Here is a 144,179-nt window from a genome sequence, read left to right on the forward strand (position 1 = left end):
TCTAGCAGAACAGCCATTCAAAATCAGCTCAGCACAGCGCATCTGTCGTCTTTGGCCCTGGTACCCAGTTAAAGAGTGCGCTTAAATACAAACACCCTGGGAACAGAAGGCACCTATCAACAAAACCCATTAAACATATGTCATTTCATATTTACTTCTTATGCTTCAGACATTACTTAAGTGGTTAAGTGACTGTATCATATTATTTCACAGATGCAAAACGAAAACGTCGTGTTCTAAGTGCTTTTTCAACGAAACTTGGAACTATAGTCTCAGTTTCTGCAGACTGGTGGCCCAAAGCGATTGCTATGGCACGTGTTACAGTCATTCCTGTCATGCTGATATTAAGTTTTTTCCAGCGTAAGACACTATTTTCCACTAGCCTGGCAAGTGGACAACCAGATGTAATGGGTAAGTAAAATATTAAGCAACAGTTCTTGTTGTCAAAGCACTTTCTACAGCCCATTGAGAGAAATAGAGAATTGTGCTAGGAGAGGCGTCCAAGACAGGTAAAAGTGAATCACCTAATATTTTGGGAGCTTCAGATAGGTAAACATGAATCTCACTGCTAAAGTCAGTCATATTCAACAGAGCTCAGCAACCACCTACTCCTGGTAAGAATAGTGCTCCTAGGGGAGCTACTGGGTATGCAAGCCTTACTGAGAGCCAAACCCTTTATGTGGTGGGCCCTCTCTTCCTCTATGTAATTTCATTGTAATTGCAGGTGCTTTTGGTCTACATAATGTTCTGCAGATTACCAAGCATGAGTCAAGAGTTATTCTGTCCTGGAACAATAACCTGACACAAGAAGAAATTGAGAACTACACTGTGAAGTATATTTTGAGTTATAAATTCTTCAATACCACTCATGAAAGGGAAGTAAGTTGTTCACTGGTTACACCTAGTTTGAAGTGAAATCATGTATTACTTTATTCACTAGATGAATTTGCAAAATTTCAATTTCAATACTTAGTACCATCTACCTTCATTCAATTCCTTCTTCCTCCTCTTAGGAAAGACTGCAGGGGAAGGAAAAGATAATACGTCTTGGGTTACATTCTGGTTTTAACGCTAAAGTTAAAACACAACTTCTTGCAAAAGAAACAGAAGATGTAATTAAGGAGGGTGGCTGGACGGAATTTACTTACAAAGCACCTCCAGGTCAGCTATTTCCTCATGTTGTTAAGACATCCAAGCGTTCATAATAATGTACTATCTTACTTAGAGACTTGCCATTTCTGAAAGCTCATTATTATCTTATGCTACTCTTTTGGTTCGTATTTTTTAAGAAGACGACACATCACACCTTGGAATATTGCAGAATTATTTCCTTTATTAGACATGTTCAGATTCAGAAAGCGCCAGCTCTGCTGAGCAAGGTGTCAGAACAACCCAACCACTCTCTCCATTTTCCCTACCAACTCATGTCTCTTGAAGATTGCCTTCTGTATCACCTGGTTTCAGGATATCTTAAAAGAGCCGAGCTTTTCAACTACTACTCCAGACACTTTTTTTCTTTAAGCGGTTGGTAAGGCTTTTGGTGGTAGTAGCAGATGTGCCTCTCTGTTGTCATTTTCCAAAAAGCTGAAAGACCCGTTTGTTCTCACCTACTGCTTACTCACGCTTCTAGAAATAAGGCTACATAATGGGTTTGTAAAGACAACTATCGTGTTGTTATTAGAACATCCATGTAAAATAAACATCACACTTTCTTTTTTCCCCTTTCTTTATTGCAGTATATATTCAGAATCTTTCATGCATCATATATAACATTTCTTTTTTCAACTGCACCTGGCATATTAAAGCAGAAGCTCCTGAAGATATCCAGATCTTTGTTTCATACAGGTAAGGATCTTGTGCAAAATAATTATGAAACCATGTTTTTGTATCTAAGTCCTTGATTTACAAGACTCATAATTCCTTCTCACAGACACGTAGGAAAAGATTTTGAATGCCAGCAATATATAAAAAATACAAGGAAGAAAAATATTGGATGCCATATGAAAGAGATATATTTCCAACCATCGCGAAAATTCAATTTAAACATAACTGTAAGAGATCTGAAAAATAATTCAAGACGACTGTCTTATTACAAAGCTTTTACACCTCAGGCAATAGGTAAGTATTGTCTATTATTACCTATTATGAAAATTTAATTTGTTGGTTATTTCATTGATTTGGAAAACAAAGAAAGGAAAGAGGGAAGTGTGACAAAGTCAGAAGATGAATTCTAAATTTTATGTATTCATCTCTGGGAATTTTACACAAAAATTAAACAAAATGGATTATTGCTCAAAGGTTTTTCTTTTTTTCTGTGATGTAAAGTCATTGTTTATCTATAACTGGCATTTTAAAAAATTGATAGGCTATGTGAGAAAATGCAATTTGAAAAGCATTATACCCTTCTTTTCTCCAGTTTTTCTGTTTCCTATATTTTTCTTTTTTAGTGGTGAAGAAAATATGATAAAAAAGGGATATGAAGTGATACAAGTCTCATTCATAACTGAATTTAAGAATACAAATGTTTTCAAACATTAGTAACATTTCTATTTATTTGTTATGCCATTTTTCAGTTAAAATACTCTGACAGTTATTTTTATTTATTGACAGTTTTGAATGATCATATAAAATTGTTTTTCCTTACTTTTCTGGGAAGTTTGAATTAATCTTATAAGTAAGAAATTAATCTGAGTTTTAGCACAGACCTCAGATTCAAATATCTTTAAAATTCTGAACATGTTGATCATACTCTAGACCTGTAACACAGGAATCAGTCATAACTCAAAGGATAGAAAAAAGTAATTCAAAACTATCAAAATTTATTCTGAGTTAGATCTCATTTATTCTGTTCTAATACATTAGAATTATTGGCTTTACCCAAAGACTTACACTTCAGTCAGAGGCAGCTATAAGCAAGATGGTCTGTTTAGCAAACTTAAACATTTTTGATGAAATCAGATTTTCCTCAAAAGATTAAAAAAAAAAAAAAAAAGAGGGTGAAACTAATCTGCAGGAAGACTGCATTAGGTGTTGTCATAGTTGACTGGGAAGATGCTCACTTCCAGACTGGCTGCCTGGGTCTGATCCCACCCACAAACTCCAGAGCAGAGAGCTGCCATAGTACATATGTACATAGCACACAGTACATAGTACATAGTCTTAGGATCAAATGCTTCACACAGCAAGAAAAGATTTCCCGTAATGTTCAGAGGTGATACCCAAACTACTCTAATCTGCCTGACAGCCTGTCGAGGGCTTGTCCAGACCCACCTTGGTGGTTTCATGCCTTCTCCCACCCCTCTGCTACTCCTGGGGCAACCTTCCCACCCAGGGCCTCCCTGGGGAGCACAGGGCTGGGGTGGGCAGAAGCAAGCTGGGGATAAGTAGGAGGGAGCAGGCTGCCTCTTTCCTGCTTCTCTCTTCATCCACTTGATCTCCTCCCTCCTGCTCAAAACAGCTGCCACCTCCTCTTTGCACAGGTAAGACTGCCAGCATTTCCTCCCTGACCTTCCTCCCTTCCGTCTTTGCCATCTTTAGCCATCAGCAGGGTGCACACCAGTGACAGCTGGCTCAGCAACAGCAGGGAGCCTGTAGCAGCTCTGAGGTCTCCTCAACACCCACCCGGACTCTGAAGGGTGAACTCAAAGGGTCTGCTCCTCCTGCCCACCCTTGCTACCTTCACTGGAGAGATAAGTGAAAAAACCCTAGGCTCCCTCTCTTTATTTTGAGGAAATGGATGCCGCTTAGTGAGCAATACTTTTTAAAGAAAATGTGTCAGTCATTGAATGCCCTCTTTGGGTGTGATACACTCCAAAATAGCCAACTGTGTATTTTAGTGACTAATGAACTGTGTTTGTTTTACATCAGAATAAATATGAGAAAGAGTGTGAGGTACAGAAGGTCTCTCTGTGCTCTTTTTTCAGAGAAACTGAACCCGCCGATTAACGTCTCAGTTTCCCTTGAAAACAGAAGTATTAAAATTCACTGGAAACCCCCGCCTACTATTGGTTCTGCAAAAAGCAAGTGTTTTTTGTATCAAGTGAAAATAACAGATCGTAAGGTAATCAGTTTTTGGTAATGAACCTCATCTGTATAGCATAACTTCCGTAAAGCCTAGGCATCCCTTGAATGTAACAGAATTAAAACTCAAACCGACTTTAAAGAAATTCCATAGTCTTTCACAAAGAATCCAACTTCTCTTGTCTGTTTGGTCAGAAATGGAAAATCAACACATTTCATTAAGTCTTTCAGAGTCGTGCTTGCAGTGAGGTGGACTGATTGGGTTTTTGTTTTCATCTTGAATTTTAATTGTACATTAGCATCACATGGATTGTTGTCATAGAAAAAGGAGTATTGATGAAAAGTTTAGCAGCTACTTTGGTAATATTTTTAAGAAAAAAAGTATTACATGTTATTGTTGTTATTTCTACACACAACTAAAAGAATAACCTCTGTTGTTTGCATACATTATATATATTTTAAAATCTTTCATGGTGTATCAGCAGCTTCTCTCAGTCTTACCAGTAGGAAAGAGAACAGTGTTATAGTTTAGGTTATGCCGTACGGTGACTAAATGCCACCTGTCATTACCAGGTGGCATTTTTAAATGACCTGGAAATAAGAGCTGAAAGGTGTTCATGCAGATTCTCTTTTTTAACTCCCAAAGAGTAGAAAGCCAAGCGCTTAATTCAGAATAAAACAGGTATGAAATTCAGATGCGTAGTAGAAAGTGAATCTTCTGAATCTTTGGTGTTTTCATTCAAGCTGTCTTTGAAGCTGCGTTTTTCTTTAAGAACCTTAAACTTAGCTAGCACACACCTCAGTCAGCACACAGGACTATAACAAGGAAAGCTTTATCTGTGCTGGCTGCAAACTTTTAAGAGAGAGTTAAAGCCTGGAAGAACGTATGACTAAATTCATATGCGCCCACTCTTTGTTAGACACAGTAGAAAGGAGAAGTGCAATGAGGTAGACACATTACTGATCACATAATGTTACCTTCATAAATTACAGCAGGGTTTATTAATTCAGATGCAGTCTTAGTACTGCTAGGCAGCTTCCAGAGCAGGGCTGGATCTTTCCACATTCCCTCCTTGCAGCTCATGGAAAAGGAGCTCAGGTTGGTACATGGACATGCTAAAGCTTCCCAGTCCTCTGGGTTTTTCCAGAAGAAAGACAGACAGCCTCCTTCTAGCCACCTCTGCAAATAGTTATCATCCCCTTAACCATTCCCAAGTCTAATACTTCAAACCCTCTGCCGGAGACATCTGAGGGTTTGCTCCTGTCCATTCACAAATCACCAAATGCTGTGAGCAGAGGGAGCGAAGGAGGTTCATGCTGGATCCTTGGTATCCTGTTCAGACACATGCTGGGGCCCTTCTGATCCCTTCCTGCCCACGCACGCAGATTTCCTTCCTGTTTCAAGACTCAGAGCAAGGGAGGTGGAAGTGGAAGGGCTGGGAGTAAGGGGTCCATTCTCACCGCAGGGCTAGGATGTGCCTAAGGTGAGCAGGGGGATCCTGCAATGCACAGTGTTCATGTGGCCACTGCAGCTCCTGTTTCCAGCTTCCTAACACCTTCTACCCTCTGGAAGGAAAGGTCAAATACATAAAATCATCCAGCATCCTTACTTAAATGGAATAAATCTATTTTATTTTTCTTCTTAGCTGCTCCTCGGCTTTGTACACATCTGCAGGATATAAACATAGGAGAGGAAAGCAAAGAAAAATTATTTGGGCATGGAAGTGAATACAGCAGTGGAACATCATGTGGTTTTGTTTTTTTTTCCACAGATGGGTTGGGAAAGCTGGAGAGAGGCCGCTGCAATAACAACAAAAATAGACATATAAAGGCAGGAGATAAACGAAGGGTCTTTAAGATAGATTTTTGGACAATCAGTATCAAAATCAGTAATGACAAAAATGGTAGTTACCTAGCCAATGAGTGAAAAAAAAGGAGAGCAGTGTGTGTGCAAAGTTAAAGAAGAAAACTGCAGCAGTACTACAGGAGACACAGGAGGGAGAATAATGGAGGAAGCCTGAGATTCTGTTTTCTAGTCAAAGCAAGGTCTTAACTGCTGTCACAGAGACTTAATGAATTGAGGTATTAGGGTGTCCCTAAGCAGGCTTGTAGATATCTGTTGAAGAACAGGTAAGAGTATAGTGATTCAAGTATACAAATCTATATTTATTCTGAATACCTGAAGAGATTACTTGGTGAAAACTTACGGCACAAATAATAATGCTCTGTTAGAGATTTATAAAGCTTGAAAATAGGGAGTTGAGTCTGCAGGTGATGGGAAGGGTGGGCATGTACTATGGGAAATAAGATTCGAATTTGAAATGTTGGTTAAGTCTGAAATCAGCAAGCCAAAATTCAGTAATAAGGAAAACGCTATGATCAGAAAGTACGGTTCAAATGTGAAAATGCAAAATAAGGAATTAACATGCGGGCAGCAATGCAGAAGAAAAAAAGGCCTGTGGATTGCACTGAACCACAAACTGAGTCAATCATTCCGTCTTATTACACAAAGGTCAAATGTTATTCAAGTATATATGACAGGCATGTCTCATGTAAGGTGGAGGCTGTGACTAATTTGACCTTCTAGCTACTGAATTTCACCTTAAGTTTCAAACTGTGCTTTGGGCACCACCACAAAATATAAATATGATGAAAAAAAGTTCAGAGAACATCAGTGAGACTTATCAAAATTAGTATAAGCTTTGAAAACGTGCTCTAGGAGTGGAAGACTGAGGGACATAGTCCAGAGTAAAGCAGTGTAACTTGTGTTAACAATCTTCGGATAAATAAAAGAGCACAGAGATTACACTTACCCATGCCAACATGTGAGTAGGATAAAAAGTGACTGGCTAAATTCAAAGCAAGGAAAACATAGGCTAAAAGTTGAAAAAAGTGTCCTAATTCTAAGGAAAGTCTGGCAGGGGAACAGGTTTCTGCTTGGGGCTGGCTCTGTATAGAGTTATCAACAACAGATTAGGCAAATGTGCTCCAAGAGTGCTCTGGGTAGATGTGACTGAAAGTTGCCACACATCATGACTACCAAAAAGTAATTTTACAAGAAGTCTTTCAGTCCTGCATTTTCGTAATTTCCTATGATGACATAAGCTTATTATTGGCTCCTTAGGAGGAAATGTTCAGGCACAGCATTTTGTTAGCGCTTAACCCTCTTAGTCACTTGCAGTTTGCATTTGAAAGCTCAAGAACTTTCCCACATTTTTGCTTACTTTTGAAAAACCTAGCATGTGAAATTTGGGACCTATTTTTGGCATCAGATCTGGAAAGATCTTAAAGAGTGTGAAGGAAGAGGAAGAAATGGCATTGTACACAGGGCCAAATCCACACCGCACCTGCCAGTATGAAGAGAGCAGGAGATCACATTTTCTTAAAGGGGGACTTATAGTACTACCTCATCATGCTTTCCTAAAACCGAAGGTGCAAAGATGCTGGACCCCTCTGTGTCTGAGATGCATACTTTCTACTTCGTCTTTGCAACTTCCTAAGATTATTGTTAATTTTTATAAGCAGGGAGTTTCATCTCCTGGCTTCTTAGTAATGTTTATTTACAGCAGTTGGCTTCATTTTGCAAAAGTGATGAATGATTTAGAGATCCCTCTGTTCTGAACTCTGACACTCCTTTTGTGGGCTTGATCTTTAGAAACGACGTGCTTTCTTTTATAGGCACAATTAAAGATATTTCAGATTAGTCACTAAAATAGTGGGCATCCCTCACCACCAGTCAGCTGAAAAATACAAGCTTTTATTCTACCAGACAACCAAGTATAGCACACTGCCCACACCAAAACCTTGAGACTTGCAGTTTCATACTTACTGTATTCATCCTACACTTGATGTGTTATAAAAATGAAGGGGGAATTGGTGTTTCAAATTCTTACTGTCCTACTATAGGTGATGCCTGCTTCCATCTTATCAGCTCTCATTCATTTTCAGTCCTGAGTTTTAACACATGGCAGGTAGGAGTCAGACTGTGTCTGGACATAAACACTGGTTCTGAAAATCTCTTCCTACTAGGTTTGAGGTGTAAATAATAGTATTTAACATCCCTAGATTTATATCGGTTTGAACTGCAATGTGAAATCACCTCAAATAACCCCCTAAACCTATCTTGATAGATTGTAAATGTCACTCAAGAGAAATATGAGTACCCGTTTCATAAGCCAGCAAAAGAATGTGCAGCACAAGTGAGGGTAAAGAAAGAGAAATGCATAACAAACAAGATTTGGAGTGAATGGAGTGAACCAGTGTTTATTCATGATGGTAAGTTATCATGTATATTCATAACACTTATCATTATATATGTTATTATCATTCAACATATTGACTTCATTATTGCATCTGTTCTTCTCCTTGCTGTATTATCATACCCTAACAGTACCTAGAGGTCTATGGCATGCACCAGGCTCACACAGCTCTAGGTGCTGTAGGAAAAAGCAGTCCTTGGTCTAATGAGTTGTACTTCCTTGGTCCTAAGGCAGTCTAGCACAGGGCTGTTCTCCTGAGGCAAATTACACCTGACTCTTGGCAGCCTTTAGAAAACAATAATGGTCAGCAGCCGAGAAGCTCACAACATCGCCCGGACAGCCCTGCAATGGACAGCCCAAGCGTCTCTACAAGTGCTTTCAACTGGACTTAGTAAGCCGAGAAACCCACAGAAGTAGTAACATTAATCAAATCACATAGTCCCTAAGGACTAAGTCTAACATTTCTTTACTACATCAGGGGAATAATTTCTTATCTGATGGAGGTAGAAAATGGTTTAGCTCTCATTTAGATATATGTGTTCTGGCCCCAAAACTATCTTCAGCACGAATTAAAAAAGAGCCTTGTAATACTTTTCCTTCACCTCCTATGACTACATTTTAACATTTGCATGCTAACAAGGGAAACTTCTGCTTTCCATGATGAAAATGCCTCCACATGCAGCAGCTTCCTGATGTCAAGTTAGGTATAGCAGAAGTAGTATAATGGAGTGATGCTATATTTATGGAGAAATACTGGTGCATAGCCTAGTCTCTGTACACTGATATGCAAAAAAAAAAAAAAAAAACAAAAAAAAAAGTACAATACTATTGGTAGTAAGAAAACCCAAGATGATTATCTTTATTTCATGCAACAGACTGTGTGTTTTGGAATATGTCTTTTTGATCTATTGAGCTTCAAGTACATATTTATCTGAAGGCACAGGAAATACAAGGCCAGACATTATTATTTTTTGCAATGAATTGAGTGTAAATTCAGTTATAGCATTTATAGGATGTTGCCTGCCTACTCTATCAAATGCCTCACCACACCCTGGTCTGCTGGCACCTCTCTGCTGCCACCTTTTTTGCCCCATATTAATTATTTTAATTTCAAAAGCATTTAACTTGTGAAATTCTTGGAGAGAGAAACCTAGGTGCTCCACACGCTCATTGTGGTGAAGGAGAGAACACGTTTCAGGCCATCAGAGACTAGAATTGTCCTTTGGAGATGCTTCTGTCTTCTCACTGAAGACAGAGAATGCTTAGGACCATAGCACGACCAGCAGAGAGGTCTGCCTGGCGTCAGGCCGGACACATCTGATGTGTAGACAGTGGAGGGAGGAGAAGTTAGAAGGGTTTCTCCTGGTGGGGGATTGTGGATTTACTCTGTCCCTGCCAACCTCTCACCAGAAGGAGGAAATGAAGTTGAATAGTCACCCATGCTGGTTCCAGCCTACCAAATTTTGCTCTCAGCAGCTGCAACTCTCCTTCAAGTGTTTTCAACACCGCTGCTTTCCCAGCTTCAGCTACAGCTGTTGTTGAGGCTGAACAATCACAGCATGTTCCCTCCACTTCAGAAAAGTTTAAGCTGGAAAGACTGCCATTGCACATAAGCTGTAATATCCGCATATGTTCAGTACAGCATGTTGATTTACCCCTGGAGCATACTGAACAAGTTCATGTGATGCGGCGATTTCCCTTCTTCCTTCCCATACTCAGAGAGGATCGGTGGCTTTTATAAAATGAGTCTATAAGTATATCACATCGAGGGGTCACATGATCAGGCAAACCTCTTTAAATTTCTCCTTTGATGTCTAGAGAAAGTTTTCTGTCCATTTTGCTTTGTATTCTGTTTAAATTTTTTTTGTCTGCTTCTAATCGGGAACATGTATAAGTGGTCATCATGAAGCGCATTTTAATACTGCCTACACTGAAAAAAGTCCCTGGCATTAGTGGTATCTTTCATGGTAACTCCATGAAAGTCATGTACTTAATTTCACAGGCACAGTGGATTGAAAAAATTGAATCTTTCTGTGAAGTAACCTGAAAGGAAAAGCGTCCATTTGGTATTTTTGTTTTGGAATGCGTCCATTTTTCTGCTGAAAGCCTTGACAGAGTGTGCAACGACCTGCTTTTTGTTTGCTTCTACATGACATTCCAATGTTTCATCTAGGAAATGTGCAACATTTCTTTAAGAATTAATTTTTAAGAGGTTTTCAGCCTCCATTTAAAAAAACTGAAACATCAAAATGAAATAACATAATTCAAAACATAACTAAAATATTTGTTCTGAAATGTTCCTTTGACATGAAAAGAATTTGTTAATTTTCTCATGGGAAACACACTCATTTTCCACTAGAATTTGCATATGTCCTTGAAAAAACCCTGCAATTTAAACTGAACTGAGCTGTTTAGTACAGAAACTTTCTGCTAAAAAAATAAATGTTTGATCAGCTTTATTCATATATAGAAACATGAAATAATTGGTCTAATTTTTAGAACTGCTGAGCATTCATAGATCACTTTGAAGTTAATAGTAATTCAGAGGTGTTCTGCATTTTTGCAAACCAAGCCACTTGTTTTGGTTTTAAAGTACTGTTATCTGTGACTAAGTTTAAGCATTTGCATCTAAAAAAAAACCACCATAAAATGGTCTACCTAGAAGAATATATATGCTTCTTTTTCTTCCTGCTGTCCAAAATGCACGAGGTAGGTAAGAAGAAAGAGAACCAAACCTCTTTGTGGTTTGGCTGGCGTAAAGACCACTGCTTCCTCTCCTCTCAGGTGTGTACGTGATGTGGGGTTAGCAGAACAATGCAGAACATTTACCTCAAACAAAACAGTCCCTACTACACAGTCCAGAGATTGTTCAGGATGTATTTTCCAAGCCTTCATCTCAAAAGACCAGAAAGGAAAATCTCCCTTCTCATCTTAAAGTGAATAAAGAATAGTTCTGTATTTTAGTAGTACATAAATATTGCTCTTATTCACAGTTCTGCCCAGAGGTTTGTGAGTTTTTTTGTGGTTTCATATCAAATTTGTGGAAATTCCTAATGTCCTTGGTTTAAACTACAGATGGGTTTAAACTAGGAACTTTTGTACAATTCTTTTGTTCTTTGAATTTGATCTAGATTGATCCTAAAACCATTGTGCAAAACTGGCCTCGGACTATTAACATTTTAAGAGCTGTTCCTGCCTGTTTTTCTTCAAAGTACTTAGTTCAAAGGAGCCCAAACTAGTTCTGGTTTTAAAGCTAGGTATTAAAAAAATAAAATTTGCCAAAAATACAACTTTGAGTCAACTGAAAACATTGCTTTTTGCTATTCGAGGTATTTTGGAGGAAGGATTGCAAGGTACAGAGCAGTAGCATTTGTTGAACAATATAAATATGTATTGCTGGCATTTCTTTAGGACTATGCCTAGCAGGCTTACAAAAGCTAAATGTAATGAAAAGCAAATGTTGCTTCTTGAGCCAAAGTGAATATTTTGCTTGACAAAAAGCTTTTATTTTCATTTTACCTTAAACCAGTTACAGCTGTGAAGGGGTGAGGCGGCAGTGGCAGGGAGTTCATGGTGCATGGAGACGGGAGGTGGCAACTTCAGGAACCTAGAAACAGCTGGGGCAGCAGCAGGAGTGTCAACAGGAGATGGACAGAGGTTTTGATATCCAGAGGAATCAAGGCTGGATGGAAGTATCCAGTGGCAGGACAGGCCATGCCCATCATGTGAGAGCAGAAATCCAGGGAAAGGAGGGGATGGAGTCTACTGGAGCAGAGGAAGCCAGGGAGAGTGTTGAATTAAGGCAGCAGCAAGGCTGAGAGTTCAGAGGAGAAAGGAACAGTGCTGAAGTCAGAAGACCCTGTTTCCCTTAAAAAAGCTCCAGGATATGTTTCTTTAAATCTGTGGCAGTTCAGGAATAGTGCAGTATTTGTGAGTCAATATATAATTCATTCATTTATGAACTACCTCTTCCCACATTATTAACATTACCTTTCCCTCTTCTTTTTAAGAAAAAACAGTGGACGTCATGCTGCTAAACCTTGTGTTGTTTTGTCTCCTGATTTTCCTTGGAGGTTTGCTGATATGTGCATGTAGAAGGTAATGTACATTTCTGGAAGGCAGCATGAAATCCTGGTGGAAGAGAGGTCAGGGCTACAGTAAACAAACCATAAAACAGATTAAAGTCAAACACAGATCTCACATAAATTGTGTTTACAAAAAGCAGTTAATTGTGCATTTCCAACTATTGTTCTAACAAAGGAGTGCTAGGTGGCTAGGTCTTAAGACCTAGTGTAGAGATACCGAGCCTTATCACTGTCAACTCACAGCTCCCATCACAGTCCTTGGAGCTCCAGTCTCACACCCTGCTCTCACATGTCTTTCTGCCACTACAAATTACAATTTTTCACCTTACTCTGCCTGCTGCCTCTCTACCCTCAGTGTGACTTTGCCCCATACTTTTGCAGGTTCTGCATTTAGGTCCACCAACATTAGTCATGCCAAAGATGAACTGCATTTGCCACATTGCCCAGTTTCATTTCATAATCCATTACTGAGAGCAGCCTTTTACTCTAAGCTGGACGGTTTACAAGAAATAAATAAAAAAAGGAAAGTCAGGCTGATGGCAGGAATTTGCTTTGCTGTAATATTAGCACAGCACTATTCGGTGGGTCCTACACCAACCAATTAATGCAGCCAGCTGCCTCCATGCCACTGCTTTTCTGGCTGGTTACAAACTTTCCTATTGACATGGCAGAGAAGGCTTTCTTGAACAGAAAAATAAACTTGTTCAGGATAGAATGGTTAGCCAAGATGCCTTAATATTTGGAGGGTGCAGTATGTAAGTGGAACATCTGTTAAAAGTAAATTCATTATTTAATTAATGACTAAATATTATTCCCGATTAAGATAAAAGCACTAATCATGTGCTCTATCTTCTTTCAGTAAATAAAGGCTCAAGGAACTATAGATATGAAAGCTAATAGAAAAATAGAAAATAAAAAGTTTCCCCTGGGGCAAACAAAACATGTAATTGAAAGCCATCTGCATCTAAACATAAAAGAGTATTCTGTTGAAATAATGAGGAGTGACTCTGGCCTCAGGGGAGCAATTCAGCTGGTAGATATTTTCAGTGGAAAATTTACAGAGGTCCTCAAAACCAACAGATAATCCTTCATAATAAAATGAAATGTTTTAATGAGTCTGTGCAGACACAGCTCACTTTCAAACCCAAATTCTGCAAGTCCTTAGCAGTGTTAAAGATGTTTCTGATGCTATGTTTGCTCCCTGTCATCTGACATTTCTTTCTTCAATTATTGCACTTTATAGTGATACCTTTAATATGAAAAGAAAAATGTAGGAGTAATTTTTAAGCTATAGACATAGTAAGATGCCACAAGCTCTTGCTTTGCTTGGAAATCATATGTTTGTGCATATCTACGCAGGTCTCAAATCTAGCAGGCTAAAAACCAGTCAGGCTGAAGAAGAGCTGGGAAAAATGTTGGGAAAAATGTTGAGAAAAATGTCTGCAGTGAAACAAAAAAGGGTAGAATGGCTTTAGAAATGGTAGAAGTCTGTCTAATTGGCATATCTATTACAAAGCATTATTGACTGATCTGTTCCTGAAGACATTTGAGAGCCATGTGTCTGTGTCACTTTCCTGTAGGTATAGATGCCTGGAAGTTATAACCATGCCTGTTCCACATCCTTCAGAAAACATCAGAACTTGGTTGGCTGCAGATGAGACTCACCACCAGGTACAGCTTGTCTGTCTTTTTTCTATCTCGTCACTACATTGATGTGTACGGTATTACTTGTGATCGGAATGGTACAACACTACCTTTAGAGACAAAGGTCATTTTTAAGAAAAACTGGGAAAAAGGTATGCACAGTGTTAGTAGTGAAGCCAGAAGAGAACAGAAAACTTGTGGAGGTTGTAGGACAATGATCTCAGAGGCAGGATAGAGGAAATCCTCAGGGGACTATTATCTCAAGTATGCCTCAAAGTGTTTCGGCATACCCATGGGCCAACATTTTAAGGAGTGATCACCCTGGCTCCCTGCAGAATAGTCAGTTAGGGGATACTACATGTATAAGCATGGGGGAAAGTTATGAAAGGGCAATTTTTTGTGGATATCTGCATGTCAATGGCTATGTTGTAGCAAATGCACATTCTTACAGCAAATAAGAGGAGGCTCCAGAATGCGCACAACATAACCCACCCCTACTGTGCATCTGCTGTGGGACAAACCCATATGCAGAGGTGTTTCCTTTGGAAGAGCTGATGTGCTGTAAGTTCAGATGCTAGGTTATCTCATGGCAAGTTACAAGTCTTTAGTCAACTGGGCAAAACGGGAAATAAATATTTGCAATATTTATGTGCCTATCGTTAATGATGCTCCTTGGTTAGCACATTCAATGCTTCTTATCACTGCCTGCCATTATGTGAGTTAGAGAAAAAAAGTGTTAGTCAGGCAGTGGTCTAGATCCCTATAACTCCAGTGAAGCTACACAGTGAACTGTGCTCTAGGTGGCATGGTAAGATTGCCTTTTACCTGGTTCTCCTGCAACACATCATGAGAAAGTGCAGGTGTGCCAAACTATGCTTTTTGGGGGGGGAAACATCATTAGAATAGAAAACTGGAATGAGGATTTTCTCTGTCCTATGTACTCAAACGTTTGTTCAGAGCCTCTGCAGGATTTCTGCTAATTTTACTCTGTCCTACTTTATTATTGTGCTTAAAACGCAATATAGTAATGTCTTCTAGTAGCGCATTCAGCAACGTAACTAACAATTGCCAATGTGTGCCATCTTCTCTCCCAGGGGAAAACCGTATGCCTTGCAATATTATGTTCGGTTTTTTGTATAAATATACCTACATGATTGCAAGCTTTGACAGAAACAATGGGCCATCTCAATTCACGAATCAGGATTTGAATTCTCTAAGACAAATGTATGGAAAAACTGCATATAGCATGTGTTATATAACCATATGACAAATGACAAGACTGAAGTGTTTTGAACTTGCACCTGGAGTTCATTCCACCCACAAGCCTTGGGCTGGATCTCCAGAGCAGTCTGCGCTCCTCTGCTTCTTTACAGTTATCTTCTCAGAAAAGAAAAGCTGAAGAGCTCCAGAACTGGACTGAAGACATGCCTCTTATTCTCAAGATTCAAAGTAATTTCTATGACATTTCTGGCCAAAATTATTTGACCAAATTTGATCCAAAAGGAGCCACGTTTATCACCTTTTCTGTGTAAAAATCCTTGGGCACCCTTTTCCCCAGTAAAGTTGTGCAAATTAACTGATAATACACCTTGTGGCCATCACATATGGACTGGCAGAACGTAAAGATAAAATTATCACCATCAAACTTATATTCTGTATCTCCCTCCACACTAGAACGACATACACTGCTATTTAAGGGTCTTAGTATTCAATATATAAATAAAAAGATCACAGCAATGATCACCAAAAATATACACAGTACCACCAACAGATGCAGAACTATTACAAACACTGAATATACCTTTGACAGGAAAAAGTCAGTATAACTGTGGAATTACTGCCTGGATGATTGCAACAGGTGGCTGAGGTGACTGTTGATGACAATTCTAGGAAAGATAAATTGTATAAAACATATCAGTATCCCAAATATTGCTGACATTGCAAAGACATTGGCTTTGGACATACTGTAAGAGCTAAGAAGGCTGTGGAGAACGATGCTGAGATAATCTGTTTTATCCAACAAATAAGTATAACCCCTGAAAACTGGACTGTGACTTTGACATAAACCTTAGGTATATAGTCATATCATCCCGGAGGGTCATAAGCAACAAAACTAGGGCTCAGAGCAACTAAGCAAATTTACCTGTGAGCAAGTTTCAGGCTGAGAAAGTGACTCATATGATCTCTGTATTCCAGTTATATGACAAGTAAGTAATCTGTACTAATCCCAAATATACCAAATAAGCATCACACTTGTAACAATATTGAGAATTTGTAATACCACTGAATGCAGATGTTGTATATAATGTAATTTTTATCCAACAGAAACAAATAACAATGCAAATGGAGGTGCACTCAGAAGTTACTATGGGAATACCAGAAGAGAATGGAGATGAGAACGCTCAACAACAGAAATGTTTGAAGGAATCTGGATTAGAAGACCTGTAGAGACAATATGGTTTTTTTTTATCTGCATGCAAGAGTTACCTTTTTGTGAGGTGGACAATATTTTGACAGATCTAAGAACAACTGATACTGGAGTTTGTCTCAGCCCAATAACTTGAAGTATTTTGAGCTCTGATATTGCGAAATGCTTATAATGAGCTTCGGATCACAAAGGCAAAGGAGTACCTTGAAGTTTGTTTCTAACTACTACTGATCTTCAGCCCAGTAAAACTGCAGCACCTCAGACAATATGATCTAACACTGAGGTCCACTTGGGTTAAAACTGAATTAGACAGTGTGTTTCATAATGCTGCAATAGCTTCCAAACACTGTCTGATAGATTAATGCCTTTGAAGACTGGCTGTTCACACAAATCTCATCCTAGGTATTCAACATCTGATTGGTGATGAGAAATGGTGGAAACAATGAATGTTTCTGGAAACAGCAACAGAATCTCACAAGGGTTCTCTAAAGCTCCAAAAACCCATGACTTTCTGAGGCACCGCATTGTGTAAGCAGACATCAACCAGAAAGAAGAGTCATGTGTGAAGACATAAGGTCTTTTCATGTGATGGACTTATTCCTTTGCAGTTAGTAGAAGGAAAAATCTTCAGACAAGGCAAAGAAAACAAAGGTTTACACTGTATTGTGTTTGTTTAAATAAGTATAACTCAGAGAAGTTAAAGTTCAGAACTGACCAACTATTGCTATTTATTTTTCCCGGTCCTTTTAAAGAAAACTTTCTTTCCATTTCCATGAGGTGGTGAGCCATGACAGTTTGTTTTGAGGTACACAACTAGGGCAGATTATTTTCACTCTTAGATGCAACAGTATTTATTTGACTACAAGAGAAGGAATATAGGGCCTTGATTTTGCAAGTAAGATGTTTCTGTGGACTTTTTTTGTAGGTGGGAGATACAAATAAATGATGGACCTGATTTTCTGGTAGGCTTGGAAGCTACATAAAAAATTCTTGCTTTCATCTCTGGTAAAATTTCTCCATGTTCAAAATAATCCTGGTTGAAGGAAATAGTTGATTACACTTGAAATAACATCTTGTGTATTATTGTATGGGACAATATAGAACTATTGTTTACACTTTTTGGAAACATTCGGTTTATAAGATACACTTCTGTCCAGAGTTTTTCTTCACCTGAATGTGGTTTTTTTTTTCATAAAATGTCTCCCTCACCACAGTGGAGAAGACTACTGCATTCTTTCTCCTTTGCTGTTAAGAATGGCTAGTTACATCTCAAAAGCCCAAGCTGGAAATCCTTGAAAACAAACAGGCTATCATTGACTTTGTTTACAACAGATCAAGTTCATGACCTCAGGAAAAAACAATCAACTTTACTAGGTAGTGTTACCTTTCCTGTTGCATTGTATTTTCTGCCGAAAGTAAGGGTGGTCTTGCCTTTGAACATCAGTGCTCTTCCCCCAGTATCTGTCAGCCTGATGCCTACTCAAATCCTCACGGAGAAGATGAATAGTAGCTATCAAGTAGTGAATCAAGTTTCAGTAGTGACAACTCCTGTAATACCTCCTTCTCTGTCTGGAGTGGAGATGGTAAAACCAGCGATCAACATACTCATTTTTCTCTTGGATGATCGGACACCATCTCTGAGGGTAGACAAGATAGTTTATCCCATCAACTATGGTCCAGACATGTTTTCTCAAGAAGAGGGGGAAAGAATTGCTACTTCAGTTAAAAATCATTACAGGAGGCATTTAGAAAACAAGTGTCATGAATTTACAGATTCCTTTCTTGGTGAGGATATAGAACTGATATAATGAAAGAATCAAAACACATGTGAGCTAAGTGGGGTAGAGAATTACCACACATTGGCCAAACACATCTGGAATCCAGACTGCATATAGTAAAATCAGGCCACAATGAATATTATATCGTTCCTTAAAATATATTTTATACATGTATATTTTATATAGTTTTGGCTTGCAGTACTAGAAGCCCACAACCTGTGCCAGGATTTAAAATAAGGCAGAGAACCTATAGATTAAAGCATTTTTACTATTTTACATGAAAATAGAATAATTCCTTTAGATTAACATTTCTTTGCTTTCAAGAGCCTCAGTTTCAGTCAACACATGCAGTTTACCCACATGCACATGGCAACCTCCAGAGACACAGCACATAAAACAAAATATTATAATAGTGGTTGTATAGAAAATTAATAATAAAGTGCAAATTTGATATTAAAAAAATCTGTATCTGTACCCTTCTGAGAAACACTTGACCAATTTTTTTACACAATGGTATAATTTTCCTTAAAATAAGAATACTATTCTTATTATAACCTCTCCTAGACCTCTTCTCCAATACTGATTAATGTGCAATATATACATGAAGAAATGTAATTATATGAAAACAAAACTGTACTATCCTCAGTATGGGAATAAACACTTAAGTGTATACAAAATCTTACTCATCTCAGCTCACTTGTTCCTGTGAATGAAGTACTTGCCTTGACCTTACCTGTGACTGAAGCTCCTGTGAATAAGATTTCACCTTCTGGTATTCAAGTGGCAGAACCCAATGAGGCACTGGGAGGTGCATTGCACATAGAGATATTGCTCTTTCTCTGCACTTATGCACGTGCAGAGGGCTCTGGAGTCAAAATCCATTTGCCTGGATTATAAAGCCCTGTGATATATCATGATTAGCTACTTTTATGCTTTAAAAGCCAGGTCCCCGCTTCTGCCAAGTACATATGGCACACAGTGACTTAGGGGTATTACCCATCGTTTGTGTTTCTTCCTGAACATCATTGCCTACGTAGATATCAGGCATACCTTATTCTAGTTTCTGAACGCACAACAGCCCCCCTTCCGTTTGCTTTGAAAGGAGGATAATTGCTGGAGGATGAAGGGAAACAGCAAAGCAAACCCCAGGCTAGGGACTCTGCACGAAGGCTGGTCAGGTTGTCCATTGCTGCCACCTACTGTACAAACAACCTGTTTTTAATAAGAAGTATTCCTCAAACTTTCAAACTGGTTTAATTCAGGGCAGGTCTGCTGCCTTAAGCGCACTGGTACAGTTAAAGCAGAGCACCTTCCTCTCTGTCTTGAAGACTTGACCTTCATTAGGGACAGGTTCCATCTCCGCTAATTTTAGCCTTCTCAAAGTTGGGTGTCTAATCAAACATCACTGGCCAGAACCCTGGGATACTAGAGAAGACCTCCAGTGAACACTTTGTTCCAACCTAAAACAGGTGTCCAAGGCAGGATGACTGTCCCCTCTGGAGATGCCCATCTCTCTCTCATTAGACCCTAAATGATCAGATTCGGATTAGGTGCCTACATTGGTAAAACATACTTTTCTTGACCCTATTATAAGAATGATTCTGGCTTTCCCTACCCAAGTGAAAGGAGATACTTTGGCCAAAGAACAGCTTGGCAGGCTTAATCTTTGCCTCAGAGAGTTTTTTCCAGCACAGTTAAAGAAGTCACAGTTCATATCTCATCACGTTTCAGACCAGTATTATTAAGCCAGCAACAGCAATTTTGATAAGTAACAGCCTTGATCAAGAGCAAAGGCAGAGAATCTCGGGCTGCAGTATTTAGTTTGAAGTCTGAGTTCACAGTTTTATTCTTCTCACTCTCAAGTGGAGATGCCAGAGGACACAAGCATCTAACTTACATGTAATTTTATACCGTTATAAGTTTCACCAAAGTGAAATATATCAAGCACACAAAGAAAGAGTGTGCAATTTTGGGGTGTGTGTGTATGCACGTGGAAGGAACATGATCAAGGAAATGCTGTCTGTATGGTAAAAGGCACCAATATCTATCAGGGCCAAGTGTATGGTGAGTGTTGTGTTCTGAGCATACTGCCTGTATTTCTCTATTACAGCTGTATACGTTATCTGCTGGCATTAGAATAGCCAATGCTAGCTGACTGCTGCAGCTTGATCTACTTATATCTCAAGGAACCAGATGGCTCCTACAAAGTCACTCTAAAGATAAAGATGATGTTGAGAAGATAAAAATGCCTTGGTGGCTGGTGCAGCACTGGGTTGCACTAAAAGTTATATTACTGCATCTCATCAGCATATCCTCATGACTATATTTTTAGTAATTTCAGAAAAAATCTTAGTCAGAGCTTTGATGCTAATCACATACAAAGCCTGTCACCGTGCTTCTGGTTCTCCTGAAACCTGGTGGGTGATCAAGCCCTTAACTGTTGGACAAATAATTAGACAATGTGATTTTGGTACTTAGTTCAGGAAAACATTTGGAGTGACATAGACCCGGTGAAGCAGTCAACACCTTTGAGTCAAAGCTACCATAGCTTTACTCATCTTTCTTATTATCATCCTCTAATTTTGCAAAATCTTCTAAAAAACCACAGTCATACTTACCTAGCTGCAGTAAATCCAAAGCATGTAAGTAAAAAAAAATAAGTATATAATACCTAGGCAAAGCAAAGAGAAAGAAGTGGAAGGAAAGAATGAAAGAATTAGTATTCCAGACTATACAACAATATTATTATGTTTCTATTACCTCACAAAATTAGTTTGGATCCAGCAAGCTGCCAATTTGCATTCATATGGTTGAAAAATAATTTTATTTTAAAGCTTGTTTTGGCTTTTGGCTATCATTTTTTTTCTTGACCAACGGAGAAGATGAGAAATGTGGTAATTATATAAATATTCTAGACCACAGTAGCTAACACTCATTTTGTCTTTGATTTTGTGTAAAAGGCTACTGTGTGGGGAAACTTTTTTCCAATTTTTAAACTATAGAGCTGCTTGCCACAGGATGTTGAAAATGTGCATCAGTTGAAAAAGAAACTGAACAAAAGCATGAAAAAATGCTATCAAAGACTTGCTAGATACAAAGTCAACTCTTCTGTCTCATGTGGTCCACCACTCATAAATTGCAAGACTCAGGGAGAATGCATCTGCCCTCTTATTTTCTCCCATAGGCAGATGCTACTGGCACTATTAGAGAGAAAGTGGACCACTGGTCTAGGTCAGCCTTTTGACTGATCAACTGCACTGTATTTTTAGAGCTGTTGGTGGAACTGCTGAGGCATTTTATGTGTTTCCCAACTGAGAGACTAATGGGTTCATTACTAATGTTGAAACCAGGTGTATGACCTTTGTCTTCAGGGGAATAGCAAGGCATGCTGCTCAGCTAACATCTAAACCCAGCAAACCTCAGAACTGGGTGGCTTCATAAAGACACCCAGTTCATCTTCACTGTGTTAATGTGGGGAAACTTTATTAGCCTGGACTTCCAGTGATCGTATGGAGAGGGAATTTAGCCACTTACGTAATTTCATTAGCATCTCAAATCACAGAGTGATTTTTATACAACAAAATGTTTTATTTAAAACACACAGGATGTGAAAGCTTTATCCAGCTAACTTTTGGACATTTAATAAAAAGAAATAGTGATGCATATACCATAGACTGTTCCAACATTTGACAACGATAGAAAGATGGACACAAGCAAAATTGTGCCCACTTTCAGGAGGCTGAGGAGAATTTACATTTACGTATATTCATTATATTGTGAATGTGTTCAGCTTTGATGCATTATAAACCTGCCCTACTTCACTAAAGAGTCAGTGAAGTATGAGGTATTGAGGGTTATATAAAAACTGTAAATTATTTGCATCCTTACATCTCTCAATTTATTTCCTCATGAAAACCAATAAAGAATAAAATAACAGAATACTTTTCCCATATGTAGCATATATTTTGGAATCCTTTAGATAGAAGACAGTGTATGTTAAAGGCAAAGGCTCTTCTGTGCCTGATGAGCAGCTGTTAGTCCTGGTAATTTGAAATTAAGAGGCTTCAAGATAACCTGTTTGGGGAATTTACATTGTTCATCTTCTGCCATATTCCTAGCATAGACTTGTACTAAACATGGTGAGGAACCGCTTTCCCAGCAGTGGAAACTGGGGCACCGCTGGGCTTTGCAAGAGCACAGAGGGGTCAGGGACACCTCACTGGTGAGTGATAAGTCACTTTTGTCCTAGCTCTAGAGCCACAGGTTAGTCATAACAGCACAGGAAGGTTTGGGGTAGAGGCAGCACACTTCAGACAATTTAGTGAAATCATGGTGATTATCAGGCCGTGGTGATTATTGGTTTAGCAGCCCAGTGTATCCTGAGATCTTTGAAAATGCTACTTTTTTATGGCACCTCAGCCCTCAACTTGGAGCATTACTGATGGGTGGTACTTTGAAATAACTGGGAGCTCCTCTCACTAAAAATAGCCCTTTCTTATTTTTTTAATGTACTTTTTTTTTTCATGTGTGTAGATTTTAAACACTAGGTGTCAGTCAGTGACCTCAAAAGCAAGCTCTCAAGCCACAGCACATTTGTCTTTGGCAGCAAAAACTTTTAAAGGGAGCATGTACAATAATGTACACATTAAATAATAACTGCAGCAATGACAGAGCCAGCTGCAGCAATTATTCCACAGGGCTGTTCAGCAGCCACAGGGATCCCAGAGCCAGGGAATGAGGAGAAAACCCTTTTGTAGAAAGACCCTTGCACAGGCTGTGGTGAGTATTCACACTGTCTCTGTAACATCCTTGTTAATCTGTTGTCTAATGCTGCAGATGACTGGTAAATTCCTCTGGCAAACCACCCATGCTACTCCCGCTTCTGAAACATTTGTAAAAACTTCTGTTTCAAAACAAAGGATATCCATCAAATAGCTTGAAAAACAGGAGTTCAAGCAGCACTCTTCTCTCCTACATTTCCTCCTAGCTAAGTTAGGACACTGCCAAGGGGTCATGTTACCGCATTTTAAGAAGTTACAGGCCCCTCTTGTTTTTCTGACCTTTGGAGGTTGCTCCCCACAGGTCATCACTGCCATACACAAACTTACGCCTGCAGCCAAGCTGGTGCAACAAGTGAGGGCTGTTTAAGCAAAATGCTTGCATTGACAATAGAGTTTGAGTATTGCTCCTTCTGCCAGTTCTCCAGCAAAGAGGCCAGTTGCCCGGTGGTGAACTGCAGGAAGAGTTGCTGGACTTCACAGGTCAGGACCCTCAGGCAGCGCTGCTCTGAGGGTCCTTTAGTTTTGTGGATCTGGCTTTTAGTGATCTGGTGCCACAAGAGATACTGATACCCAAGCTGTCTCCATAGAATAATGATACACAAGAGGAGCTGTTTGCTTAAGCACTGCTGTGTGACTACAGACACAATGCCTCAGGACCCAAACTAATATGTTCTCACTGAGCTCCCAGCATGGACCTGAAGGGGAGCATCCAGCTGCCTCTCCACTGTGTGACTTGGGCACACAGCTTTCCCTTTGGACCTGTGTCAAATGCTTACAGCTCCACTAGGTGTCAGGGCACATACATCCTCTGGGTTGCCTAACCGATGTATGAAATTCAGCTTTGTAGTTACAGAGGTTTTTTATTATTCTCTTCAGCTACATTTTGATTCAGAAACCTCAATAATCCTCCAAAAATCTGTTACCTATTCTTGAAACACATTCAGACTGTCATTCTTTCCTGGAACCATGCATGTGTATAATTTCAAACACTCAACTACTTTTAAGAAAATGCCACTGTGTAGCTCAAAAGGAAACTTACTCTAGAGTGTACAAAGAAATGTATTTAACAATTCTGATCTCTACTCTTTTACACATACATTTAAAATTACTGCATCTCTGCTGTGAGACTCCGAGAAAAGTCTTTTATGACAGGCTGACCCCACAGTATATGCTTTTTTTTCGGCCAGCCTGTGAGATCCCAGCTTATGCTGCTCTCAACTATCTGGTGCTGGGGTACCAGAGATTGGGTTAGTGCAGCAATCTCTATGTGTCAGTTCACAGGATGAAGGACCACTTAGGACATGCTGTCAGAAGAGGCAGGTAACAGCTTGCAGGCTAAAAGAATAGAGCTGGATTTTTCACTGCTCTGTACTTCGTGAGGTGGAATACAGCCATGTGCAGGGCTACCCCGTGAGAGCAGTTGCATTTCTACCCTCTCTTCACTCATCCTGCCTGAGCATAGGTCACTGTAGAAGGCGAGGGGACTGGAGAACCAGTCCCTTTGATGTCTAGACGATCACTGTGTTTGGGTCTTTTTTATATTATTTAGTTTGTTTGATCTCACATCAGGGCTTTAGTACTTTTTTTCCTGGTGATGGGAAGAAACAGCAGTGAATTAGTTCCTCATCTATGTACCTGTCTTCCTGCTGTGATCACTTGGCCATCCATTTTTGTTCCCTTTACTTCAGGGTAGTTCTACACCTGCACATCATCATGATGGCCATGACAGCCCTTCAAATCAATAAAAACTAGATGTATTTGTATAGCAAGCCTTCTACCAAGACAAAGGCTGCCTTGTGTGGAACAATATGCAAACACCTATACCCAGATTCATCCCACTTAAGTGAGGTGCCTCTTTTAGAAAACCAGAACCCCTCTGTAGTCCATGGAGAAAGACACATCCAAAGGATAGTTCATTCCACCTGAGGATGTCTGTTTCGTTCTACTTTTCTCCCTGGGCTTGCAAGAACTCCCTCTTACTCTGCTTCTTTCTGCAAGAGCTCTAGTTCAGCACATAAAGTTAGTTGAAAATAAATAAAGGGAAAACGTTAGCTACATTAAGGATGTAGCAGCACAAATAGAAAACAGAGTTAAAAGCTAAAAAATGGAAAGATGGGGGAAAGCAATGTAATGGCAAATAAGAAAATGGCTCTCAGGTGCCCTGTGTCCTCAGACCTGTCATCAGAAGATGCTCTGTCTTGGCCATATACCCGTCAATTTGAAAGTTCTGCCATTTTCATAATTCTTCTTTCGAGCAGATGCAGGACTGATAACCGTCACTGAAAATGTCCTCCTGATTGCTTGAAATAGCAATTTATGACCCCATCTAAAGTCAGTTTAGAAAAGTGGGATGAATTTAGGACTCGTTATCTGCTTGAAGCCTAAGATTGACCTGGTGTAGTGAGCACTGGTTTTGCCTCACTCAGCTCAGAACACGAAGCATGTGATACTAAGCTGAATTGAATTGTAAGACACAGCCATAAACAAAACATTACATCATTCCAAATTATCATGTGTGTCTGTTGTTCCAAACTGGCTATATGAAGCTGAATTTGGTGTTTTACTGCTGAAGAAAAAAAAAACGAGCACTGTAACAAAAGAACTCTATGTCCTTTGCCTATGGGGATCCTTTCTTAGCCATGAAGGTTGAACGAATCAGCCTGACACAGACCGCCCTCTCCCTTGATGACTACTTCTTTAATGTTTGTGAACTCTGAATGTTTATCGGTCTTCTATCTTCAGTCAAACTGTGGCTGAAGCTGGCTAGCAGGATTAAAAGGAAAAAAGAAGAGGTGACTAAGAGACCTGGGTCCATATACACACACAGCATGATCAGTCCAACCTCATTTATCTAATAAATCAAGCCCAAAGTTCTTAAAGACACACTACTACTATGAAAAGTGAAATTATCAAAATATTAATATACCATACATAAAATCTGAACTTTAATGAGGTTAGATAAATTTACTGAACTCAATTAAATTACTCTCACACATACTTAGAAAACTTTAGCAAATGAGCTGGTTTATATGGTTCATACTTAATAATAACTTTAAAGACTAAATTCTACTTTTGTAATCAATAAAGTGTAAAAGAATTCACAGGCTCAAAATGCTGAAGGCTTTTTTTTGCGCCTGTAAAAGATCTTTTCTTAAGTGAAGCTGAGTGAAAGGGTTCTCTGAAAAAAATCAGTTGTTTTACTATGCATGTAAAAGCAAGATACTGTCAGAGAAACCAAGGAAGATAAACACTGAGCTGTTTGGAAATAATATGGGTTTATTAAATATCTGTTTTAAAAAGCATATAAGTCATTATTGTGGTTACACACATCCTAAAGATGTGTCCAGATCTCTCTGTCATTAAAATATAATTTTTGCACTTGCGGTGAATGCAAATCAAACTATCACGCAAACTTTATGAGGGCGCACCAATCTTGCTTCCTAAGAAATTAATAGCACAATTCTCACTGAATATATGGAATTCCTTTATTCCATTGAAACACTAGGAAGTGAGCACAGTTCTTGCACAAAGCCTGGCTGTTCAGCACAGCAAGTTAGAGGTTGATTTGAGAGTCTAGTGTCATCCATAGAAGGAGGGAGAGGTAGATGCCACCTGAGTATCACATCAGGATGAAGATATATTTTCCTTGGCTTAAAAAGCCAGTATAATTGTGCAAGCAGGAACTATTTCATAACAATTTTGAAGCTCCAGAAATAAGCGTTATTTCAATATTACAAAAATCACATAGGAGACAAGATTAAAAGATACTAGTTTTGGTTGCCTGGCTGGGGCTTGTTGTCTGGGGTTTTGTTTTGTTTCTGTTTTGTTTCATTTTTTTGCCAAAGCTAGATAATACTTGATATAAAGCAGCAATTTGATCTGTTGGCTCATAACACAAACATCCTGTCAAGACAAACTGATGGTCTATCTAGTTTTTTCCTAGGTAGTGTGTGGGTGTGCTTTTTATATATTTTTTAAATTGGTTTCAAGAATGTTTGGAATTAATAAGAAAGTAATAAAAAACAAAGCAGAAAATATTATAATGACCTTGTAAAAATTCAGGGTGTATCAGTGGTTCAAAAACTGCATGCAGGTCTGGTTGTCCAACCTAAAAAAATTACAATAAATCTAGATATCAAAGGACAACAGCAGTGAAAGGTGTGAAATAGTTTGCACCCTAGAAGGAACTTGGTGGTCTAAGGTCTTTCAGTCTAGAACAGAGGTAAGTTAAGGGGAAGGATGGTTATACCAGCTAAAAACTAAATAACTGGCTATAAACTAAACAAATCAGATACATCTCTTCCAACAACATGCATTGTTAAGCTGTAAAAATCATTGCCAAGGAGTGCTGTGGATGCTGATGATCAACATGGGTTCAAAAGGTGATTAAAAAATCTCTTACCCTACCCCTTGATTCATCAAGAACTATTAAGCACACTTTTGTGACTGAGGGAGCCCCTAAGCTACAGACAGCCAGACAGGAGGAGGCTGCATGCTACACTTGTCCCCTTCTTACAGTATGCCAGCTGGAGGAGCAGATGGGTTGGCAGTGCCAGGTGCCCTCCCCACCTTCCCTGGGCCCTTGTCCTTGGCATGGAGTCCTCCAGACTGGATACCGAGGGGCTAAAGGACTGTCCTGTCTGCCTGGGGAGGAGTGGGTTTTTGGGAGACCAAGCCGTTCCATCCTTGGGAGGGGACACAAAGGAGGTTTAGAACTGAGCTCCTTCCTCCTCTTTCTTGTGAACCCCTTGGTAAGGGGAAGAAAATATATAGTCTTTAAGGTGTAGATAAGCTCATCACTTTTGATAGGGGTATGAATAGCTGTGGCCCATACCTTCTTCCCGGAATCTGTTCACTAAAAGGCTATAGAAAGTTCCTAAAAATGGTGAACAAGGATAGAATAAAACCTGGCAGAGTAACAATATTCTACAGAACAGCCACGCATGACTCTGGGCAGGGGCGCATGACCTTCTAGGGGCCCTTTTTAATAGCCATACTGGCAAGGCTGTTACAGCTGGATTGTGGGTGCAGGCACAGCACTGGCTATGGCAGCTCCCATCTCTGCATGAGGACACATGACATGCAGAAGTATGTAGTCTACAACTGGTGGGCATGTTTCATGTTTTTGACTCCCTCTTCCATCTTCGTCCTCCCTTCTTGGAAAGAAAAATGCATGTCCAAAGATGCCACCTGAGCATGGATGTGGAGCAGAGAGAATCCATTTTGTTCAAAACAAAACTTTAAACTTGCTCACTGTGCTCTGCTATCTCTGCTTTGCTGCTTGATAAAGGAGATAATGAAATTGGAGATAAGAGAAAAAAGAAAAAAGGCCTATCTTGATCTGTTTGTTTTTTTTCCCTGTAAGTACTGTGTGTTAGGTGTCACTAAACTTTATTTCTCTTGCTTAATGTGGGACTGACTTCAACAGAAACTATTAGTCACTTTTGTAATTTGTCCAGTTTGCCATCCCTACTAATCTGAATTTATTCGTCCCTAATTTAAGTTTGTGTTTCAATGCAGAATTGGGACAGAGTGTGAGCCTGACTGACTGTTATTTGTTTCCCATAGTGAGAGATGGCAGAGATGGGCTGCAGCCTGGGCTGGCCCCACTGTCACAGCTGCACCTCTCCTTAAAACATAAGGTAGGCTTCTTCCTTCAGTGAAGGAGTAAGGAAAATATTGCTTTCATAGTTTCATGGTTGATTAATGATAGATGGGGTGAAAAACTGAAAAATTCCACTTCACAGGCTTGCACTGAAGGCAGCAATTTACACCAGGGGAAAGCAAGATGAAACTGAGGCATTCTGTTATAGCTTTGTTTTACACCCATGCAGAAGAGCAGTGAACTAATGCATGCAATAAAAGGCACCGAGCATTCAGGCTGACCCTTCCTGAGCTGAGAGTGAAGGTGTCCCAGTTTAGTCCTCTTGTCACATAAGTGAACCAAGAAATCTTATTCTCTGAAAGCTACTCAGTTAGAACAACATAAACGGGTTTATATGGAAGAGGGGCAGTGCAAAGGAGGAGCAGTGGAGGTGGGAAGCTTGTATTTATTGCTTCTAAATCACTTAATAATAGATTTTTTCCCTTTAGAAGTGCTTTTCATCAGCAATGCAAATTGACAGAGATGTGACATACCAATGTCTTGTGAGTGTATAATCCCAGGAAATCCTTTTTACTTAGGGGCTCCAAGACTAGTTTTTATGACTACTCCATATCACTGAAGCACCTTCTATTGTAAGGATGTAGCTGAGATTGGGCAAGGGGTTGGCTCAAACATTGTTTGAATACAGTTATCAATGGATTGCTGAAATTCTCTGTAGCTAAATGGATTTCAGAAAATAAAAGCATGGAATATAACTATCTAGCTATGAAATGGCAATGTAGCATAAAAACTATTTTGCTTACATTCATAGGCATAGCGGCTTTGTAATACCCAAAAACCAAGACAAAGGAGAAAATTTTCAGGGAAAGCAGATACAACTTTTCAGCATGATTTTCCATAACAGTACCACAATTTAAACTGAAATACAGAGAAATGGTCATCTTGAAAAAGCCAAGTCCTCCTTTCCAGCCCCAGAGCAATATGATCTTTCTATGAGTCCTCCCAGTTTCTACTTGCCCTTTTCCAGATTGCCTTCTAAAAAACACTAAGAAAAAAAGACCCTAAATACACATTCTTCCCCTTTAGATCTAATTTGATAAAAACTGCCAACCTCCATTCCCCATATGGCTGCTGGTCATGGCCATCACAAAGTTAATACTGTTACCAGAAATGAGCTTAACTTAACTCAAAACATGTGTTTGCCTGTTCAATGGCATTTTAGAAAACTTTGCTAATATTTCCCCATCCTCAACTTTTCTATGGTTTGTTTGTTTGAAAACAACATTTGAAATTCAATTACATTTACTGTAATTCTGAGAAGGGCCCCTGCTTCCTTTTTAAAACAACTCACAGAGAAAACAAAATGGGGACAGTCAAGAAAAAAACCAAGCTGCTGCCAGTGCAAAAGACTGTCTCTAGAGGCTGGCTTTCCCCTTCTTTCTTTAAGCAGATTTATCTATTTAATAATATTATCTAGTGCATATCTCACTTCCAATTAGTCTTGTACTGAAGGGTTCTCTCAGCGTTCAGTAATAACTGCAGCTGGATCATATGGTAACAAAGCAAGAAGATGTCCTGGCTGAAGAGTACCCCCTCAGGCAAAAATAACTGATATCTGTGAAAAAAATACACAAAGATCCAAACTCTACCTAGACACAGTGCCCTAAGATATCACACTACTTTTACCATACAGTCCTCTTGAGTATTTTTGTATGGTTGTCTTTCTAGATACAGGGAATCTTCAGTGTAATTAGTCATTAAAAGGCACAAGAACATTTTGTTATTAATAGCTCAGATAGTAAAAGATGAACAACATGAACCACATTCCCTGATGCAAAATCCTCTTCTCTGAGGGCAGAGGATTACCAGATCTTCAGAGTCTGGAACCGCATCTTCATCTCCTTTACTGAAGGAAGATCATCTACAGAGTATATAAACATGTCTCCTAACTCTCCCTTCCACACATGAGGAACTGTCCCCTCAAGACCTGCTTTAGTACTACTTGTGGCGCAAATAACACTAACAGAACAACTACCTTCTGAAATTTGAGATTCTGATAGAATTTTCCAGAAATACAAGTAAATTTGGGCCTGAGGGTGCAGAAACATCCTTAGCTAGTTATATTATGGGCAGCCATTTGGTCGGTGTAAGGGAGTATCATTAAATGTCCATTTATCTCTCTACTAGTTTCTTTGCCACTACGAAGTCTTCCACGGTTGCAAAAAGCCCAAGTTCTCCCCAGGCCATCATATCCCACTCCACTATACTGCACTAAGCTAATGGTAGGTGGGATAAAAAGCTCTCACAAAGTGTACATCACTGTCAGTTGAATATTGAGACAGCACCACTCATAGGGACACCCCAAAATTTCAGATGGATGAGCATGGTATGGGAGTTCTTAGTAAATCATGGGGGGTAGATGTTAGGAGTTTCCACTATACTGGAAATTCACCTCTAATCTATATGGGAGAGGAAGCAAAAAAAAAGAAGTATTATTAAATTAAAGTATGTGGAAAAAAATGGAAATAATTAAAACTTCAGGCATAAAATACAAATACTTAATTCCAAGGTAGACTTTAAAAGAATAAGTAGGATTTCTATCACTTTTTATTACAATGGAAACAAAAAATTTGTATAAGAAAAAAATTCCGGTGTTGAATTTTCATCACATCTTCTGAAAAAAGTTGAGTTTTACTATCATGGGCTAAAACAAAGAGGCAAATAGTTCAGTTTACAGTTGGTTGTTTATTTTCATTCAAAACTCAAACCAGAAGAAAGACTGAATGAGAGACGTTAACTTTCCTTTGCAATTTTATGTTCATAAACTCTTACATATATGGATTCACTTGAGAACAGATGAAAGAAGTCGTAAAACACCACAAGACTGACATGAATCAACATAATTCTGCATCAACTGGTAGTATGTAAAAGAGAAGTCTGGGGTTTGTGAAACCTCAAGACACGGATAAAAGTAAATTTCTTTAAGCATTTCAATTTTTGCTACTTTCTCTATTACCCAAAATAGTACTTTTAAACAATTTAGAACTAATTAAAATATATGACTACAAATAAATAGGCAGCACTAACCAGATATCGTAATCAACCAAGAGACAGATGTTTACATGTAAACTTTGCATATCTTTAAGAAGACAGCACTGCTGGGTAAACATAGATGCCTGTACATCCCTAAACAGAACCCATTCTGGAAAAGCTTCCGAATAACAAAGCCCAAAACTATATGCTGTATATATACACTTACCAGAATGGAACTTTACAGGTGTTCAGAAGATTTACCTGAAATCAGATCTTTTACATTTAAATCAATTCTACCTTTGTGAAAAACACATGAATGTAAAATGTTGTCAAAAAAGAAAAAAACATTTTTAGATTTCATTTTTCTACAAGAAAACTAAAAAGCAGTTACCCATGGACAAAAAATTTGTGTCTTACTCCTATTTTTAATAGGAACATTTTAATGTTAAAAATGCTTTGTTAGGAACATGCAGTGACACAAGGTTTGTCAGGAAAGACATTGTCTTTTATGAAAGCAACTCACAGACCTGGAAGAAACACAGAGAAGCTTTTAAGCACATAAACATTTTATAAGTATCAGAAAGTTGTAGTGAAAAGAGGTGTACCACAGGGGGAAGTGATAAGGTCTTAAACCTTGTCATAAAGAGAGGGTACTGATGTCAAATGTGAACTTGAATGAATAAAACAGATTGACTGTTGAAGAAACTAAAAATAGATGACTACACTTTTCTGAAACCATGGTAATCCAGGGTGATTCATTGTTTCCTTTAATTTGCATACAGATGAAATTAGGATTTGAGCTAATCAGACCCAAAGCGGTTTTCTCTGGGGATAGGGGAGGGGAGAGGAGGGGAAAGTAGAGGGGAAGGCAGAGTGTTTTGGGGGTGTTGTTTTGCTTTGCTTTGTTTTGTTTTTCAAGAAAAACTAGATTGTTTCCACATCTTTGGGAGCCCACCAGCATTCCAAATATAATTACACAACATGAATCTGAAGTGCTGAAATGCTGGAGAGTATGTTGTCAACACCTGGGGCAGAAAGGACAGCTCAGGCAATATACTTCAGGCCTCCTCTGCTGAGCTTTCCATGGGGTCTAAAGGATAGATCCCAAGCCCTTCCACCTTGTTAGATATTCCAAGGAGTTAGTTTTTGCTAATATATTCTCTTGGTTTTACAAACATGAAAAAATATAAACGTCTAATAGCCCAAATAATTCAGCTATAATCAGGACCTCCAGGCAATTTCCTAAATACATGATTTATGCTCATGATTTGCGCACATAGCCTTACACATACAAGCAGTTCAATTGAAATGAAAGGTACACCCTCAGTGGGAAGAAACAAATCTGTGAGGGTGGGTCTGGAAGAGATATCTTGCCAGTTTGGTGGCCTTCATTTGAGAGTTCCTTAAAGAGTACTAAATTTTTTTGAATAGTTATAAATGTTTGTAAAATGTCTAGGTTATATTTTGAGATAATTATTAAATAATCATTTTTATAAACTACAACATATAAATAGGTCATAAGGTTATAAAATTAATTGGTCTGGATCTTCCTTTTGTATTGACATTTCTGTTTAAGAATTATCGATACCTGATTAGCATTGGGACTGTAGACAAAGCCACCACCGCAAAAAATTAAATAGAAGCTTTTGGTTTTCAAGTTGAAAAATGCATATTATGGCTTCATTTGCAGCAAATGCTATAACAGAATGGAGGTTTTACATATGCATGCCTTTTTGAGACTGAGAAATCACCAATGAGTCCATCCTGTCCAGCCAGTGGTCAAAGCATGCTGAGATGATCCGGCAGCTATCCCCACCGTGCAGGGGGTGTCATGGCACTGCTTGACAGCCCTTCTCAGATTGGGCATAAAAATGCAGCCTACCACTCTAAGGCTGCCAAGCGTCTGAAGGTAGAATGCATCAGGCATCGCTCTGGCTAAAATTTCAATTTCATTGTGTTGGGTCTTCACTCTGCCTACAGTAGGTGGGACTGCTTAATCTGCTAGTGGGGCAACCAAAGTTCAGCAGAAAATTAAGAGGCCTCCACAGATAACTGTTTCCACGAGATTTGCACACAAAACTTGAGGAGTGCCAAAGTAATCAAAATGACCATTCATATGCTTAGCTAGGCACGTGTCTGATTTTACCGAGCTTATTTAATTTTCTAAATCATTTTGGGGCATAAGTTGGTATAAATGCAAGAAATTTAAATAATGAAATCAGAATTTTATGCCTATGAAAAATGCCAAGATTCATAACTATTTCCCCAGCTAAATTCTACTTTGCCTGATTTTCTGAATTAAGTGGTGGTAATTATGTGCCTAATATGCATTCCTAGTTAACATGCTTGTCTCCATAAATTCAGTAATTGCTTATTCAAACAATGCAACAGGCATGTAACACATAATTGGCATGCACAATTACCTCATTTGCATCAGCAGTCACTGTAATTTCATGTCACGCTGATTATGCATGAAATCATGAGTGTATTTTGGAAGACATTTGAAACTCAAATGCAAAACAGAGACACAACATAGGTTTCTAAATCAATAATCTTTTCCCCCTTTCTTTAAAAATATTTTGCTTCCACAGTGCTTGTCTTCATTTTTGTGCATTTACTTGTGTTTATTTATTTATTTTTACTTCCCTTAGCTCCGTGTCCTGTAATCAGGTCTGTAGAAGTTTGTGAACAACTAGTCCCATGAGAGGGATAGAGCTCATAGTTTACCTGCATCAGCTAAATGGTGTTTATGTTCTTTCATGTATGTTCAAAGAGCCCTAAAATTTTCAATAAGCAAAAGCTGAAGCATTTTCATCCAGGCATGCCCACCTTCTCAAAAGGAAAATTTTCTCTAAGCATAGATGATAGAATAGATGACTATGTATTGGGCCCTCCCAATTATTGATGTTCTTATTGCTATTTTCTAATTTAAAACAATTTAAATACATTATTGCAATCATTATTTAATTTTTTATTTAATGAAATTGGAACTTCGGAGAAATTACCATGTTCATTTCTGAAAGCTTTACAGTTGGTGATTTAAACACTAGTAATTTCAATAGGTTTAAGTTTAATTAATGTTTTTCATATGCATTTTGTTTGCTAATTGAATAAATATATTAATTTTATTTTTTTTTAAAGACTGCACCCCTTACTGATGGAACAAGTTAAAGGAAGAAGCTGGGCTCCATTTTTCATTGTGAAACACAACACGGAGGGAAAGCAGAGCATTACAGTAATCTAGCAAGGTGAAACTGAGGTCTGGCTGGTGTCCCTAGGATGGAACACCTGGAGCTGATTCAGCTTTTTTGACGCCTGTACCTGGCTGTATCACACTTCTTAGCTCAGCTCTGCATGATCTTAAATGTTCACTTTTAAGAGTTAGCTGGTTTTCAACTTTTTAGTTACTCAAGCATTCAAAGCCATTTTATTTCCCTGTATTCCACAAAGTAACCCCACTCGAGATCCATGAAGCTGCTACTCATTAGTCCAACATCTTACCTTAAGTAGTGACAGGAGAGTATTATCTTAAGCAGATGCTATTTTCTGTTAAGAAGTCTGTGAAGGACTTCATCCCCATGCAGTTCATCCCCAGTCTCACACTTGAAGATGTGTGTTCAGATGGCTGTGTCGTCCTGCAGAAGAGGCTGCTTGAAGCCTGAGCACAGAGCTGGATCTCTTGCCCTCCCAGAGCTGCTCCTGGACCCACACTGGGCGGAGGCTGGTGCCTGTGTACGCCAGTGTCTCCCAGGGAGCTCCCTGAGAGGCTGGGACTGCGCGGTCTGTAGGTCAGGACACTTACCAGCTAGCGCTAACCATCTGGTTAAACCTAAGGAAAAAATGTCAGATTTGGGCTCAATCTGCTTAAGATACGGAGTTAACCATGTGAAGGCACCTCTGCATAGACAGAAACTCCACTTGCTATGTGAGTTCTGACATTTTCTCTGTGTGTATCATTTATATGAAGTAAAACAACTCCAACAAGTGGGAGTGAGCAAGGAAAGCAGACTAACTGCTAGGATGGTCATCTAGAACAATAAAGAGTATTGATTATGAAATATTTTGAGGGCTTTTAAAATCTGTTTTCATTGGATCTAGAAATATGAATGATAAGTGTCTGATTCATTCCAGGGTAAAATAATAAAATATATATGAGTGTATATATGTGTGCTGGTTTTAGCTGGGATAGAGTTAAATTCCTTTGTAGTCACTAGTATGGGGCTAAGTTTTGGATTTTTGCTGGAAACAGCAGTGATAATGCAGAGATGTTTTAGTTGTTGCTAAGTAGCACTTACACTGGTCAAGGACTTTTTCAGCTCCCCAGGCTCTGCCGGGTGCACAAGAAGCCGGGAGGGGGCACAGCCGGGATAGATGACCCCAACTGACCAAAGGGATATTCCATACCATATGGCGTCATGCTCAGTATATAAAGCTGGGTGAAGAAGAAGGAAGGGGGGACACTTGGAGTGATGGTGTTTGTCTTCCCAAGTAACTGTTACGTGTGATGGAGCCCTGCTTTCCTGGAGATGGCCGAGCACCTGCCTGCCCATGGGAAGTGGTGAATGAATTCCTTGTTTTGCTTTGCTTCCATGCACAGCTTTTGCTTTACCTATTAAACTGTCTTTATCTCAACCCACAAGTTTTCTCACTTTTACTCTTCCGATTCTCACCCCCGTCCCACCAGGTGGGAGTGAGCGAGCGGCTGCGTGGTGCTTGGTTGCTGACTGGGGCTAAACCACGACAATATGTTCATTGCTGATCATTGGAAAGACACGATTACTCCTGATCCCTGCAGTGACAGCTCTCACGCCAGCCTTCTCCTGTAGAAGAGCCTCTGCTCCTCCTTGCACAGCCTCAAGCAATGTTTCAGAGAGCTGGGCACTTGCTAGGGTGCCTCGTCTGCTCATGTTATAGCAGGCTTGTGTGAAAAGTACTTGTTATTAGTCAGATCGAAATCACCCTTCATTAAACACAGGATAAGTTAAAGTGAAATATGTCTATTCTGGAGGGTACATTCAAAATAGCTGATGCTTATAAAAAAATTTGGAGAAGTGAAGAAAAAAACCAATACAATCTTCCTAGAGTAAGTACAAAACTTAAAGGCCTTGTTTATCTCTCTTTTCAGGTGACATGCTGTAGGTGCTTTCCTGCCCTCCAAGATCAGGGATCTCTGCTTCCTTTTTGCTGCTCATGGCAGACAACAATCTTCAGAGAGAACCCTTTCCTGATAAAACACATTAACTTTTACAGCTAATCTATAGCTCTTCTCAGGGTCCTCCAAAGTTTAAGTATGATTCAGTTCCTCTTCCCAAAGCTAATACTCTAGCAAAACCCACTAGTATTCAAAGTCCTGGAAAATAAAGGACTGTTGCTTTGTTGCAAATGCTACTAGTGCGGTACAGGTGCTATATGCACAAAAGGATCTGTTTGTATTTCCTTGACTCATTGAGACATACAAGTCCACCACTGTGACCGAGGTGTATTTTTCTCTGGGTAGCAACATCAACATAAGGAGATTTTGTTCCTTACAGGTTTCCCCTTCATGGTCCCCTGCTCTCATATTCCAATTCCTGCACTGACCTGTAACTGACCCAAATTCTGTGTTGATTTTAATCTTAATTTAAATTAACTCAATACCTGACTTCAAGGTCAAGGGAAAACTGTTCAAAATATCTCTGATGTTAACAGATTTTGTGCAAGATTTAAACTCAAGAGCACTAAAAGATATTCAAACAATAACTGCACTCTATAATTTTTTAGGACAGTGTCAACAGCAATAGCGGAATGTGGGAATTTTCAGGAGTAGCAAGTTCAGTTGGTTCATGAGAGATTTAATCTCTTACAAAAACTAGGTTGAACTGTTCAGCGCATCACAAGTCCACAGGGCTCAATTCCAAGTACCAGCTTTACACATCTTTCTGTGATTGAATTTAGGCATGTTAGAGGTGAAAATGCTGATTCTCAGTCAAACTCCAAATGGAAAAAGAAATGTACTGATTTGAGAAAGCAAATAAAAATTTGCAAAAAGAAAGTACCAACAGAGATCAGTTCCACTGCTGAAAATAAAATCCTATGTTCCTGAAAGTCCTTGCTCAGTAGTTTCGGCAGAATGAAATCGTTGTTATTTTGCTTTAATTTTTGGACAGCTTATTCCTGTGAAGAGTCAATCTTATCTAAAAAAGGATAAAGGCCAATGCAATAAACTGCCTGATGAATGAAATGAGTGTGGTACCTGCATCTTTCAAAACAAATACCTGAGACAAGGATTAAAATGCTTTCCAGAGATAAGAATCGGCAGTCATCTCAGTACTTCATGACGTTACTGAATACTCAGTCTAACATTATTTCACACTAATCAGTTGAATTTGTTTTTTTAAAATAAGTTTGGTTCCAGATACTACAAAGGTTTGCTGTCAACAGTTGAGCCCGGACAGTAAGTGTTGGAAAGCATTTAACCTGTTTCGACACACCCTCCACTGGTAAGCAGTTGCAACACCAACAGCATTTCAAATAAGCCACAGGTGAAACCTGGTGGGTTTTTTTTTTCAAGGTAACTCAGTGCATGTTGTAACTGGAGCCCAAATTCTTGAAATGAACTACTAGCTGCCCGGTTATAAGCACTGGTTTTGCTATTGCTGTAGCTTGCACCATTGCAGCCATAGGAGATGCAGCAGGAACTATCTGTCACTTTGCCTTTTCTAATGAAAAGCCCAAATGACTGTAAACAACAAAACAGTAACAACCATAATCCACAAAACAGATCTATTTCATTAATTTAATTTGACTCGGAATGTCAAATTTGGCATTCAGCAGCAAAAGATATCCAACAATTGTTTTTTGTCATAATGTATGAAAACAATTTCATTCATAAGAAGTTAAAAGTAGTATGGAAAAATTCATTCTTAATGTTCTTATCTTAGTTTCAGTATCTCCTATACAACTGCATGTGCAGATGCTTCTCCAGAAGAGCTCTTAAACTAAATCCTTATCTCCTCCTCATCAATGTTTGCAGCACTGGAGGGAGGCGGGGGCAGGAAACCATCTGGAAATTCCAGGGTGCATTTCACAGAGTTTCCAAAGACCATTTGGGACTCACCAGTATGCACAGGAGCCTGCAACACCTAATGAGAACACCACCATGAAATCAGCACCTGACTGATGCCTATCTCGTGCCCTCCTTCTTTGTGCCCTAGCAACCATCTGTATGTTGCAGGCAAAACCCTCTTGGCTGTCAAGCTGCTTTCCTAGCAGGCTCATCCCTCACACAGCACCCTGGGGGATGAGTAACTGTCTCTGGAAATGCAGAATCAAATCAAGACCAAATATTATTCTTTCCCTCCCTTACCCTTGCTAACATCTTAACTTCCATTAAAGTTAATTTTCACATGAGCTGGCTAAATGAGAACCGAATGCCATTATGGGCTCCAGAAGCTGAAATGGTGACAGTGATAGTTATGAATCTCTGCGATAAATAGGTCAATGCACAGTTTTCTTGTGTGTGGGACATGAAAATTTATTTTCAGAAATGATGCTATTTCTCTCATGATTTGAAAGGCAGGCCAGGATTTCAGTTGTGCAGCCCCAGTCAGTGAGTAACTCATGGGACAGGCTATGAAGCAGCCTTGAAACAGTGGTTTAACCCCCAGGCCTTCTACATTTATCCTACGATTTCTAAGAGGTGTATCACCACTTTGCCTTGCAAGTTTTGTTGAATGTATTCCAAAACAGTTAAAACTCTGAAGGATGAAATACTGCCCTGATGTATTCCCAGCGTGGTCTCAGGCCCACTGTGCACAGCAGTGAGGGCTCGGGGAGAAATGAGATAGACAGGATAAAATAGCTTTTTGGTGGGAGAAGGAAAGAGTGCTGGTTTCATATTGGCTCCATTACTTGCTCCTTCTTTGTAGAAGTGGAAACACTGGTAGCTAGTTTGAGGATACTTATTTTCTCCTCTGTTGTTTTTTTTTTTTTTCAAACATGGGGGAGGTACACAGAGAGGATATACTCACTTTAATAAAACACTTTTCTTACAGGTTACGAATGGTTATTTAGGTTTCCTTTCCTCTTCCATGTAGTCCATGATATTTCCTACTTATTATTCTTTATGTATTTTTTTAATAAGTCAGATCTTTGTCCCATATATATGTGTAGACTGCCAGTTCAGGTTGCATTCCTCTCAGCTTCTTTACCCTTTCAGGAAGCAGGAATAAAGTCCCTTGTCTGCAACTCAAAATTGTTCCAGGATGACAGGAGCTCTGCCTTTTACCAGGAAAAAGCAAAGGAATCTGTGTTGGGTATTTGGCAAAGGAATGTGCCAGAGGATTAGAAATTTCAAAAATAGGTCAAAATATTCAATGATGGGAGATGGAAAGAGCAGGCTTCTTCAAAGGAGAGTAACTGAAAGTCATAGAAATGATTTTTAGCCTATAATCTTCTTTAGCATTACAGGACTGTAATGCTGTAATTACATAATTACAAATTCTTATTAATTATTATTGTTAAAGTATATTATTAGAATCTTAAGGATCTTAATCTTATGTAATCTTAAGGATTATGTAATTGAAAGAACATCATAAATGCACCTGTACACAACTATTCCTCCATCTTCTGTAGATTGGTTTATAGACCATATGATAAAATTTGCTTTGCCATTTTTACAGTATAGATGTGGGACTAGCGCAATATTTTGACTTGTAGTTGAAGGGCCCCACATGTGATATTAATGTACATAGACAGGAAAAGAGAGAGAACAGAAGTGTAACCGACTGTCAGATGTCCATTTGGTGCAAAATACCCCAAAAATTGAGGATGGCCCAAAAAGATAAATGGGTTCAGTTGAATTCCTGAATTTATAATTCTATTATTTTCTTCACCAGAAAATAAAAACAGAATACTAAGAACAAAAATGTAGTACTTATTACAAGTATTTTTAAGGATATACAAGGCAAGTATGAAATTTAGCAAAGCGATACGATATAAAATTAAACATTAACTATTGACTGGAATAATGAAAAGACTTTCTAAATGCAACAGGTAACCCCTTCTAATATGCAAACTGTTGTATACTACCCATTTTCTTTTGCTTATAACGTTTCAGTACTTTATAACTTGAACTGTTAATTATTAATTTTTACGTTCTATAAGGTGCTTGCTTGTGCCTGATTTTTTTTAAAGATGCTTAACTTCAGCCAAAATATGTTTTTTTTCCTTAGGAGGTTCAGACTTGACATTGTGAAACGTTTCTTTACTGAGAGGGTGGTCAAACACTGGAACAGGCTTCCTGGAGAGGTGGTCGATGTCCCACGCCGCTCAGAGTTTAAGAGGCATTTGACAATGCCCTTAATAACATGCTTTGACTTTTGGTCATCCCTGAAGTGGTCAGCCAGTTGGACTAGATGATGACTGCAGGACTGTTCCAACTGAAATTTCTATTCTATTCTATTCTATTCTATTCTATTCTATTCTATTCTATTCTATTCTATTCTATTCTATTCTATTCTATTCTATTCTATCCTATTTTTTAATGATTAACTTATGTTATTTGCTGACATTGAAATATTTCTGCTGTTACATTTTTTGCAATGGCCAAGCGTGCTTATTCTTTTACATAAGGACTTGAAATTTCATATGAGCTGTTAATGTCAGTAACAGACCTTATCAAAGTGTAGACAGATGCCCTGCACAGCATGTGACTATCCTTATCAGGACACCCTCTTCTTTATTTCTGTAACACCCAGATTCATTCAGTGTATACCTTCCATATTCTTTAGCACATCAAGCAGGGTCCTACACATAAAAGACACCTTCATGATCCCAGTGTGATCCATTCATAAAGCAGCATCTTTCTGCTTTCTGTGGTTAAGTTGTATGCAGTATGCAGAAAGAAGGAGCTGAATAAAGGGTTTAGCTCATACATCCCTCTTTATTCTGACTTTGGGATACTTCACTTTGCAGCTCTAATAACCACCTTCTGAAATAATTTTGTGTAAGACAGCTTTACCTACTGACGCAGTACATCTGGAGTCTGATTCAAAGTTAACCTTCCCTTGGCGTAGGTATTGTCACCGGTAGCAACTGAATACCAGGCAGGTATAGGACAGTGCTGTATGAGAATGGTGCTGGTACAAAAGACTGCAGATCGGGCTTTCACACACTGCTCTCTGCAGTATTTTTGGTGTGTTCACAGTTTTGAATGCTTGCTTATTGTGGCTACCACTAGATAACAGGCAATGCCTGAGAATGAATGAAAGCTCAAAGTTTCCAGTAAGTATTGCTGAGCAGATTGTAGTGATAACATGCAAACAAGTGCAAAGCAGTAGGAAACTTTCAGTCCTCTTCAATGATAAAACTCTGTAGTGCAATCATGTATGGGATCTATAATTAAGCTTACTTGCATTTTAGAGCTGGAAGGGCAATGTTCCTAAAACACACACAAGTTAATCATTTCTTCATCTAGAACAACCCCTACTTTCCTACCTCAGGGCAAATTCCTACAGAAGAGAGATCAGCCTGCCAATTTAAGACAGATTTTAATTTGACTCTCCACACACATTGTTGGATGTAACTGTTGCAGATCTGTCCAGAGAAAGAGATACATGATTGTTTGCTGAGTTTTAGACACTGAACATGCCTGCATTGCCAGTCCAGGATTTATGAGATAAAATTGACTCTTTTTTCATACATAAGAAATCAGATCTCTTGGTCATAAGATGATATTAAAATGTATGACTAGGTCCCACTTTCTGCAATTTGTTCCTCTTTCTTATCCGTACTGATTAAAATTTCAGGTTCCAGAGCATAATTCCTTTGATCGTGTCAGCTTCTATTTCTTGTGAACAGGCAAGTGATATTTCTCTCTCTTTCCTCTTTCATCCACTATCTACGGACTCATTTCATGCTTAGTGGTGTTGGTCATGTCAGCATTCTTAAGCCTACCAAAAATATGGTATCAGTTGCCAAGCTGGAGCTTGCTCACTATGGAGCACACTCCACTCTGAAGATATATTTTCAGAAATAGTGTTATTTAATGTTTGTTCTAATCTTGCTGCCTCATAACTTCATTTCTCAGGAAGTCCCATGTTGCGAGAAAAGGCAGTCACCCCTCAGTTACCATGTCATTACTCATTAATTTATAGAACTTTATCAATTCTCCACTCACTCATCTTCTCTCCAAGTTGCAAAGCACCATTCACTCAATTTTTTTCGTCTTACAAATATTGCTCCCTTCCCCTGGTTGACTTTGCAGCTCTTCTCTCTGTTTTCTAACTCTACCCTATCCTTGGGAAATGGGGGATAGGGAGGTACCAGAACTCCAATATTTCAGATATGTAAATGCAAAATGGTGTGACGTTTCCTGTGTTTTCACAACACCAGAGAATGGTTGAGGTTGGAAGGCACGTCTCAAAATCATTTAGTCCAACCTCTCTGCTAAAGCAGGGTCAAATATATCCAATTGCCCAGGACTGTGTGTGGTTGTGTTTTGAATATCTCCACACATGAAGGCTCTGCACCCTCCCTGGGCAACTTGTGCCAGCGCTCAGCCCTGCTCACAGTAGAATGTGCTTTCTTGTGTTCAGACTGATTTTAATATTTTTTTAATTTCTGCTCATTACCTCTTGTCCTGTCAGTGGGCATCACTGAGAAGAGTCTGGCTCCATCATCTTTAGTCCCTTCAGCTATTTATACACACAGATAAGATCTCCCTGAGCCTTCTCCAGGCTGTCAGCCCCTCCTTGTATGAAAGATGCTCCAGTCTCTTAATTATCATTGTGGCCCTGCATTGGGCTCACTCTACATCTTTCTTGTACTGGGGAGCCCAGAACAGGACCCACCACTCCAGATGTATCTCATCAGGTCTGCGTAGAGAAGAAAACTCACCTCACTTGATTTGCTGGCAACACTGTGCCTAACGTACTTCATGAAGCTGTAGACCTTCTTTGCTGCTACAGCGCATTGTGGGCTCATGTTCATTTTGTTTTCCATGGGGAAACCAAGGTTCTTTCCTGCAGAGCTGCTTTCCAGCCAATAAACCCTCAGCATGTACTGGAACTGAGCATTATACCTGCCCAAATACAGGACTTTGCATTTCCTCTTACTGAGTTCCTCTCTGCCCTACTCTCCAGCCTGGTGAGGTCCCACTGAACAGCTGCACAACTATCTGGTGTACCAGCCACTCCTCCCAGTCTTTTATCATCTATGAATTTGCTAAGAGTGCACTTTGTCCCAGCCTCCAGGTCATTAATGAAGATTTCAATCTGTGTTGGCCACAGTATCAACCCCTACAGTACACCACTAGTTGCCAGCCTCCAACTGGACTTCATGCCATGGACCAAAATACCTTGGCCCTGGTAGTTCAGCCAGTTTTCAAACCACCTCAACTCTTATCTAACCTGTACTTTGTCAACTTGTCTATGAGGGTATTGTGGGAGACTATGCCAAAGGCCTTACTAAATTCAAAGTAAACAGTATCCAATGCTTTCCCGCCATCCACCAAGATAGTCATCTTGTTGCGGTATGCTATCAGGTTGGCTGAGCATGATTTCATCTATTTGGAAATGGTTTCCAGGCTTAGTTTCTCCGTCACCTTCCCAGGGATTTAGGGTAAGGCTGATCAGCCTGTAATTCCCTGATCGTCCTTCTTCCCTTTTTTGATGACAGAAGTGATGCTTGCTTTCTTTCAGTTCTCAGGAATGTCTCCCACCTGCCAGCTCCAACAGCATTCATGGATGTACTCTGTGAGGCCCAATGGATTTATGCATGTCCAGTTTGTTAAAGTGCTCACTAACCTGGTCCATCTCTGCTAAAGGTGAGTTTTCTTTGCTCCAGACTTCTTTTTTGGTCTCAGGGGTCTGGGATTTCTAAAGGCTGGTCTTGCTAGTAAAGGCTGAAGCAAAGAAGATATTGACTACCTCAGCACTTTCTGCGTCATTTGTCACCAGCTCCCCTGCTTGATTCAGCAGCAGACCCATGTTTCCTTTAGTCTTCCTTTTAGTGTTTATGTGCATGTAGATCCTTTTTTGCTGCCCTTCACATCCCTTAACAGAGTCAGCTCCGGGTTGGCCTTGACTTTTCTAACCATGTCCCTGAAAGATTTGAAAGCATCTTTATACTGCTAGGTCAGCAGCTCCTGCTTCCACCTTTTGGACACTTCCTTTTCATTTCTGATTTCAGTTAGATGCTCCTTGCTCATCCAGCTCATCCATAGGAGGATGCATAGGAGCATGAGTTTTAAGGGCATGGTTTTAAGAATACCAGGGACCCTTGAGGGTTAATCCCCTAAGCTTTGCCCATGTGTGGAAGATGGGCCCAAAAAGTACAGTAGAGATCTTTACACATGCACTTTGCAGCACATTACACAACGGAACCAGGTTCTGTCAGAACAGGCTGCACTGACTCAAGTTGGCTAAGCTGATTTGTCATGGAGTGATGGGACCCACCATTTTCTATAAATGGGTCATTGTTCCCTTTATCCCACTGATCAACGCACACTGAAATCACTTCTTGTTAATGCTAAAAATTAAGGGATCATCATTGTAAAAACAGATATAATCTCTGCTATTTCCCAGGGCTCTTTCTGGAGTCTATTACCAAGATTATGAGGAAGTAAAATAACATTAAATGAAAGTTACTCACAGTCTATTGATTGTTTAGGTTCTAAGTGAAGGAAAAAATACACTGAGACAATTTGCTTTGCTGAACTATGTGGTGATCAAAGACCCATTTTACACCGCTGATGAAATAATAGGAAGGGGAACAAAAAGAGAGGAAGGAAGCTGATGAAAGTTGGTAAGGGTGCTAGGGGTTGCAGCTGGCAAATGAACCTACCTCTGAGAGCTGCTGTCATGGGTGGAGGAGTTGGCAAAGGGCCAAGGGCTGTTTGCGCAGTTTGATCCAAAGTGCAAAATGAAGTCAAAAGGGCTTCTTTTGATTTACTTGCTTTACTTGCATTGCCCTCATCCTCTGGGTATCTTGTTAAGAGTTTTCTCTGCTGGCAGTCAAAATGACAAGCCCTGACTGCTAATTTTCGACTCACCCTCACTCTTTGCTTTCCCGTTCCTGTGTGAAGTTGCAATATTAGGATGGATCTTGTTTTCTCAGGACAGACATGCCGATGCTGCACTGTGTGTGAGTCCCAAAGAGGGGGCACGGGGTGACAATGCTCTGTCCTTGCCCTCATGGGAGTAATGACCTGGAGGACGTGGGCAATTTAATCAATTACACTCCTGCAGGTAGGCAAAAAAAGACCTGGGGGAGAACAGATCCCATGGCTCACAGGAGGCTTTTCAATTCATGGACTGCGATCATCAACATTTGAAAAAATCAAACCAGGTAATTAAAGCTGGCTTTCAGAAAGCAGAACCTGAGGCAGGTGGTTGGGCCAGTGTCTGCCTTCACAGGGAGGAGATGGAAGTTGTCCAGGCCCTACATCCCTCAAGTGCCAAATCTGATGTTTCTTTCAGCAGCAGCAAAAATAGCTTGACAGCACATCAGTTTTATGCAAGCAGTCTGTTTGACCCAGTTGTGGTTTTTTATCCCCCAGGACCTCAGCCCTACATTTGGTTTCAAAAGTAGTAAAAGGAGTAATTTTGCTTGACTTCAAGAGTTCCTCAGTGTCTTAAAAGGAAGTAGAGGCTGGTGGAGGGGACAATTACTTAAGGTACCAAAATACCTGGTAGGAAGAAATGGTCAGTGAAAATGAGATGTTGTCACTTGAGAATTAGACTTTGTTTTAGATGTTGTCTCAGAATCAGAATAATGATGTCAGAAGGTATTTTAGATACCTTTTCTTTGCATGTTGTCTCCCCATACCCCTTTCCCCCAGAGAATGTTCTGTCACAAGAGGTCTGCGGTCCAGTGTGTTTTACCTCTATGAAGAGCGGACAGGGACAAATTTGGCTCCGTCACACTCAAGACACGTGCTCTGGAAGGAAAGGCAAGATGTGTGTTCTGGAAAGAAAATGTGTTTTTAATTCAAATGGGGACATGTGGGAGTTGCCATGTCCTGGGGAACCAGAGACTTTTGGATCTCTGTCTTCATTTGTTTATTTCACTGCCTTCTGCGATGCTTACTGTGGAAACAGTGAGTGATTTCAGCTTTCCATTAACTATCACCTATGATCTAGTTTAGTATTTTAGTTCTGTGTTGCTTGTTATTTTAGTTCCAGGAATTAGTGCATCCCTGGAGGAACTTGATCAAAGCAGGGGCTAGACAGTTAACAGAGTACTGTATGTGTGTCAGACAGTTGTGCTGGGGTTTCCAAAAGTCACTGAGATTTGAATAGGTCTTCCTGGGACATGCAATGGATAAGCCAGTGAAAAAACCCAACCCAAGAAAAGTAAATAGCCAGATCAAAGCTGGTATCACACCTGCCTGGAGTCTCTGATGTTGTGATAAAGCTGACGAAGGTCTCTTTTGACAAACAGTACTGTTGGGTTAAAAAGGACAGTGAACATGTTAAGGAAGGCTCTGAGAGGAATTAAAATAAGCCTAAACAGAAATCATGGCAGAACTTCTAGGTATATTCCCAGCCACAAGCCAGCTGTCTACCTAGTACCATGTGTGGCAGACAAACTTCCAGTCTCCTTTCTTGGGAAACTGGAGGCAAAAAATAGTCTAGGGGATGAGGTCTCCAGAAGGCAGGTTGGTGTGCGTGCCCAGGCCACTTTGGATGCAGCATGACTGAGTCATTCATCTGCCCAAGCATGCCCCTACATGGGAAGAAAGTTCCAGTATTTTTTCTGACGCACAGAAGAAGCTTGAGACCAGTTAGGAAACAGCAATAAGAATTGAGGTCTACCATTTCTATTTTTACCTGTTGATTTCTTGGAGCAGCTATTCAGTGTGATGCTTAATGAAGGGAGAGACTGGATTTGAAGGGAGTTATTGTACTCACCTGTTTCACATGTCCCTGGAAAAGTAAATGGTAAGCCTTTTCCAGAATGTGAAGGGAGCAGCCAGCGTGCACAGAGAAGCCCTTTGTCACTCAGGGCTGTCTTCCTGAGCTCTTGCTGGACAAGAGCAACAGGCTAGGGTCACACCGACTTTTCAGTTCAGATTAGGACTGTCCTTGTGAAGTGAATCTCCCAAACATTCCATGCTTTTGTTCACACAGTGGAGCATTGTGTTCCTCTTGCATGATCCTACCCCTGAAGATGTGCTCCAGGAGGGTGTCTAGCAGCCTAACAGGCATTCAGCCCATGGAGCTGGACTGGTGCTAGGCTAGGGAAGACTCCCCATTGTCCCCATGCACACTGTGTGGCTCCTGAATCCTCAGCACCAACTGCTTCACCCCACTGCTTCACTGCTACTGCTTGCTGCACTACTATGCTGTCCTAGCCTAAGCCCAGCTTACTGCAGACCTACAGATAATAGGTCTTTTAAAACATGATAATTGTGATTATTATCAGACTTTAAGTTCTGTTGTTTCTAAAATATGTTTCATCTCAGACAAATTACTGTTCTGTTTTCCACTTTCTGTGTATAATTTTAGGTATATGGATATATAAGATATAGGTAGTGTGTATATATATATATATATATAAATGTTAAGTATATGGATATATTTGGAAGCTATAACAGCATATATGTATCCAGGTAACACAGGAGGAAATTCATCCTAGTGCTACCTCTTGTGTAATAGCCTCCCCACCCCTAGAAGCTCAGCTCCCTCTGTCACAAAAAGGCCCACAACTTCTGCCTCTGATTTAGGAACAGAAGTAGCTCAAGACAGCTGAGATGCATCAGGCATGTGGAGTGGCAGTATAAACATCTGCTAGCAGGAACAACTCCTGATTTGTAAGTAGGGAAGCAGGTTGTTTGTACTTCTCTTACTCTCCGGTCACTGGGCACTTTGAGGTCACAGTCTTCATTCATGGTATGATGTGGCCACAGCTCTGTGCAGCTACCTCAGCCTCATTTGGATCAGGGCTACGGTCACCCCTGATTAATTCAGCTGTGGAAAGATGAAGCGAAGTGCTGACAAAAGAGATACTCATATTCTGAGAATTTAATTTTATATTCTTTAACATAGTATGTAGAAGGTGTACATTCCAAAGTCCTGCATGTCTGATTTTTTTATAGCTAGAGATATGTCAATTTCATATTTCCTGTAGTCATTTCCTCCAGTTCCCTCTAGCCTCTGGTATAAAGTGATGAAATAGTAAAATCCAGAGATTACGATTACTCATCTCTTCACAGTCTGTTGTGTCATTCCAACCATGAGACTCATCTTTCAAGCATGTTCAATCATCTTCACACTGGGCAACCTGATGGCTTCTCAGTCACAATCTCCTGGTAAGTTCAAATCCACAGATAATCATTTAAGAAATTTATATATTAGCTAGCAATATTTCTGTACGTACTTTATCACTTGTGGTACAATAGTCGGGTGTTTTGTCTTGGGTTTTTTTTGTGAAAAGAATCAATGAAAAATAAATTGATATCCATCAGAGATGAAAGTGGATTCTTAAAAAAACCCAACAATAATGATGATAATACCAGATTTCTATGAACATTTTCTAATTAAAAATCAAGGCAGAACTTGCAAAGTTTGTATCTGTTCTTTAAGCAGGACTATTTATTGACTAAGGCATAGTTTATGACAGAGTAGACTGCAACCAAAAAAGACTAGCCTTCACGTTGAACAGAGATGGATAAACCAGATTCCAGGTAAGGCTTCAGTGCTTAGTATTCGGGAAGAATGGACACAGTAGGAAAATATCCAGCAATATCTTGTGCTTGAGAAAGCGTCAAGGTAAGAATACTACTAAACAACAAAATTAATAAAGACATTAAAGACTAGTGATTTGGTTACTTAAATATAAGAACATCTCAATTTCCTGTGTTTGTCTGCAATGCCATTACTTATAGCTTGCCAAAGATAACTGGGTTCTTACAGAAAGCAGACATAAACCCAAACACATAGACTGATAAGCTAATCTTCACTTTTGTTAATTTATCACAAGTTGCCTGTCATTCATTTTATGAGGAGAAATAAATACTTTAAAGTTATGCTCTCTCCTTATCAACCCATAAATCAGCTCTCTGTTCTGCAGTACACACAGTAAGTTCCATTTTCAGCAATGCAGCACCATCTGATTCTCCAGTGTTAATTTCTCCTGTGAGTCATGGGATTTCCTGTGAGGGGACATGATTCTTCCCTGTCCTGAGATGACAACTACCTATAGCCGTGCTGTACTGGTAGCATGAATTTCTGAAATAAAAGTTGAAAATTACAGTTCTGGTGCTTATTTGATGCAAAGTGTTGTGATGCCTAACAATGGTTGGCAATCTTCTCAAAAAAACCCGACTCAGTTTGACGCGTTATAAGAATGATGCTATAAGGATTATGACTTGCTGCAAAATGTTTATAAAAAAACTCCCTCTTGCTCTCTTGTTCCTTTTCTTCAAAAGGTGTTTTCTGTTCAGACTCTGTCCTGTGCATTCAGTTCAGCAGTGTTCTGCACAAGGAGTTGTACTTTTGCTTACATGTGTTCCTATTAATGAAAGGAAACTGTTCTTATAGATCAGTAGTATTAAGGGTAACTAAAGACTGTAGTCTCAGATCTAGGTCTCACTTTCCAGTAGTTTCTATACAGTGTGCTGCAATATGTGGAAGTTCAACATGTGGTTACTTATCAGGTTTCATCAGTGTGTGTGAGGAAATCAAAAGTGGTTTTTCTTCTTTATTATGTTTCAATGAGGTTGCAGCTGTTCCAGTACATGCATGTTCCATTCTGTTATCTTTGCAGATTGTCATTCTGCATGTCCTTTTTCTCTTTTTTGATCTGTTCCATGACTTTCAGCCTTTTTACTATGTTCCCCTTCAATAGTATTTTTTCTTGGTAATAAACTTTGAAAAGTGGCTTGGAGGTGGAATGTACTTACTCATATTCTTGCTCATGGTTGAGTCTGCAAAATTTATTGCTCAAGGAAATTTCTTTTTTTTCCCCTCTAAAAGTACATTTTCTGCGCACCATAGCGGTATTTTCCACGCTTCTCTGTCCTGATAAGAGCTAGGTGCCCAGCAGTGCCTGTGCCTGTGAGGTTAAAGACTTTCATGGAGCCCTAACAGTCCCTGTCTGGTTTTACTGAACATGTAGACTTGCATAATTCTCTCTGAAGCTTGTGCTCTAGGGTGCCGCTATGTGTCCTACAGCACTGCAACATACTGCATACCTAGCTAGACCAGAACGTCATCCTCAGACTGCCACCCATCTTTAGCCCAGGGCCTGCTAATTCACAATATTTTTGACCTTTCCATCTACCCATTATCATAGTACAAAGAATAATGATAAATGTGTTGCTTTGGTCTATTGTGTGCCTTTAGGATCATAAATAGAAGAATGGTTTGGACAATAAGAGTTACTGTGGAAAAGCTAGCATATTAACTGAGAGTGATCCATGGTGTTACAGGTGGATTCATAAAAATTCCATCATAAAGAAAGGAAAAGAAATTATCCCCTCTATTCTCTTTCTCTCTATCTCTTTCCATTAACAAAATATATGAATGATTCTGCCCTCAGAAGCATAGGTGTATAGGTGCTTCAAGAAAAAAAAAAAAAAGAACAAACAGGAAATTAAACACCTTTTCAGCCAAATGCAAAGGAAAGATCATCAGAAGGAAACACCATATTTCAGATAACCTCTACATATTCTCAGAGGATTTGATGTCAATTTAATCCAAACTTTAAAAACCTCACTTAGGGTATGCATCTTTGTTTTCATGTTGAAATGTGAATTATGGAACATATACACGCTACAATTTGAAAAGATGCATGTAAATATTTACTGAACATATACACAAAACTAAAAATCATGAAATGAGAAAGCACAGTAGAAAATTGCCCTGACTAGAGTTCTAGAAACACAGTCTTTAATAATATAAGATTCGTAAAGCCTTTGCTGTCCTACATAGCTAGTTACTTATGTTAAGACTGATTTGTTAGGAAGCTCTTAAAAACTAGAGCACAGGAAAGGATATGTATATATCACCAGGCAGTTTATTACAATTTCTGCTCCATTTCTATTAAACATTTCTATTTATTGTTAAACTATTTAATGACATATTCCCTTCCATTTTAGTACATAAATAATAGCAGTTGCTGGAGTTTATATTTAAATGTTAAAATCCCAGAGTTTCAATTCATAATATGCAGATTTTTTACAGAAACAGGTTTTGATCCTAGATTTATATGTGTTGTTAAGTTGATGCGCTCTAAGTAATCCTGCTGAAGTCAAGTGGACTACTCAGAGTGTGCAAAGTTAAATCCATCAATAAATCACTGCAGGACTGGAGCCAAACTGATATTCTTCTCTGTCATCCAAAAAAAAATGTGTTGCCAAACCCCAGATTTAGTGTGCAACTCCGAGTTGCAGCCTCTAATAAGTAGTATAGAGCTATCATAACTGAAAAGAAAGAATAATGAGTTTTGTCCAAGGTTCAGAATGAATTGGTGACTTTTGTTGCCTTCTAACAGGCCAGTCAGACCAGACCCTCTGGTTTTACTAGTGTCTACCCCTTAGTATGTGGAAATCCTTTGTGGTTCCTCTGGTTTCCTTATTATCGATCTCTAGAGCCAACTACACCTCGACTCACCCACTGTGAGTTTGAAGAGTTTGGACACCCCATTAAAGGAACTTCATGGGATTCAGGGTTTTGATGCTGGTGTTCTTTTCGTGTTGAAATTGAGGGAAAATGTGGCACCCTGAAAAAGGATTTAAAGAGTTGGCCTGTACAGAGAGGGTACGGTGGGTTACTATTTTACCAAAATCTTTATCTTTATTTCTCTGCTGGCAGTGTCAGGGTTGTGGGATACATAGTCACAGGTTCAAGAAGCTTCCCAAGCACACATCACCTATTCAATCCAAATATTGGGACCATAGTTTTTCTCTGGTGTATAAAATATTTTGTATGAGCGAATACTGTGTTTTGCCAACTTAGGTTATGCTCTTTTTTTACCTCTTCTTCCATTTTTTCTGTACCTGTATCACCCTTGTAACCAAACTGACTGAACACCTCAGAGTGATTAAAGACATTTTTCATAGCAAATTCTACAAGATCCCCCAAAACCTTTTATTATTTGACATCTGCAAGCACCTACTTTTCACCTGTAAAGTTACTTCTTTGCTTTACAGTTCCTTTCAGACTTCAGATACTGGCAGCTCCATGGCACCGAGCAACCTGAGACCAGTCTCATATATAAATCAATCTGTACCATTTACTTAAGACTAGAAATCAATGCAAGATTGTCAATCAACCTCACAGCTGGAGAGCAATGGGGTTAATGCTGGGTGTTGGCCCCACCCTCCAAATGGTGGAAACATCACTGCTGTGTTTTTCAGTGGCGCAACCCAGGTGCCCAAGTCCAGGTGAGGGTTTTGAGCTGGCATCCGTTGTCTGGTAAGGGTCCTGGCACAGCCTGGATTAGTTGGCTATGCCCCAGATAGGGCTCTCAGGTACCCACTCTCTGTTACGTCCTGCTGGTGAGACTGCATGCCTCTCTGCTTTGCATGCCTCTCTGCTTAGCACATAGCCTATTTGAAATCTTTGTGTCCACTGTAGGAAGATGTGTGTGCACAGCTCTCTGCAGAGTTGTTAAGCCACCTTCTGAGATTAAACTGAAGAATTTTGTTCATGTTTGACTTAAAAATTGATTCAAAAGCATGCCCTACAAACAGCATTTTTTCATTATGCCAAGCTATTTTGCATATAGAAACACCATAATAAATTAATTTTGAAATGAATTATCCCTGAAAACATGTGATTAAGAAAGCAAGTACTCTTCCTGGTTTTATTTTCATAATTGAAACATGGACATTAGCAGTTCTTTCTCAAAGAGAAACTATCTGCAATCAGACTAATTATCAAAAAATGGAAAGTACGTATTTTGTTGCTTCTAAAAAGAATTGAAATGATTCGTTCTATTCTCATACAAATGATCTCAGGACAGTACAGTATTCTTCATTCACTACCATTTATATTCTTTTTCATAATGTTAATTTTATGTAATTATACACTCAAATATACATGAAATATATGTTTAACTATATCAAAAATCTAAGTTCAAGTAGTCACAGTTGCAGTAAGCGTAACACTAGATACTGCACAGCACAACCATGCTAGAATTTAGTCCATAAAAATTAAAATGTATTAGTACAATTGCAGATCAAGAATCCACTGTTAGGCGCTTTGCCATTGTATTTCTTAGAGGCTTTAGTTAAGACAAGATCATCTCTTAGACTTGCTGAGGGGACTTTCAAAGGGCTTGAGGAGTTAGGAAACCAGGGCTAGGTAGTCTCTTGTAACAGAGATAGTACTGGCTGGATAAATTCCATTTTATTATAGCTTTTGTGGTTTTGAAATCCTATTTTTGCTTCAGGGTGTAATAGTACTGACTTCTTTATTCTTCAGAAAAACACATGAGATTTTCAGTTTGAGAAAACAATACAGAACAAGCCTGCAGGCATTAGTTATGAGATGGAGGAGTTAGTTTCAAGTCCTTCTCTTGAGTAAGAGCAGAATATTTTTTACCAGAACTCCATGAATCACGTAGCAGGGAGACCTGCAACTACATCTACCCAGTGTCTCTTGGATTTCTGTCATAACTGTCTCTTGAATGATTTTGACAAAACAGCATGTTACAACACAATTACACCTATACAAAAATGTTTTGACTAACTAATTACAGAAGTCATGAATGCCTAGACACAGAGATATCAGCATGAAAATAGGCAAAATGATTCCTTGAACCCCCATGCTTTTCTCACATTCTTAGTGTTGATTATGGAGCAAAAGATAGCAAACATAAGAATAGTAAGGCCTGATTCCCATGAACATTCAGGTTCACTTTATGTGATAAAAAGCTCATAAGAAATGTTTTTAAAGTTTTCTACTTTAATCCCCGTCAGAAGTACAGAGTGGCATAAAATGTAGACAGCAATCAAAGCTAAAATGTAGACAGCAATCAAAGCTAAAATCCTCTATTCTCCTGCTAGGCAGGAATATTCTGGCAGAAGTTTTTAGTTGTAGTCACTCTGTGTCTGGAGACAGCAGTCTGCAAATTTTATCCTCAAGTGCTTTATTGCTGATATTCAAGATACATTTTCTTCCTCTTTGCTCGTTCAAGTAAATATCATATCTTATAGAATGCAGAACCAATAATTTGTCCTTCTCCTTGGTACAGAATGGATTTCTAATGCTTCTGCCTTCTTAATTTCTCCATTTTTCATTGTCAATTTATCTTCAGCGTATGATTGTGGAATCCTGATGGACGCAGAATTAAAATACCAGCGTCCCTAGCAAGATCTATAACAAGGAAGAGGTCAGGAGAGGAAATAATGCAGTCAGAGGACATTAACTGATCCTGCTTGTCTGTAAGGTGGAATTGGCCAGAACCACATATATCAAATACGCAGTACACCTACTTGTGCTGATCTGCTCTGGGTTCCTATGGGTCTTGACCTCTGGTGTTAGCCCCTTGTTTCTTACAGTAAACATTTGTCGGTTTACACACTGGTTCTATGAGGCATTAGTTCCCAAATAGTTTTCCTTAGCAGGAAAACCTTAGCAGGTAGTGTGAGGGAAAGTTAGACTCAGTGTATAGGCCCTACGCATTGCATACATGTGAAGCAGTGTATACCTTTTTGGCCCAGGGACCGTGGGGTGCTCTCTGGTGTTGCTGTGCATGTGTTCATTTTGCTGTTTTGAAATTCTAATTTCAGCCTCTCTAGGTTATTTTACTCTGTTTCCTTGCATTTTAGATATTCTTTTTTCTTCTTATTTTATGATCATCTGAGTGTATTGCATACGTGTCTTTGAAATACTGATTGTCTACCAATGTCAAGGGATGTTTTTCATATTCACTGCTGAAATCATATTCTCTGCCAATATCCTGGGCAGGCTGGAAAGATGCCATCAGCACCACAATAATCAATTTCAATAATGAGAAGATGCAGGTCACATGGGCAGCAAGAGAACTGTTTCCCAGCGAGAATGTGTCATTTTCTTATACGTGAGTATTGACAATGCCTATTCTTCCCTTCTTAAAGGATTTATTTTGGGAGGCTGAATTATCCATGTCCATTTGAGTGTTCTGTGAACTGTACCTGGAAATGCTTTTAACATTTGTTAATCATCCAGTATGAAACCTGTTTATATTCACAACCTGCTACAGAAGCTTACAAATCAATAGGCCTCCCAAAGTCAGTCACAACAGACATTATATGAAAGATTTGCCCTTCTTCTGCCATTCTGCTAAATGCTAATTACACGAATGAAAGTGTTTTTCCACATATGTGTGCATATTTTCCTTATTAACTGGTGTCATTAATGACTAGCAGAAATTTAATGTTTTGGTTAGACAGTCATAGCACTTGATCTTCCCTTTTCTTTCTGGGTGGTATATGTGAAAGAACTTTTAGCAGTAGAATGTTGCAAACAGGTTCATGAAAATATCTGCTTGAGCAAGTCATTCTCTTATTAGAAAACAACAACATCGAAACCTGATAATTTCAGACTGTGTCAAAACCCAGGGCTGGAAAGTCAGTGAGGTTTGCGTAATTAATTCCCTCACACCTCTGAAATTTGCTGCTTCAAGAAATTCTATCCGCAGACTTCCATTGGTAGGAGTATTTAAAAAAGAACAACAACTGAAAAAAGAAATAGTAACAAAAAGGAATTAATTTGTGTTAACTGATAAGAGTGTTCCGCTCACCAACATAATTTCATTTATAGATTTGATGAAGGCAAGCACAAAGTTTGGAAGCCATGTCCCACTTATTTACTGGATCAACATTATAATTCTGGATGTCTTTTTAAGACAGAAGGACCCACCCTTGCCATCTCTATCAGGAACAGCAATGGAAGTGAAGAGCTTTTTTTTAAAAGACTAAAATCTGATTTTTATAGTGAGTATATAAAATCACAACTGCTTTGGTAGTCCTAATGTCTTCACTGATTCTCTAGTTGTCCTTAATTTGAGAAGAAAACAGTTATATTAGTGCATAAAATGTTATTAGTATTTGTGCCAAAACCAAACTATAGTTATTTCTTGTTAATTTTCATCCCTTGCTATCATCAGTAGTTGCACAGGCCTGTGTGCAGCTGCAGCTAAATGGGATCACATGGGACAGTCCGATTTGTCCCAAAACACAGCTTCAAAGTTAGAATGACAATACTAAAGTATATGGGTGTGCTTAGTCTAGTGCAGGCCTGCTCAGTATTCATTTCAGGAAAATGAATAAAAGTTGATAGTTTCTTGTCTTAGTTCTGGCTGTATGATCTTTCTCATGTTTTCTACCTTCCATTCTTTTACCATCTTCCATGGGATGTGAGGCAGCAAACTACTTTTTATCAAAACGGCTGTCATAAAACCATCATCAGATGTCAATAGAAATTACTTGAATTGCTCTGGTACAGTCTGACAGCATAAAAGAGACATCCTCCAACTAGTAAAGAGACAGCGTTCCTGTTTTTATTAATTCCCTCTTGCGCCCAAATGCATATTTCACATCTCGTGTGAGATTAGTTTTTAAAAATCTTATGGAATTTAAAGTGGAGGGACTTTTTCTGATAAAAACCATGCAGAAAATATACAACACAGAATTATCTGAAAAAAACCCCATATCTCAAATATATTATTAGCATTTATTAATACTGTTTTAGCAAAAGGAATTAAACAAAAAACTGTCAAGACATCTAACTTTGAGAATACTTTTATATCTCATACCAATATATGGTAAATTTTGGAAAGCTGCAGCCTGATCCTCGAAATTTGGCTCTTAAACACCCACTGATAGTAAAATGAATTTCAAAAGGGTTAGGTAACAAAGCACAAATATAAAGTATCAGACTTAAGTCTTTAAATTAGGAAGGCAGAATTTTCGTAATACGAAAAGGCAACTAGAAGGACTGAGAAATCAGGTAACCCTCTTCTCACCCCTTTATTTCTCACTGCTGAAGACTAACCAGCCACATAGATCAATCCACTGCGTGCTCTTCAAACCATCTGGAAACGGCGAGGGGTAGATTCAGCTGTGCACAGCTAGGCACCCAGTGCTTTTTGCAGATGTCTTACCATATCCCACAGAGCTCCAGCAGCTACACAAGTTTGTCTTGTAGGTTTTCTGGTATGGAATTTGTCAGTCCCTTTCCAATGAAGAAGCCTCGTTCTCTTGATTGCAGGGAGTATGAAGAGACTCGAGTCCTCCCTTAAGTTCTTGCAACAGGTTCCTGGCATGAGATAGTATCTACCTTTGAATGTAGCACCTCAAATGTTGAGCGCTGTCATGGTGTCAAGCTCAGTTTTTTATGTTTAGTAGGGAGGCCAGCTGTAAAAATGCATCCTCCAAGAAGAAAGTCCACCTTCTTCACTTGCTACTCAGAGAAACATTGAGACAAGGAAGGAATAACAATAATTTTAACTGCAAAGTACTTCTTTTAAGAGATTATATCATAATTTGTTTCTTCTGTTCTTAGTAAAGCCCAATCGCCCAGAAAATGTGACCTTCTTATGGAAAGAGGACACTGTTACTGTAAGCTGTAATAAACCAGAGCGAGCTGTGAAGTGCTTGAAACTTGAGCTTCAATACAAAAGCAAGTTTGACAAAGACTGGCAAGTGAGTTGGACATTACATTTTAAATGAACGTTGGAAGGAACTGGAAGTAGCATCTCCATATAATGTAAAATAGAGTTGTTTTCAAACTGTTCTCCCATTCTGTATTTTCAACTACAGCTTGTAGCAGAAAACAGTTAGATTTTTAGGATTCTGGATCCCTGCCATGCCAGAAATAATTTAATTTTTGAGTTATATCTAGTTGCCACCCAAAAAGTAGAGAACAATCTAAGGGAAAAACCATACATTCAGAACAGAGGGGTTTTGGATGAGAAAAGAGGAAAGCAGAGTAAAGTTAAAAGAAGAGAGAAAAAGGGAGAATGAAAGAAAAGAGATGACACAGGATTTTTATTTATTCTAAAGTTAGCTGTTAAGTATTTCTAAATATTATTTCATTGACTTAAACCTTTCCAGTCTCAACTTGTCAATATTTTGTGGATTGAAATGTCTGTACATATTGTAAATATGCAACTGTAACATAGCGCACTAATGGTTGTTATAACCTTCAACTCAATATCAGACAACAAGAAATGGCTATGAATAGTGAAGAGTCAGTCAAGAAACAGAATTCCTCAAAACTCAGAGAAGTTAAAATGCAGTTCTGAGGTTTTGTGTTGGCCTATCCCTTGTCCTAATTGTGACCATGACAGAGAGTAGCATTCTGAAGCACTGTCTTGAAAACCAGAATTAATGATTATACACCTTCCTTCTCAGTCCAGAACTTCTAAGTGTTGCAGTGTTGGAGAGCAAGGCTTTGATCCAAGAAAATGCTATTCTTTCCGGGTCAGACTGAAGAGGCTAGTACCCTACTGCAATGTAGTTAATTACAGCAGTGACTGGGAAGCAGAAACATTTTGGATGAATGGCACATTATTAGGTAACAGCTGTGCTATATTAATATATTGTCTAAGTACAAATGGGGAAGGGGTGACTGCAAAAAAGGCTGGGATTATGCAGCAAACTATTGTTGCACTGTTGTGCTCCGTCTTCTGTTATCAAAGAAAGTGCATGTGGATCTCTAATTTCTCATGTTTAATTCCTGCCCTGATGGCCCATAACACTATCAATTTATGCCATAATCAGCAAAGTTAAGTGTGTCCTTATTATTTGTGTTACACTAGTGTCTAGGGTCCACCAATGACGATGATGTCATGCATGGTGTGTGCATGTGTGTGTCTGTCCGCATGTGATATGTGGACATCGAACCCGAACACTAAGAAAATCCTTGATGCTCCATTTTTGAAGGTAGTTTGCTTTGAAAGTACATCCAATTGAACTACAGGACCAGAGATCATAACAGTCTGATGGTCATATGTGCTGGATTGATCAAAACAGGGAGGATGGTGGAAGGGATTAAATCGAAGCAAAGTCAGTATCAACACTGCTTTCCCGCCAGAAAGACACATTTAACTGAGTGCGATTGACCATCTTTAATGGAAACAGTATTTCTACTGGCTATCAAAACCAAAAAACAGATTTGCTGTAGTAAATACTGTACACCATCCCAGGACATTCATATCATATTATATCAGCTGAGCACAAAATGCCTAGGCTTTATCAGAACTACGAGACACCCAGGTGTGCAGTGTACGCAGATCTGAGTTATCTAAAATGCAATGGGCTATTAGCTCACCTAAAGAAAATCTGTATACACAAAGCTGGGATGAAATCCTGGAGCACAGGTACATGTAGCCTGTGCACTAGTAGTAGCCGCAGTGCTGACCTCCAGAGAAGCCTCCTCCACCATGCAAACTGTGAGCCTGCAAGCATGTCCTCAGGTGTGGCTGGCAAATGCCCTTAAGGAAACACAGAGGACAACATCTCCCTGTGCACCTCTGAGAGGTGAGCACATAACAGCCCTATGTGGACCATTTGACCAGAGGCTGCCAGCAGGAAAGCACAGAGGAGGCAGACTAATGGTTTCGTTGCCCTGGGTCCCCCTGGATCAGGAGTGACATTGGCACAGCCCCTTCACTGGGGCAAGCATTTCACTTCAGGACTTTAATGACTTATTATTGACTCCAGATCTAATATCAGAAGGAGGCACAAACAAAGCTGTGCTCAAGACGTTTCATAGACTCTGGACACCTTACTTGGGGGTCACAACTTTTTTGTGGCTTTCTGGCAAGCTGAACAAAGCAGGCAGGTGGAACAGAATGGACAGCTGCTCTTATAAGAATAACCAGTTTAGTTTTTAGAGTATTTATGTGGAGAGCAGAAGGTCAGTAGCAGGAGGCAGAGTTTTGAGGCAGAATTACAAAAGCTGGAGGAAAAACACTTGAGGATGCCAAAAAGTGAACAAATGCATTAGTTTTATACACCTCTGTGTTAGATGATATCCTACCACTAATTACTTTCTAGGAATCAGCACTTGCGGTTCCCTAGCTTTTTGTTTGCTGAGATGGGGGAGATGTGTGTTTGTTTTATCCTCAGAAATATGACACTGAGGCTATATGTAAAATTGCACTTGCAGCTTTAGCGATTGTAAGTAGCTGTAAGGAATATAGATCTCAGCAAACAGTTGCTGTATCACTGTCAATGCAATGTGACAAAGATGAGAAGAAATACTTAATTCATTCATGATGCCTCTATTTTTTGCCTGTAAGCCTGTTCCTTTGTCCTGTACCGGGTCAATTTAGAGAAATAAAAGTATAATTTTCTTTTGTTTGGGGAATGATGGTTTTTCTTTTCAGTTTCAATTCAACAGTTGAACTTGTCTTATTTGTTCTTAAAAACTTTTCGGGGTTTCTTTGTTTTTTAGAAAAATCAATGATCTAGTGTGATTAGGAATGTTAACAGTTAAAGAAAAAGAATTTTTTTTCACATACTTTTATTTCTGTTTATTCCTAGATTCATGTGATGATGGTATAAAATCTCAGTCAAACACTGTAATTGTTTTAAGTTGTTTGCTGGCAGTACTTCTAATGATTTTTATCCTCTTGATTCTTCTGTGTAAATGGCAGAGGTAAATTTAATTTTATTACTATTACTACTAAATAACCATGTCATGAAAATAGAGCTATCATTCAGGATCAATCTCTTAGCACTCAAAATTCTTATCTGATGAATGAAGTAATGAGGATGTAGCTTAATTACTATTTGAGGGATGATGCATCCTGATCTTCCAAACACCAAAGCCTTTAATTTTCAAAACCAGAACAATTCTGGTAAAAGACATTATTTCAGGATAAAATTCTGTCTTCTCCACTTAATTTCTTCTCCTTTTTAGAAATCTAGTTAAACCCTGAGAAGCCATATTTTTTGGTTATTTCTTCTGAACTGACATTCTTTTCTGCAACTTTCATCTGACTCAATGTCTGTTTGCAGTAAGTTGTGCATTCAACTTTAATAAAACTATATCAATATTTGGATTTGCAGTTGAATGATTCTGTTAATGTTTAGAATCTACAATTTAAAAAAACCCAAATGATTGAACAACAAAAACACCCTGCAAAAGCCCCAAATTTTGGCTTCTTTTTTTTTTTTAAAAAAAAAGCACCAAAAATGAAATATTCCAGAAATTGAGCTGAAAGTATATGGAACTCTGATAACCTTTATAGATCATAAGTTAATTTTTTCCTTTATACTTTTATGTTTCAAGTTTATATTCATGTTCACTAAGTCAGCCAATACAGCTGGATGCTGCACCATCTTCCTTGTCTAAAGCTCTGACTACTGCATGGAGCAGAATGGCACTTGCCAACTAGCTGGAAGTTTGTATAAAATCCAGATTTTACCAGGATGGTGTTGGTTGAAAATCCAGCAGAAAACTCACTCTTAGCCTGATGGAATTATCATACTCTTATAACTGTTTTTGACTTTAGAACACATTTAAAAGAAATCAAACCTAGAGTACTGTCATGTAAAATATATTTGTGGCTACAGAACTGTGCTGAAGTAGATTTTTGAATGAATGACTACACTATAACAAAACATTAATTTGTATTTTTCTTTCAGGCTTCAAAAGTCAGTAATGCCTGCTATACCAGATCCAAAATACATATTTGCTGATCTCTTCAATGATCATAATGGAAACTTACAGGTAAACAGTCCCTTCCTAGCAAGGCTGAGAACTCTACAGTGTTGAGAATAATTTGAAAGTAGCTACTGATACTTGCTTTCCACAGACATTGCCACAAGTGCTCTCTGACCCAAGAGAAAAGCCCTTCCCCTTGTGCAACATCACACAAGAGGATCCACAGAGCAAACACCAGAGCTCATACAATCAGTGTAGTGCTACTTTGGCACTGTGAAAAGACAGTTGCTATAGGAAGAGACAGACAAATTGCTGGAGAAAAATTTAAGAGTTTCCAGAGGCACAGTATCCAGTGAGATGCCATTGTGGTGTTTGCACCCATTCCTGCACATGATAGCTCAGGGAACTTGCTTCAACCTGATCTTGTCCTTTAGGTCTGTGAAGTGCTGTGAGACTTAGTACTGAGCCAGTGAAGGCACTCATGTCTTTGGAGGCATCAGTCACAGTAGGAAGCATCCTTTTTTAGCTGCAGAGGTGTACGGTCACTAAACCTTTAGAAATGAAATGGCTGTCACATGAATAGACAACAGCTTTTGCTTTTGTTTTCTTACTGCTGCTTGAGTGCATGACATTACATATGTGATGTATTTTTTTTAATTAATTGGGCTGTCTTTAAATACATTACTACTAAGTTTCCCCTGAGTGGAGGTAGGGCAAATATTTACATTTTCAAACCCAATGACAATATCAAAGAGTAGTAATAGTGTTTCAGTGACAAACTGAAAACTTTCTATATATAAGATAGCTTTAAACTGAAACCAAAGAAGAAAGATATAAATGCAAACTAATACTGAAGGTTTAATACAGAAATGCTATGTTGTGTAAATCTCCATGTAAACTCAGTCTCAATTTAGATTAAGTCAGAGCTTGGGTCAAAGACTGCATGAGTCTGTTAAGGAGGCAACACCAGGTATTTTACACATCCAAGGTTTTCTAAAGGCCCTGATTGAATACGAGGGTGTATTTAATGTGGTCTTGATAATAAGTAGGAGTTTGTATGCATTTGGGGAATCCTGTTTGCCTTTCTGCCATCCTGCCTTTCTTCCATCCTGCTTGCCTACATTACTTCCTTTTCATCTTCTCCACTGTGGCTTATCCTGGAAAGACACCATTACTAAAGGAGAATCAGTATCTGTACAGCCAGGTTTCTTTTGATTGATATCTCAGTCCCTGCCAACATTAACACTTCCATTCTCCTAGGAATGGATGGACAAAACTGATCATGCAATGGTACAAACCAAGTTAGAATATGAAGATCCAGAGTGCATCACTGAGGCTGAAAGCCAGCAAGAAGACGAGAAAAATAGTGATGAACAAGGGCCTCAAGAAAAAATCCTCAGTTTTTCAAAAGCGACTGAAAATAATGACCCCAAAGCAGCTCAGATTGCCTGCCTGATGCCAAGATCCAACACTATAGCTTCTTTTGCTGGCTTCCAGATTGTAATGAATGATGACATGTATGTGATGTTATAAAATTTCTATAATGCAGAAGGTGTGAGGAAATTACATTAAAGATCTGGATGAGTTTAGGAGGGTGGCTGAATAGAAAAGTTTGTCATGAGTAGACTTACATCAAGAAAGACACTAGGCTGTGTTATCTGGTTCCAGGACTGTTCTTTCCTAGCACTTATGACCACTTGAGCAGGCTCAGTGTTTGAAATAAACACCTGCTAATTTATAGAGTTAGGATTTGTTGTTTTAGTTGGGGTTTATCTCTAAGACTAAACTGAGCTCCATTTTCCTGCTATGGACAAGAGAGAACAAGAGCTCCTCCATAATACATGTTCACAGAGCCAAGACTTGGTCCTTGTACTCCTTATGGAGTATGTAGAGCAGTGCAAATTACACTGTTATTCTTCCCAAATGAAGAGAGAAAAGGAAGGGAAGTTTCCACTAACGGTCTTTGTCTCACGAAGACCAGACCATATACTGCTCATTTTCACAGGGATAGGATACTGCTTTGCAAGCCCTCCTTGGACTAGAAGTGCTTGCTTTTGTAAGCTGCTTCTCCCATTGTGAAACTTTGTGCTGTATGGCATGCATCAAAGCTTTTATAAAGAGAAAGAATAAGCCTATGCCTAAGAGCAGAAGAGTGAGGATGTACAGTATTGAGTCATGGTTTATCCTGCAAGTAGTGCTGTGTAGGCAGCGTTCTCCAGAACAGTGGGGCTTCATGGGCTTCCTCTGAGGTCAGGTCCTCAGTGTCTTTGTATGACTAAGAGGCTTCTTCTACACAGGTGAGGTTCATTTTGAACAATATTTATCTGAGTTGCATGTACTTCAAACTGTTTTTCAGTGTAATCAGCAGCTGTAGACCCAAATTAGGACTTTTTATTTGTATTACATATACCAGCCTCTTGTTATCAAACTATGTTCTAAAGTTTTCTAAACACACCATCTTTTAAAATATGTTTCATTTTAAATTTAAAATGCAATATAATATGCAATTAAACCTCAGGAAAAAAATCTTTACTATTCTGAGTTTCCTTGTATCATTTAAGTTACATGTTATTTGAAAGCAAATTTTGTAAAGAAGTTACTATGGGTAAGGTCTTGTAAGAATATACTGTGATTGTATCTTGAATGAGAGCTGGTTATTTACTTGGATATCAGTCAATCATTAAATGACTTTACCAGTTGACTAAACTTTGCCAATTGCACCCTTTCATTGACTACTTTATAGTGTAACTTGGAAATTGCACACATCAGAAAATTACAGTGATTAGTAAAATATTTTTAATTCAGTGCTTAAAAAACTTCATCTCCACACCTCCTTGGGAATATTAAACTGTAATAGGGATCATTAGGTCTCAAAATCTCTTTCTAGGTGACCCAGTTTGCTGTACAAGAAAAAATCCAGAAATTTTCTGGCCAATAACTGGGAAACTTAATTGGAAGGGTAGTTCCGGCACATTCCCCAAGGTTTTCTTGACATTACCCCATATTTGTTTGTTCGTTAACAAGATTAACATGTCAACAAAGGATTACCCATAGTCCTGAAAACATTTCTGCCTTTTCTTATCAAAAACAGATGTGTGCAAGCTTTTAAGGCCCTTTTGTACACCCCACATTTCTGGAAAATTTTTACAAAAGTAACGATGCAAAGTTTCAATAGCACTGTAAGAACGCAATGGATTTTGAACTAACGCAAGCTGCATGTAATTTGATGAGTAGAATCTAGCTCAGCTCAGATCTTCTCATCTGATATAAATTGGCATCATTGCATGAGAACCAAAGACGTTACAGCAGTTTACAATAGATAAGAACTTGTTCCAGTAATGATTCAACAATAAAGTGGGAAGTAAAGCCCAGATCATCTTGCTTAGTTACTTAATGTTTGACCCACGCATGCATATGGTTGTCTACAAAGCTAGCTAGATACCTTAATTAAACAACTTTCTGTTGAGCAGATACTTTTCTGTCTGAATTCAAAATGTTTCAGTACGTTTTCTTGAAATTTTACTGTGGAAAAACAAAAGAAGTCATCTTGAAATGTGCTGTCTAAGCAGTGTTCTTGAACTGAAATGTTATAGTCTTTTAAGATTTTAGTATTATATTTTATAGACATAAAGGTTCTTTTTGTGAATGTATACAACCATATTCACATTGTATATAACAAACTAGAAATAAATAAAACACCCACATATCTCAAATATTTATTTTAAAAACAACCCCTTATGAAGAAAGTAAAACATAGGGAACTATTCACATTCGAAACAAAACATTTTTATCCAAAAAAATTCCATTATTGGGCAACTCTAGAAGAATGTCTACAGAATGATGAAGAACATGATTTAAGCCACAGGAAAGGTTATTTTCCAAATATTGATGATGATTCTATCAAACACGGTACAACAAGACACATGAGATCATCAACACTCATTTCTTGTGGGTGTTGCGGCACTGGGGGAACCCAAGGCTGTCCCTGAGCTCTGCTCTCCTGGCGCCTACCATAGCCCATCTCTGATGAGACATAGACCCTGGTAGCCCTCAGTCACACCAGGCAATGCTTCCCCGGGAAGGCTGCCTGGTGCCGATGGCACCCTCTGCTCCAGCTCCTGGCATGAAGAGCTGGGAGCCAGCACTCCTGGTCACACTGTGGCTTCAGGCTGAACCACTGTTTAGTGAAAGATCAATGACAAGATCAGTTAGAGTATGAGAAGCTGGACCTAAATACAAGGTGTCTGGAGGGTGGAACAAAATGTCGTTATGAAAATATGATTGTATGCTTTCTACACCAAATCTAAGAGGGTTTGTTTCCACTTCAGAGAGGAATATTAGCAAGCCAGATACATCTGAGAACACAATTTCCTTTCAGCTATGCTCTATAACCAATCACCCCATCTTCATATCAGGATTGGTTTCAACTTTATGACATATTGACTTAAATAATACCTTTGTTTTACATGGGTTATGGACTTGCAAGGGCATCACTTTGGTCCCAAGCCCTTAAGGAGAGACAGCTGTCTCCAACAAAACTCTTAATCTTCTAAGACTCTGGCAGTGCTGTATATTACCTTTCTGTTCAAATAACAGTCACTTTATTTACATTATACAAATGAAGCTTTCTCATGCATCTGCTTGTTGGCCTAATGCTCTTTTTGCAAGACAGTGCTGGGCAGCTCTGTAGTGAAATTCAAGAGCTTTTCCTCCACATGGCTTACTGAACACAATAACGGGTTGGCTTGTTGCTTTCAACTAGTGTCACAAACAGTGGCTAGTTGGAAGGACAATAACATGAAGCTTCTCTAATAGCTCATCTGTCATTTTCCATCATTTTTTCACCACTTTTTCTTCTGTTCACTCTCCTCTCCTCTCCTCTCCTCTCCTCTCCTCTCCTCTCCTCTCCTCTCCTCTCCTCTCCTCTCCTCTCCTCTCCTCTCCTCTCCTCTCCTCTCCTCTCCTCTCCTCTCCTCTCCTCCCTTCCCATTTCCCTAACAGACACACAGCCCATCTCTCAGAGCAGGCTTGCAGTGATTCACACAAGCCTAGCTACAAATGAGCAAATTAGATGGCCAGACAGTAAAAGGCCTGTTCAACTCCCCACAGTGAGGAGATGGGTACGTGGCAACTTTCACATCTTCCTTCTTATTTATTCAAAAGTTGTCATGTTCTTCAAAGGCATGAGTCCCTCAGTTGCTACATCTTGTTCCTAATTATATCCCACAGAAAGGGAGAAACTGTGTATCATACGGTAGTCCAGACTAATTGAACTGTATTCTCTCAACAACAGAACAAACAGACTGTATATTTATTCCTCATGCAATTTATGTGCTAGCTATATCAGCGCTGAAGCCAATTTACATTGATAGATTGAACATCTATACTGTTTGCTTTGCTTTTGATGTTTGATTTTCAGTGAGAGGAAGAATAAGAGGAAATCACATGTTGCTTTTTAAACAAGTAACAGGACTTGTTGAAGCCAGTCTTGCAAATTCTGCTTTCCCTTATTTTTGTTGTTTATTTTTAAAATTACATTTGTGTTTTTCAATTGATTTAGAAATATGTTTTGCACAATTATCCAGTGCATAATTTTGAGCATTAAATGGCTGCTTCTTTTGCAATGAACCTAGAAGTTTCTTCTTCTAGGTGTATTCATAAAAGCTTTCAAAACCATCCTTGCTCTTTTGGTGGTTTACATTTTTACAGTCACTAAACTCAGCCATGCAAAACTGTTGTTTTTTCTTTTCCCTTTTCCTGAAAACAACATGATATGCAAAGGCAAAAATGGAAGGTCACACTCACTGAATGCTTGAAAGACTGGACTAGATACAATCTTTTTCTTTTTTTTCTTGGAAAAGCCACGCAGGTCTAAACTTGTCAAAATACCAAGGGCAAATAGTTAGCATTTTCCATGGGAAAAGAAAACATGGCCCTAACTGACCTTTTGTCACTGAGTATCTACGTAGACATCTATCACTGACTAATTTAGTGGCCGAAAGAGCAGTATTATGCAATGAGAGAAGAAATGCAATAATAACTCATCGTCTCCTGGAGATTTCTTGTAACCCTTATGATTAGTGAGCTGAACCAGTGTCACCAGCAGGGCTTGCTTCTACTCAGTTTCCTGCCGGCAACTGCTGGCACAAGGTTTTTTGGATGGGAAATAGCATCTCCCTGTGTGCATCCATGCTTGCCAGGTGGCAAGCCTGTAAAGAAGCCCCAGACTTGCAAAAGGAGAAGATGCAGCTGCTTGGGGTTCCTCTCTCCTCCTCACCTGGGTGCTGCAGGGCCACGGGAGCAGGCAGAGGCAGAACCTGGCTTCCCTCCATGCCCTGCAGCCACACAGGGGATGCTCTATCACTGGCTGTAGATGAAGGAGCCTGTGTCTGTTTCCTAGTGGAATATCACCATTTCTTTCCCAGATTAAAATCCCTGGGTTTAGTGATAGGATTCATGTCTACCTGCTCTCTGTGTGGCTGGAACTTCTGGTTTCCTAGCCTTAGAGGATAAGTGGGAGAAAGAAACAGTGTGCACCATATTTAAAAAACCTCCCCGTATATATCTAGGCAGACTGAAAATGTGACCAGAAAAGGGACCAAAGGAATAGCTTTACCTTTCTGAATTATATAATATCATAATTATACAGAGAAAGAGAGGAGCAAATATTCTCTCACAGCTCTATTTTGCTTTCTTCCTCTCTGTTTTTCCTTTTATCAATATGCCCAAGGATAACCATACTTTTGATAAATGCTTTCCTGCTCTATATTGCTCTTCAGAGTACTTCTATTAAAAAGTAACCACTATTGCTGTGTTCTTGGAAGGTTATTAAAGGGAAGAATATAATCAGTTTCAGCTCTTTGATAAGAAAATAAGATGGGTTGATAAACTGTAGGCAATAGGTCTTGTAAGGTCAAGAGACAGAGCAAGCTATATCCTAACATCAGTTCTGTGCACTGCTAGATAATTATATAAATAAGAGGAAACATTTTAGCACAATCACCTTAAAGGATGAGATACCCCTAATACCTGTCATTTGAACAGAATCTTGGGTATCCAGACAAGGCATATGACTCCCTTACAAAGCGTCTTTAGGATACCTCTTAACTGGAGAAGAACTTTAAGTGGTCCATAGTAAGATGGAGTGTATTACTTACACTGCTGTACCTCAGCAGAAACAGCTCTGCTTTGTCCAGTGAGTCTTTACTGTGATGAGGTCCGTGGAAAAAGGTTCAGCCCCACTTTTGGTGGGCGCCTGCATCTCTGTGCTGCAGAACCATATATCTTCTTACCCCTATTAGTCAGCCAGGCTGGAAGAGTTTTATTTTTGTGAAAGAGCCAAGCTTCAAAACAGGGGTGAGAACAGCATACACAAACGCACCATAATTTTTAATGAGCATAGAAGGTCCTTCTTACTAAAAAGAAGAGCAGTAAGATCCTGACTTCCAAATGTCCTGTGAGTACTCTAACTGCTGACCTGTAAGGTTAAGCAGGGGGAGCATGAGGGAAGGGTCATTCCCTCCCCCTGGTAAAGTGAAGGGACAATTTCAATTTTACATGCACAAGGAGGCCTAAACTTCAAAGATATATTTGGACAAAAATAACAGTAAATAGTGCTTTACACCTGAAATTCTTAAACAGTCTATTTTCAAACATTAATTCTACTGCTACTTAAATGCCTTCATAGAGGCAGTGGGACACCACAGCCACTTACCAGGTCACACAGGTGTTGTCCAGCATTTCTTGGATATCCAAGCAAAACACAGACCAGGACAGCAGAACAAGGCGCATTGGTCTGCTAGGCAAACAGCCCCACTTCCAGTGCATTAAATTGTCATAGACCAGATGATACTAATAGATAAAGACAAAAGTCTGCCTCTACTTTACAGTAAATCTTGCCATGAGCAATGATGTTACCACTAGAAAATGGATGTGTTTGGAGATTTCTCTCTCACTAGGTAGCCAAGACCTCAATCTTCATTTCCACCTGAAAGATTCTTCATCCAGAAGTTGTGAAGCTGATGCAGGCTTGCTATGGGCCTACTAATACCAGCTCCACCTCTGAGTATCTTACCTTTGTGTAGTGAGTTTGCCCAGAGCTTTATACTTAACAAAAAAGGAGAGAACGCCCCAAACAGCCTGGCTTCAGGTTTGCGTATGAATCATTAGAAAGGCGCAATACAGCAAAGCCACTGGAAACAGATGTTTTTGTTTCCTATCATATTCTGCACATGTTGTTCATAAAAAAACTAAAGCTGAGTTGGGGGGCTTCTTGTGCAATTTTCCCTCCACTCATTCCAAAATATTTGAACTTCAGTACTAAGAGCAGCAGTAAACAAAGGGTCTAGCAGATGGCTGAGAGCAAAGTTATCACTCATGGTATCTCAGTGCGTGCAAATGTCTCTTGTCTCTTGCGTGTTGTTTTGCAGAAGGTGTTAGATCACAATCAACAATACAAAGGATTTGAACACCCAGGTACTGGAGAAGATCTCCACATCAGAAAAGTCTCAGTGGGTTACCAGCCCCCGGACTAAGACAGGTAGCACAGCTAATATGTTGTAGATTAAAAACAAGAGGAAAAAGAGGCAGTCAGAAGAGAGTCTGTACTTCCTCTTAATTTTGATTAAACCCACAACTGTGAAGTTATTCCACATCTTGGGTTGAAATCAGTCAAATCAGAATTGTTTTCAAAGTTTACATCCTGGCTGAGGTGCTGCTTCTGCTACCACGGGACTTAGTGGGATGACTGTCCTCAGCAGTGAACTCAAGGGAATGGGGAGAAAGTGGGAGCATGTAAGTGTCATAGTTTTAAGAGACGAAGTTCAGACAACGGCATGATGTGTTTGAACAGTACAATTTTACCTCAAATGTTATATATCAGCCTTTTACAGGACCATTTGGCTTGATGTGAACGTGCCTTTAAGGAAACCAAGCAAAAAAAATTTTGCAACATATCCATAAAGCTACCTCAGTATTAACAGGTTCTGTTATATGTCAAGGAGGAATTTGGCAACATTTCCACATATTCTTCTGGGCAGTTGGCAGAATGTGCTATCAGCTGAATGCTGAAAGAAAATCAAGTTGGTGTTTGTTCTGTTGCAAGATATTTTGATGTGGCTCTTTGAAGTTGAGAAACCAAAGGAGTTGAAAGACTGAGAACTTATGCAACCTTTTGTTCAGCGCTGCTTATGCAGCAACGGGGAGATTCATACAAAAGTTAAATGACTCTTAAGAAAAGGAAGACTGGAAGGATGCTTTTGAAAGTGATGACTAAAAGTCTTGCTTATGTAAACCTCTATGCGATTTTTGTACTGCAAGTATGTTAACTGTACCACAGAGTCAGAAAATGTATAACCAGTGTAATACAGACATCCTCCTTTAGCTGTTAAAATTTAAATTTTATTCCAGACTTCCATGTATTGTTCAGGAAAGACACTTAGTCATTCCTAGAGAATAATAAAACCTGAAAAACGAGTAAAGTCAGAGGGTAAGTTCCTCTTCCTTTCTTTCTCCCTCTGCAAAATGACAGTCATTTGTTTTCAAACTTATGTCCTTGCTTAGCTAGAAGAGAAATCATGGATCCACACAGAATCATGGAAGGGTTGAGGCTGGAACGCATCTCCAGAGTTCATCTAGTCCAAACACCTGCTCAGAGCAGGGTCAGCCACAGCTGGTTGCCCAGGACCATGTCCAGCTGGATTTTTAGTATCTCCAAGGATAGAGACGTCATAATCCCTCAGGAAAACCTGTTCTGTGTTTGACTACCCTCACAGTAAAAAGTGCTTGTGTTCGGACTGAATTTAATATTTTTTTGTATGTGCCCATTGCCTCTTGTCCTGTCATTGGGCACAACTGAGCAGACACCAATTCTGTCTTCTTTACTGCCCCCATTTGAGCCTTTAGACACATGAACAAGACTCGCCCAGAGCCTTCTCCTCTGAACAGTCTGAACAGTTTCCTCTGAACAGTCCCAGCTCTTTTAGCCTTTCCTTGCATGAAAGGTACTCCAGTCCCTTAAGCATCTTGTGGCCCCGCACTAAACTCGGTCCAGTATGGCCATGTGTCTCTTTTACTGGGGAGCCCAGGACTGGACCCAGCACTACAGATGTGCTTCACCAGTGCTGAGCAGAGGGGAAGGATCACCTGCCACTCCGCGCTGGCAAAGCTCTGCCTAATGCAACCCAGTATGCCATTGGCCGCCTTTGCTGCAGGGGTGCATTGCTGGCTCGTAGGCAACCTGTCTACTGGCTTTGCTTTCCCTGCCAAGATGCTTCCCCGCTGGTCAGCTCCAAGCCTATTGCTGGTGCCTGGGGTTGTTCCCCCCCAGGTGCAGGACTTCCCACTTCTCTTTGCTGAACCAGAGAAACCCTGTTTCTCTAGCTTTTCAAGATCTAAATATAAGCAAATTTTGCCCAGGTGACATTTCTGCATAAATGCAAAATGCATGGTTCATCTGCTCTTTTGACCTGCACCGGTGTAAGAAATAGTACATTGTGGAGGGTGGCAGCTGATAACACCCATTGACTGTAACAATAGCATAATAAATTATTGCTTATCATGTTTAGTAAGGTAATATTTAAGAGAAAACTTAGTGTGGGATACTGTTGTACTAGAAATGATGCAAAGAGTGCACAGAATGATAGGCAACATTTACAGAGAGCAAAAAAGCTGAACTAAAAAGGAAGCGGGGAGGTAGGTGGGCGAGGAAGGGACAGCATACCTGCTGTAGTAAACCTAGCTCTCAAACAGTAGAAAACAAACCCTTTTGATGTCTTGATGTGATTTTACTCCCAGGGCTCTAAAAGAAGCAAGAGTTGAAGATGGAATACAAATGCTCTGACGCCATTCACACATTCTGTCAGCATTTACATAGGCGTTTGCAGCTCAGTCTTTGAAGACAAGGAAGAAACTTTGCAAACAAAGTCAGCCTGAAGGGCAAAATGATTTAGCAAATCTAATAAAAATATGTCCTCTAAGATACAGATAAGCTGTTGGACCACACACCAATGTAGAAAACATCTTAGTAGTATCAGATGTATTTCTGTTCTTGTAGTACTCTGGCAAAATAGTCAGCTGCCTCCAGGTATTTTGGAAAAATATCATTATCACAGCATCCTATGTTATTTTGCATAGAAGTTCAGTTTATTGCTTCAGTGCATTAACTTTTTAAGTGCAAGAAGCATTAACGGGTCTTATAGACTAGAAAACACGAACATGCACCTCATACCAAGGAGGGCTATAAAAAGTGCTAGGCAGCTGAAGACAAAGAATAACCTTGCTGGTCAGAAGAACTGATGCTGCAAGTTACAAGGTTTGATGAAGGTAAAGAGGTAGGTTGATTTCTGTAGGTTTCCAGTGAACACTACCAATTGCCTTAAACAATTCAGTAACCACCATGCACACCACATATTCTCAAAATAGAACATTGTTTTCTCTTTGGTTACATGATGAGAATAGCTTGAAGCAGTCTGTATTTCTTCCACCAAACACAACCTGAAAAATCACTCAGGACACTTTCCCTCAGAACATCCTCCAAACAGGTGGTTCTCCCTGGTGCGACAATCCCATCAAGTGCAATGAAATATTCAGGGATAAAATCTTTCATGCTGCTTATGTTTATAGTCCACTGGGACATGTACACAAGAGTACTATCTTTCAGTTTCTGTCTGGATTAATATTATATACAAGCTATATAATCATGTGAAACAAGGTTTCAAGTACAAAAAGCATCACAGTGCTTTCTCTGGACAAATACTGAAAAAATAAGGCCGAAATAATATTTCAGATGTTTACAAGTAAGAGAAAATGAGCTCTCCATTTTGTCTAGTATTACTTCTGACTTTCTCAAAAAGTGAGAACTATGTTTGCTTGCTATTCCTTTATATTGTATTCCAGGATAATATTTTTTGCTTCTGGATCCCTAGTACTTATCTTCTTTTCAAAGTCTCCAGTAAAGATGTCTCACTGATATCATCATCGTATCTGGAAATAGAATAGTTAGTTTAAGAAATTGAAAAACTGTATAAAACTAAATTCACACTTCTTATTCTAAATTCAGATTAAAGCATGAGTGTTAACAGAGTACTCCTTCAGGCTGCTTGGAAGAATTTTTACCTATCTGTGTAAATTATATACTAGTAACAGTGGAAGAGGTTAGTAAAATTTCTTGTTTAATTCAGTATGATAATTCCTGTATTCTTGTTTGTCTTTAAACACTGGAGTGTTCAAGTAGTTTTCAATATACTGTGGTGAGGCATTCACCAGTCTCACAGGACCCCATACAATGAGGAACCAGCTTTCTTGCTCATTAGAAACTGCCATCATCTGAACATAAGTTTAAAAAACCTGATTGAGAAAAACTACATAAAGGTTCTCTGGGATTCTCTTACTTACACTGGTGAGCCCATACACAACCGAGGCAGAGAGAGGCAGCTTCCTGAATAAGTAGTGACAAAAGGTAGCAGTTGTTACTTGAAGTAGACCCTACAATTTCCTCCTTGAAGAGACTAAGGACTGGGTAAATACCGTAAACTCAGCTTTTCTGCTGAGCTGATATTGTAACATTTAGCTGCAGAGAGATGGCAGCTGTCATAGTCTCCCTCCACCATTTTCAGGATTATCAACGCCTCTGTAAAGCATGCTTTGTTTCAGAAACCCTTTGCAGAGTGCTGCTGCATGGATGGTGGTCAGAGCAGGTGTGATTTGTACCATCAGATATGGCCAGCTCTAATGCAGATGTTACCTCAGACCTAGTCACCCTTCACCCCCTTCACAGTTAGGACAGAAAAAAACAGCACTTTCAGAGAACTATTTATTTAATCCTAAAGAAAACATTAAAAGTAGGTCAGATTAATTATTCCCCAGAGTCCTCCCTCTCTCTGTTGACGTTAACATAAGCTCAGGACAGTTAACTCAGATGTGAGCATGCATGCAGTAACCATTTAATGAGTTAGGATGAGTGCTACCTGAGGTCCCTTTTTATGTAGCATCCTTTCTCAGTGACCCCTGGGCATTTCAGAGGGCATATACGCCTCCAGAATCAACTAGTAAATGACAGACAAAGGAAGTTTCTTCTTAATGCCAGGTGGGCAGTGCAGGTCAGATCAAGCACCAAGCTGCAGGTATCTAAATGTAAGTTTCTGAATGCAGGGACTGGATTTAGTTGTACACACATAGGTATCTGTCATCACCTGAGCTGCCTACCTGGCTCCAACTGTCACACCAGACTTCAAAGTCCTTTGTCAGGGAGGAAATAATCTGCCTAACGTCTAAGGGTAAATGTCAGTAACAGCCCATGAGCTGAAGGAGGATGGCTCTTTGAGTAGTACTTTGCTCCTTGATGTCTAGGAATGATGTCCTAAACAAACACTGTGACACTGCAGCAGTCTCTCCAAAAGCAAATTGGTATGAAAGCATGGCATTTAGCTTGCTGAGTTGGCCAGGTGTTAGCTGTCTCACATCCACTCAAGGAAATCATCTAGCACCTTCCCTATGGAAAGTAACAGGTATCTCTAGAGAGTAGTTCACCCCATCTAGGATATCTGGGTCAGTTTGGATAACCTTGTGGGGTTCCATTGACTAGAGTGCAGTTAAGACAGCCAGCTCAGACTAGTCCATTAACTTTTACATGAGTGAGTCTGAAAGAGATAAATCTTACCTGAAAGTGTAAGAATGCAGCTGTCACTGTGGTTATTGAGTCCTGCTTTTTATACAGGAGGGACTGGAACCCTACCTTATCACATTAAATACATATTGAAAATAGTCGCATATAAACTAAGAGGTTATCAGGGACTTTTAAGTAATATGTACAATGAACATCAGTAGCTGTTGCACAAGTCTTTCAAAAAAGAGATTCCTGTATACAACAGCTACTCATTAAAGAGCCTTTCAAAACATGCCTACACTCATAGGCAAAACAGCAAAAAAAGCATATGGAAATGTCAGATTTCCCCAGGTCTGTCATTAGGTTTATCCATTAGAAACAAAACTTCTTCCAAGCAGTCACATGAAAGAAGTTCCTAAGTAATCATTCACACATAGTGTATGTTTTGCCTCCATCCCATCTTCAAAGCATCCCTTGGTGGTCCATTCATAGGTATGAGATAGTCTTTTTCTCCTCCCCCCACATAAAAGTCAGTCCTGAATCTCTACCAATAGCTTCCATGTGAACATGGGATCTGCCCAGGGGGGTACTAGCAGAAATCTAAAACAAGCTTTGATGTTCCAATAGGATAATATGAGACCACACGGACAATTGCCCCTATGAAATATTAAATGCAGAGTCTTTTGATCTCAAGAAATAAGATACTATTATAATTTAATACAATTCTCCAAAAGATGAAAATAAATAATAGTAAATGAAAACATACCAAATATGAATATTTTTAATGTGGGTAGAGACATTCCACATTATTTTAACTTGTACGCATTTGAGGCAGGAGTTTTCTTGTCTGGGTTATTCAAAAAATATTTTTATCTGAATAATTTATTCTTTCAAAGCTTTTATAACCATTCAGAAATTTTTCAAAGCTGAGTATCTACTTTTATGAGTCTCTCTCCATATCTGGCCATCTAAAACCAGGTCCATGGCATCAGAGCTGGGATATCTTTCAAGCTTATTAAAAAAGTTGCTGGCCAGAAATAAGATCAATAAGTCTATAAAACATTCCGTGTAACTGGTGTGACAGATCTCACTCTTACAGAAGCATATCCTGGTTATAAGTGACATATTCATATGCTGCTTATATGACTTCCTTTATCATGTTGCTGTGACAGAGGAACCCACGTAGTTTACTATGATGAGGGCATGGAGCATTTTGCCAAACCCAGTTTTAAACATAGGAATCAAGAACATGCCATCAATGGACACGTCTTCACTGTGTAACTGTTTAAGGAAACATCTGTCACTGATGTTATTTCATGCTTTGCGGTAACTGTGCAAAATATGATTGAAAATTCTTTAGTTTCTAATGGAGCTCTGGTAACGTTTAGGGTGGGTTTATGGTGCAGGAGGTATGCAACAGATACGATGTTAACTAAAATTCACATCACTACACAGTTTAAAAATCACTAGCTGTTTATAGCTTGGCAAACTTCAACTGTAGATCTGAAAAACCCCATCACATAGGACTGCTGAAGGAAGGTTTTGTTTTTGTTATGCTTTTTGTTTTTAAGGTTTTTTAGTAACAGAGGTTACTTTGCTGTTCCCCATAAATGCTGTAGCTACTTCTGAGAATGATGCTACGTAAAATATTCTTTACATCATATTACAAACAGAAGAGTAAAATAGAAAATTGTGCCTTGGAAATGTTCTGGCTCCTCCAAATTTTGGTATAAAGGTCATATTCATATAAGGACTGTGCCTTGTACTGTGTAAATTTGCCCAAGTGTGGCCAAGATATAAACTTGTGAAAAATCATACACTCCCTACCTCTCTGAAACCTGATACACACTTTGTAAAGTCACACTTTGTAAAGTCTTGCCAGTCTCAGAACTAAATGAGATGCTGCTTGACCACGTGGCTGCCACTTTTTGGGCAGCTTCATCCCAAGTGCAGAAAAGCATGCTCTGCTAGCATTGGTCATGGATGCCATGTGCACCCACTCTGCCCCCACGCCATGTTCTTCCACCCCTGCGGCACACTGTTAGGAGACCTGCATTTGGAAGTGGAGTAGGAAATGAGGAGAGGGGTGGAAGGTGGGATGGAGGAGTGAGGGGTAGGGGTTTGAAAGAGATGTGGTGAAAAAGAGGGTGTCAGGAGCTGAACAGAGCTGACAGATGGAAAATCCATCCCTGAGACAGGGAAAATTGTTAAGGAGGAGCATTAAGAGCAGGTAATGAGAGTGAGCATGAAGTGGTGAAGCAAGAGACCAGAGGGAAAAATTGAAGAAAAGAAGACCTGGAGCTAAGGAGGAGCAGGAACACATAATATATTGTATCCATTAGGACATATTTGCCTTAGGACCTGGGTACACCTATATCCAGTGAAGGAATGATGAAGCTACCACACAGTTGTCCTGTGCTCAAGAACATATAGTACATGTGTATAGGAAAAGGGGAAAATAAGAGTGCTGCAGCTTTCCTACTGCTCTTCCGATACATCCATAACCCTTAAAAATTCCACCTGTGTAAAATCAACAGCTTTTGAACCTCAACATTTCTGCTTTGTTATGAGGCTCCAAAGTCACTGGTCAAACGTGTTCTTCCACCCCCCTCTAGTGGGAGGTCCACACAGCAAGTCTTTCCTCCCTTTTCTAGTTTCCACCACACTTTGAAGAATAAAGGGCTGCTCTGCACAGAATACGACTCCGGTTCTGCTTCAGTGAGTTTGCTTGTGTGGACACACATTCATACATGTGTGCTGTTCAAAATTTTTCCCCCCCACATCCTCTGTGTTCAAATTGATTAGTTCTAAGCCACAAGGCTACATTGGAAGAGCCTTTAAACCGCAAAATTGCCTAGTAGTCCAACATCAGAAAATGTCCAACTAAAGTTTATTTCATCACTATATGAATATGTGCTATGCCTGAGGATTGAAATTAAAGATCATAAGACTCCCACTTCATTAAAAATATAGCATGAACAGTGCTTAGGCATGAATCAATTTTGTGTCATGACTGAAGATCACTTGATGCTTTGGAGATGGGCACTGCATGAGGCAGATGAACAAAAAGGATTGCGATAAAAGTCACTGAGTGTTCCTGGAAAATCAGATTCAATTCCATCTCTGTCAGAGATTTTCCATGAAAATCACATAAATTCTCGCTTCTCACATTTTGGACATACAAGTTGTGATCCTGCAATCTGTTTCGAAGAATTGCTAAGCTTTTGCAGCAGTCACTAGGATAAATAGGAGCACTACTCTGAGCGTACATACTGCTACATACTCTGAGAAATCAGACCTCAGGCATCTCAAATTACCACCCCAAATTAGCTGGCACTTTTGACAATTCCCTATCTGTAAAATGGGGAGAATGATACTACAGGGACATTATGAAGATAAATTCATTAATTTCTGTTAATAAGTAGGATACTATGAAAAAAAGCACCAGGGAAAAGCCCATTAGGAAATGAATAATTATGTATTCAATGCAAGGTTTGGATGGTGTGCAGGAAATTAGGCATGGGGACACATATTAAATGATAAGAAGAAAAATAAACACTGCATGGCTGCTCATTTTGTGAGCACAGTCTGCCGTGTGCACTGAATGAGGTGGGGTCCTGGGGGTGGACATAGCTGTGTAATTAAAGACTGCATCATAATGCATGCACACAGGCTGCTGTAATTCTCTTATTTCTCTCTTTGAGTTGTGACTTTGCAATAGTTACATTGCTTTACTAAGTATAATGTGGGGTGATAAACATATATTTAGAATATGAAATAAATTGCTTAATATTACAGATGGAAAATTGCTAGCTCCCAGCTGAAGAAATGCTAGTGATGCCTTCATTTCTTTATCCAGTATAACCTGGTAAGTTTGTAGGAGAACCAGAAGGACTAGTACTTTGGACACCACTGAAAATCCTATGATTTTGCATGAACATTAATCCTTTTCTTGCATGAGTATCATTTGCTTTGTGAGTGAAACAAAGTGCAGGTCAGCCTGTATGCAACTGTGGAGCCCAAGAAATTTTTATATTCCTCAGAAGCTGAGCAAGGTGAGCAGAGCTGGCATGCAGAAAGTGCCACTGCAGGCATTGAGCATACTCTGTGGAAAACAAAGGTAAAGAGTTCTTTGAGGCTGGAGTTTGTATAAGCCTTAGTTTCATAAGCATGTGCACATGGTTACTCAGAGATTAGAGGAGCCAACCTCTTAAGAAGTTCTGAAGAGGTGATTGCTAGAGTTTTATAGCTTGAGCATATATGTATTAACTTTCTTCTTTCCCCAAAGAAAATAATTATTATTTCTTAGGTATAGTTATATTTTCTTCAGATTTTCAAGCCATTTTCACAGACTAGAAGTGGGAAAGATAGCTTTATTTTCTTTCTAAATCTTTGAAAAAATCTTTTTACAGCCATTTTCATGCTGAGCTGTCTCCATCAGACTTCACTAAATTTCTGACTGAAGGGGTGTGAAAGCTTGGGCAGCAAGCAGTGAGAAAAAGGTTTGCAAAGTTCAGAGTGGCTGAAAGCACAAGCTTCCAGGGAAAGGTAGTAGAAGTCTTTAACTGTGTTACTGCCAGTGCCACCTGTGATCCAACTGTTGTGAAACATCACAGAAGCTTTCAGACATGTTGTGTAATGAACACCAGGCAGCTCTGAGGTCTTCCCAGTAAATGTGGTTATTCTGCCAGCATCTCCATGGTTGATTGCTTTGCCAAGCTACCTTATGACTACACTTCTCCACTAGGATAACTGTTTTTCAAAGTCTGCCTTAAAGTTGTCAAACAAGTTGGTTCAAGGCTCACTATAATCAGTAAAAGGAAGTTAAGAATGGCTTCACTGCAGATAGTATCAGTTGGCACTGATCTGTTCAACCACAGGAGCTCATCAGCCAATCCTGCATCAAGCTGGCAATGTCTGGGTGGTGTCTGGCTATTTACTTTCACAGTAGTGGGAAGAGACAAGGTTAAGGTCAGAAGGTCATCTTACCTTCTGAATAAGAGTTAGATTAAATTGCCAGACAAATCATAATATTTCTCAACTGAATACAAATTTCAGGTAGAAGAGAGTGTACAAGAGGGTCATTGTGCAAGTGAGTTCATGGTAGATTTTCAGCCCTAAATGTTGTGGTTTGATTCTCCTTTTTTTTCTTTTTTTTTTTTTTTTTTGCCACTTCTGAGGTGCTGCCCACTGTCAGTCTGCATAATACTCTCTCCAAAATGCAGTTGGGACAAATTTTCTAATATAAGGAAGTATCTAAACATGAGGTAGTCACCTCCTGGGTGTAACAAAAGCCCTTTAGAGAGTGAAGGTGGTTAAACACTTCTGAAAGTCCTTCTTGAGGTCTACTCACACCTTTAGGTGCCTGAAGCAATTGGGAAATCCAGTTGTTAAAATATTCCTCATATGTATGCTCTTCTGGAATTGTTTACACCTGAATTCCTCATGGTGCTGAAAAGGCAACTGATTTCTCTGCTAACCTAATATAGTCCTTTCTAGAAAAATTATTTGGCATGAGTTCTGTATTTTCTTGGGAGGAAATGAATATACTTTTGTCTACAAGTTAATGTGTGTATGAATGTATGTTTGAATATGTGTGTGTGTGTGTGTGTACACATTATATATAAAAAGCTTAATTTCATCTAGTAACATATTGGTTAGTCATCAAGCTTAATAAAGACTGAGCAGTCCATGCTGAAGAACAGCCTTTATTATTCTGGGTATTAGTAGCCAAGTTAAGTACCTCTGGCAGCTTGGACAGCACTAGTCTTCATCAAAATAAATTCAAGATTATATAAGCCTGACAAAGGCCAGTGTTGGCTGAAATGTGGAAAGGTTGCAACATGGAATGACAGACAATCTGATTTTCCAACGTAAAATTAACATTTTTTAATTGAGCTTCGTGATTAAGCAAGTTAGCACCAAAGCAAATTGCCAGCTTTGTTTTGTTTTTAAGTTTATTTTTGTTATTGCTTTATATCTGGCAAAATAGGGACCTCTGCTTTATATGAGGTTTCACCCTGTAAACAAGTCCATTTAACAATTCTCAGCTGAGTGGTGTATTTTCCTTGAATGATCTCCATTTCTAATGTGACATGGTGTAAGTGATTATTTTCCTCTTTGTCAGGAGGCTACATAGTGACAGTCATTGGTGCTTGGTCATAAAATGCTAATTCAGCAAACAGCAAATAAGACAAAACTTTTGCTGTGTGTACAAGGCCACATAATTAGCTGAACTGCTGCATTGAATGCAACCAAATCACAGGAACAGGCTAAAACCAATGGCTGTGATGGATGGTGTGAGAAAAGAATCTAAGTAAGGGGTCTGTTCAGGAAAAATTAGGCTCCAGTGCTACTAATGTTTATTAGGCTTGGATTGGCATCTCCAACCTCAGTAAAAATCACTGTTGTGGAGGAGGGAAGGAGGAAGAAATTGGGTTCTGTTACTTTAGGGTGAGGGAAACTGAGTTAGCTATCCTAATGGATATATTTGTCTGCACAGGAACCCCAATTTGATGGGGGAAGAGTAAGAAGATGCTTGATACCCTGCTGTAAACTTACATGGTGAGTTACACCTGAGAGATAAAGACCAGTGGCAGCTTTCTATTGCTGCCCATGAAGAACCACTCAGAGATGCTCTGAAATGCCTGCTAAGGCCGCGCTGGCATGTGTTACATCAGAAAGGGGAAAGTGGGGGTGAGAAAGTGACAAGTGACTGAATGGGACCCATGATGCCTGTGTGAAGCAGATGTGGCCGTGTAGCCTTACCTGCCATTGCTCCTGCAGCACTTGGTGTGTTAGACCAGCATTCAGAAAGGACCACTGGAGGAAAGGTGTGCTTTCTAGGAAAGCTATAGCGGTACCTGCTACAGACGAGAAATGGGATATTTAAGTCCCAGTAGTCAAACAAGAGCTTAACATTTCCACATCGATCAAAAAAACCCACCAACCCTGGCCCTTCTGAATATCTATTTCAGTGTTATAATTTTCTGTTAAATTTGACACTACCTGAAGCCTGGTCTGCTACTCTCTTTGTTCTAGAGCGCGTTTCTCAGTGCTCCGGACATTGTGTTGTCTCCTGGAGATAACTTTTTATTTCCTACAAGAAGTGCCTCATGATTTTGTTACAGCTGTGAACACTGAGAATCATCAAGCATTGCATGTACATTTAAATAAATGCAGCAGAGGTGGTTTTAATGTCTTCTGTATATTTCTGAAGAGGGAAGAGAGAGGTAAATAATTCCTTGAAACGGCACTAATGAAAATTGCAGTAGTTGTATTCTAATATTGCAATATTAATAATGAATGCATTTTTTCCTCAAAAGTATACAATTCACAACAGACTGTTGAGGGAGCTGGGGCTGTTTAGCCTGGAGAAGAGGAGGCTGAGGGGAGATCTTATAGCTGTCTACAGCTACCTGAAAGGATGTTGTAGCGAGGTGGGTGTTGGTCTCTTCTCCCAGGTCACTAGTGATAGAACAAGAGGAAATGGCTTCAAGCAGCATCAGGGGAGGTTTAGATTGGATATTAGGAAAAATTTATTCACTGAAAGAGTGGTCAGGCATTGGAACAGGCTGCCCAGAGAGGTGGTGGAGTCGCCATCCTTCGAGGTATTTAAAAGACATGTAGACATGGCACTTCAGGGCATGGTTTAGGAGACATAGTATTGTTAGGTTGACAGTTGGACTTGATGACCCTAGAGGTCTTTTCCAACCTTAATGATTCTACGATTCTAAGATTCTAAGATATATAAATTCAGAATATATCTATTTTCTCTAATTTAATATTAGCCCAACACTCACCCTTTTTTCCCCACCATATCATTTGGTCTTTCAGGTTTCTTTTCCAGATTTGGGGAATAGAAGCTGCCTGTTGTGATGACTTGGAGTTATTTAGCAAAATGTGACATCAGTAAAAACACTTTTCATTGAGATGGTGGTCTGTCACTGGCACAGGCTCCCCAGGGAACTGGTCATGGCACCAAGCCTGTCAGAGTTCAAGGAGCATCTGGACAATGCTCTTAGTCATATGGTACGGTTTTGGGTAATCCTGCGAGGAGCAGGGAGTTGGACTCAATGACCCTTATGGGTCCCTTCCCACTTGAGATATTCGATGATACTATGATTCTATGAACGTGCATGAATTCCACAAGGATACAACAAATATATACCCTCTTTCCAGAACAAAGAAAGAGGAAAAGTGTTTGCTATCCTCTTAGAGGCTAGCAGGTCAGAAAAGAGCGAATTCCTATTTGGGACTGTCTTATGGCAGAGTGAGAGAGCAGCTACAGAGTGAAACTAAGGACACCCACCTCATCCCTATTGCACAGTCACAATTTTCGTAAGGAACACAGTCAGGAGTGGTGCACGCATCTCTCGGGAAGAGCTCAATGACCTTTTTTATTCAGGCAACTCAAGAAAGAGCAGCGAGTAATCCTACAAACACATCAGATAGCTAGACAACTGCCTAAGGCTGAAGTTATTATAACTTTACAGAAGAAATCATTGATCACAAGTTTTCTGAAGTATGAGTCCACTCCACTATCTAGGGAAATTTTATATTGCCCAATATTACTATTAGTATTCAAAGTATCTGATTTGGGATTTAGGTTTACTGAATCTGTAGTAGATCTTGTGCATCCTACAACAAACATTCCATATTTCTAGATATTTGTGCCTCTTTTGTCTCTTCTTTAAAATTTGCCTTGACAGACTCATTCCTTGATATCCCATATTATATTTTCATGACTAACAGGAGAGAGAGAGGGATGAAAATATCCTTCCACATTTGAGCAGCACCTTTACCAGAAGTTATACACTGGAATGATACCTGATTTCTGTTTGTTTGTTTGTTTGTTTGTTTGTTTGTTTTCTTTTCTAGTCTGCACAAAGTGGATTTCCTTGTATGAGAACTTAGGAGGCCTGTAATGATATTGCTATCTACTACAATGGTAATTTCTCTCCAGCACATTCGTACTTGTGAGAATAACCACCAGAGACAGAAAAAGGAGCTTCTTTCTCTACAGTTGCTCCAGAAAATTGCACTGCTGATAGGAAATTTATTGAGCCTAACTAGACACAGCTTCTATTGACATATTTTTTCATACTCTTTTCTCTGTGTAAAACAAGTTGAAAATATATAGTCTTACTCAAGTTCCATCTCAGTATCTTTCCTAAGGTACTCTGCAAAGCCATCTCTCTCCTTTTTCTTTATTCTTTTCTTTTAAAAATAATTATTTTCCTCTTGAGTTATTTGTATAGTTCAATACAGGTACTTCACTGAGAATTTCAATATGTTTATTTTGATTTTTAAAATTATTATTTGAAAGGAGATTTTTTTTTTCTCTCCAAGGAGCCATCAGAATTTTCTTGGTAAGATTTGATTATTTCCAATGAAGTTAGTATACATGAGAAAGAAAATTCTAGTATTTATTCAGCAATATTCAAATAACTTAACTAAATTAGTATCTTTTACTTTTTACTAATCAGAATTTTTTTCTCACAGCAAACATTTAAGAAACTAAATTCCTCATGTAATTCTGCTCCTGTCCATACCATGAATAAAGTTTGATCAATCAATACGTGGATTGATGTCATTCTTCAGCTGAGATGTGTGAAAGAAGGGCTCACTGGGCTGGGAAATCTGTGAAAATGCTCTTCTTTGAACATCAGTATAATGCAGTATTCACATGCTTGGTCATATTTGGTCAATCTTCCAGGTGACATTCATACCCACCCTTTAAAGACCCACTTATTATACTTAAGATCAACATAAAAATGGAAAAGGAAATTTAAGAAATACATTTCCTGTAGTGGTAACTGCTCTTTCCCCTTGAAAAGATCTTTCTTCTTTCCCATTACTTAAGGCCTTTCTTTATTTTAAACCTGCACAAGGTATTGGAAGAACTAGTTTGTCAAATTATCTCATTTCCAATGTTACTGTTGTATCATGGTTAGTCTTTATTTATCACTAAGAACAATATGTTTGCAGTTCTAATGAAAGATTTTATTTTTTCATAATATAACAAGTAAGGGTTAACAAGTGCCTCTTCAGAAGGCTGCAACAGATAAATGAGGAACTTAACATGCTGCCAGATTTTCCTGTTAGGTTTATATTTAGGCATCTTATTACATTTTAAACTCAACTAAAACTGTAGTTTTTTCTTATATTTTTCCCCATTTTAGTTAAATTTCCTTTAAAATGCAGCCATCTAAATTTTCTGGATTGTCATTGTTTATTTTATATTGAGAAGCACAGATAAATTTACATGTCTACAGAACTAGAACTATTACTTTCAAAGAAGAAGTTGGCTTTGTACAGAGAGTTGCATGACCTGTGCAAATTGAACTATCTTCACATTCCCTGACAGATATATAACGTATCGTTTTTGTGTGAAAATTACTAAAGCTGAGGATTCCACGGGTTGCGCAAACAACGGTGGTGAAAATGTGCACTACCCTTATTAAATCTGAGAATTATTCTATTCCCTACCACAAAAAACATCAGGACTTCTGTAAAAAGCACTCCCCATTTTATCTTAAATATCTTTAAAAAAAAAAATTATTCTTTTACTTCAAATTATTTTTATTTACAAACAGAATATCCCTGAAAGACACATTTTCAGGTTTTCCAAACTTGTTCATTTATTTTGAAGCTTTGGACTCTGACAGATACCCTTCATGCTTGGAAGGGAAAGAATTTGTTCCTTAGATCATCAACTTTCTCAGAAGTTTGGAAAATCTTGTATCACATTTCTTTTCAGGTTCCTAATAAGAATGTCCTGTGTGATACAGTTCTCCAGACAGTCTCTATTTTCTATTTGTAACTGAAGCAGGTATAAAACATGAAGCCAACTTCCTCCCCTGACCTCCAGCTTTGAAAAGCTGAGGTCCACAGAGTTGCTCGAATAATACACTGTCTCTTTTGAACTATATACTAGTGTCTTGCTATTTCTGATTAAAATGATTGCCAAACCAGGCATTTTCTCTGAAGCCCTCTTGTTACAGATCTGCCTGTCCTTTTCTTTGTCACATTCTTTGTTTTAATTGTATCTTGAAGGTTGTTCCATTTTACTGATTTGCAAGAGGTCCAATTTCTTCTTACTTCCAGTAATTTCTTATAATTTTCAGACTCTCTAAGCTTATTCTAATGCCAGGATTCTGACAGACATTGTCTCTTAGTTCTTGTTCTCTTTTTAGAGTTGGGAAACTTCAGTAATCAAGATTTCTCTCATTGCTGCTTGCCAGAAGCCCACAACATTTTTTCATCTATTACATCTTCAGCATTTTATCTTACAAATTTCTGAGAGGTGCTTGTATAATTCTTGTACTTTTATGAGGTTGCAGAATATAATTCTTCTCACTTTCCATGTGTACTACTTTGCTTTCTGATTACCATCTTATTAACACCAAGTGTAAGTGATGGTGACAGCTGATCATTGAGGAGAATTTGAGATGGAGGATATCCACATATTCTGTGTTGTGGCAGTGAACAGTATGTGTGGGTTCTAATTTCAAAGGTCCTTGTTTTCCAAATACTACTCAGATCTCATTTTTCTAAGATTTTACTAGCTCTTTGTATAACTTCCTTTGTCCGGTTCTCAACTCCCTTGACCTACAAGGGGAAGTTTATGGCATTTCAGCAGTCTCCTGCTACATGAATTTATCAAGATACCTTAAAAACAATAAAAAGAAAATAATTGATCCTGCCTATGGCTCATAGGAAAACTATTAGCTTTTATTCCTCTTTAGATGACCTTTAACCTACCTTTTCTTCTTCAGACTATCTCCTTAAACAAAAGTGACTTTTAGCTAATAAAGTGGCTTTCATTTTCTCAGTTAGCTCTTATAGAGAACAATGTGTTATGTGTGTATGTTGTTCCTAGTTACTTTTTATCCCCAGCTTGCAAATGGGTTTCTTTTACAGTATATTACCTGGTATATCTACCTGCGTTGCTTATAAAACTTTCTTTTTCTTGACAGGGCCATTTGGACCTTTAACTTTTATAAATACAGTTTTTATTGACTCACAAATCCACAGTTTATCAGCTCATATTCTCTTAACCTTTTTGTTTCTACAATGTAATTCCAACCCTGTCAGACTAAGACCTGCCAATACAGTGTTAAATTGGAATACCGAGTGTATAGCTTAAAACCTACTTTCATTTTTACAATGAAGAGATATAAATGTCCTGGTTATTTCCCTGCCTCCTAATATATATGGGTTATTTTTTTTTATCTTCTTTCATCACATTATACAACCTACCTCTAAAATTAACTTTCTTAACCGCAGTCCCACACAGCTAAATATGTCTCCTCATATTATTCCTCAGCCTTGCTGCTTCCTCAGTTCAAATGCCCATCCATGTGAATCCCCAAGTAATCCTTTCCACACCATGTTTTCCTTTACCCCTAAACATGGAAACTCACATTGTGAGTTTGAACTCACCTTGTGAAGGTGAGGAACACCCATGCCCTCTTCACCTTCAGGGTGAAGTCCCACCTGGAGGGTTTCTGTCTGCCACCAGGGTGAAGCTGCAGCATCGTTCTGCCCATTGTGTTTGGGCAGAAGTGGGAGGAAGATTACTCCGTGTTTCAGGTCATTCTCCTCCTCATTTCCTGAGTTAATCTATACCCACCTCTTTTTTCCCTTCTTTATGGGTTTAGAATTACACTTTTTGACAGCCACTTTCTTCATAGTTCTGATACCAACAGTAGTACTTTTACTTTTTTACATATTATTGTTTGGTTATACCTAAATTCCCTCAAACAATGACAGCTTCATTATTTTTAGTTACCACTTTTCTATTCCTTGCTCTCTGATGCCTTCTTTGATTTAGATTTAAAAAATTCCACTTCTCTAAGATGGTGAAGCTTTTCACTTTCTGACAAATTTATCTTATATTTTTCCAAACCATTTCCACTAACTTCAGTTTCTGTAGGATTGCATTCCTTTCTTTTTTCTCCTTTTTTATGTGCTTCTATTCTTGATATGTAAAATACATTAAAATGTGAACTGCATTGAAATGAAAGTGTCCTTTGTGTTTCACTTATTATTTTAAGATAGATAGAAGTCTCATTCAGTTCCTTTATTTTCCTCATAGTAGGCTATGGTCATGAAACACCTGTGCCTCATGCCCTCCCAGACTAAGACTTTCCAGGCCTTTTCAGAATCTGCTATTCTGAGCAAATGTGGTCTTGGGTTTGTTTAAAAGGGATTGTGAAGTAAGAAGTTTGGAGATGTCTGTGAGCACCAACCTTATTGTTGTGGTTTTTTTCAGATGCGGAAGGCAGCATTACCTAAAACAGTTAACAGAATCTCTCTCTTTCCCCTCTGTGCCTTGTGGGAAACAGCTAGTTTTTAGATTATTTCTTCCTTTATGTTCTAAATCCACGTGATTTTATTTTCCAGATCCATACCTAATTATTGCATTGCAGTTTTTAGTCAGTGTCTGTAGATACTGACTATTCCCAGTTCCTTTTAATTGATTTTAAATATATAAAATCCTGATTGCACTGGCAATTTAGGTATTAGATTACTGAAGTTAAGCCAGAGAGGAGGGAATAATGTATTTTTCTCTGGAATATACATTGTAAGGGGTTGCAGGTTGTGCATTTTTCTTCAACTTTCGGTCACAATATATTTGCTCAAGTGGTATGAAGTCAAATAAGCTAATTTTTGTCTAATTCTGGCAGTATTTTTCATTTTGTGTAAATCAATAAGTGAGGTTTTTAAAAACAGTCTGGTTTATTCCTTACACTCCCCATGGTTTTGTTTACCACTCAGCAACAAACCAGAGATAGAAGGGATGGAAGGAGACCATGAGAGAGAACACAGCTTGTTTTATAAATTGCAAGACCAGTAAATAAATATCTCAATAACCGAACGTAGTTCTAGTTTGACCAACTGCATTGAGTATAGTCAGACAGAAAAAATATTTTACACAACAGTCCTGGAAATGGATGTGTTCATTACTCCAAAATTGCTTGGTGGCATATGAAAATACCTAAAACTGCCTCATCCAAATTCCATATTTTCCAGGTTGGCTAATTAAAGTTACAGACAGTACAATATTTTCCACCTCTTCTATTCTTTCTGCACAAATGGAAAATATTTCTCTTTGCCTCAGCCCCCAGCCCAAGGCAGAATTCACCTGACTGAATGAAGAGCTCTTTGCCTGCCCTGTTAAACTCCTTGTAAAGCTGACTGAGGGAAACAGAAATTTCTAGGACACAATTCATCACCTTCTAATGGAGATAGCTATAGTGAGGTAAATGAATGATTAATGAAGAAACCCATATCTCTTTATTAATTGTAAGGAAAGAATAGGATGTCCAGACCAGACATAAGCTGCAGGAGGAATCCCCCACATCTCAGTTATAGCCACAGTAAATAACATTAATTACTGGTAGATGTGTATGTTCTTGAAACTGAAAAGGATCATTATAATCACATAGTCTGATTTCCTACATAACCCAGACCTGGTATTTTGCATGGCAATCCTATCACTGAGGCAAATAACTTGTGACCCAATGAAAAAAAGTCCATTTTTTCCTTACACACCTTCCTCTTCCTCTAAGGTCAAACTCCTAGACTGTCTTAAATTTTAAGTCTATGAGCAATGTTAAAAATATATTTCCTAGAGTCTAGGACATTTATATGACACAATCGGTAAGTTTGCTTTCTACCCACAGTGCGCCCCTTACCCAAAAATGTGTACTGCCTACTTATCTTAAGGACCTTTTTGTAAAATAACATATCCCAGTACTCAATGCCCTGAAAATCACTTCATATTTCCAAACTTAGGGGAAGTAAGATTGCTCAGGGTTTAGAGTTACTCTATTTTTGGTATTTTATATATATTTCACTATATTGTGGAACTGCTTTGTTTTGTCTTTTTATTGTAGTGCTAAATTTGGCATTAGGTTTTAATAACTGTGCAGTGCTTTGAGACCATGCTGAAAGGTATTTTATCAATTTAAGTTACTATTCTATTATTACTTTGCCCCAAGGCTCACCTCATTTTCAGAAAAGCCCACTCATTTTTTGTGGAGTCATCACTTTTTCCTCTATTCATTCACCCTCCCCTTTCCCCAACCATTTCTTTCTCATTGAGAAGGGCCAAATGAACAGCTTTTTCTAAAACATGGCTCCATCTGGTAGGATTATTCTGTGTTGTAACCTGCCTGGTCCCATCCTCCTCAGAAGCCAAACATGTCAGGTATCACATCTGCGTGTACTCTGTCTCTAGGAAATAGGAGTATGGAAGACACATGAATGTCCACAGTTGGGATTTTATACTGGGTTCAAAAGTACTGAAAATATACACCCTGACTTTGAAGTATTTCACCCCTGCTTTCATGACTCTCCAAGTTACCACAGCTAGACTTGGGGAAGGTGGAAGTGTGTTTAACAGCAAAGGATTTATTTCTTACATGTCATTTGTGTTAAGGGACGGAAAGTCTCACTGAACCACAATTCTCTTATGCATTTTCATGGGAGAGGAGACCTTTTCAGGTTCTTGCCTCGAAACTTTTAACGAAACTTTCTTAAAGTTCACCTGTGGGCCTATAAATTGTGAGCTCTTCTGTGGTCACTAAGGACTCAGCTTTTTAGAGTGAAGATGAAACTTTCAGAAACAGGGAAACTCTGTTTTGGCCCTGACAGCATGGGGCATATATGGCCCCAATGGTATCATTCTGGATGAAAGCTAAAGCCAGTCTTGTATTATCGGTCTATCTTCAAATAACATTTACTGAAGGGCAAATGCAAGAGAATGACAAAGATCAGAGGTAGGGGTGCAGAGGGTGAGAAATCCTTCCAATGAAGTATATGAGCTTTTAAAGATCACAAAAAAGAGGAACTACAGAAATAGAAGTTGGGAAAGAGAAAGTTCAAGTCCATTACAGAAAGCAAATAGTGTGCTTGGGCCCACCAGTCATCATCATCAGTGTAAATGCAGAATTGTTTTTCAACCTACATCTGTAACATTGGGCTAGTTTAAGTGGGAGGAGAATCTAACATATAAGGAAAAAGTCAAAAGTCTATAATTTCTAGACTAAAATTCTCTGACATCACTGAAGAGTCACAGAATGGTTGAGGTTGGAAGGCATCTCTGGAATTCATCTTGTCCAACCCCTGTGCTCAAGCAGGCCAACTGCAGACAGTTTTCCAGGACCATGTCCAGGTGCGTTTTGAATATCTCCAAGGATGGAGACTCCACAACCCCTCTGCACAACCTGTGCCAGTGCTTGGCCACCCTCACAGTGGAAAAGTCTTTTCTGATGTTTGGATAGAACCTCCTATGTTCTAACCTCCCATTACCTCTTGTCCTATCACTGGGCACCACTGAAAAGAGCCTGGCCCCAACTTCTTTACACTTTCCCTTCAAGTATTCACATATATTGATAAGATTCTCCCTGTCATTCTTCTCTTCTCCAGGCTGAAGAGTTCCATCTCTCCCAGCCTTGCCTCGCGTGACAGATGCTCCAGTCCTTTGATCAACCTTGTGGCCCTTTGCTGGTGCCTCTCCATATGTCCATGTCTCTCATACTGAGGAGCCCAGAACTGGACCCAGCACTCCAGGTGTGGCCTGACAATTGCTGAGTAGAGGGAAAGGATCACCTCCCTCAGTCTGCTGGCAACAATCCTCCTAATGCAGCCCAAGATACTATGCAGTCCAAACAGTAATGGAGTCTGACAAAATGTTATAAACCAAATATAATTGAGGGTGTCAAGGGGGAAGTGTGTCATACCATTAACTTTCTTTGCAGTAAGGGCACTTCATTAGCTTATATGCAATTTGGTGTCCACCAGGATCCCCAGGTGCTTTACTGCAAAGCTGCTTTCCAACTAGGCAGCCCCCAGAATACCTTGGTTCATGGGGTTCTTCCTTACCTGGGGCAGGACTTCGCAATTTCACTTACTGAATTTCATGAGGTTCCTCTCAGCCCATTTCTCCAGCCTGTTGTGGTCCCTCTGGATGGCATCACAACCCTCTGGCCTATCAGCCACTCCTCCCAGTTCTGTGTCATCAGCAAACTTGCTGAGGACATGCTGCAGCATCATCTGGCCCATTAATGAAGATGTTAAACAGGACCGAACACAGTATTGACCCCTGGGGTACACCGCTAGTTACTGGCCTCCATCTAGACTTCATGTCACTGACCACCACCCTCTGCGCTTGGCCATGCAGACAGTTTTAAATCCACATCACTGCTCATCCAGCCTACACTTCATGAGCTTCTCTACGAGGATGTTATGGGAGACAGTGTTGAAAGCCATCAAGGTAAACAATATCCACTGTTCCCTCTACCAAGGGGAGAGAAAGGACTTTCAAAAGTCTTCATCATGGAATTAAAAAAAGTAATTAATCAATTGTCCTTTATTGCTGCCAGGTGAATAGTCCTGCTGGTCCTTCTTTATAGAGAGAGGGAGGAAGGTAGACTCTTCCAAGGTAGACTATTTATGGATTGCAATTGGGACACTCCAGATTGGATTACTTACCTTCTACAAGTGCTTTTCTTTCCAAAACTACAAAGACAGACTAGAGTACAGCTATATTTTTGGACCTCAGCTAATTTTGTAAAGCTAGATTGGCTGAAACCAGGCTAAAATTAAAAGTCCATTTTTCACTACTGCATACCTTAGCATTTCACTGCCTCAGTGTGTTTGAGTGGAACTGTTTAACATAATTGCTAGTCATTTGGGTATGATGCTCAGTACTGAGATGGTAATATTTGCAGATGATGCAATTACTTAAATGACCAGGACTGAATTATCTGTCACTAGGCTTTCTTAGAAACAAAATATGAACTATGTGGATCGCTGATCTGACTTGGCATTTCCTGTGCAGCATTCTCCCTGCCTGATGCCTATACTAAGCTTTTATCGCTATTGACTAAAATCCATATGAAACACCAGCAACAGCAGCAGAAAATTCTCTAATGGATTTCATGCACTGCTCCCTTTTACAGAATCAAAGCTCTGCTGAAGACGAGACAGAAATCTGGGATAATTTGGGGTATTTAGGGTTTGAGAAAAGAAGAATGTAATTTTATTATGAACCTTACTTCTGGTCAAAAGCTGTTTTTTACCAATAGGAAATTTTGAAAAGTTTCCTGATCTTTGTTGGAACACTTCTATAGCAAAATCGCTTAGCTGCATTCTCTCAGCCAATAAAGCTTTATTCCCAGTTTTCACACATTTTGCTCTGGATTCCCAGCTCAGAGAGAGAAGGAAAAGAGGCTCAACCACTACATTTCATCCAGGGAAGAAAGATGGCAATATCTTTCCTGAAGTATCTAAACACCTGTGCACCCACTGCCAGCCAGAAAACAGAAATGAAAAGACATGCAGACACTTCTCAGTCTTGAAAATGGTTCTTTTCATATTTTTTTTGCTAAAACTTTAACAACACATGTGCTTGTGAAGGCGCTCATATTTTATCCACATCAGCTTTATCCACATCACTTTTCAACTCTCAAAACAAAATTAGCTGGGAGTCATAGTCAAGAGCTATGCAAATACTGGACTTTTCTTTTCTTTGCTGCAAATTCAAAATACAGTGGGATGAGAAATAAGAGAATACCTCTTATTATCTGCAGCTTAAAGACAGCTCTATCTTTGGCATGGAACAAGCATGGAGTAACTTTAATAACAACACAAGACATAGTGCTGCAACCCAGGTTCATAAGTTTCTTTTTTGTTGCCTTCAACAAAACCACCACTTAAATCAAACTCTCCTTAAGAAATGCTGATCTGCAGAATATTACCAGATGGGTCTCCTGCCTTCTGAAGAAAGGGGGAAATGAGAGAGCCTCATGTTTAACGGCATATGAAAGAAGAAATACAATGTGTAAACTTTCCACTGACGGATATAATAGTGTTCTCACTTTTAAAGAAAAACAGTACTTCCTAGCAGGAGGCCTGCAAGAAATTTAACAATTACTCAAGATTTAGTTGTACAGCATGGCATTTTCAAACATGTGCAGAGTCTGTTATTTTTTGTAATTAAATTAATTTAAATAATAAATAATGCAATTAAAATACATTTGGACTCTGCAGTCCCTAGGGCTGGAACTGTGTGTGGAGAAGTGATGCATATTCAATGTGAAGTTTAATGAGTAAGAAAACGCAGAATCCTGGAAATCTGGTAATGTGCAATATAGTTTTGGCACCCTCCCCCTTCTCCCCCATTCCTTTTCAGAGTAAAAGAGGGCCCAAATTACTGAATCAGGCCTTAAAACATTCACAAGTCTCTTTTCCTAAAAAGGAAACATTGCTAGTGTTAAGGGCTTTTTTAGCACAACATGTGGTTACCCAAATGTTTCCCTACAATAGTCCTAGTGAAAAGTGATGGGAAATTGACTCTGTAACCCTGTAATAACAATGTTTACTTTACTCTCATCAGAATTTTACAGACTATAGGAAATCATTACTTGTCTCTTCGTTACAAGGCTGACCCTGATTAAAAACTCCTGCTGAGATTTTTAGAAAAGACCAGTGCAGTCAGAGCTTTGCTTTTAGGGATGGTCACCATTCTTGATTTTCTGAGGGTGGATGCTGAGCATTTTCTGAATATCAGCCTCCGTTAAACTCTGCAACAAAAAATAAGGGTCCCAGTCCCTCTCCCTAACTCACTGAAGACTTTTGGTTTTGACATTGCCTGTCAGATAAAGGCAGTTTTATCTCTGTGATCCAGGCTGCTGATCACAAAGCCCAGGACTTGGCCCTTCAGGGATGGTTTTCCCCATGACTGGATCAGGCACAGATTAGGCCTCAGCTAGCTCTGCCTTTGGGCAAGGGGCAGAGCTTGTCTTGCAGGCACAGCAGCCTCTGGGGCCAGGGTATGCGAGGACTTACAGTGCCTAAGCAGAGGTGCTGCAAGGTATATTCCTCCCAGGTGCCAGGGTTTGCTTCTTTGTGAAAGGACAACAACAGTCTTATGTGCAGTGTCTTGCTTCTGTGGTGGCCGGATCAGGATGACAAAGCTCACATGAGCCTCAGCAGTCAGTCTGAGCCAGGGTTGCCGTCACACCCATAATGGGACAGTACCCACAATTAAATGGCAGATTAAGGAGGGGGTCTAATATTCTGCACACTTTGGTGGGCTGCAAAACCTTATGTTCATGCTTCTGACTTTACTGATTTCATAGCCATCCAGTATTTGACATTTCCATTGCTCTTTTTTTTCTTTTTGTGTGTGTTTGTGTGGTTTTTCCCCCTTAAAACCCCAGTTCCTGTAGCCAGGTAATCACAGAAGAAGCTGAGTTTCCCCTAAAAACTGTCTGCCAGGATGACTGACAAAAATTTTAAACACAGAATTGTAAAGATTCAAAAAATAGATTAAAAATAAAAACCCCTTACATTTTTATTATTGTCTTAAGCACTGATGATTGTAAGGCCGGTCTAATGGTTTCAGGAGGCCTGAGTCAGGGGTTTGAAATCATTAGCAATATTGATGCCTCTGAGAAGTGAATGCTTAATGCTGGCTTTCTTGTGGCTGGCCAAAATTACTGTTCAGCCTGCTACTTTGCTTATAGACAAAAGAGCCTTTATTTCAAGTGTGAAAGGTCAGTGGTTTGGTGCTGAAGACCCAGGAAAATATCTTGACAGATGAGTATGGTGTACACATGTGTATGTGGCCACTTTCTGTTATATTTAGCTATTATCTGTATTTACATACCAGAATAATACAAGGTTTGAAATAAGTGATTACAGAGCAGCCAAGGGATAGTCCCCAGAGTGTTTTAAAAACTCCATCAACAAGAATAGGCTGATCACGCATGTCCTTTTCCATCCCTGCTATGCCAAATATTGCAAACTATAAACTTAAGAGGCTTTTAATAAATGAAAGTAGTGACGTGTTTAAAGTTCTTGTGATTGTTCAGAATAAGCTGGATTCTGTGACTGTTTCCAGTTTTGGGCACGATGGACAAAAATATTTCACTGTCTAACACTGACTGAGCTCACTGGAAACTTTGGGTACCTACACCGGAGCTGGGCGTGTAATGCTCTTCTGTATTATACACACACGAGTGGGACCCCTTCCCTAAATATTTCACACAATATTATATTCATTCCAAAGTTCTCAGTCTATTTTTGATGAAAACTAATTTAATGTGCAGCTGTAGATGACAGAAGGATATTTTCACCATTTAATGAAATGTAGCCACTTCTGTTACACAGTGCTGGTTCTGTGTTGGGGACACGGAAGGATTTCCAAGTGATCAGAAGGTGGCAGCAGATCTCTGTTTCATTTCTCCTGAGGTGATTTCAACCTCTCTAGCAACAGGAAGGAAGGAAGGAAGGAAGGGAGGGAGGGAGGAAGGGAGGAAGGGAGGAAGGGAGGAAGGGAGGGAGGAAGGGAGGGAGGAAGGAAGGAAGGGAGGAAGGGAGGGAGGAAGGAAGGAAGGGAGGGAGGGAGGAAGGAAGGGAGGGAGGAAGGGAGGGAGGGAGGGAGGGAGAAAGGAAGGAAGGGAGGAAGGAAGGAAGGAAGGAAGGAAGGAAGGGAGGAAGGGAGGAAGGAAGGAAGGAAGGAAGGAAGGAAGGAAGGAAGGAAGGAAGGAAGGAAGGAAGGAAGGAAGGAAGGAAGGAAGGAAGGAAGGAAGGAAGGAAGGAAGGAAGGAAGGAAGGAAGGAAGGAAGGAAGGAAGGAAGGAAGGAAGGAAGGAAGGAAGGAAGGAAGGGAGGGAGGGAGGAAGTTAGTTTAAAATTAGCTTACTGAGGAAAAAATATATCTCATTTTTAATGCCACAAATAACAATGAGAGGACTGCCTCTCAACTCTGCTGATCACATTTCACTAATTCAATAGCAGGCCCCTCACCAAATGCCTTGAAGATTCGGAAGGGAATGGAAAGCATTCCCACCAGGCTAGAAGCGCATTGTGAATGGCAGCCTGGGAAGGGGCCAGCTGTGGTTAGCCTCAGTGAATGCATGAGCAAGGGCAAAAGTGGCCTCGGCTCTCACATCAAACATGTCAACATTGCAGTCTTTACTCCCACTGAACAAATGCAAGTATACAAGCCTGATGCATCTGTAGCTGAGAGTGTGTTGGGTAATGCAGCTCTCATCCCTTCCAAGAGCAGATCCTCCCATGACTTCCCATCCCTCAGGGAACAATGTCTGGGCCTCTTTTATTCAAAAGGAAAGGTTGCTCCTTCTTTCTGTGAACTGTGTTGGGGAAATCTCCAGGGTGATCACGATAGATCTGCCTCAGATGGGGACCCTTCCCTCCGCACAGGCTTCCCCAGACAGTGACCAGGCCATAGCAGAGCCAGTGGCAGAAGCAGCCCTGCTGGGAGCAGGAGCCTGTGGTATCCCATTGTGCTTACTTTGGGTGCTCACCTGCTGGAGACACGCCTGCAGCCTTCTCATCTCCCCTAAGAAGGCAGAAGCTCATGATTTAAACATTCTGCTTTTCTGTGAATCCTGACGGCTGTCCTGGCAGAGCCACCCCCAAATAATCCCAGCTAATAAGAGGGACAAAGAAAGAGGAGTCATTGCTGTGCCTGTGCATGTACCGCCTCCTCCTGTCTTTGCTGTATTGACCCTCTTCAGTAAATATTTTTCCCTTTTAATCTGTGGATGCTACTTACACATTACAACTGTGCCAGACTGTGAGCCACTGACACAGAAGGTTCACTGTTAGAAAAGGAAAAGAATTTGAAGGGGAAGGGGGGAACGGCTTAATAACAGCACTAAAAAGGTCATAATTAATGATTTGGCTGTAAAGGTGAGAGGCTGAAACCCAACATTGCTAAATAGTTTATTGTTAAAAAGGGAAACTTCATCTGTGGTAACATTTTTAAGCAGGTGAGGTGGAGCTTACCAATGAAAGGGAAGCTTTCTTTTTCTAGGTTCTGCTTAGGTGTCAAAACACATTTTAAATGAGTTCACTTCCACTCATGCAAAGCAGCCAGTTTTGTTTGTTCGGGGACTGTCTCTGATTGTTTTTCTTAGTTTCTTTGGAAATAAACCAAAGCACTAGGTTTGATTCAGGGATCCTTAAATCCAAAGGGGAGTGGTGTGAGCATCTGCTCTGACCTGGGGCACAATGTAAGCCACACTCCTACACTGCATCAAGTCCAGTGACTCGGATGGTTAAGATGGAATAAACCTGTTGGGAAAATAACTAGGTTTGACTTAAGGACTCCATGTGAGGTAGTGAAGTAGTCCTAATTATTAGTTATCAGCACAGTTAAAAGTTGTACCTTATTTCCAGTTTGGATGTTCTTAATTGATACAGGAAAGGCAGCAGCTACAGGGTCACAAGGACAGGTAGCAAACCAGGAGTGACTTGACCAAAAAAGCATGGGATATTTAGAGTAGGAAATGGAAAATCTTGCTTCTCCATCAAGATGTCACCCGTTATAGTGCACCATGCACCATGCACACCACAGTTTTCTTCTGTGTATGCTGTTTGCCTCCTACAGAAACATGTCAATCACCAGGAAATCCTTGACTCTTGAGTTTGTCATTATTCAGAACTTTGTTATAGATATGAATATATTTCACTGGACAATGTTAAAGAAATAAATCATAACAGACTAGGGCAAATCATATCAGCAAATTGGTAGCCATCTTTTCCTTGATCAGCTTCTCATGCTAAGGACCCCCCAACCTCCCCTCATCTGATTTTAGGTGGATACTATTGAGCTTAGCACCAGTGCTGCCAGTAAAGTTATGCCACACAACTCTCTGTTCACATAACTAAAAGCAGACACTAGCCTTTAGCTTTAAAGAATTTTCATTCAACTTAATTACAATGTTAACTTTTATGATGGTTGTTTTAATTTACTGTGAGTATAATTAAAGATAGAATATACCTTGTAGCAATTATTATAAAAATAGTTTTGCCTCCTTCCTAGGAGAGGGAAAAGGTTCAGAGATACTTTTTCTAGTAGATCCTTTTAAAACATCATTTCTATTGAAACAAAGGAAAACACACAAAAAGCCCAACCACTGGCATGAAAAAAAGAGGAAAATAATGAGACAAGCAATTCTTAGCAAAGGTTTCAAAAGGTAATGCTGTTTGGTGGATCTACACCAGATTAGTATTACAGAACCTTTCAGAATAACTTACAGGAAGAAGCTCATGTTTTAGGAAGGGGCTGTCACTAGCAGAAACAGTGCCAGTATTGTAAAAAAGGTGGGTTTGGAAAGGAGGTTGGAATCTAATCACTCAGATCCTTGAGGTAGGAAGAATAAAGGGAAGAGATTTGGAATGGTCTTCTGCCAAACTAGTCAACAGATGGCTCAGAGCCAGGACTCAGCCTGTAAGGACATTTTTCTGGCTTGGGAAACACTGGCCAGTCAGCAATTGGCCTGATCCTATATCATGTTGTAGGAGGGAGAAGGCGGAGATCTGGGTTTGGTCTGGTTGATTAGAACAGCACTGTAGCAATATGTCTATATCTGTTTGGCCCCACAGCACCTGGCTGGGAATAAAAATAGCTTTTAGGATATGAAAGTTGGCCATACATGCTTTAGAGGATGAAAGAAACCCCAAGCAGGTGTGAGGGCAGACTCTGTGGGACATTGAGTGCACCTTTATCAACTCACACTGAAACTGATGTGAACTGAAGACACTTTGCCCATCTGGGGGTTAAAATTGAGGTAAGAGTAAGGGCCACTTCTTTCTTAGCGTCTTTTTTGCTACCATCTGTTTTATATGACTGAAGGCTGTTGATTTCCCTTGCATTATAATTACGACACAAAAGCATTTCAATTTACAAAACCCTTATTTCTGAACTGGTAACAACCTGAGCTGATTGCTGCTTTTATTTATAGACTTAGTCATATTTAAATATTTTCATTCTAAGCTTGACTAATCGCTGCTTGGCTGCTTTTGCAACTTCAGGTTCTAAAAAAAAATAATCCTAATGTGCTTTTTACAAGTGGCAAGAGATGTATTATTACACTTACAGCACCATAGAGTACCTGATACAAACACAAGGCACAAAGTACAAGACAATGATCAAATTAGGGATGACAAAAAAATATTATACTTTACACTAGTGGAAACAACTTGTAGGTCAGTCTCCTGTCTGTTCATGCCATCTTGTCTTTACACATGCATGGTTGCAATGACTCCAGTCACATTTTAGATTTAGGTTTAGATTCGTGCTAGTGAATAGCGGTAGTCAAGACTATTACTCTATTGTATCAATCTCAGTGAAGACCACTGCCTCTGGTGTATTTAGAAGGCAGGAAGTAGAACAGAAATTCCAAAATGCATGGAATAACCTCTACACAACTAACCTGAAGCATTGTAGACTAAAGATAACACTGCTAAACCCAGACATTGAAGAATACTAATTCTGAGCCTTTAAATATCAGGGAAGTATTCATATCAACTATGCTCTCTGAATAGGATGAATGAAGGTAATTCTTTTTAAAGTGCCATTGGCCCATCAAAAGTTCAAGGTTATTTAGATGGAAATTGGGAAAGCACTAGGAAGTCCTAATTACCTCTTCCGATCAATGACGCTTGAGGTACAACCCTACACTGTACCACCACCTGAGAGAAGGCAGAGTGATTTCACCAAAGGGCACTACTGAGGCCGTACCTTAGTTCATCCTGACCAGAATGTGTGCACCTTTGAAACATACCGCGAAGCCCATTTATTCTGAAGGACGTTTTCTGGAGAAGAGAGACCACCTGGAATAACTGGGTAGGAAGAATTTTCCTATTGCTTTTTACTGTTGTTTGTATCTCAAGACTAGGTTATTTAGAAGTGAACCACTGGTGATTCAACAAGACACAAAACTTACTCGGGCTTGCTAAGGTAGGCTGTACACCAGTGCAGTGAAGGCTGGACAGATGAGGAAAGCTACAAGAAACTAAGAATGTCATAGTAGATCAGATCAAAGATCCATTCAGTCTAATATCTTCTAAAAGAGCATAAAAAGGACAAAATTAATAACAGTACTTTTGTGAAACACATTCCCAGTCTCTACCGATTTATGGCTTAAGAGCTCCTTTGCATGTGATAGCATCTTTGCACTTAAATGAAAAGAAAGCCGTACAGCCTGCAGCTGGGGGGGGGGGGGGGGGGGGGGGGGCAAGCATTTAGGAAAAGGGATGGCTGAAGACATAGTAGAGGGGTTGAGAGCAGGAGGACACAGTAGGCACATATCCTGGTTTCAATAAAATGGGGACACTAACCCCAAGCCCAGAGAAGATACACCTGTGAGCTACTGAGAACTGGTATTCGATTTCTTACACATAGTGTCCAGTAACTCTCCTCATATAAACTCTTGTTAAATCCATGGGACCATCTGCAGAATACAGTATTATCCCCTTACAGTAGCAGGCTCAGAAGCTGCCCTAAACAACCATAACTTTTCCTGAGTGCTATGGATTATGTAGCTTGGACTTTTTCTGATGTCCACGTGAGATGATGTGAGCTATAATGAAAAACTTTTAAATATACTCTTTTGCATATCCACTATTAGCTGGTAGGAGCGATATTTAGAGCAGGGGAAGACAGGTGATGCCAAGAATGGCTTCCTTCACAGTAAAAAGGAAATATTTTGAGAGTACTTTATATGGCAGTAAAGCAGGGACTATTTAAACGTGACATCCATATTCATAATGAGTTCACTTTGATCTGTAAACAGTGCTTAAACATTAAATAGGGATATTGCTTTTAATAGTACTTTTGCTAGTCCTGACCTACAGGTGTGCAGAAGGAGGCCATGTTTCCTACTGCAATCAATTGACTTCCCCTGATTTACAGCATTTTCAGACCCTGCTCCTTGTGCTCCAGAGGTTTGAGTTCCATTTTCTATTTCATCCTGAGCTGGATTTATTTTATTTTATCCCCCAACTAGTCCAGGCAACAAGATAAGAATTACTTTCACACATGATTCTTTGTTTGCATAACACTTGCTTCCACTTAGTAAGAAATACATGGTTATTTCAAGTTACATTTCCTTTGAAAAACAAAGGTTTAATCAAGGCATGAAATGTTCCATTGCACTCATTTTTTTCCACCTTTTTTTAATATGAAGCTTTAAGTGAAATCTAAAGGACTGACTCAAGTTTTTCACCTGATTCTGTTTGTGTACACGTTTCTCATGAAGTTTATACTAAATGGTCATTTTTAGAGACACATTTAATGCAAAACTCAGTAGCCCTATGAGAGGGCCATGCACCACCACTGTGTGCTATCATTCCTCTGCGGACTTTCCAGATGTGACTCTCAGTGCTTTGGGTGAATAGGAGGAAGGATGAGAAGGTGGGAAACATGGACCATCCCTCAGCCCACAGAAACTCACTGATAAGGAAGCTGTTGTGATGAGCTTGTTGTGACATCCTACTCTGGGAAACCCTTCTGAGAGAGGGCTCTGGGACAACTAGGGACTGAAGAGCTACTCATAATGCTGTTTGTCTATGCAATCAGAAAGAACAAAAGATAATGTGAAGGGAATAAGAAGGTAATGTGAAGAGAATAAGGAAAGATAAGAAAAAGATAATGTAAAGGAAATCCACCTCACCAGAAGTGTCCAGCAATGACGTGTGGGCATAGTAGGCAACCTTCCCCACATCCTCACTTCTGTTAAATTCCATTAACTTTACTTTTTTTTTGCTCCTGTAAGAAGAATTTGTGCAAAATCCCACAAGAGAAACCTGGCAAAATGGTTCATTATAGCACACATTTTTTTCAGAAGTAGGTATGAGTGTGTTCTTTTTAAAGAAAAAAAGAGTAGAGGAACTACTCTGTAGGTCCGCAGACAACAACATCTTCCAGACAAAGGACCGGCAGAAGGTCCCTTCTCTAAATCTGAAATCCAGATACAAGAATACCAGGGTCCAAAGCAGTGACTTTTATATCTAAGCTCACGTTAAACAGGTTATTCCATTATCAGTAGCTGTCATACTGTGATGGAAAGGAGCTCAGCACAGATGCTACAAGGCTCTCCAGAGTGTTTTTAAGCCCTCAGCTCATGAAACCCATGTGAACACAGGTATAGTGTTGTTGGTTAGAGCAGTAGTATGTTAAAGCCATCTCAGGTATACCTACACCACGTCCTTGGACATGTTACCCTAGGATGAAGATACTTGCTCTTGATCTCATTACAGAAGTCCAAACTTCTGCAGTAGGCCTTGATATGTGTAGTAAAAATGAGACGTTGATTTTAACGTATCTTAATCAGCCTATTCAGGACAGGCTGCTCTGGCCCCCGATTACTTAATTGTACCTTACTGAATGAAAATACCTCTTTCCTGCTAAAGTCAAGGCCAATGTTCATAAAAGAAAGAACAAATACCTGCAAGCTACAGCTTGTACCTTGGGGGAGGTCGTTGAGCCACGGCAAGGAAAGAAGGATAATGAGGAAAAAACAGGAATGCATTTTTTGGTCACTTATAATAGACATCAGAAGAGAAAGAAGTTAAAAAACTCTGAAACCTAAAGCAGTAGTTGTAGGCATGCTCTTGCTAATTCAAGTTATTTGCTATTCATTTCAATTTTAATGACTCACTACGGTGTGCGACTACAACTGCCTATTATCCTTTTAATAATAACGTTTCCAAGACAATACCTGAGTTTAGTGCTCTCAAAATGTAAACAGAATATTTTTTGTTATGTTTTGCACAGTTTTATGTAGGTGAAGCTACATATTTACATTCTATATCAGCCTGCACACAATATAGCTTTATCACTTTTTCTCAGAGGGATGCTATTTGCTTCCCTGTAGGAACACATACATACAAACCAGGGACCTAGAAACCCAATCACCAAGTTTTGCTAGTTTAGTGAGCTCCCAGAATGAAATTCTGAAGACAAATTGGACAAAAAGCACTTAGCCCAATGTATGCAGAATTTGGTGTTTTATAGTGCAACTCCAAACACCCAGTCTACTGGAGCTAACTAGTAGTTGAGATGGGGCTGGGTGAGGGAAATGGGGGGAGGGGGGAAGAGAGAGAAGGAATAGGAAATCTTATACTCCAGCCTGAACACCAAAAGCTCTTTCTTTATATTTTGTTCAATGACTGTTTGATATAAAGAAATATTTATGTGTTTTATTTGAAACTAACATTGGATAAAATGCATAACCAAGGCACACTTAGAATAAATGGAGGTGTGGACTTTTGAATCCTGTCAGACAGGCAAAAATTTAATGAGGGCCTCCCATGTCCTGGCCAAAAGCTCTCTGGCTATCACCTTGTAAAATTAGTGTGCTGAAACCATCTCCTGCTATGGCCACTCTGTGATCTGTGATGAGTTTTTCTCCCATCCAAGTGCTTTTGGGCTGCTTCAGGGGCCTTCATCAGAGGAAGGCTGCCTTCTGAGTCCCCCTCAGACTTGAGATAGCACCCTGTTAAACTGTGCTTCTTGGTGTGTAGAGCAGCACCAAGGTGCTTCTTGGCATGCAGAGAACTTTGGTTTTTCTGGGAGTCTTCAGTGATAAAAAAATGTAATATCTTCACAGGTGGGGGTGGTTAAATTAGCATTTTCAATTACCTTTAAGTGGCTAATGCCTCATTTTGGAACCTGTCTTGAGTGTTGTATACTCTTACTTTTGGACAAAGGAGAAGGAAACCATGGCAAGACTTGTCCACATATACAAAAGTCATGAGTTTGAGAAGCAAATTGAGAAAGAAAATAAGTATATGTAAGGTAATAAATACAGAGCTCATAAGTTGTGGCTTAACCATCTTGTATTAGCCATCAAGTCTAAACACTCCATTGGACACATTATGTTTGAGGCAAAAAACTCGTAAATTGCACAGACTACTAAACTACATCTGTTAGTACCATTTCCAACTGCAACTAGAAAGGAACAAGTAACATCATAGGATGTGCAGTGTTTTCAATACAATCCATACACAGCTGTTAGCTATTCCCCTTGCAACTTTGACAGAACATCAACTACAGCCATTCTGCAACTTTAGGATGATAAATCAGAGGGGCCTATAGAAGGAATGGACATGAGTAAGATGCAGAAAATAACAAATGAGTCCTCCTTTTAACTTTCATGTTGAAATCTGCACTGTCCTGTTCCCCAGAGCTACAGAATAAGGACAGTAAGGACACCTTTGGCAGAGCTTTCAAATTTTGAAAGGTGCATCTCTGTGTATTCCAAGCCAGTAATGCAGCTACAAGCGCTGTAGAACTCACAGTTGACTAACAAAGAAAAAGTAATGAAATGTAGAAAATCTTGTCTCCTAGCAGTGTATAGAAACACATAAATCAGAATCTACATGCTCCTCACTGGCATTGTATATGTAGGAGCAATTTGTGTCACAGAAACGAGGAAGTCGGTGTCAGAAGAGGTCTGGCTTGCTTACAGGGTTTGTCCACTCTCAAGAAAATCACTGCTGGCAGTAAACTTTTGGGGTTTTGGGTTTTTTTTTTAAGTATAGGATAATGTCTCTCAGTCACGTAGAATCATTCTGAATTCTAAAGACTACGGATTTAAAAAGTCCAGGCAGTGCCTCATAGTCCCCCAGCCTGCCCCACACACATATTCCCACTATGTAGAGAAACCCACATCAGATATTTCTTTTTTACTTCCATCCTTTCACCAAGAGGTAAGATGCTCTTTACTATCCAAAATAAAACCCATTTTGTCTTCAGGTGTTTATGGTCTCACACCTCTAATTCTTGTTTCTTCCAGCACTCTGAAACAGTGCTTTTCTACCTTGTAATCCACTAAATGAATCAATCAATGTATTTTCAATAAAAACAACTTCAATATAGGAAAAAAGTGTTATAGGGCAGTGCACAAAAGTAGTCTGGAAAGCAACTTCATGACATAATACTTTCTGTATACGGACACACCAAGAAGAAAAAGTTGTGTGGAGCTTTATAGTATTCACTGACATTCCTAAGTCTCTCTGCATTATTTGTTTCTTCCTCCTATGGAACATCTGCCTTCCGCATTACAGTATTTTTCCCCACTTGTATCAGTTTTCTCAAAATGATCCTCACTTTATTTTGTCCTGTCCAGATGCTTAGTTCCCCTTTTATTATCTCTCTATTGTTCACAACTTCTTTCCAATTTAGCATTAACTGTGAATTTAATTAAACTGTAGTCATTAACATTCATTTTATATGCCTCACTAACAGAATCCCTCTTCTAGTTCTTAATGACACTTAAATAAATAAAACCTAATAGAGATCCCTGTGGTACCTCACTAGACACCTTAACCTAGTTTGATACTTGCTACTTAACTGTTTACCAAGCTCCTTTGAACACTCTTCAAACCACAGAAGAGCATGTATATTCAAACCAAACTGAATTAATTTTTTAGTCCAATTTTCATGAGACTCCATATTGAATGCTTTAGCTGAATGCAAATAACTTACATGTCTCACTTTTCCTTTTATCTGTGGAGGCCCTGATTCTTCAAAACTTATGATCATGCTTAATTTTAAGCATGTGTTTAAATAAGTGTGAATAAACACTACTTGCAGTTAAATGAGTCACGCATGTGCTTGCAAGCTGGTGGCTTATTTACCTAGCTCAAAAATGGTTACTGTAAATCTGGGGTCTTATTGTACATCAGTTCTTTATCTCCAGAAATATTAGCCCTTCACAGGTCAATGCAAAGTGACATATATCCTGCTGAAATCCTTGGTGACAGGTAAGTTTCAATTTTTCTTAGTAGTATATTTAAGAAAAAGAAAAATCAGAAACAGTGCAGTCATAAAGGATATAGCGATAAACCCACATACCAGTAACCAAACTTTTTACAAAAACTCAGGAAGAAAAAAAATTGAGCAAAAGCCTTTGAAAGGCCTGTGCAATTATTTCCAGCCCAGCTACTGGTTAAAACTGACGTTATCCTATTAGAACATGAGGTGTGTTCTTGCCAACATTAGCATTAAGTTTGTCAAAAGTGAGACCAAAACTTTAAAAGATATATGTCAGTGGCAGGCAGGCTTATAATTTTCTGGAGACTTCCATAAAAATATTTCCAATTTCTATAGTACTGATTTCTCAGACCTTTCAATTACAGGATCATGAAAAAAACATTTCACACTAGAACAGGAATTTAAATGTATAAAATTCCTTTAAATTTAAAATGTGAGAGTAAACTAAAATGTCCAGGTAGATTAAAATTAAGTTGCCTTCCGAAGGCAAAATTAAAATTAAAAAAAAAAAAGAAGTTCATAGTCAGAGTAGGGATTTACTGTGAAAAAAAGTAGAAAATCATCAACCAATTTACCAGTGACTTTGTTGACAGCCCCTGCCATCTTTCAATTTCAAAAAGCAAAGTCCAAATTATCCTTGTTCTCCAGCAGTGGATCTGACATCTTCTGCACCAGGACTGACTGACGATGAGCCATGTCGTTAACACAGTGCCTTTTGTTGTGATAAATGGCTCGTGGCAGGGATGCTGGCTGAGATGACGGATCCCCTTGCATCCTATACAACGGGAAGACTGGTACGAAGCTTTTGAAGTTGCTTGTGAATGGAATTGTTATGAAAATGGGTAAAGCAAAATGTTTAGAGATGGTCAAAGGAATGAAAGAATGAGCACAAAGCACGTCTGATTAGAAACACTTTAAAAATAAAGTCCTCAAAAAAGATCAAGTTGCCTGTGTGAAAACATTGTATGTATTATACATTTAATATATACATCTGAGGCAAATACGTTTTACTCTAATGGAGGTGAGTGGTCCAGTTAAGGCCAACAGTTCCTTTAACCAAGTGTGTTGAAGAGGAAGTTTGCTTTTAATTTGGAGAATAGCAATGAAATTTCTTCACTTAAGGCCTTTACTTAGAGAGAAATAAGAGAATTTTTAAAAAGAAAAATCATTGCAGAGGAAAGAAGTAAAGATGATAGTACATTAACTGGGGTGTGAGAAGTTATTTTTTTTGTCCATTCACAAGTACCAATGTAATTTCCAATAATCTAGACACATACATACGTTTACATAAATACATGTGTACCATTTTGCTCACATGCGTCTATGTACTTTATAAATAGATACTATGTTATTTTAGTAAAATTATATACGTAATGTCCTACATATATGTTTATTTTTATATAAATATTTAAAATAAATCAACCTCACTTCATTCCAGTCAACAGAATAAATAACAAAACAGGTTTTATGTAAAATAAATAAACTCAGATACACTGAGACCAGAGAAAATTATTTTAAGTGCAAGTGGCAGACTAGGGAACTGAACCCAGTAGTGCTACGTGATGCCAACAGTGATTAAATTGCCTCTGAGAATCAAATAATGAGCAAAACTCTTGGGACAGAAATATGGGGAAGGAAGCTCTCTAAGAAGAACTTCCTCCCTTAGATCTCCTTGCGTGCCTACAATCCTGCTCCCATCGAGCATTTCAGCAGCTCCTGTGTCAGCTCTGCTTAGGCATGTTCAAGAATTTTTAAATTTTACCCTGGCACCTTTTGCTTGACTAACGGTGCTGCTCAGCTCCATTGAGATCAAAATGGAGAAGCGTGGAAAAAATCCCAAGGAAGATCCTTATCACAATTGTAATGAAGAAATTAATGTTCTTTCCTATGGCAACCTGGTCACAGACCTCCTGCCAGGATTCTGTTTCCACTGAGGTAAGACAACTTCTGCCAAATAATTCAGTGGGACAGGGCAAGCTAAAATGTACATAGGAATGAATGTAAACCATATTTGTTGTAGCAAGTAAACTATAATTTTCAGTTTGTTCATTATATCTGTCTTGTGCACTAGGAGCTAGAAATTTTATTTTATCCTTTGAGAAGCCTATTTTGTGTAGGTAAAAAATACGGACCTAATGGCCTATGGACCAGTGGAACCTAATGCAGATTATAAAGTTCAGTTGGCCTGGACTCCCTCTATAATTTGGCTAACATTGTTTACGTGGAAGAAAGTTCAGGTGACTGAGGAATTATTTCAAACTTATGACAGTGCTGTATTTTTCCTATATGTCTACTTACCTACCATTTTTCTCTTGGTTGTTTGGGTGAGCAATATTAGACAATAGATAAGAATACTCTATGAATACAGATTTTTCTATGCCTGTTTCATGTGTATAAAACTGAACATTCTTTCCATTCTTAAAAAAATAACCAAACTTAAGGTTGATATGTTTGCTAAAATTATTTATTGCTTGCACATAGAATCACATGTTTCTTTTGCTTTTAAGATAGCTGAAAAAATATTTCAGGGTCTGATCTGGCTTCTGTTGAAATCAATGGGAATTTAATAATATTAGCCTGAGTTTGATGAAATACCATATGAAGATATTTTCGGATTGGTGATTATTTTAGAAGTTCTTGTGGATTTTGAATGTTATATAAAAATATTTTTCAGCTCAATTTTTTCAGTGGGAAAGTGTTTCTAGGTAAGAACTTTTTCAGTCTACCTATGAAAATGTGTGCATTGTCACACTCTACTTTTTGTTTCATCCTACCTTTATTCTTCTAAGGGAAAATGTGATCACGTCTTATCTGAACTCTTCACCTTTAAATCTTACTTATGAGATTTCCTATATGTCATACTGGGCTATCAATAGTCATTCAAGCAGACACCAATGTACACCAATGAAGACTGCATATGTTACAATCCAATCCTTTTATATTGTATTTCATTTACTGCACAAACTCAATTATCTGGACTGCTGTATCATAGACTCAACCCCAAAAGACCAATTCTTGATGTTTTACACATATTTATGGAACTTGAAAACTTCCTGCATGTTATATTATAATACAAATTTCCTTAATGTTTGATTGTTTAAACAAATCACTTACTCTTTGTTGACAGTTAGTGTGGCTGATAAACCTGTAATTTTAGAGCCTTCAGAGGTTCCTTTTCTAAAGTTTACTCAGACATCATAGATGACACTTAAGTATATCTAAACTCCCTCCTCCCAGCAGAGATAGGACTGACTATACTCTTTGAACAGTGACTATATTGACATATGCCTAATCTTTAAAAGAGGCCTTGCTTCAGGAAAGATCTTGTGGGTATAATAAACTAATTCTACTCTCTTACCTGCCTTATGTCACAGAACAGTGACACTTAGGAAACCCAGGTCTTAACCTCTGGTCAACAGCTACCCCAAATTCTGGTTATTCAGCCCCGAGCAAATACTTATGCTGACCAGAAATAAAATCATTGAATTAATCAGTATAACACCCTCTTATAAGAATTATATTCTGCATGCACCTGCATTTTTCCATCATGTTGAAATCATGTATTTACAAATACTTAAATGACAAAAAGGGGTCTGATTTTCTCCTGACATCTGGAAAAAGCATTTGCCAATTCTTACCACGTGACGTGTAGCTTTTAGGACCAAATTTTAAGAAAGAAGACATTGGGATAAGACATTTCCTTTTGTAGATATAGATTACTAACACAGGATTCAAAGTAACAAACTGAGATTGCAAACAAATGCAGTCCAAAGACAACACGGAAAAAACAGTGTTTCCAACATGTTGGGTGTTTTTCTCCTGAAAATAATTAACTGGGCAGTGACCTACCAGAACATCTAAATATAGTTCCCTCTGACTCTCCAGATATTATATAATAAGTTTCACTGTCTTCAGCAGAAACCTTGCAAAAGAAATAATATGCTTCTTCCAAAGCATTTTTAAATATTGAATTAATCTCCTCAAAGATGTTCAGCCCTGCTACAATGCGCAGCTGGGCAGCCATAATAACACCTTTTTAAGACCTGAAGGATAAGAACCCCTTCCTCCTAAGTGATTCCCTACCAACTCACTGCAATCCCTCCAGCATCTTTCTACCTTTCTATCTTCGTATATCCCTTGTGCATGACACATGGCGCGGAGAGGGCCCCCTGAGAAGTCACGAGGTCCTTATAGTCTCAATAGCCCAGGACTTGACCTCTCAGGAACTCTTCTGCTTTCGAATCTTCTGCAAGATGAGTGCAAAGAGGTACACACTAGCTCAGTAGGAGTCTGGGGGTAGCACATTTTCCTGTCATTCTTAAGTCTCCACTTCACAATACATAGCATCAGATAAAGTATTGTTTTCTGTTATTGCTCTGGAGCCCTGTTTCAATGGCTTTTTGTTGGAGGGGATGATCAAGTTTCCTGATTTTAATGGCAGTTAAAGAAGCTCTCAATCCTAAAAAGGAGGCCCAAAACATGTTGATGAGGTTCTCTTGAAAGGCTTTGGCGTTTGGTTTTTCTTTTTTTTTTTTCTTTCTTCTTTTTGTAATTTAAACAACAAAGGCAGAGGCTGAGATGCTGGATTCTGAGATGCCCTCAAATGTTATCTTTTTATTAAAATGAGATAAAAAGCAAAATGTTGTCAGGGAAAGACATAAGGAAAGAGTATCTCTTAGAGGAAAAAATGTTTTAAAAACACAGCTCATGGGACTCTGAAACCTTCTGTCTATTACCTTTTTTCTTCTGTTTTACAATTTATACATTCTTTATTTCATTTTATTCATCTTTGCTTTACCAGTAAACTAGCTATGCTCAAAACCTCATCACAACAATAGGTAGCCAGTACATGAAATAATAATACATTATTTTTCTCTATTGTAGTAACAAGTTAATGTACTGTAGCATATACTCACTTGGGTTTTTTTACATCAACATTATCCACAAACACTTTATTTGGGGCCTTGGTCCTTCTTTTGCTGAGATTAATTGACCAATATTACATTTCGTGATACCAAATACTACAATGTACAGCTTGCTTGCCTAGGGAAGAGATGAGCATGTCTTGCCTTTGCATTCCACGTCTGCTCCAGTTTCCACTGGCTGCACTGAAGGGCTGGACAAAAGTGCTGCATGGCACCACCAGCCATTCTGGTCACTGTCCAGGACAGGAAAAACATCATGCCTCTTTTTCACCCTGCATGCTTGTGGGATTTTTTTCCCCCATTAAAACAAAACAAACCAAAAAAAACCCAAACAAGCAAACAAAAACCCCACCAAGGTTCAGGAGACGATCACGTGCAGCTGGGTGTCATTCCAACCTGAAACCGTGGATGGGTCAGAGTGTGTTTCATAGACCAATAGTTGAGAAGCACGACCTTAGGTGCATGCAGTTTAGGTATAACCTCTGAGACTTCCTCTGACTTCTTATCGCACTGAACACAGTGGTGTATGCACAGGCAAGCTGACTCTGTAAGATGCTAATAGCATAACCATATGCTGCCACACTGCGTTATTCTAGATAAATATTCCCCCAGCTGTTCCAGTATGATAGTATCCACCTTTGGCTCACAACTAAAGGAGAAATATCTTTAAATCCACCTTCAATCTGCAGTAAATAATATCATCTAGAGTCAAGCTTGGTCCTGCCATAAGTGGCAAAATGAAAACACTAGAAAGCAAACTAAGTAAGAACTACCAGGAAAGGAATTCAGAGACCTACTTTTAGTCCAAAGCAGAAGCCTGCTAATCATCTTGGGCTTCATAGGTCCTCCGACTGCATTCTGTGGCCGTTGTCTGGGAGTTGCTCAGGAAACTTTCTTTAATACAAGGCAAACCACACCAACAGCTTGACAGCGTGCAAGGTTGCGTTTTGGTGCTATGAAATGTTTCAGGCACCTTTTAATTTATTAGAACATGTGCACCCTGCTTTCCTCCTTACTTTTCCAACAGGAATAGTCTTCCCCCTGCGAGTCCCAGGACCGTTGAGCTGTTTTTTCCTGAAGCCCTAGCCTCTCTAATGGAGAAAAATGCAAAATACCAGTCAGAAAAACTGATATTGGTATGGTAGAATGAGCATCCGTTTCACCGCCTACCACAGGGAGAGTCAAGTGTATTGGGTCTGGCTGAGATGGAGTTAATATCCCCCACGGAAGCCCTCCTTATAGTGCTGTACTTTGCATTGGTAGCTAGAAAGGCGTTGATAACACACCAATGTTTTGGCTACTGCTGAGCAGTGCTCGCACAGCATCAAGGCTCTCTCTCCAACATTCCCCGCTCACCAGGAGGCTGGGGGTGAGCAAGATCTTGGGAGGGGACCAGTCAGGACAGCTGACCCAAGCTGACCAAAAGGATATTCCATACCTTACGGCGTCATGCTCAGCAATAAATGCCAAGAGCAAGGAAGGGGAGCAGGGGCATTCTTTATTACGTTTGACTTCTGGAGCAACCACTACGCGTACTGAAGCCCTACTTCCCAGGGAGTGGCTGGATATCACCTGTTGATGGGAAATAGAGAATAAATCTTTTGGTTTCCCTTGCTTCTGCACACGGGCTTTGCTTTTGCTTTATTAAAGTGCATTTATCTTGACCCACGGGGGTTTTTTCCATCTTATTTTCTTCCTGCCCTGTCCTGCTGAAGAGGGGAGTGAGAGAGTGGCTTGGTGGGTACCTGGCTTCCAGCCAAGGTCAACACACCACATCAAGCTGTGACCTTGCATCACATGCAGCTCTTGGGAAGTTATAGGATGACCTACCAAAAGAGTTACATCATATGGTGGTTATCAGGGCATTCTAGTCTCAGATGAATACCTAAAATAAGGACATATATATATTTATACTTATATATGGACTCCACAGTCCAGTCAAATTTCACTGTTAGGTATCTTTTCTTTGCTATTCCTTATAAATTCTATATTACGCTGAGGATCCACAAAGAAGAGAAATAAGCAATGACTTGCCAAAACCATGACTTTCTGATTTCCTGTCTTCCATCCAGACCTTTGGTGGGGTCTCCCTTCCTGAATCAGAGCAGCAATACAAAGCATTGTATCTTATAATTATAATGTGATTGTGTTTATTACGAACTCTACTACCACATTTATTTCTATTGCAGAACTGACAAGAGGTTTCAGTCAGGAGTAGGATCCCAATGTGCTAAAGCTACATAGACACATAAGAGACAGCTACCACCTGAAGAACTAACAGTCTAGGGCAAAACTAATCATGTAGAGGAAAAATAGACCTAGAAAATTGTCTAAGGACAAGTAAAAAGGTCATAATCAGAACCAGTCTGCAAGATGCCACTGGTTGAGGGTACCTCTCAGGATGAAACTATGGCTGCCAATTCAGACATCCTGGTTATGGCTGTGCAACCTGCAGAGCACTGCCTCATAAATGTTTTGCTAAAAAATTGCCCCCAGACACTGCACGAAGTGCTCTGAATGGATCTGATGCTTATTGGAGAGAGTGCACCTTCTACTTCATTTACTTCTGTGCCAAGAGAGACGAATATAATTGAACATGCTTCCCTTTTTAGTGCAATTTGTTCATGAACGTTGTGGCGCCGAGAGCAAGCGGGCATGAAAAACACTCCTTCCTCAGCCAGGGAAAGAATGTGTGCACATTCTTACACAGCCTGTGTACAGGAAATCATTCACAAACCTTCAAAGGCATTGATGGGGGAAGGGAGGAGGCTGGAATGGCATTCCTTGGGTAAGAGCACATGAAAGTCTGGTCAGATTAGTGTAATATATTACACAAATGTGACACAAAAATGTTCATGGATTACACTTCCTTCGCTGTATCATATTAGCACCTCATCATCCCAGCCTACCACAAACAGATGCTAACAAGATATGAGAAGAGAGCTAGAATACGCTGAGGCTTCTGTCTCACATTAGTAGTGTGTGCAATATACTGTGATTCCGCTTCCCAGCATGTGATGCACAAATTACTAATGCATAATCTATGAAAAAAACCAAAACAAAATAAGACATTACCATGAAAAGTGTGTTTACAATGTGCTGCGAAATCAAGGCGTGTGCACTATGTGGGGAAAGTCTACCCCACCTCCTGCAAGGTCACCAAGACACAGAGGAGCATGTTAAAGTCCCTAACCAGTACTCACTGTTCCCTTTCAGTGGGTTTCTTAAGGTACTTTTGAGAAAGTCCTAAGGCATTGATTTACTTAAATTGCATTATTTTAGCAGGCTTCATATGGATTTTATTTAGCTGGATCTATTCTTTGCAAGTAAAGTTGGCCTTGGTGTTGAATCTGAGGATATAGAAAAGCATCAGTCATGTGCCAGTCCAAGCTCCAGCAAAGCCTCTGGGAGATATCGACCTAGTAGAGTTTGTTCCTTACATCCAGTACTACGATTCATTACACATGATTATGATGATGTTACACATCACACATTACAGCAGCCTTATTATACCGGCTAATTCCCTTTTAAAGGGCCAGAAGACTATGCAGATGCGCATGATCACTTTTGCAGAGTAAAACCTACTTTTGCCCCAGACAGCCTCACTTGCCACACAGAGTCAAAATCAGGGAAAAATGCATGTGCATATTTGAAGATGCCTTTTTTTTTCATGAGCAACAGATGAAATTTGCAGCTGCTGAAAAAACAGCCTTCCAGATTGCCATCTCAAGTGCGTTACTGCACACGAATATGTGGGAAATTATTATTAATAATAATAAAGAATGATATGCATACTATATAAACTGGGTTAAGCCCTGTGCATCTAAAGTTTATTTTTGTTTTGTTTTAACATATTTACATGGGGGAAATAAATATGACAGATAAAATCTCTTTGGCTTTTTCTCTCACAATGGTAATTATGCCAGGCCTTCAGTGCAGTAAGGTTACGATTGTACAACCCTGTTTCTGGTTTCCTCTAGACATATGTGCAATATACACATTGCACATAAATTGGCTCCAGCTAATTATTTTTAAATAACATTTATGCTTTTAAAAATAGCAAGCAAAAATTGAACTGCCTAAATCTATTGTGGGTCATGTTTTGTTTTTCCCCAGGCATTAAAAACCTGTGTCTGATCTTTTCTTGAAAACATTTTTGGGGGGGGCAAGGTAGAGGGAAGATTTCCTCTCAGGTTGAAAACCAGATATACTTTGCCCTGTTCTGTGTCCATCACAGCCACAGCGCTTCAGTTTGAACAGAACCTCATCTGTTAGAACTCAAATATGAAGTTGCAGCCTGAAAGGATTTTTCTTCCCACTTGATTATAAATAGGGAGCTATAAGGGATGTTTGGACACAAACCTGGTTTTATGACTGTGAAAAACACTTGTTTGTCAAACAGCTGAAATATATGTTTCAAAAATTGGTTATTTATAAGGTAAACCATAACACATTATTTCACAATGCTTGACAAGGGTGTTGTGAGAGGAAAGCTGTAGCTGTTGGTGGCACCACAGTGAATGAGCACAATGACAGCATTTCAAGTCCTGATAGGTACTTTCTTCAGGGACCCCAAAGATGCTGGCAACAGCAAAGCCACTACAATCATGTGCAAGTGCTGGGAAACGTATAAAGCACTGATGTCTCAGCACTGCTGTCACCTATCCACAGGAGTCTGATGCTCCCTGGTGCTTCAGGGAGAGGCTGGGCTCCTTCCATTACTTCCGTAATGCCATTACTGAGGTGCATCGGCTTTTTTCCTCATGTAATTTCACTGTTTAGAGCATCCTGTAGCAATGAGAGAAGCTCAAAAAGCACACATCGGCAAAAGAGAAATACACTTGAATTTCTAGGAACTGACAAGCCCCGTGCAATGAAGTTCACACATCTAACCGCTCGGGCCGAGTAGCTTCCCCATGGTCCGAGAGCAGGAAAGTGGTGGATGGTGGCGGTGGAGGAGAAGAAGCCAGAAATCCTGATTTCCAGTTCTCTATCGAATCCCAGAGGTCCAAACACTTTACATATTCCTTTTTGTAGCTGGTTCCCATTTCACATTTAACGTGTTTTAAAAAAAAAGAGAGAGACGAAAAAATGGGTACATTTATGGTATTTAATTGAATGACATGAACATTGAATAAAAAATGAAAGGGTTCATCACCATGATTCAGCCTCTATTCTCTCTGTCACCTGAAAAAGGCGGAGAGCGAGGAGCCCAAGGCACGCTGCCAAGTGTGTTCACTCCGAAGGCATTTTCCTACAGGGAGTTCGGTGGGAGGAGTTCGAGTTTTCCTCATATGTTATTTGTTTATTTGACTATCCTTGGTTGACATTGTGTCAGCTGGTTAATGAATGAATCTGGTTTTATGGCTTTTGCACATGTGCCTAGAGGTCACCCTAGGCATATTTTCACAAATTAGAAAAATAAATTAATTAATTAAACTATTTTCTACTGGGAACCTGTGCACCTGAAATAACAACTATTTTCTCCAATGTATTTAGTTGTGCTCTGCCAGGAGGCATTTATTCCCCCCCTTCTTGGCCTGTACTGGCCAGTAGGTTGCAATCAGGCGCTCTTGAGTAATAAGGACTTTATAAGCTCTCATATATGCAGACAGCCACAAGTTACCAGCTACTTCCAAGCAACACATTGTAATTCTCTAACTAAATTAGGCCTCTTTCTCTCTTTGCATTAGGCATAGATTTTGCAGGTAACATTAATCTGCCTGAATTCAGGCCACCTGTGCAGGTGCAGAAGGAAAGACGCTCACCTCTCACATAGGGTTTCTCCTGCCTTGCTCCCTCCACACTTGAGGCCCATTGATGGGGCCAGGTGGCTGGGTAACAGTGGCCATCGGTGAAAGGCTGGGAGATTTAATTTATTTGCGGAAAGAGAGACAGATTAAAGCCCTGTCTCCCAGGTTTATTTTTATTTAGTAAAAATGCCCACTCCTGGTCAAGCTGCTCATGGAGATAAATGGGAAGAAAAAAGTAATGAATGCATATTCACTACAAATGAGAAACCATTATCATCTTTTTCCTTTGCTCAAATTTTCTAAGACTCTCCTCTTGGGCTTTCCGCTGTTTGGCTACATCATTCTCAAAGAATCCTGTCCAAGACAATAATGCAGCAAAAACCTTTCTTATGAAGTAAGGTAACATCTCCTTTGACTTACATATCATATTCATGTCAGAATTAAATTCAACCTTTTTTTTAACTTCCCGACACAGCCTCATATTGATTTTGTATAACTCTCTGGTCACTTTTTACAGAAAACTGTGTATGAAATCTGCCTACTGTATAACAAAGCCAATTGTATAGCTTTTTTTTTCTACATCATTTCTAAAAGAACTGAAAATTTTGTATATCCTCTGTGTATACTCAGCTGCATCCTGGGTGAAAGAACACAATGAGAAACTTCCTCCTTGCTCCCTCATTTTTTTTTCTTTACTATCCTAATTTGCCTTTCACATTCTTCCTGAGAGATTTAAAATCACAATGTTTTCTCCAAACATGTAGGTCAGTCTGGGAGGGAAGAGGATCCATAGCACATTCCTGAGGTGAACAATCATCCAGGATGAAACAGGAATCCCAGTACTGACAGTTAAACCAAGGAAGCATGATTAAGGAAAATTCGTTGTCCTAAATATCAGGTCTGCTCGTTAAAAAGATTCAAAATATATCTTTGAAAAATTTCAGCCATTCTGTAACCTTATATAATCTGAATTTGGTGTATAAAACAATTTTTATGAAAAAGAAAAATTGCATACAAACACAAGATAAAATAGTATCTTTCTTATAGATGGAGAGAAGGTAGCTAAGTGGCTTTTTTTCCTACTTTTCAAATTTTCTGGAAACATTTTTTGTGATTTTTAGCACTATACTTATTTAGTCTCTCTCTGAATAATTGTTCAACAAGGAGATTTTATGAAGCTATAGATTAGATCCAGATGAAAAATTGCATTTCCTTAATGTTGATGATTGTTTTGCAAAATTCTTTTAAAAGTGTACTCCTGTGTGATCTTTCTTGTTTCCTTCCTTCCTTTCAAAATACTTTTAAAAAATCTGTAAGTATATTTGTTACTACCAAGGGACTTTTATGATTAATACACATTATTCATATTCCCTAAACACAGATTTGACTAATATGCTCTATACTTGCTGCCATCACACTTATAAATGTACATTAAATGAATGCAATTTAAAAGAAAAATATTCCTAATCTTTTCAATAAAAGAGTGAATAACTGGCAATAACTGCAGCATTCTGTACATTTCACCTTTTTCTAAATGCAGAGTTTCTGTACTTTATGATTTTGGCAGATCTGATAAGTAATTTTCATAAATTTCGTTCGATCCATGACATAATATTATTCATTTATACTGTGGCATAGCTGAAGAATGTCATTAGTGATTATTGGTCTGTTACATGACACTACTTTTGTCCTGTCACTACATAACTCTTGAGCTCACAGAAACAAAATTCATTTTCCATTGTATTGAAACATGCTAGATTTTTTTTTAACTTTTTTTTCTTTTTCTTTTCATGAGCAAACTAGACTCTACAAATGTTCACATAAAGCCAAGGTAATAGGGGGATAAAAGCAGATGAAGACAATTCATTTGAAAATCAAAGCAATGCTCACAGAAATATGTTGGCAAGATTCACCCAGCTCTATTTCAGAGTTGTTTAAACACCGTATAGAGCAGAAGAGGAACAGGAGTAATGGTTTCTCCTGGAATCAGTTCAATCAATTAATCTGTCTCTTTTTTTCCCTCGCTCGTTTAATTACCACTGCGAAAAAGCAGGGGGAATTAAGTCACAAAATAACCATTCAGATAACATGATGGATCTAATTGAAGCCTTTGTAAGTGATCAGATCCTGGGGTAAGGCTGAAACAGACTCATCCCACCCAGTTGTACGCTGGCAGGGTGTGCTGTACCGGCTGCTGACTTCAGATGAGAGTTTCTGCACAAAGACCAAATTTTCTTACCTACGTGGCTAAAACCAGACCTCTCGTGCAGCTGGTGAAACTGGACAGTGGTGCCGGTGCCTGGGCCTCCTGCGAAGGACAGGGTACCACTGCCTGGGGAGGGCGGCCACAGCCAAGGAGGCCTCTCTAGCACTTCTGTGCCCTGGGTTGCCCCTCTTGGGGCCAGAGGACAAACCATGGGCCCATCCATGCCCAGAGAGTGCGTCCCTGCTGAAAAGACACATCTTGTCCCCATTTTTCATTCCCTCCTTTTCACTGCTGAGCACTCCTCATCCCACTCGGCAGCAGGCCTCAGGTCCCCACTCCCACAGCAGGTGGGAGGTGCTCTGCTCGCCTCTCCGCAGGCACCCCAATGCCGGCCTCCCCCAGCCTGGGCTTGTTTTTGGACGAGAACCACTGGCCTCCGAGGATCCTTCGGCACTGCCCTCTCAGCTGCTCTCACCAGGGGAAAGAGAGGTGCCATGTGCAAACTCGGGCCCGCCCCGAGTGGCAGGGCAGGGCGGGGCGGGCTGCCCTGCCCTACTTGTGGCTCTCCTGACACCATCTTGCTCACCTTTCGCCATGTGCAGCAACCCACCCCACCTTTGGGTTTTGTTCCCCACCCCACAATGGGTCAGACTGAAGGTTGTTATTAAAGTCATGACGCCTAACACAGCGCAGGCCTCCAGAGCTCACTCGCACAAGGGGTGCGTGCTGCATGAGGCTGGGGGCGAAATTCCTGCGCCCTGCCAGCAGGCCTGGACCGTCTGCCAGGGGCAATAGCAAGGCAAAGCCGAGGCAATACCAGGAGCAACACTGCGGCCAGAGGGGCCTGACGTGCTTTCCCTCGCCTCCCTCACTGAAGCAGCGCAGCTGCAAGCCGCACCATTGATTTCCTTCATGGCTGCTGCCCCATGAAAGAATTTCGGCATTAATTAGATCCTTGTCCTTTCTCCTCCCCCATTATATTTTGGTGCAAAGAAGGCTGTAGGTGAAGTGGAGGAGGCCTTCCGCGCTGTGCCGCCCGGGCGGGGGCGGAGGCGGGAGCGGCGGCGAGCCGCGGATCCCCGGCAGAGGGCATCCAGCCCACGCCGATCCAGCCCGGGCCGGGGCCGGGGCCGGGCGCGATCCTCCGCCGCCGCCTCACGCTTACATCGCTGCAGCACCCCGGGTCTGCGAGGGTGGACGAGGGTACAGATTTTGTATCAATATCAAATGACTTTTAGTCAGAGGTTCTTTGTTGCTCTTGGGTTTTTTTTTTCGGCCGTAGGTACCAACCCCCGGCCCTGGATAATCAACTTTCTGAAATTCTTCAAGACTTCATAAGCTGTAACAATGAAAATCATAACCAGCGAGGCTTTTAATTTCCTTATTGTGATATTTAAGCAATAAGACGTGACAACGTTTGCATTATGCTGGGATATCGCCGTGCCTGTGGTGACTTCTGTTAGGCACGAGGCCAAAAATCGAGAGCCGAAGCCACCTGAAAAAGGGGGCTGCCCTGGGACGCCGTGCATTAGTCTGTGGACCTGTATGAATAGGCTCGGGACAAAACAAAAGAAATAAGGAAGAAACACAAAAAGATAAATATTATCTGTGTTTTCATTACACCATAAGCAACAAAAGCATGTCTCTTATTTAACCTTCATTTAATTTCCCCCCCTACTGATTTCAAAGTGAAAAATAAGCATTATAAATTAAATACAATTAATTAATTCTCTCACATCCTGATTTCTCTCTTTTTTTAAATATCTTAGAGTTTCATAAAACCTCCCCAAGTTTCTAAACTAAACATAAGTAAAACAGAATTAAAATTGTTTAAATCTTAGGTTTCAACTTCATTCAACTAAAATTCTGAGTTTTTTTCTGGTTTTCACTGAAAAAATGTGGTTTTCAAAAAAAACCACTTTCCTCTGGTCCTTGCTACAGAAAAAGGGCGTTGTTTCATGTTTCTTCTATCAGCTATTTTATTTCTTATTGTCTGCTTTCTCTCTTATGTCAACTGATGGTTAGCAATGTGTATCCCATATTTGTCTCTGAAACATTCCTCCTGGTTAAATTGCTACAGTAACAGTAAAATCAGTTAAGTGTCCTGGAAGATAAACCAAAGTAGTTGTTCCTGTTTCATCAGCAGAGGTGTGGGGAGCTTCCCTGCACTGCAAGAACATTCTAGGGGAGGGATCCTCTTCTTAGACCGAGTTCACTTCTAAAACCCACCTTTGAAGATAGCACTGCATCACATAAGTTACACAAGGTATTGTTACACCAGGGCAAGAGAATCCTTGACTCTTTGTCTGCAAAAAAACACCCCAGTCAAATCATAAGTATTTTGTACAGTTGTGCCTCAATCCCAGTCTCTCAGACTCAAGCCGCAACAGACAAAACTCATGCAAAGTTACACATGTGTGGAAGTGTTTGCAAAATAAGGTGTTTGACTTTTGCAATTTTTTTTTTCAGCTATTAGCTTGAAACTCAACTGCTTTAGGAAAAGAGAGACAGACATTAGGAGTATGGAACTTAATACCCAAAATACTCAGTGATTTCAGTGAGCTGGATGTGCACAAGCCTCAGAATGAAGCCCTGTTAGAAAAAGCCAGACACAGATGTGAAGCATGGAGGGGGAGAGATGGATGGGAGAAGGAACCCTATAGAGAGGAAAGAGGGCAAAGGGAGGCAAAGGAAGAGAAACATACACAAGGAGAAGAGAGAAACAGGAAAAAGAAGTGGGAGGCAAAGCCAACCCAAAAAGGTGATTTACCAGAAAAAAGCATGGTTAAGAGTGGCATCAAATATATAAATATGGTTGGGTTTTTTTCCTAGAAATGTAAGAGAAGAGTTGGAAGAAGTCAGAAAGAAGAAGCCTTGTCTGAATAGTTTAATTACATATCACCTATTTAAGGAAATATCATTAAAAACAAAAGTCACCACAAAACCAAGAAGCCACAGGGATATCTAACAATTTAAAGGCATTCAAATACAAAGGCTTGGTCTAGTTGATGAGTATCACCTTGACATTTCAGTGAAAACCCACTGATCATCCACGTGATAAAGTGGAGCAGAAAAACAGGGAATTTGCTCTCAGGATAAAGTCCCTCTCCCTTACAGCAGATGGAGCTCTTAGTGCCACTTGACATCAACTTGTGGGGGTGTTTGGGAGCCATTTGTAGAGAAAGCCAAGGACCCTATAATTGGAGATAATTTGTCTCAGCATGCAGGAATAAGAAATTGCTTCTGTTGTGTTGGAGTCAAAATAACATGGAGAACGGTATTGGAGGCCATTTATGTTAGTCGAAGACAAAGTACACTATGAACTTTTAATTATAGATGTGCCATTCTTACTGTGATAGATAAAGTTGTGTCAGCACTTCCATTACAAAACCCTATTTTTAGGGGTTTATAACTCAGTTGTTAAATTTCGCTTTAGGCTGAAACTTGGCATGTAAAGACTCAGCCTGCAAGCACTTTTTTTTTTTTTTTCATAGATACGAAAAAAACCACTTTTGGTCACTTTTTATTTTATAGGAAAGCAGATTTTAACACTCAGTCATTTCTAACTCTGAAAAAGTTTCGTTATTGGAATTTTACAGGCTTGTCCATTATATGTCATGCTGCATTTTTAAAAATAGCGTTGCTCTTATTCATGTTGGCAAATTGGCTACTCTCCATGAGCAGTAACTATTTTTAATCATGTTTTTAAGCATATATCCATATTTATATTGTTATAATCCGTGCTCCGGACTCTGTAAGGAATAGCAAATGACAGGCCATGCAGGCTTGAGCACAGAGAAAGAACCCAACAGCTGTTAGTTTGCAACAGCCACACAACTTGGAGTGTAGTCTTCAACTCATTAGCATAATTAATTTTTAATAATGACAGCATCCATTTGTTGCCTGAAAAGTAGAGTGTAGGGTCTTCTCCCACCAGTCCTTACTTAGACAGATCTCGCGTTGTCTAAGTGGATTTTGTCCTATCAGTGGAAAAGGCCTCATGTCCTTCACTAGTGACTTGTGAGCAATCCGTGCTCTGTGTGTGTGTGGGGGGGTTATGCCCTGGCACCTACACAACTGACTAACAGGGAACAGAGGTTCTGGCAGGTCTGGGACCCCTCCCCGAGTCCTGTTTTACAACATACACAAACAGGGACATGCTATGGTATCTCAAAATGGCCCATGGAGGGAGATTCTCTGATTCTATGTTTCTGTGACTCTTCCAGCCTTAACCCACTAACTGAATTATAAGTCATATCCTTTGACAAGAATATTCTGTTTCAAAAACACCACACGTGGCCAAGGAAGAAATAATTTTAAATAGATGATAGGATTTGCCTTTGGTGGTGTCTCTATGTACTCTCAAAAAATTAGCTAAAATGTTTCTGATCTGTCATAAAAACTGAAGGATGTATTCTAACATGTAAACCACAGATTATTTCCTAGCAGATTTATACTGCTTTCACTCAAGTCCATTGATAAAATTAAGCTCTGGATGATGTTCTAGGCTACAATCACGATGAGTCTTTAGAAAGTACCATATTTGAGTGCAGAATTTGGCCTGCTCTTGTAAGTAAAAATGAATAAGCTTTTAAAAACCACCTGATCTAAGTTCATGTCTGGTCAACAGCACTGATTCCACTCATGTCCTGCCCTTGCCTCTCTTATTTTAATTTGGCTGAATGGCTATTGCCTCTCCCTCAAGAGATGCAGTTAAAAAAAAAAAAAAGAAACTAAGACCCACCAAATAGCAATATATGTATGGACTTGTAAACATGATCAGCTTGATCTTTGAGTGTCTATCAAGTCAGAGCTCACACAGACTTCAGAGGGGTTCTAGCCTTGTGGCAGCCTGACAATCCCATCCCTTGATTGAGCACCAAACCGCAGCAATCCTTTCCCACTGAAAGATCATACATCTCCATTCTGACTGACCACTTTTGCTTTTACTCATCACAGCAGTAGGACTTAACCTGGGCAATTTGTGGCTTGCAGTTTCGACATTGCTTTAAAAAGTATTTTGAACTGATCCTTTTACATTCCAGCAAAGCAATTACTGCGTGCTCCTAAAACCATTCAAGGAGGATGACTCAACCATCTTGACAAAGGGCATCCCCATTTCCCCATTTTTTCACAAGCTGACAGATACGTATCTGCGGGGATCCAGGGGAGCACAAACATTTCCTATCTTTAACCTGACTGTAATCTGCACTAGAAAGAAAAACATCAGTAAACTCATGAGAGCCCCTAGTACTGAAAGCCTAAACTAAAACCTCACTGGATGCCGCAATGGGCAGGCAAGAACAGGTGACCAGGTAATTAGTCCTGGCACCTACAGGCAGCGCACCAGCTCAGAATATTACTCTCCTGTTCTAAATAATATTACCACCACCACCAAAAGGAAAAGCAAAATGGAGCCAGGTTTTATTACCGAGAAGGCGCTCTCCCTCTCCGCTGCAGACAGGAAGGGGTGGGGTCTGGTTATTGTTGCAGATTTTTCCCCCCTCTTTCTCCGGGTCTTTAATCCCAGACTTGGCTTGTTGCGCTTCAAATTGAAATATCCTGAACAGATGTAAAAACACATGTGAGCCACTGCTCACAAGCTGTGCAAAGCTTTGTTTCATCTGCTGATGATGTGAGCCTAAAGGAGATCTTTTTAAAATTTCATCACTATTCAAAAGGATAATTAATACGTACCCCCAGGCTTTGATTATGCTATACCCAGTGTGTACTGCTGGTACAAAAATAATGAGGCTCTCATCAGGCCGAATGAATACTTGCAGCAAACATTCAGTTTCCATAAGAAATTTAAGATTCAGCGGCGGTACCATGTAGGTGGCTTAATCTAATTTTAATTTGTAACACAATACAATAGATAAGATCATTTGTTTGTAACCAGCACAGGCATTTTGTTTACATGAAACCCCAGTCAGCATTCAGCAGATGGTCTTTTTAAAGGCTTAATTGAAGTTTTCTAATCTAACCTTTTTTCCCTCCATTACGAAAGGGAAAATAAGACACACACAAAAAAAAAAAAATAAAAGAAAGGAAAGGAGCTACCAGGAAGCAGAAAAATAGCTCTAAAACCCTTTAGCAGGGAAAGCATGGAAGAGCATTTCTGCCTGCTGTCAGATTCAGGTTCAGACAGAGCTGGGAAGCTGCTGAGGTCAGAGTTTTAAGCAGCTCTGGAGGTGTAAGGATAGGGCCCTTTGCCCCCACCTTTGTTGCTAGTGCGAAGGTCGGCAACAAATCACCACCCTGCCACAGCGGCTGTTTTGCCTCCACCAAACTCCTGAAATTAGCTACCTGAGCCTTTCCACAGATCAGGCATCTCCTTCTCACACCTGCCTTCTCAAAGGCTCGTTATTAGATTATCATTTCTGTGTACTTTCTGCGTTGGACTGTTCTGGTTTCAGTCTCCTTCTGGTCTGTCCCTGCTGCCCTCGATATTACCATGCTGACCACAATAAACACTTTTCTCCTCGCTGGCTCCAGGCTGCCTCTGGCAGCCTTCCAGTGATGCGCACTGGAATACAACCTTTCCCAAACATTTAAATCCTCCTCACACAGAGCCTATTCGAAGAGTTTGGCTCATTGGGGTTTCTAACAAAAAAAACAAGTGAGGCATTTATGTTTCTTTTCACAGGCTGTAGGGAGCACACAGAAGGCAGAAGCCTGGCTTTTGGTCCTTTGGGAGCGATGTGCTACCAGAATGCTGGTGGAGAGGAGCCCCTGTGCTCCCTTGGCGTTGCTGGTGCTGTGGCCTTGCTGGCACAGCAGTGAGCTCAGCAGAGCAGACACCACAGGCAGGGTAACTCCCTCCCTGCCCACCTGTGTTGGTCCGGTCTCGCTACCACCACCTCTGCAATAGGGATGCTGACAATGCCTGCATGGCCCAGTTCCACAGCTTTACTCGCCGAGTTATAGAAGAGGTAAGAAGCTATATCACATAATAAAGAGAAACGAGTTTTACTGATAATAAATGACCTGAGAACAGTGGCTTTGAGCTTTTTTTAAACAGAGAACTAGTCACCATCGAGAAATAAACAGGCATTGCATGCTTGCAACATCATCATAAAAAATGGTGTGGTTGAATTGCTACTGGTGATTTACAACCATAGCGGCAGAAATCAAAGAAGGCGGCAATGAAAATGGAAATGAACTAAAATTGGTAATTCCACTGGCCTAGTTTTCCCTAGGTATGACCCATGCCTACACAGCTGTCCATGGAGAGAGATGTATTCATATCCCTACGCACCAGGCCAAAAGGAGATGAGCCATCTTCAACTCAAAAGCCATAACACTCTGTAAGAGCAGTGAAAGGGCCAAGCTAATAACGCTACATGTTATAATGATATAATGACCATCAGTGTAAATGGAGGACTGTACATGGAGTGATTTATATGCTGAAAGAAAACAAATATCAGTGTTAGGATAAAAATATCCTCCAAGGAGCCCACAAGCCAGCTGGGCTTATAAGGTCAGGTTCAGCACTGCATTCATGCAGCTATGTGGTTTTTGGCAGGGGACTGTTTAAGTCCTGCTGACTCAGAATCTACCACATGGAGGGGAGACTAACAGATGTGCCCACACAAAATTTGGAAAACTTCATACGTTCTCACAGAAACAAAAAAACTCAAGGGCTATCAATCTATATTCTAAATCAATGTTGTTCCAAGTCTACATTCTTTTCCTGCAGAGAATGGGATTGCTGAAGGAATGCTATTATTGTCAAGGTAAATTTGACGGGGCTAGTCACTCAGGGAAAAGGCACAAATGTCAGCAGTGTTCACACCTAGAAGCTGACACGGTCTTTAGTTGCTTACTGGGGCTGCACCATGGAGTCATCTCACTCTCTGTGAAACAGCGCTAATTTATGACAGATTAGATCTTGTCTGCACTTTGCCGTGGCCATAGGAGATTCCTCTCCAGAAGACACCTGTAACACCTGAAGTGATGAAGAATATCCCTTTAGCTGTCAGCCATATCTGAGCTGACTTTATATCCTCTTTTTAGGCAGCCCTTATGAATTAGAGATTATCATACACACTCCAACATATCTCATTCCTGGAGAGAGTGGTGACAAACATTAGCACAGATAGGATACCATGGTTTATGGGTGCAGCAGAAGGATGAATAGAGACATTGAGAGATACACAATAATTGCAATGATCTGCAATTATATTAATGTAGACCTCTGTACACAGGGTGATTTACACACTAGAAGAAAATTAATACCAGTTTAGGATTAGGATTTCTCCCAAGGAGAACATAAACTAGCGAGCATTTCTTGAACTGCTTTTCTGAAATGAAACACAACAGAACCTGTTAACCACAAAATATATAACCTGATGGGGCTTTTTCCTAGTACTATTATTTTGATATGCTGTAAGGACATTTAAATAGAGACCTTGATGTAAGATGTTCTATTCAAGAACAAAGAAAATATCTTTGGATATAAGGTTTCACTTTGTTAATTTCATCATATTTCATCAATTTAACCTTCAAAGACTCTTGGCTGTGCAATACTTTGATACTATAATGTTCACTTTAAACCACATATTTTCAAGGTAGTGTGCAGGGATTTATACTCATCCTAGCAAGTTACATAATTCAACTTCTGTGTAAGTTATTTGAAAGCATAGGTACAAACCTAATGCTTACCGTTCCTGTAATTCTACAGGAATGTGGAAAATAAAGGTATGGAATGCAAATGTTTATTGACTGTAAAATGTACATCAAAGATAACCAGTGCCACATTGCTTTCCACTAGCAGACTAGACGGGAGGAGCATGAGAAGCACAGAAGTAGGCTTCTACAGGCCTTTACATAATATAGCCCCCAAAATAAAGCTGCTTCTGAGTGGCAGGCCTACCTGGTGGGAGTACAGAGGTAGCCCCAACAAATTTAGGAGTGCCAGTGAGATGCCATTACCTTTATCAAACCAGCCATCAAAATGGAGCACTGTCACAAAATACTTCCATGGCAAAACTCTGATATAACTTCAGGGATCATAGTTTCTTCTCTGCCTTTTCATGTGACTTAAACCCACAGTTTAAGACAAATTACCTGGACCTCACATTGGTGTTTCTCCTTTTAGCCTTTTGCATTGCTGGCCAGGCAGCACCCCTCCAGAACAGCTGGAGGCACACAGTTCCTTTGAAGATACTCATTTAAGGGCCTTATTCTGTGAATATATTGGGCCTACAGATTAAACCTATCTGACACATCAAAGAGACATGTCACCCTAGTTCTTTTATACAAACCATTGGATGCATGATCAGAAGAACTCAGCTGTGTAGTGTTTCTTGCAGTATAAAGAACAGCAGTCGCTCATAATTCCAAATTCCTTGTGAAGTACCATATCCGGTAACTAGGAAGGAGTAGTTCATAACCAGTTGGAAAATACATAAGAAAGTATGTCAGACATAAAATCACTGTTCCCGTTGGTTGTGCGTACACTGCACATAAGTCTCTAGATTTAGACTGAAATCGTATTCCTTAGATAAAATGTCCTTCTAGTTAAAGGATATTGCCTCTTTTGGGACTGCTTTAATAAGGGACCATGGCTTTTTCCATGTGCAAGATTCATTTAATATAACTGTCTCGGCTGTGGATGTTAGAAAAGTTGGCATTTTTACAAAGCTGCTTTCCCCCAGTTGAATCTGAATGCAAACCCATCACCAGGATGGGATTCTGTAACTTGACATCAGTTCACATTGATTTGCTGGTAGACCTGCACTGAAGGTATAGCATGGAATGTCCAAATTCTTAGAAAAGAGGAAATGTATTCCCCTGTGATCAAATTGAGATATAATTGTCACATGAGCTAAAGAATCAGCCTGCAGTATCTGAGGTATTCTGATCCACTAAGCCATTGAACATATACAGTTCCTCTCACGTCATTCAGCATTTTACATGAACCCGCCCAAATCAGAAGAATGTAGAACAAGGGAGTTTTTTTAAGAGGGAGGTTTCCACACATCAGTTCATTGCAGGATGTTTTTCTCCAAATTAGCAAACTAGTGATTAGTTACTCTAACTGCCTAATTCACTTCCAAATACCCTGGTACTGCTGCCACTGAGGACACGACTGATATGCTAAGGGACTACAAGTGGTGTGACACTATCTGCATCATGCAATGTAAACTGAATAACCAGGCTGGCATTCAGAAGGCACTGGAAACAACAACCTGATAAAGTTCAGAACTGAAATTCCCTGGAAATGGAAAGTTGTGAAAAAATACTCCAAAACACCTATGGACAGGAAAATATTAAAGACCTCCATGAGGCCTGTAGATGGGGAATAAGACCACAGCTGAGTACAGATACTTTCCAGCTGATGTTAAAACCACGCCCCAGATCTGAATATTGTTTTGTTCTTTCTATTAAAAGTATGGATGAGCAAGTAAGCTTTACTGGGCACACAAACCAGGCATGGGAAGAGCTGCAAACGAAGCCTGCACAGAACAGTTATAGATTTGCTGCATTTCCATTGCTGTGAGGTTATGCAAGACAGGACATCCTTCCTGTCTTTACAGGATCCATACACCATCTCTTTTTTGCTGAGCCTCAAGGGATGCTCTGCATAAGGCAACTATGGAAGAGCACAGATAAAGTTGCATAGGAGAAAGTTACAATGGCTGGTGTTTTCTCATTTGTTTTTGTTTGTTTTGGTTTTGGGGTTTTTTTGCTTTCTTCTGATGCTTAACAGCTAAATACCCTCGCCTTGTTAGTATTATCCTGCTAATGAACAAACTGTACTGTTCTTATTTCGCACAATATTTTTCTTTCTAATGTACATTGCCTTATACACACATGACTATGCTTAAATGCTTCCTACGAGACTTTCTGTTGAGATCCCCAAGAGCTAAAACTCATTAGAGCCACCACTGGCTCCAAAGCCACACTTGGGCCACTTTCAGGCTGCAAAAGTTTTGCCATTCTGGAGACCCGGACACACAAGGATGTGAAAATGCCATACTATCTACTTAGTTATTACCCTGTGCTTCTTCCTGAACAAGCACTGGCAGGCTTACGTGAATGCACTGGTTGTGATGCAGAAATAGGAAAGTTTATATGTTGGTCAATAGACTTTGAAAGGTCATACAAATAATCAACAGGCACCGGGAAAGACAACTGTAAAGCCAGTTTCAGAGGCTGGTACTCTAAATCACACTCCAGGCGCCTGGTCTAGCTGCTAAAATGCTGTGGCAATCAATACCTGGTGGCACTAGGCATACTTTAGTGAGGATCAGAACATGACACACTGTCCTGCTAACATTGCTGAGCACAACTGCAGCTGGGCACAAACATCTGCAGCAGAGGGTAGGCAGTGGTGATTGCCTCTTGCAAAAGCACAAGCTTGACTATGGAATTAAGAAGTCTTCCAGACCTCTAGCATGTCTTCTCCTGCTCTCTTTGCTGTGTAACTAACTCAGCAATCTAACTTCAGGATGTCAGTCATCCAGATGTACCTACCATAAAGAAAAAAAAAAAACAAACAGAGGTATCTATCAGGGAGAAAAAAAGAATCCAGAGATGTTTCTACTTGAAGGAAAGCATTCAAAACACCTCATAGTTCATGCTATTTGGTCCCTTTGAGTGAAGGCAGGTATGGTTTCAGGCTTGACGTTCAGATACCCATTCTGCGGTTGATCTCACTTGTTTCTTCCAAACAAAAGAGCATTTTGCAGTCCTTTCCCTCCTTGACCCCCACACATTCTTCTACTAAGGTAAATGATCAAATCCAAATCCCGGGTTAATGAATGCCAATCATAGCTTCAGCCCCTTTTTCAGGCTTGGCAACAAGTTCCCCGAGCCTTAGCAAACAATTATCATTCAGCTACTGTAGAAATTGATTCTTGGGTTGACGAGAGCAGTCCTCCCTCGGCTGGTAAGGTCCTGCCATGGGAAGCAATTACTGCAAGATGCCAGCTGACAGACTCATTCCGTGGAAAGTCAGGTTGTCTTGATCCTCAGGCACTCTCTAGGCAAATTGTATCCTTACACTCATCTCAAACCTCTTACGAACTGTTGGCTTCTATCAGGAAAAATGGATTGTTCCCTTTGTTTCTGTGGCATTTGATAGAATAAAACTGGACATCCTGCCTGCACAATAAGGAGATTTAATTTTAAAATTCTCACACCAAAATGCTGCAGTATGATAAAGAAAAAAAGAATCATAAAGCAATGAAGATTGCTACTTGCCTAGGGAACAGTAATACAGCGCAGCTAGTATAACATTTTTTTTTATAAAAAGACCCAAATTCCATTAGCAGTGGCCTGTCTCTACAGATCATAATTTTCTTTTCCCTCTAATTTCCAAATGGTTTGTAGTAACATTTTCACCTCACTTTGCCTGACTTCTTTTGTTTATTAGTTCTGGGTTTTTTTTTAATCTTTGATATTCCAAGGTGGCAACTGGGAAAAAGCAAAGATTTTCCACATAATTAGCTTTTGTGACAACATCTGAATGGTGACTGAGATTTTGCCAAACACTGATGAGGCAGAGACACATAGCCAGTAACAGCTAACAAAAGAAGGTGGCATTTAAAATAAGCTGAAAGCAATTAGTCTCGATATTTATCATTAGATGATAGAAACCTAAGACCAGCTAAATAAATGAACAGTAAACCATGCAAGCCACTTCAAATACTTTCAGTGAGAAAGAACACTTAATTCATAAAATAGCTCTTGGACTATCATATTTGTTGTTGGTTGTGCTAGAAGTTCATGGAAAGCTTATCCCTGACTTTAAAGACTCCAAGCCTAAAGACACCAAATATACAAAGAAAGATAATAGGGAGAAAAAAACCAAGATGTAAGGACTTAATTTCACCTACATTCTAAGTTTTACCCTGAGGTACCTGGACAGTGCTGGAAGCAGCACAGGTGATGCGAGTCTTTAAGGAGATAATGACAAATATACTGTAAATGGGAATTTGCAGTCACAGGTGCCTGAGAAAAGAGGGAAAAATTATGGCCAATTTAAAAGGTGTTTTGATTGAGACATCTGCAAAGAGAGTCCTTAATGTCTCCAGAGAGTCAAAAATTTCACTTAGAGTAATATCAGTTAGTGTTGCTACTATTGCAATAGCTATTAATCCATCAGTTCTGCTGAAATTCTTAGGACCTGAGAAGATTCTAAAAATATATTTCATGACCAAATCTCTGTCTTTATAGCATCAAGCGTTCGCTGTGCTCAGCAGAGCTAAGCAGGCTTTAAAAAGCTGAGAACTGGGCTAGGCTCTTTCTCAAATTCTGGTGAAATGTTTGTCAGGGTTCTTCCTAATTAATTTTCAGTCTTTTCAGCCTTTTTGTTCCCCTTGAAGAAAAACCTTTTACAATATATTTTCACCTTTTCTTTTTGCATTAACTGCATTCCAGATTCACTAAGTGCTGAGTACACCCTTAGAAAGCCTTTTAACCTGGCTGGTAAGTTAAAGCTCTCTAAATCTCACATGCCCACAGGGTTTCCCACCTTAATTAATTAATAACCCCCTCCTTGTCCTTTTAACTGGGTCATGAATTAATTTAAAAAGTTAATTATGCAATTCTTCCCTCTCCCTTTACTCATGCCTTTCATCCCTGTGTCCATTGGCTATAAACAATGTGGAAATACAGCCATATAAGCAGGGGTGGATATTGTAAGCTTCGGACTGCTGGGGAAAGAGAAAAAATCAAACATATCTCATCCTTATTTTCCCCTTCTCCCCTTTTTTGTTCTACTTTCTATAGCAGGCTTTCATAGAAAGCAATAAGTACCACCAATCACTTCAGCAATAAATGTAGGGTTTGTTGTTTGTTTTTTTTTTTTTTTTAAAAAGAGGGAAAAAACCAAGTAACTAGATGTAAGTAGGCCTCTGAGGAACCACATACCACCAGGTGGGGAAAAAAGGCAGCAAATGGCTTTTTTATTCAACTGATGTACTCACCACATTATTTAGAGTGTAAAAGGGGTTTCAGTAAAGAACTGATTCCTTCACACAGGATACGTCGATACAGAACATGGCTGTTTTGGTGTGTTTCTTTCTGGGCATATAGAAACTAGGATGAAAATAGTCTACAAAGGCTTTTCATACCCTCCATGAGCGATGTGTAGAACAAAAAACCTGTTGGATTTTTTTATCATCACTAAAAATGTCCACTCTAAATTTTAAGCATCAGTGGACCTGGAGAAAAGGGGTACCCATTGTCTGATCTTTGCCACTGCCCAAAAGATGAAAATGAACTGTGAGACTGTCAGCCTCCCAAAACCTCACTAATATGTCCTTAAGGATATGCCTTCAAACAGAAACACAATTAATTACCCTGAGCAATAACTGCAAAAACTTTCCAGGAATGTAAGATTGGAAATTACTTCCTAGGTCAGATGTTCAAGACTATTACGGCCAGCCAACAAAATAACATGACACGCTGTGTCCAGTATTAATTCTAGTTAGTATAATCAGAAAGCTTTACAATCCAGTCCCGTATGGGATCTCAGGGTGTTTTACCAAGTTATCTAGGTAAGGTGCAGAAAACCCCGTAGGACTTAGTTAACAATAATGTTTCCTCTTTGACAAGTGAGGGAGCTGAGACAGAAAAACGTACCCATTGAGAATATGGTGCAGACAGGAATATGATCCGACGTCTGAATCCCTGTCCACAGCTGTAGCCACCAGATACACTGCAGAATGCTTCTTTTTAGCATTACTGTTTCAGAGATTAATATTTCATACAGTCATCAAGACAAAGGACAAAGGTTGCCATAAGGCTGCAATATTCTGTACAGGAAGTAGTATCTACACAAAGAACACTTGCATCAAATCGAACATGCACAGCAGGGACCATTTATCTTGGCACATCGCCCATTAAAGCCATTGCTTGCTTTTTCTCTTCCTTCTTCTTCTGAAGTAAGTGACAAATTTCAAACAGTAAGAACATCTTAACTTTGTAAGCAGATAACAGGAGATATGACTATGAATGAACCTGCTCTGAGAATTAGCGGAGGTGAATGCCCATTGAAAATGCATGAAGGTTTCAAATGTTACTCCTGTCACTAAGGGGACGCTGCATATTCATTAAGGTATCACAAGGAGCTCATTTCATATTAATGGAGAGGTCATACATCCTTCCAGAGGAATTCCACTGCAGAGCTGCACAAATCAACGTGCTATTATTTTAAGTGTTACCAATTTAAACCTCTCCAAATTCAAAGAACAGCCTGAATTTGGAAAATTATTTAGTCACTAGGAAAAATGTTAGTGTCTTTTTTTCATCTAGAGGAGGTATAACAGAAATGTAGTAAGTGCCTTTATATATGGAAACTCAATTGAAACTGTGCATTAAGTATTCCCTTTTGGTGCTCAGGAAAGCTTTAAACATTATGTAATATATATATATGGTATCAGTGTTCTAAGGCTACTTTATTTAACTGCAGTACAGGAGTCTGAAAGTTTGGACTTTTTTATAAAGTTCACTTTTCTAATCCTTTTAATGTTTATACAAGTTCCATTGCATCCATTTGATAATTAGAAGCAGAGAATTATTCGGTACATACAAATTTACATCCAGGTATTACATAATTTCTTGCCCCTGTTTTTACACTCTGGGATAATAAAGCAGTGCTGGCTGCAGCACAGATCTAAATCTTTCTCCCCTTTGCAGGATAAAAATACCTCAGTATTGTGTGTTACTAAAACATATTATCAAAGGTGCTAATTGGAAACTATCCAAGCAGAGTACGTGCCGTAAGAAAATGGCACTTCACTGAACAAGCAGTGCTTTGCATTTGAGGAAGAGCCTGGAGGTCCCTTCTGGTAACAGTACAAGGTGTCCACATGTTCTCACAGGTGGACGTATGTTTGTGTCCGCATGTTCGCCAGGGCAGCAAATTCATGTGGTCCCACCCATCCTCATGGATCTGTGGTTGCAAAGGGGCTGCTGTCTCAGAACACACATGTCACATTTTCAAAAAGTCAGGCTGGCTGTCTCCCCAGAAGAGCCTCTACACCTTAGCCATGCCGTCCTACTGCACAGTGGCCCTGCTTTGTAGCACATCAGCGTGGCTGGGCATTAGTGTTGGCACAGCCAAACTAGCTTTAACCTCTAGGGTAGGGAACAGTACTGCTACACCTGTAGGAGTGTAGAAGCCAACACACATCACAGATAAGGAGTGATTCGTCTCGTCGTCTTAGCTTGCTGCAATCCTGCCTGAACTGCTGTTGAGGCAGACTTGGTTTTGCCTACACTGCAGTGTGAAGGGTCCAGCTGCCCTGGGTTTCAGGCACACAGGGAGCTAGATGGTTTGGAAGTCCAGATGCCTGGGGAGGAAGGGAGGAAACAGAGGCATATGAAGGGAATTGTCCCAAACATAAATCTTACAAGCCTGGAAGCTGCCAAGGAAAGTGGCACGAATATGTCAGTGCCTCGCAGCCTTCTGCTGAAGAGCAGTTGTGAAGCTGACTAGAGCTAAGTCAATTCTTCTTTCAGTAGTCCTCAGTGGAGGGAAAGGTAAGACGGAGGAATGATCTTAATTTAAAAAGCAATGGTCAGATGAGCTTCCTCCATGAAATTTTTCAGAAATTCCATTTTGTGATGTGTTCTGAATAATTGGAAATTGTGCTAAGTGGGAAACAAAACCAAAGTTGTCCCTGCCAAAATTTACTATGAAAGGTAAAATTTCATGTTTCAGCCAGCTGCAGTTTCAAGTAGGTGTTCTTGAGTAAAGAAACATTTGCACCACATTTTTATATGGGAGGGAAAAAACCAGTCATGGATTAGTGATGGAGTCTGAGGTCTGCCAGGATGCTTCAGGTATGTTCCTGTCCAAGACAATTCTTCAGACATTGTTAACTCTATGCAGCGGTCCCTCAGTTTTGGTCTGTTTTGACTTTTACTTCATTCTCTCATCCATTTTCCATGCCCCTTCACCCACTTCTCATCCTCTCTCTCCTTCCATTCTTCCTTCTGGGTTTTGCAGCTTATTGGGAAATGAGACCCTCCCACACAATGGTTATGCAGTCAGGGATATATTTGAATACACATTTAGGAAACATAGTCTGTGTTGTGCTGCTATGATACCCAATTCAAATTGTTTAGATTAATGACAGCTACATGCCTAATTTATTACTGTAATTATTGTGATAATTTAGAGGAGATAAATTGAAATCTATTAGAATTTAATGTAAAAAGCTGTAATTAGTCTGCTTCGGAGAGGGGAGAAAGCCAATGCACATAACTGAAAATCCATTAAGCCAATTATAATGTTACTGAGGCAGAAAATATGCAGCCATCTAAAATATACCCATGACTTCAGCATCACTGTACCCTTAGCATACAAGCCCATGTGTCAGATTCCTTCATTAATTTAATAAACACATCAAGGCAAAAATATGAGAGAATTCCTTAATCATCATAATTAATGCACATAGTTCAGACTGAGAGTTAGGGTGGGGAGATGGGGGAGAGTAAAATTTTGTTGTCATTGAGCAATTATCATGTAAATAAAACAGCATCAAGAATATCGGAAGGGGTTTACAGGAGAGGAGGGTACACCGCTAATCATGGCATAGGCTTTCTGAGCTATTCCCAGAAGTGCTAAAAGCTGTCCTGGTGCAATTAAAAAAATAATAAAAATAATAAAAAAAAAGAGAAGACAGCAATTGCTATCACCTATTTACTGTCAAATTAATTCAGCTGCTCCTGAGATGCCATCTGTATCAGGAGAGTGAGGATGTCACTAGCTTTACGATCCATCAGGAGAAGTGAGAGCACTGTTCTGTTTGATGGCTCTGATAATGGAAAGAAGCTAAGCAATTGCAACAGATACATCATAGATTTTCTCATAATTACCTGACCTGTTACACTGTGTCACTCTGCCGCCAAACACACTGTTTTTATGTCAGAAGCTGCATGGGCATTCTTTACTTTGATCATTCTGTATTCTGCAGATGTCAGCATTACTGTATTTTAATTGACTCTGGGGTAGCATTAAAAAGCACCTTCTATTTCGGTTGCTTAGACCTGATGAGACTGACAACCTGGCATTTATGAACATTAGGCCTTCACAGTAACTGTGTCAGGAACTGTGTTTTTCCTAAATTCCCTAGGTACGAATAGCAAAATGATGTTAGTAAACCAGTTGAAAAAACGGTGTCTATGCAAAGAGCACCTCTGACATTCTCTAGCTGTAAAGATGGCAAACTTTTTCATTAAATTAGGCTCTGGAGTCAAAAGTGCATGTTGTATCCCAATGTGCAATTAGGAATTGACCAATATGTTGAAAGAGGGCTAGAGCTGTCAAGGACTGAAGCTGTGGGTAAAAGTGTTTGTAACCTCAAAACATGAATTTCTTGACAACTTCCATATTCCCAGCATGCTCCATTTGCCAGGATCATCTTTTCCTCCTCCTGTAGGAAGAGACAGCTAGTTTTTTCACTACTTAACTTTCTTGCAGCATTCAGTGTAATCCTCAAAAATGACAGTTAAAATGGTAGAAATTTTACAGGCTGCTGTAGTAGAACTATTTTATTTTTCTTTTTAAGAAATATTCTTGTTTGAGTAAAAATAAACTAGACTGCATGTGAATTGTCCATATTTCCCACTGGGCTGTACCCAACAATTTATTTCCTAAGAAATCCAAAAACTCTACAGGTACCACCAAGGTGCTGATCTTGCTGCTTGACTCACTGTCAATAGCTATCAATAATAGCAAGAGAAGTGGAAATTTAACTCAGAGCCTCAGAGTTCAGTCCTTGCCTCCTTCACGGGTGCTGCTTTAATAAATGTTGAACAACAGGTTGTGGAACAGCTCTTGCTTCACTGCTAACATACAAGGGCAGCGTGCCTTTCCCCCACCGCTCCCACAGGTAGGGGTCATCCCCTCGTTCCTCCTCAGGCTCCGATGAACCTGGTTGGAAATTTTTACTGTTAAGATCCTTCTACTCAGACACCAACTGACATGGTGGGTTGTTCCTCTTCAAGTCCCAGCAGTGTCACTCTATTACCCCCCTGTTGATAAATTAAACTATGTCAGAATACTTATGAACTGGGGTAAACACATCTGCATTCAGACATTAAGAGGTATCGTGTTGCGCATATGCTGATAGATGGGTCATGTGTAACACCAAGTAGTATTACGAGGCACCTAATTAGTCCATTTATTTTGAGTGTTTGTTAAAAAATGTTCTCCTAAGACTTCCCATCAAGTCAGTGGGGCAACAGAAGTACTTGTAAAGGTTATAAGAGAGAGATCCCGGTTCAGCTAATGTATACACCTTAGCAGGATTACCCTCCAGAAATCTTCAGAAGCACTCACCATTTTCCATTAAACTTAGGCCCTTCTTTCAGGTGGATGTACTCACTGGGGTTCTAAAATGAACCTGAAGACTAGAAGTCTAACGTAGTCATTTAAGCATCTAAGTTAGTCTCCTCTGCAACTTTCTGGTAGCTAGCTCTTGTGCATATCAAGACCACAGTGGATTCTGCTTTTGGCACTTGCCTTGTGGGTAGTTTTTGAGATGGCTTTTATGAACTCCTGGTGTGTTAAAGAACACTCCCAGCTGGTTTAGAGGGCTGACTTTGACGTAACAGCAGGGAAGGTGTCAGTATCAAGCAAGTAACACCTTCTAAATTTCACAAAGAATCAAAACTCTATTTGCGCTTTATATCTGTAATTGTATCTTTGGTCCATTGTTGTGAAATGAACTGAGATCAGTTTTGTGACCTAGAGATCAGAACAAGCAAACAACAAAAGGCAAGCCTCTGTTCAGTACTGTAGTAACAAAGGGTATTCCCATTCCACTCTGTAAAGGTAGGAAGGCTGCTTTATGATTAGGGTAAAGCTGTAAGTGGGGTCATCTACCCATTCTGCAGCCCACAGTTTGGAAAGAGTGATATAAATTTGAAACATCCTCACATAAGAGGCACAGAAATGTTTACAGACTGCATAAAATGTTCACTGTAAGAAGCAAAGAGCAAGAAGGAGAGTTTTTAAAAAATAAGACTGAGAGGCAGTTTGATAACAAAGTATTTCTATAGGAAAAATATAGCAGCTCCTATCAGACTCAACAGTTACAAATACAGGCTTTACAACAACCACGGCTGGAATTTGAAGGCAGAAATATTATGGAACAATTCAAAGCAATTATGAATAGTGCATCTTTTGCTTCCTAAAAAGCAGCTTTTCAATTTGTGAATCGCTGTATTCAACTCATGTTTATCTGTGCAGCAGTGTAGGTGCTTTGCTGATTCTTTCTGGACTTAAACTGGCATTTCTTCTTCTCTCCTGCCCACCCCCAGCCCCCATGCCACACAGCATGTGAGGAAATCCAGGTGGAATCATTCACAAGGCTCTCCCATAGGCTCATAGAAACCTAACTGAGCATCTTGGAACTCCTGCAGATGAAAAAGTTCCTTGCCTATAGTGATGATACTCATTCAAACCCTTGAGTTTAAACGCAAAAGAGAGGGTATTTCAGGGAACATATTTCAGTTCACAGTCAGTTACAGTATTTCACATAAAATATATAAGAATGTCTGGACTAGGTCAGACCATCTAGTTATATATCCTGTCTCTGGCAGTGAATGATGTCAGTTATCTGGGGAAGATAATGAAAATCGGAACGTGTGTAATGATGCTTCTTCCCTGGTACAGACTTCCAGAAAACAGCTGACTGAAGCTTGAGCTCTTCCTGAGTAAGGACTAGTATTTTTGTACTGCAAAGCCATGCACAAACTTTTTTCTTCCGCAGCTATTTGGAAGCCATGTATGCTTTCCCACTATTTTCCACACTATCTGCGGCAACAAACTACACATTTAGGAAACTACCCATTTGCTTCTTTTGAACTGCTCGGCAGCATATTGATGCCCCTTACCTCATGTATTGGAGGATACAGTGAAAACTGCTCCAAACTGACTTTCAGAATTTCTCAGACTTCCATCATTCCTTCACTTGTGCCTTTTTCCAGATCTAGATATCGTTTGGATACGTAGCATCCAGTCCCTTTCCTTCCCAACAGAGGGTATCGCTGTGGTTTTCCTAGTGCTTTACCTAGTACAAAGAGAGCTTTCAATGATGATGAGGCTTCTCCACGTATCCTATGGGAAGCTATTCTGAGTTCTGACAGAGCTCATCCCAAGGGGCTGCTGTACATGATAGAAAGGGAAAGCAGACTTTGCTGCAATCCAGCTGATGACTTTACACTATTGGTTGCCCAGGATTATAAGAGGATGAATACCGTTAGGAGAAACCAAGACTGCGTGACCGAATGAGGTTCTGCCAATGGTTTAATTTCCATCATGATAGAGCCAGTGTCTTTTATATACAGTATTTGCAGAAATTCTCATAGATATTTAGAGGAATTCCTATACTATCTTTGGATATCATAGCCTTAACAAACTGAACAAGGGCTTTTTGGTGTTGTTTTTTTTTTAATTGTTTTTTCCCCACCAGAGAAAATTGTAATGTACCTTTCTCAGTTCCTTCCTGTAACATTTTACAAGCAATACTGGCAGGATGCAAACAAATGCAATACATAGAAAAAGCATATACTGTACTATTAGTATGGCTCTGCCCATAAATTAATAGAAGATTTTGCCACCTAGTACTGCCAACTCCAAGATCTTAAAGCAGGCATGCAAAGTTAATTGAGAACAATTCTGAGAGAAAGATGGATCCCAAGGTATTTGAAGCCCTGAGGTAACCAGCTGGCCTGAAAATCTAGTGGGAGGTGAAAAGTAATTAGATGTTCCAAGCAAATTGCCCCAGACTTATTGATATTGATTTAAAATCCAGATAATCCTCTGTATGATTTCCAATAGAACTGAGTAACTGCCTTATTTAAAAAAAAAAATATGATAAAGCAGCACTAGTCACTGATTGTATCTGCTGCACACACCCATCCACTGTAATACTTTTCTCTGGCAAAATGATACAGCCAGCTTCACAGAAACAATGGGGGTTTCTCCTTCTTAGTAGAAGGCAGGCAGGCCTGTAGGAAATTTCCCATTATGGTTATGTGAGTTCCAGCAAAACCAAGAAACAAAATAACTTCTTGTTCTTGTCTGCTGCTGATAGAGAAAATATCCTAAACGTATGCTACATCACTATTGAAATCTTTCAGCTGATCCATGTTGTATTTCTACTTATTGACCTTCACAAGGAACTTTCCACAGTACAGGACAAAGCATCGAAGGCTAATCAATCTCACCAAAACCGTAACATTTTTATTTTGAAAGGGGTAATAGATGTTCTCAGGGGAAACAAATCCTATCTGTGTAATGTCCTTCTGGCGATGACAGTCTTGAGGCACTTGCTTGGATATTCCCTGAGGTTTAAAGCACTCTGAAATGATGACAGCTGCTCTACAGAGTGGCTAGGATCACATGAATGGATCTATCCTGAGGTTCTCCCTGTCTCTGCCAAAGGCCAGTACTAGGGTTCTCAAGGTTCTCATCCAAAACTGTTGTTACTAATTATGATAACCAAATATTCTTGTTAAAACTATGCACATCTAGTCACTTTTCTGAAGTAATTAAAAGAACGGCTATGGCGGAGAATTACACAGCCTAATTAAATAACATACAGAAAAGCAGTCGCTTTCATTGTTTTTTAATTGCACATCTTTCCAGTTCACTGTGCTACCTTTAAGGGGCAAGCTCACCAGCAATGCCTTGTAACTGTTGTTACTCTTCTTTCCTTCTGGGGACAGCAGTAGCACCAAAATGCGGCTTGAGAGGAAATGACAGCTTGTAAGGGGCAGCCCACGGGCATCGGGGGTGGCACCTGCTGGGGTGACAGATCTATTGACAAACTGTCTACTAGGAGTCTCCTTTGTTTCAGGAGCATTTCAAGCTGACTATTACCTATATGGGGCTACCAACCTGGAGTGCTTGGTGTTGGGGGAGCCATCCACTCACCTGTCTGCTTTCTTTGGTATCATTTCATTGTTCTGCAGTGGCACTATACAGCAAATGAGCAACAGCATCACGCATGGCACTTCTGGGAGAGAGGGGAGGTATGGGAAGCTATGAAACAAGGAAATGATGCTTACAAAAATGGCAAAGGTCTCCATATAATTTTCCTATTTTTGAGATTGGCTGACCTTGTTGGATCCCATAGTGCTCTCCATTTGGTACTGATTTTTTTTTTAAAAAAGCCCTTCCTTTAATGATTTGCCTGGTGGTATTTTACAGATGTTTTTTTCCTACTAGTTTTTTTCCTTGCATCATGCTGAAAGTATACTTTCATTTCTGAGGGGAGGGAGGCAGAGAAGTGATTTACCTACATGCTTACACTTAATCATAAGCTTAGGAGTTCTCCTGAGTATAGGATCTACTCACATTCTCCACAACCACTAGCAAATTGATCCACGACATTTCCCATTTTTTTAATCTTTTGTAATTTAGAAGCATTTGTATTTTCACTGCTGCTTTATATTGTAAAGTCCCTTTAGGTGGGAACACCTCCTTCCTCTTCTTTTTGCTTTCATACATTACATGACAGATGCGGACTAACACTGAAACTCTGTCAACTCTTTCAAGTTTCCCTGTGAGGTGAAGATGCAGCTCAACTCATGAGTGACTTCACCGTATTATAGTACTTTGACTTTCTCATTTTAAGTCCAGTGACTGTGAATGTGAACAGGTCAAATCCAGCAATGATTTTCCTGTAGATCAACAATGGGATCTTATGAACTCCCATGTGGTGCTGGAGATCAAAGCAGATGGTAGCATCCATATGAATGTTTTGCCTTCAAAAAACCCAAAGCCATTTGGAAATGTCTGCTGTGCGAGGCATGCAGGAACTGTATCATGGAGGATGCTGATAGGTCTGTTCCATAGAGTTAGCACAGCTGCAGCTAAAAGTGGA

General features: G+C 39.6%; 2 protein-coding genes and 1 long non-coding RNA gene across 6 annotated transcripts; 2 read left to right on the top strand and 1 right to left on the bottom strand.

Moving 5' to 3' along the window:
* The first annotated feature begins 308 nt into the window (after positions 1-308).
* LOC135310423 (interleukin-5 receptor subunit alpha-like) lies at positions 309-16,808 on the top strand. The gene is made up of 10 exons (XM_064437770.1): positions 309-411; positions 725-879; positions 1,014-1,161; positions 1,737-1,845; positions 1,931-2,118; positions 3,924-4,060; positions 8,151-8,295; positions 12,290-12,377; positions 13,945-14,035; positions 16,334-16,808. The coding sequence occupies exons 1-10, from the start codon at positions 309-311 to the stop codon at positions 16,454-16,456; spliced, it is 1,287 nt and encodes a 428-aa protein (XP_064293840.1). The 3' UTR covers positions 16,457-16,808.
* A 1,155-nt stretch (positions 16,809-17,963) lies between these two features.
* LOC135310425 (uncharacterized) lies at positions 17,964-45,754 on the bottom strand. Its single transcript, XR_010370465.1, has 3 exons — positions 45,458-45,754; positions 35,135-35,462; positions 17,964-18,073 (listed from the first exon to the last, which is right to left on the bottom strand). It is a non-coding gene; the product is annotated as an uncharacterized LOC135310425 (long non-coding RNA).
* On the top strand, positions 43,969-64,927 carry CRLF2 (cytokine receptor like factor 2). Of its 4 annotated transcripts, XM_064437731.1 has the most exons (10): positions 43,969-44,233; positions 44,314-44,438; positions 48,831-48,926; positions 55,534-55,645; positions 56,368-56,540; positions 58,111-58,250; positions 58,962-59,124; positions 61,098-61,212; positions 62,205-62,289; positions 63,484-64,927. In XM_064437731.1, the coding sequence occupies exons 2-10, from the start codon at positions 44,378-44,380 to the stop codon at positions 63,754-63,756; spliced, it is 1,218 nt and encodes a 405-aa protein (XP_064293801.1). In that variant the 5' UTR covers positions 43,969-44,233; positions 44,314-44,377; the 3' UTR covers positions 63,757-64,927. The 4 variants fall into 4 exon arrangements, with proteins under 4 accessions (XP_064293801.1, XP_064293826.1, XP_009510194.1 ...); XM_064437756.1 differs by lacking the exons at positions 43,969-44,233; positions 44,314-44,438 and adding an exon at positions 45,853-45,961; XM_009511899.2 differs by lacking the exons at positions 43,969-44,233; positions 44,314-44,438 and adding an exon at positions 48,335-48,428.
* Positions 64,928-144,179: the final 79,252 nt, after the last annotated feature.

The sequence above is a fragment of the Phalacrocorax carbo genome, chromosome 1, assembly GCF_963921805.1.
Source record: "Phalacrocorax carbo chromosome 1, bPhaCar2.1, whole genome shotgun sequence".
Lineage (NCBI taxonomy): Eukaryota > Metazoa > Chordata > Aves > Suliformes > Phalacrocoracidae > Phalacrocorax > Phalacrocorax carbo.

Coding starts and splice junctions, on each gene's coding strand:
- LOC135310423 (XM_064437770.1), top strand. CDS start 309: ATGGCACGTGTTACAGTCATTCCTGTCATGCTGATATTAAGTTTTTTC. Junction 8,296..12,289: donor ACCAGTGTTTATTCATGATG/GTAAGTTATCAT, acceptor CTTCTTTTTAAG/AAAAAACAGTGGACGTCATG. Junction 14,036..16,333: donor CAGATGAGACTCACCACCAG/GTACAGCTTGTC, acceptor TTTATCCAACAG/AAACAAATAACAATGCAAAT.
- CRLF2 (XM_064437731.1), top strand. CDS start 44,378: ATGGATTTATGCATGTCCAGTTTGTTAAAGTGCTCACTAACCTGGTCC. Junction 55,646..56,367: donor AATGTGTCATTTTCTTATAC/GTGAGTATTGAC, acceptor TTTCATTTATAG/ATTTGATGAAGGCAAGCACA. Junction 58,251..58,961: donor AGTTTGACAAAGACTGGCAA/GTGAGTTGGACA, acceptor CTTCCTTCTCAG/TCCAGAACTTCTAAGTGTTG.